At 41.7% G+C, this 113,334-nt stretch overlaps 2 protein-coding genes across 5 annotated transcripts; one reads left to right on the plus strand and one right to left on the minus strand.

Annotated features, from left to right (window-relative positions):
• Positions 1-2,238: 2,238 nt before the first annotated feature.
• LOC120715299 (cortexin domain-containing 1-like) lies at positions 2,239-19,151 on the minus strand. Its single transcript, XM_040002211.1, has 3 exons — positions 18,601-19,151; positions 10,038-10,142; positions 2,239-3,383 (listed from the first exon to the last, which is right to left on the minus strand). The coding sequence occupies exon 3, from the start codon at positions 3,312-3,314 to the stop codon at positions 3,132-3,134; it is 183 nt and encodes a 60-aa protein (XP_039858145.1). The 5' UTR covers positions 3,315-3,383; positions 10,038-10,142; positions 18,601-19,151; the 3' UTR covers positions 2,239-3,131.
• Positions 19,152-20,043: 892 nt separating this feature from the next.
• Positions 20,044-82,240, plus strand: arnt2 (aryl-hydrocarbon receptor nuclear translocator 2). 4 transcript variants are annotated; one of them, XM_040002135.1, is made up of 19 exons: positions 20,044-20,341; positions 26,049-26,160; positions 29,569-29,616; positions 32,983-33,196; positions 36,103-36,316; positions 39,926-40,028; positions 48,569-48,634; positions 49,060-49,145; positions 54,957-55,033; positions 58,406-58,540; positions 61,113-61,187; positions 65,099-65,250; positions 67,821-67,893; positions 68,288-68,411; positions 69,102-69,204; positions 69,375-69,516; positions 71,539-71,689; positions 80,008-80,153; positions 80,318-82,240. In XM_040002135.1, exons 1-19 carry the CDS (start codon positions 20,311-20,313, stop codon positions 80,414-80,416), a joined length of 2,151 nt encoding a protein of 716 aa, XP_039858069.1. In that variant the 5' UTR covers positions 20,044-20,310; the 3' UTR covers positions 80,417-82,240. The 4 variants fall into 4 exon arrangements, with proteins under 4 accessions (XP_039858069.1, XP_039858070.1, XP_039858071.1 ...); XM_040002136.1 differs by having other exon boundaries at positions 20,053-20,341; positions 69,378-69,516; XM_040002137.1 differs by lacking the exon at positions 20,044-20,341 and adding an exon at positions 20,362-20,544.
• Positions 82,241-113,334: the final 31,094 nt, after the last annotated feature.

The raw sequence follows: 113,334 nt of genomic DNA on the forward strand, positions 1-113,334 counted from the left end.
CCTTGGGCAAGATACCACCCCCAGGTTGCTCTCTGATGCATGTATCAGAGTATGAATATGTTTTTCTGGTAGATGGAGCATGGCTGTCTGTGGAGAAAGACACTATACAATTTTGAAACCCGAATGAAAAATTGTTTGAGGACTTTAAAGGATTTGAGGAGCTGATCTAGAACTCAGCACTGTATTAAATGGCTCCTCTGTTGTTTATTATGAGCATAGGCACTTCATAACATGCATCTTACATTTCATACATGATAAATGCAGTCTACGCACAAATATAAGTCAGACATATGCAACAAGAACACCCAGCTTATTTTAAACTAGTGGCTGAGACAGGCAAAGGTGTCAGTGCTATAAACCGGGACACATTTGACAACATTCAATCTCTGCTTTGGAGTTTATCTTTGCATGGATACGGTGTGTGCATTCCTTTCACCACCAGGAGAGGAAATCCTATGCATCAACATGCATTAGCACATAATCAAGCAAGACTGCTGTTGTAAAGGCTACAGATTGTTTGAGCATTTATCCTCACAGACACTACATCAAAAACAAGCTATAATTCTGTCAAGTCAGAGTTATTTAAAAAAACATATAAAATTTTCACATGTGGCTGACAGCGAAAGTAATATTCAAAGGCCTCGTTATGTTGTATTTGTGTAATAAGTGATATAAAGGGGCACTCTGGTGATTTGGCTTTTCATCTCCATAAGTCTGGCAACTTGCAAGGGTCATATTTAAAAGACTGAAATTGCTACAATTTATCTGTTAGTATTGGTGAAAACCTTAAAAACCTTGGACCCTACAGGTCCAGTAATGCAGTTTGTTTTCTGTAGAGCCTGGTAACCACTCATACGTTATCTTGTTGTCCGTTATTAAGTCCTGACTAGTACTTGAAATTATTAGTAAACTTGTTTAATCAGTCAAGTGCCATTGTCTCTGTCCAGAAATGAATCATTTTAAAGTATGCTAATCTAACCTTTCTTATGTGATGACAGGATTGAATATTTAAGTAACTGGGGCTGTTGCATTTGTTTAACTTCTACTGTGGATGGCCAAAATAACATTACATCATATGTCAAAATCACATCATACGATATACTGTCAGCACATAACAGAGCTCATGGCTAATGTTCTTTAACACAACTTTACTAAAAGGTCAAAAGGTTTGTTAAAACCATGACCTGACATGTAATTAATCAAAATTTAATTTAATTTTTTACTTAGAAACTTTGGGCCTGTAGTCAAAAATATGATTATTTAGGTATTCGTTCCCTGGAATTATATGGCAAAACAAGGCATTTGGCAGGAAGACGGCAAAGTTTTGGGAGTGACATCAGGCAAGAGAGAGTGAGCGAGCGAGCGAGGGAGAGAGAGATATCGATAGCGTATTTTGACATGTGAGACATGTGACATTTAGCGTTTTAGGAGTGTGTAGTTTGTGTGTATTGTTGTCTTATGTAGTTAATGTGTAGTGTAGTCATTTGTTTGTTTTGAGCGTCAAAACAATGAAGCCACCAATGAAGGCAGATTGTAAACGCTGTCTCCAGGTGGAAAACAGGAGGAGCGATTCACCTGTTGTCAGCTTTTAGACCTAGGACTGTTCCTCTGTCTTGTTGTGGACAGAAAATATTTGTTGGAGCGGCAAAAATGGTCAAATTTGTGTGGCATCTTATCGTGAAACCAGATTGTTCTTTAATTTAGTAGTTTTAAAGGGTTGTACAAAAACGCCTGAGAAATTGGCTGCATTTTTAGGCAAACAGCATGTTACTTTGCTGTTGGCAAAATTTGTGCATACGTTTTAAAAATGTACGATTTATATTTGCATTTAAAAGTATGAAAATGATTCGCTAAACATGTTTGTGAGTTTTTTCCAACTCTGATTTTATGTTTTATGTGTGATTTTAGATCAGTTGTGTTAACGCGGAATGGCAAAATGAAAAATTGATGAGAGGTTGTGCTAAAAAATTATAGCAAACAAGGCAAGACAAATAGTTTTTTAAGGTGAAATAAATATAAAAGTACGATCAAAAGTATTAAAAAAATGGCAAATTATGCCCTGGGCCGCAGAGGGTTAATGGTTAACCTCGTGTAGTTGCATACACCCGATCTGTCTTAGTCCATTTTTACCTGCTCAGTTTTTAAACTTGCCTTTATACTTTTATGACTGTTTATGTCTAAATTTTATTTACCATGTTTATTATATATACATTTTTTTTAATGTTTTTTATGCTATTGTTCACGTGTCATTGTAAGGTGACCTTGAGGGTCTGAAAGGTGCCTATAAATAAAATGTATTATTATTATTATTATTATTATTATTATTATTATTATCTCCAAAGTAATGGCAACCTATATTTTAGGGGTTTTTTTTAAATAAAAAACCCTAAAACCTCATGGCTTCATGATTATCTACTGCTAATTTCTACCAAAGTTCCAAAAACAGGGGAAAACCATATTTTGGACAACTGTAATAAACTGTGGTTGATGACTACATATAATTATCAGTCATCAAATGATGACTTTGATTTATCCTGTTCCAATATCTTCAGAGGTTCCATCATATTTGTCAGCATTCCAGAATTGTAAATAAAACACCAAGAAATAAAACTTGCAATAAACTAAAACGATACTTTAGATTATTCTTAAACATTGCTTACGTTATGTGTTATCACTGTATGGTATTTTTCTTTGTTTCCACTTTTGTGAAAGAGTCCTCTTCTTTATATGATCGTCTGCTTTTTTTCTCCAGTCTGTAATGATGTAAAGGGAAATGTGCGGTCAGTCAAGTGTTTTGTCCACTTGTAAATACTAATAGTGTTTATTACACAAACAAGAAGTCAGGCTCTGGAAGACATCCTTGGCACAAAAGCCAAGGTTATTGTATTGGTTGTATTAGTGTCACTCCGACAATGGTTTTTCAAACAGCAGCACTTCCTTCAATCTTTGCTGATGTGTAAATTCCATGTTTATGTCTGGATTTTATACAATTTTCGATTGTACAGCAGTACATGTGTTCTGGAGCTTCAACATTTTAGAGAAAAAAAAAAAACACACACTGTCATTTAGTGAAATGAAAAATGAAAAACCACCACTACCCCCTTGTATATGTATATATGTGTTTCAGTTTGTTAGTCATCCAAGTGCTGTTCCTCCCATGTGGAGGTAGGAATCGCACTATATGGGTCCATTATGACCTTGGCACAGCGGATGATCATGGCAATCAGCAGTAAGCAGAGGAAGGCGACACAGGCTAAAGTCAGGCCCTGGTCCACATCCACAAAGGCTGGCTCAGCAGTACCTTCCATCTCCATGACTGCTGTTCACTGCTGCTGCTGTCCTCAGACACGCCCACATACCATGCTACCATCCTGAAGACCTGACTGGAAGCACAACAAAGAGATATGGTGAGTGTTATACTATAGATATGTGGAGGCTCCTCATACCCTGCTCATAATCTCTTCAAACTGCCGCCATCAGGCAAAAGATACGGACGCATCAGAACAAAGACTAATAGACTAAGAAGCGGTTTCTACTCTGACATATGTGTTTTATCATAAATTATTATGCACAAGTCAAGTTTATTATAGTTTATTATTTGATTTTATTTAAAAACTGAACAAAGAAAAAAGAAAAGAAAAATGTTTATTTATAGCATATTTAAAGGACATGTTGTTCTGTTTCAGAGCTGCAATGGTAAAAGTCTAATTACCTGCAGCAGCAAGTCTGGCACATTGAACTATGAACACCTACTCATCAGCTGATCTAAGTATTCAATAAGGGGCATGTCAAGGTTAGCAGGGCAAGCCGTGTGGAGTTATTAAGAAGGGCCCAAAGTGCAGGCACTGGCTGATGATGCAAGTAAGCTTTATTAACAGGAGGTGAAAACAAACAAAAGCGAGGATGGCGAGGACAGAACTAAGGAAAGATCTGAACTGGGAAAACTAGAGAACAAACCTGAAACCATAACATGCAGGGAAGAAGACGGGATGATGAACAGAGATACGAAGAGAGACACCAGGAAACACAGGCAACCACGCACTGTATACACACGGAGGGAAACAAGGAATGGCAAACAGGAGGGAGGCACAGCTGATCCTAATTAACACGACGAGACAAAAGACTCAGACCTTCAAAGTAAAACAGGAAGTCCACAGACTCAGGGACACGAAACAGAGCACAGAGAAAGCACCCGGACAGGGATAACTAGACACTAAACAGAGGAAGAAAGCCTAAGACCTAGAAACCCTGAGAACAAAACCTGAACACTAATAGAGAATGAATGAAATGAAACAAACATCAAATCAGAACAAAACTCAAAACGCTGGGTCACCAACCGAGCACCATGACAGGGCATTTATTAGTGAACAAAAGGATTTTAAGATGAATTCTAGACAGGACCCAAATGCAGGACTTTGAGACAAAAAAAAAACAACTAACACAGCAGCTTTAATACTGTAGCTTGTAAACACAAAAGTAGAACAACCAAAAACTCACACAAGACACAAAATGAATCTGAGAAACCAGGATATGAACGGTTACTGTGTAACCTCAGTTCTCTTCTGCTCTGTTACATATCCCACGTGTACAGGAGAATGACCCCCCATTAGTCAGGTTGTATAAAATTCTTGAAGACACTACTGCCACACCTCACAGCTTAACTATAAAACAGCTGTGCAGACATGAAATCGCTGATAGTTTTATTGGGACGTGTTTCCAAGTGTCCTTAAAGTTGGGGAGAGAGTTTCTCACTCAGAGAACCAAGGTTGCAAAATAACAGCATGCTTTCTATCACATCAAGACTATCTGTCCACTCATTTACATATTCCATATGTAAAACAGCGCACGGGGAGACGGTGCGGTCCAATACCTTAAGCACATGCCCACCAGGTCAGCACCCTGCCAGAAATGAAGGCCAACCCTAAGAAGCAGAGGAGCTATCAGTCTGAAAGACACAAGACTGACACAAAGGGATCCCGCAAGATCCAGGTACCACACTGTAATGGAGTAACTGCTCTGCTGACCCGCACGATACCAGGCTGACTGTGGAGACAACACCTAGTCGGCTACCGCCAAGATACACCCAACACCCACTCTAGAAGGAGGGGCTGTCTGCTCCCTCTTCCTGTCAATGCTGTAAAATCTAAAAGTGGACTGAGCCACAACTGCACAAAGGATTAAGGAATAGATCTGGAGTTTGAAAATCTTGAGGGAGGGTTCTTTTACATTTTGAGAGAACCCAACTTAATCTAATTATAAATTAAATGCCATGTTAAGGATATCAGTATCTCCATGGATGTTAAAATAACCTTCAGTAATTCTAGAGACTGTGCTGGGAGACACAGCAAAGCCGACAATGCCATGTATTGATGTGCAATGCTGGAGGAGCTGGACTATCTGTGCAACCTCTGTAGGGTCCAAGTATGGCTTTAAGCTTGTGACACTGACCCTGACTATGTCACGGCGAGTGAGATGAGCTGTATAAAAATAATAAACCAACAAAAACAAAAAACAAGGAGCACAAGAGTCCAAATACACAAGAAAACAGTTCAAGAACACAGGAAAACAGATCAAAAACAAAACCAAATTAGAGTTCAACAAGAGTCCGAGAAAAGTTCAGGGGGTCGACCCGGGGGTCGACAACACAAAGACCAAGACAGTTCTGGAGGCTGGCCGTGCACATGGCAACGGCGGCGATGGGCAAACAGTTCTGGGGGCCGACTGTGCACACGGCAACGGCGGCAGCAAAACCAATCAGGAGGCCGACCACTTGGAAGGCAGTGGTGGCCACTGAGCAGGTCCGGAGGTTGGCCACGATGCCAGCGGCGGCGACAAACTCCTTCCGGAGGCCTTCCCCGAAGGCCATGATGCCAACTTAGAGGCCCGGAAAACAGCCGGCAGAGGCGAGGCAGAACGGGTCGAGCTGGCTCTGACGGCGGTGTGGCAACCGCAGGACCAGACGAGGCAGGACCAGACGAGGCAGGACCAGACGAGGCAGGACCAGACGAGGACGAAGACGAGGCAGGACCAGATGAAGGCAGCATCACGGAGGCTGGACCAGGCGTGGATGAAGGCACGGCTGCGGAACCTGACGGCGGCGGGACGGCTGCGGAACCTGACGGCGGCGGGACGGCTGCGGAACCTGACGGCGGCGGGACGGCTGCGGAACCTGACGGCGGCGGGACGGCTGCGGAACCTGACGGCGGCGATGCTGCAGGCGGTGATGCTGCAGGAGGTGATGTGGATGCAGGCAACGGTGTAGAAGTCACAGGGGATGATTCAGCAGGTGGTGGCTGAACAAACTTCCCCGGACCGTCAGCAGATGTGAGGATGTGCTTGCTGGGTCCTCCAGGACCCCCAGCAGACGAGGCGTGGTGCTGGGTGGGCTCCTCGGACCCACCAGCTGACTTGGCTTGAAGCTGGACGGGCGACTCGGGCCCTCCAGCTGACGACACTTGAGGCTGGCTGGGTTCTCCCAAACCCCCAGCAGACGAAACTTGAGGCAGGATGAGCTCCTCAGGCCCTCCAGCTGACGAGGCAGGACGCTGGCTGGGTTCACCTGAACCCCCAGCTAACGTGGCTTGAGACTGGACGGGCTCCTCGGGCCCTCCAGTGGAAACAGACACTGAAGCAGCCAGTACGCAGACCTCTGCCAGTGTGGACACTGGCTGGGACTGAGCAGCACAGTGGCTAGACTCAGGCAGCAACAGTGGGATGCAGTCCTCAGAGGGCTGAAAGTGTTCCCCAATACACTCAGCAGAGGACGGAGGCGGACGGGTGAACTCACTTGAACTCTCAGGGGGTGCTGAGAGCCGAGACTGTTCTGGTGAGTTCTCCGGTGAGGCTGCTGGCGCTGGCGTCTTGACCTCTAGGGGTCCAGAGTTGGCTGGTGACTGACACCCAGCCTCTGGGGAGGCCCTAGAGGGAGCAACTGTCTCTGACATGGCTAGCTTAAGAAAACCAGCAGATATTGTGGTGAAGTGTGTTCCCTGCTTAGAATGAGACAGTGAGGATGGAGGCTGAATGAACGAGTGGGTAGGCTGCTGAACTGGTGGCAACTGAGCTTCAGGTAGCGAAGTTGTAACAGGTGGTGGAGTGGCTGACTGAACTGCAGGTGGTGGAGTGGCTGACTGAACTGCGGTTAACTGAATTGCAGACCCAACGTTAAACTGTGGTGAAAGTGTGGATGGGAGAATATGATCAGGAAAAACTGTTTCGGTGAGGTTTACAACTTCCCCTGAATGAATCAGTGCAGGTAAAAAAGGGTCCCAAACATTTCCATTCTCTAAATTCATAATACCAGGCTTGGAAACAGAATGGAAACAGTCATTAACACAGAGCGTGGGCTCAGGAGAAACAGACTTTGAAGCAGTGGCCATGGGTGAGACAAAAAAATTATTGTTATCTTCAGAAGACACACAAAAAAATAGCTCCAGAAAACACAGTCACAGAGTCTGACGCAGCAGAAAAAGTGTCCCTTTCACTCACCACAGCCGATTGTTTACATGTCCCGACATCCGGCTGTGGGGTGCCGCCACGCCGACGGCGCAAACGTCGCTTCTTTCTTGGAGACGGCTCCGACAGGCTGGGTAATCCCTCGTCCGGCGGTTCGGACGGCACGTCCTCCATTGAAGCGAGCAGGCGAGCAGTAGCGGGGGGGGGGTGTAGGTGAAGCTCGTGGAGAACGAAATTCTGCACGAGCGGATGCAGAGAGTCCAATAGCCAGGGATAACCGGAAATAAGGTGTTGTAGGTTGGCTTCCACAGTGTAAAGAGAGGCTTCTCCCTCATGCTCTAACCACTGGTAAATTAATTTAGAAGCAGAGTCGATAACGGCCTCCTGAAGCTCCCTGGGTGGGGTGACTGCCGCTGGATCCATATCTGGCTGGTCCGTACTGTCACGACGAGTGAGATGAGCCGTATAAAAACAATAAATGAGGATCCAATCGCAGGCAGAAGTGGAGGAGTGAAGGTGGTTTATTGAACACAATGCGCCAGTGGAAAAACAGAAACAGAGATCACACTAAACTATACTGGAGACAACTAAACTACTGAATACAAACCGGAACTCAAACATGAAGCAAGGTGGACGACGGTACAGGATGGTGACAGCAGGGACCACACGGATGAAACATGGTGGACCACACAGACAGACCACCAACTACAAAGACAGAAGACGCGACTTAAATGCACACAGAGAAACACAGGGAGATTACACACAGGTGGGAGTAATCAACGAGACGAGACAAGAGGTAAAACTGAACACACTCACATGAGACGCAGACCTTCACAATAAAACAGGAACAAGAAACCACTAAACAAAGATGCAGACACGACACAGAGACAGACAGAAAATGACACATGGAACTAAACTAAACCTGCAAAAACATGACAACTCAAAATACTGGGTCAAACTGACCCAGAACCGTGACAAACTAAATGCAAAAATAGTGAAAAACACTCGGAAAGATAAGGAGGGGAGCAATGTTAGTAGCATGTAAAACCATTCCCTTTTTTGGGGTTGTCTCATTGTTGCCTCTCTAGTGCACCTGTTGTGCAGTTTGTTAACACCAAAGTAGCTAAACCTGATCAACAATCCCCTCTGCTACTTAACTACCAGAGTACTATCCCTGAAGTTCCTTGACTTCATGCTATACTCTGATTCAGAGGTGTTTTTACGTTTTTTGAGCAGTATCAATAACTTCCTTGTACAATTTTGTGACTTGTCCAGCGCCGGGTCACGGGGGGAGCATCTAAGCAGAGAAACCCAGGCCTCCTTGTCCCAAGCCACCTACTGCAGCTCATCCAGGGGATTTCCAGGCCAGCCTAGAAAGATCTAATCTCTCCAGTGTGTCCTTGGTCTATGCCCTCCTCAGAGTAGGACATGCCTCAGAGCACCTCTCCCAGGTGGCACAGGGAGGCATCCCAGGGAGATGCCTGGACCTCCTCAGCTGGTTCTTTTCAATATTGAGGAGCATTGCCTCTAGTCTTAGTCCACCTCGAATGTTTGAGCTCCTTACTCGGAGAAGCCATTCACCTTTCTGAGAAAGTTCATATTCGCCACTCGCATTTGTAATTCTTTCAGTCACTACTTAGTTAATGATTTTTAATTGCAGAAGTATTTTAGAGATTTCTTCAGCTACTCGCTTTAAGGGTCACCACAGTGGATCTTCTGCTTCCATCTTATCTCAGCACGTACTAATCCGAGCATCCACTTCTGTCGCACCAACTGTAACATCACTCAGTGTTGGCCAGAACAACCCAATTTACAGCATTGCCTTTCCAGGCTGTTATGGCAGCAAGCTCATATTCCCCATAATACTGAACAGCAGCAGCTGCAGGTGTTCCACATAGACAGTTGCTCTGTCATGTCTGCTGTCTGCAGCTGTCCACTTCCAGCTCCTCTCCTCTCTCTTCTAGTTTCTGACCAGTGCTACTGAAAAAGTGGCGGCATGACCACCAACTGAGCTGGCCAGCCTCCCGTGGTGCTGCCACCTGAACCCACTGCACCACACCTCCCCTGCAGCTGAGCTACAGACCACACCCACCATTTGCATCTCCTCTTTCACTACTTCCACGAGTCGTCTCTGCGGTATCCCTCATATACCTTATCCCTTCTATACATTTGCAAACCATCTCAACCTCGCCTCTTTAACTTTGTCTCAAAACTACTTAACCTGAGGTCTTGCTACTGACAATGTGCTCAGGGGGGGTTGTCATTAAGTAAGTTGCGACCTGCCACCTAGGGGAATTTCACTCCTAGGAAATATAAAGATGGAATATTTAAGCAAATTAAATAGAAGGCTGCATAGGTTTTAAAATGCAACCCAGTGAGATACATTGGTTTAAATATTAAGATATATTTATTACATGTATAAAAAGAAATTATAAGCAGTTGCAGGCTGGATCACAATCAAGAGGTGACTGAAGCAGATAAATCTGTCCAATAATCAAGTAAAAACAAGAGAAAGGCTGAGCTGGACTCACCAGTTGCTCAGGACAAAAAGAAGAAGAAAAAAGGAGCACATGCAAACTCACCAACGTTACACCCAGGTACTGTAAAACAAAGGGGGTGTGGAGAAGGACCACCACCATGGACCTCGCATGGCTTCAGGCTTATCCTCCTGGAAGCCAATCCAGCCACTGAAATAATCAACATGAAATGGACATTAAAAACCACAAAAGGTAGTAAGACATTCAGCACAAGACTTTGAGTTTTAATATATTTTGATGTTTATGGATTATGTTTAAGTTCATTTAGTCATCTTCAGCTCCGGTTTCCCAGTTCTAGTTCTTTGTTTATTAGACTCCCTCGTCTCCCTCGCCCCTTCATGTGTTTCAATAATGTTTTTGTCCACTGTCTCCTCCTCTTGCTTACTTGCCCCCCCCCCATGACCCATTCCATCTATTATGTGTATTTTCCCCCAGCCATCATGTTCTTTTTGTACTTCGTTATGTCCATGTCTCATGTTCCCTTTTCCCTCTGAATATATCTACAGTGTGTTTCTCGTCTGTTCGTCATGTTAGGTCTGCGGGTCTTAATCTCTCATGTTTCATGTCTGTGTGTCCTATGTTGTCAAGCTCGTGTTATCATGTCTGCATCTCATTATGTTTCCTGTTTACATGTACAACAAAATGATGGGTGTTCCACACCGCTGTGAATATATGCAAAACAAGAGAAAGGCACACAATGGACAGCAAAGTGCTTGGAAGAAGTAAGGACTTGGTGTGAGTATAGAGTCCATATGTGAGAGGCCTGAGTGATGAGGGTTACTGAGACCATAGCTCAGATTGGTGAGGTGGGTGGGTAGGGGTGTGGTGTGGGGTGATAGTGTTTGTTAACAGTCTGAATGGCCCAGAGGAAGAAGCTGTGAGTGAGTGTGGAGGTGTGGGACCTGATTGACTTGAGGAGCAGACCAGAGGGCAGCAGGTGGGCGGGGTGCAAGGGGTCACCTGTGATGGCCCTGATTTTTCTGAGACAGGAGGATCTGGCAGAGGGCAGCCAATGACATTTTGGGTGGTGTTAATTACTCTCTGCAATAATTTAATTAATTAATTAAACCTATAATTAATTACTTTGTGGCATATTTAATTCATTCATTTTGGCGCCTCTGGCCCTCCACAGGTCACAGCTGAGTTAAAGTGTTACAAAAACACACTTGCCTACTCAGGCTATAAAAAATCTGAACTAGGGGTGGAGCCGAACCCGAATACGGTATTCGGACAGGCACGAATATCGTGTTTTTTTACAAATACTTATTTCGAACAAATATTTTAAAAATATTTGTATTTGGGAACAAGAAAAACTTTATATCAAAAAGCTGAGTGTCCTTATTAGACCGCAGTGCATGTAAAAGGTGAATGACACAGGCTGCTCCACGCAGAGAAGACTGAACTGAACTGCATCACTATTTTTGTTGAATAGATTTTTTGGACCTTAACTGGGTTCCGGAGGCAGTTTGTAACTTTAGCGAGGATCGGGAGATTATTCCATTACGCGACCGTGGCTCAGTGGGTTGGGAATCGCATCTGTAACCGGAAGGTTGCCGGTTCGATCCCTGGGCTCTCTGTCCTGGTCGTTGTGTCCCTGGGCAAGACACTTTACCCTACTTGCCTACTGGTGTTGGCCAGAGGGGCCGATGGCGCGATATGGCACCCTCGCTTCTGTCAGTCTGCCCCAGGGCAGCTGTAGCTACAACTGTAGCTTCCTCCACCAGTGTATGAATGTGAGAGTGAATGAATAGTGGCATTGTAAAGCGCTATATAAATCCAATCCATTATTATTATTATTATTACGCTGCATTATTGACGTCTGCAGTCGGGTGCTCTCATGTTCGCTCTGTTTACGTAGCTCTGTTAGTAATTTAGACCAGCGGCCCCCAACCCCCGGGCCGTGGACCGGTACCGGGCCGCGAGTGATAAGGTTCGGTTGTGAAATTTATGGTTTATAGGGTTTTATTCGTTTTTATTGTTACCTCAGTTTCCCTGTGTCTTTTCCCGTGTGTTATGAATACATATTTTTATTTATTTATTTTTGGTACCGATACTCGTTTTATTTTGTTGTATTTAAAGTCCGGTCCGTAAAAATATTGTCCGTGGCGCAAAAAAGGACCGGATTTAGACAATAGGCTGTTGACAGAGTAACGTTAAAGTTCTGTTTAAAAGGATAAAACAATGCTTCTGTTGTGTCGAACTGTATGCACCTGTGGGAGTTATATGGTACATATATGTTACTCTGTCTTTTGCAGACAGCAAGATATAGGCTATAGGCTAGTAGCAGAGCTTTCCGTCACTCATTAACTTAGCTGAAACTCCCCACATGGAGTTGGTCAACCAAACAGAAAACAGTGTTGCTGCTGCTGAGCCATCTCTTGGTCCTGCACCAGCCAAAACAACTTGATCAACTTGTGTGGAAGCATTTTACACTCAGTGCTGCAGATGAAACCAAACTGTTATGTAATGTGTGCAAAAGTCAGATCAGCAGAGGCAGTTATGTCAAACATCTGTCAACATCTGTTATGCATAATCACATGCACTTAAAGCATCTTATTCCTGGTACTGTCTGCCAACCCCCCCATAAGCACCAATCCCCCCACCGGCACCACTACTAAAGAATACTTACACTATAATGTTAATTAGAAATGTAACACAAACAAAACTGGATCTTTACGCCTATTTTGATACTTCCCCCCCCTCAACAAATACAAATACCGACTGCTTTGCACATCTCTGCTCTGAACACTGAATTCACTAAAAGCTCTTTGAACATCATGTCCCCCCCCCCCCCCCCCCAAAACACACACACCCTTAATACCATACATAATTCTTATTTACTCATTTATCTGTATCTGTATGTAATTTGTATCCATTTCCTTTATATGTCCCTTAGGCAGCATCATTAGAAGACATAGCATACATTTACACTGCTATGCAGATGACACCCAGCTCTATCTGTCCATGAAGCCAGATAACACACACCAATGAGTTAAACTGCAGGAATGTCTTAAAGACATAAAGACCTGGATGGCCACTAACTTTCTGCTTCTTAATTCAGATAAAACTGAGGTTATTGTACTCGGCCCTGAAAAGCTTAGAAATATGGTCTCTAACCAGATTCTTACTCTGGATGGCATTACCTTGGCCTCCAGTAACACTGTGAGGAACCTTGGAGTCATTTTTGACCAGGACATGTCCTTCAACGCACATATTAAACAAATACGTAAGACTGCTGTCTTGCATTTGCACAAATCTCTAAAGTTAGAAATATCCTGTCTCAGAGTGACGCTGAAAAACTAGTTCATGCATTTATTACTTCCAGGCTGGACGACTGTAATTCATTATTATCAGGAAGTCCTAAAAACTCCCTGAAAAGCCTTCAGTTAATCCAAAATGCTGCAGCAAGAGTCCTGACAGGGACTAGAAAGAGAGAGCAGATTTCTCCTGTTTTGGCTTCCCTTCATTGGCTTCCTGTTAAATCCAGAATTGAATTCAAAATCCTGCTCCTCACATACAAGGTCTTAAATAATCAGGCCCCATCTTATCTTAATGACCTTGTAGTACCATATCACCCTATTAGAGCACTTCGCTCTCGCTCTGCAGGCCTACTTGTTGTTCCTAGAGTATTTAAAAGTAGAATGGGAGGCAGAGCCTTCAGTTTTCAGGCCCCTCTTCTGTGGAACCAGCTTCCAGTTTGGATTCAGGAGACAGACACTATCTCTACTTTCAAGATTAGGCTTCAAACTTTCCTTTTTGCTAAAGCATATAGTTAGGGCTGGACCAGGTGACCCTGAATCCTCCCTTAGTTATGCTGCAATAGACATAGGCTGCCGGGAGATTCCCATGATGCATTGAGTTTTTCCTTCTTCAGTCACCTTTCTCACTCACTATGTGTTAACAGACCTCTCTGCAGTGAATCATATCTGTTATTAACCTCTGTCTCTCTTCCACAGCATGTCTTTATCCTGTCTTCCTTCTCTCACCCCAACCAATCACAGCAGATGGCCCCGCCCCTCCCTGAGCCTGGTTCTGCCGGAGGTTTCTTCCTGTTAAAAGGGAGTTTTTCCTTCCCACTGTCGCCAAAGTGCTTGCTCTTAGGGGGTCATATGATTGTTGGGTTTTTCTCTGTATCTATGAAGCGCCTTGAGGCGACTTTTGTTGTGATTTGGCGCTATATAAATAAAATTGAATTGAATTGAATTGCATATGTATTTATTTGAATATTTATAGAGATGTTTATGTGTTATAGATACTGTAAATCAGCGGTCCCCAACGTTTTTTGCTGCACGGACCGGTTTATTTCTGACAATATTTTCACAGACCAGCCTTTAAGGTGTAAATACAACAAAATAAAACCAGTACCGGTACCGAAAAGAAAAAAAGCAGATTTATTCATACCACATGGGAAAAGACCCAGGAAACCCAGTTAATGATAAAAACGATTAAAAAATAATAATGATAAAAATCGATAAAAACCCTGAAAACCATAAATTTCACACCCAAGCCTCAAATCTCGCGGTCCGGTACCAAATGACCCCTGGGGGTTGGGGTTTATTCTTTTTTTAAATGACCTCCAACAAGAAATGTTAATGTCTGCTGTTCAATACTGAAGAGATGTAAACTTAGAAATGATGCCACATCATCATTGCCAAATTGGATTACTATAGCATCCCTGACATCACTGCCATGCTCCAGCAGCTGCGTGTGGGATTGTGTGTCCCCTATGAAAGATTTGTAAATCCTAAAATACATTTGGATGCAGGCAAATGTCTAACAAACACATCTAGATTCTGTAGTTTCACAATTTTCAGGCAACCATATATAATAAGGTCATCTAAACCCTTGCATCTTGTGAGTTATGATCTGCCACAGCCAGGTGTTGGGGTCATTACTCAAGAAAAATAATGCATTACACATTACTCATTACTTATCATAAAAGTAATTGAGTACGTTAAGCATTAGATTACTGTGTTACTGAAAAATGTATTACACCCAACACACAAAGTCCAAACTGGCTCCCACCAAAGAGCAGGAAGAAAAAGAGTACAAAAGAGTTCCCTATACACATCTTAGCAGTCCCAGATGCACCACAGGTATAAAGTCAACATTTACATGGCACAATTGGGTTGCCTTTCTTTAACCAATGATATAGACTTGCCTGTATAACATACGGTAGAGTAAAGATCCATAAATCGTATCTGGAACGGGAGATCCTACAATAGGCAGGAGGGCCAGAAGCTTATCACCAGGGCTAAGCTCTCTAAACTTTGCTCTGTGCTCATGAGGTTGTTGTTGTTGTTTTTTAAATGAAAAAAGTTATCAACTGTGCAACTGAATCAAACACAGCCTGCAGAGCTTTCAATGCACTATTAGTTGGAATTCTATCACAATGCCAACTATTAAGGTTTCTCCTGTCACAATGGGGGTGTACATCCCTACCATGACTCTTGTGGGTCAATATTTTGTCATCGGCTAAAGCTGCTGTTTCAAGAACATTAGTAATTTTGTGCTCTGATATTCAGTTCTTAAATTACTATAAGACAAATAAATCAAAAGGCCTTTCAAAAGCATTTGCAGCAGAACACTACTGATTAAAATTAGCCAACAAATCCTCATCAAATTCCACATTAGATTGCCAGGACTGAAAGTGGTGGCTGGATGTCTGTAACATTAACTCAGACTTTAGTTCAAGCTGTGCTTAACGCAAAGTGACCAGCCTGAGCTTTCTCAGTAAATAAACTATTGAGCAACAAAGTTTGTTTTGAATTCACCCACTGCCTCAAATTAGCCACCTGCTCAAATAAAGACCAAATCAAACATAGGCATGAGACACAAGTTCGTCCTGATATGAAACTTATCCTGGCCACACTGTCCCTGCATCAAAAGCAGCTCCTGCTGCTCAAAATTAAGCCTTGTAGTCACCAGAGGAGCAACTACTGGCTCTAAACCCAAACTATGTTTCTCAGCTACAACTTTAATAACCATTTGTCTCGAAGACGATAACCTTAACGTCAGTCCATAGTGTCCAGCTATTTTCTACAGCTGTTCCTTGGTATATTTTCTAACAAGATCCAAGGAGGAGAGCCAACAAAAGCTGCGATTGAGGCCATGGTATAGGATGACACAAAACATCAAAGAGAGCAAAACCACTAGAGTTTTCCACTATCTGCATAACCACAACTAACACTACACCCCTAGTCTTTATGTGCCTTTTACACAAGTAGGTTTGTAAAGCAACCTACAAGCTGGCAACCCCACAAATTCCTGTGCACATGTAGAATTGTCCAGAGGCAACTGACACTAACCATGACACCACAACACAACCAGAATGTGGGAAAGAGAAACGATGCAACCCAAATGGGAAAACACGACTAAAGCTCATCTAAGCAAACACCAACCATTGTTCTCAAGGCGTCCAAACATCTAATCTCTGATGGAAAACAAACACACCTTATTTTGAACACCTAGTGCATCCACCAAAAACCAAACCTGGCTTAATGCACAACAGGATCAAATGAGCTAATTAGTACAAACTCAAATGCACTAAACTGACCAAACCTGGACAAGCTCTCAATTTTATCTGAACCTGGAGATGTACACTAGCAGTTAAAAGTTTGGACACACCTTCCCATTAAATGTTTTTTCTTTAGTTTCATGACTATTTACATTGTAGATTCTCACTGAAGGCATCAAAACTATGAATGAACACATATGGAATTATGTGGTAAACAAAAGGGGCGATCGTGGCTCAAAGAGTTGGCAGTTCGTTCTGTAACCGGAAGGTTGCTGGTTCGAGCCCCGGCTCGGACAGTCTCGGTCGTTGTGTCCTTGGGCAAGACACTTCACCTACCGCCTACTGGTGTTGGCCAGAGGGGCTGATGGTGCAATATGGCAGCCTGGCTTCTGTCAGTCTGCCCCAGGGCAGCTGTGGCTACACCTGTAGCTGCCTCCACCAGTGTGTGAGAGTGAATGAATAGTGGAATTGTAAAGCGCTTTGAGGGCCCGAAAAGCGCTATATAAATGCAATCCATTATTATTAAAAAAGTGTGAAACAACTCAAAACATGATTTATATTTCAGATTCTTCAAAACAGAAACCCTTTGCTTTCATTAGTGCTTTGCACACTCTTGGCATTCTCTTGATAAGCTTCATGAAGTCTTCACCTGAAACGGTTTTCCAGCAGTCATGAAGGAGTTCCTGGAGATTGGCCCTTTTGACTTCACTCTGTGGCCCATCTCATCCCAAGCTAGGTTTAGGTCTGCTGACTGTGGAGGCCAGGCATTCTGGCACAGCACTTCATCACTCTCCTTTTTGGTCAAATAGCCCTTACACAGCATGGAGATGGTCCAACTAAAAGCAAACTGGATGTGATGGCATGTTGCTGCAGGATGCTGTGGTAGCCATGCTGGTTCAGTGTGCCTTCCATTTTGAATAAATCCCCAACAGTGTCAGCAGCAAAGCACCCCCACACCATCACACCCTCTCCTCCATTCTTCACGGTGGGAACCATGCATGTAGAGACCATCCGTTCATCTTTTCTGTGTCGCACAACGACACGGCGAGTGGAACCCGAGATCTCAAATTTGGACTCATCAGACCAAAGCACAGATTTCCTCTGGTCCAGTATCCATTCCTTGTGTTTCTCGGCTCAAGCAAATCTCTTTCGCTTGTTGCTTTTCCATAGTCGTGGTTTCTTAGCAGCTACCATAAAGGCCTGATTCGCGCAGTCTCCTCTGAACCGTTGATGTAGAGATGTGTCTGCTACTGGAACTCTGTGTGGCATTTATCTTTCTACAATGTAGAAAGTGGTAAAAATAAAGAAAAAACATTAATGAGAAGGTGTGCCCAAGATTTTGACTTGTAGTGTAAGTCATGAAAGGGCCAAATCAGAAACCACAGTTTTATTTTGAACAGAAACCAGGAGTGGGAACAGGCTATCTGCAGCACAACATCAACAGCAGTCAACTTTCAAATCTGTAGAGATACAGGAAGGAAACAGAGTTTACGCAGGGAGGTGATGGATTCTGGAACACTTACAGAAGGACAGTGTGCAGTTTTCAACATTTTGGAAAGGAAGGTGAAGACTTCTCAAATAGCCAGTAACAAGAAAAAGGCCATTTATAGTTTGAACCAGGTGAAGGATGACAAATGGACCTTTCAAGATCAATCAGTGTAAATGTTTAATTTCAGATACACACCATTCTTTTGTTTTTTGACCTCCACTCATGACTTCTGCATGCAACCTTAATTAAGGGTTAGTTTTTAGTTTAACCAGAGTACCTGTCTAAGTATTTCTCTTATTCCACACTTCATCAGAAATGACAAATGCATAGGCAAACTTAACCTAATGTCTTTGGACATAGACACTATGCTGGTGCAGGTGTAACAGGCAGACCCTCACTACCCCCCCCCCCCCCCCCCCCCAACACACACAGACACAGACACACACACCCTGTTTTCTATTTCTCCCATCTGTTCTAGTCTCTGGTACAGAAATAAGAATAGAGAATTGCAATTACAATCCACTGCTTCCTTAATTTCTACAAAAAAACATCTCACACAGTGCTGCTCAAATACAGCACTGACAACAGTTGGGGTTTCTTACCTGCTTTTCCTCACATCCTGCAGCTGCTGAAGGTAGGACGGCTCTGCTCTGCACTGAGGAGCTGCTATGACTGAGAGTCGGGGGAATGGGACAGAGGAGTGGATGAGGAGACAAGGAAGGATGACAAGTTAATGGAAAGGAAGTACAAAGGGAGGGCAGAGGAAAAGATGATGTTGGGGGCAGATGGGCAGAGAGCAGGGGGAAAGAGTTACTGGTGGCTGCTGCATCTCCGCTCTGCATCTGAGTCTTATAAGCATAGCAGTGCAGAGTGCAGCACACAACCCTACCACTGCTCCACTCTCACTCTCAGAGTGCAGCTGCATGTGTGTCCACCTAACAGATGCATTTGCAATTTTTTTTATGTCACTGATTATTGTATTTTGCATTTGGAAGTTATTTGGATAGTCCAATCCTTTAGTTCCTTTATTTACAATATTATTGATTACTATCCATATGCTTTTCATATTATTTTTATTTTCATCTAAAAGCTTACTGTAGTAATTTCTTTTGCTGTGTTAGTATTACAGAAAAGAAGTTGTCATTAAGTGTAACTGTTATATAACTGTTAAATCAACTTTCTTAAAAACAGAAATGTTAACACTCCTTCCCAATATATTTTACATTTAAGATAAGAAGCAGTGAAATAAGTAAGGACTGAAGATCATAATAGTATCAGAGGATCTGCTGAGACTGAGGTGTTTACTTTGTCCAACTTCTCCCATTCACACAATAAAATATCGTCTCAACCTAATTATTTACTGATGAAATCATTTTCATCTAATGTAATTTAGTAGATGAAAATAATGTGAATGTTGACAAAATCAGTTACAAGTATGTATATATACATATATATATATATACACACACACATACATATCTCTGTGTGTGTGTTGGTGGTCTTTTTCTTAATTATTTTTCTTAATTATTATCAGTAATAAGTGTGAAATCTTTTCAGTCGTCGAAGATTGCATTATCCTGTGCGTAGAGGGAAAATAAGGCCTGTACTTGTGTCTTAACTGTTTCAGGTTTTGCCAAAATTGATTGATTTAATATAAAAGGTACAAACCAATGAGGAGTTAAACTCAGCTCAGTTTTATTATATAGCGAACATCAGTCAGGACCCTGCAGTGATACGGATACTACAATGATACTTGATGGGAGATAATATTTTAAGGCAGAACAAATGCAAAGGTTAACAACTGACGATCTTGTAATAAGTCCACGACTGCACGGCTCGGTGTCAAGAGGAAGAGCAGCGAACAATCGTAGGCGGAAATGTATTCTTCCAAGCGTCCCAACAAACAAGCCCGCTACAAACCACTGATGCCTGCTTTCAAAGCACCGTGCATTACGTACACTATCCACACTGTAGAACATTAATTTATTCAAGCAAGTCGAAAATCTCGCGGTGTTACCATTCAGACATCTTGAATTTTATTAAAACCACTTTTTTTCATTAAAGATACGTCATATATATATTTTAAATCTATCCATCTGTCTCTCTCTCTTTATATATTTATACAGACAGGCTTTGTTAGCGGCTTGAGTCCACATTATTTCCGCTGCTTTAGCGGATGTGTAGTTGGTGGCTAGACCGAGTCTCGCGTGCTAATCCCGCGGAGAAGAGACAGTCTCTCACGGGGGCTTTCGAGCCGTATTGTGCGTCATCTGCATCGCCGCCGTTTTGTTATTTTTCTCCGCCGAGGAAACATGGCAACCCCGGCTGCGGTCAACCCGTCCGGTAAGTGAGCAGCTATAGTGTGCTGGTGGAGAAATAAAATGGATATGTTCAGGACAGTAAAGGAGAAAATGCAGCCGGGTTTTGTTTCGACTGTTGCTGAAGAAGGTCGAAGCTCCGACAGGCCGCCGTAGCCTGGCTCCAGCATCCATATCCCTTCCCCCACCAAGCCGACATTCACACCACCGCGAGGCTTTTCTTCCCAGGTTTGCAGCCAACTTCTGTCGAAATGACGTGGTTGCTGTGTGATTTTATGGCTTTAGGCCCATTTGTTGTCATACTTTTGCTCCGGTTCGTGTCCCGTAGAACTGCTAGCTGTACGGGTTTGGCTGTCCAGCCCGTTGCTTTCCTCTCTCAGTGATACAAAAGGTTATTTTGCATATTGTTGCCGTACCCCATTGCCCTTTATATGCTGTGTTGCCTCTAAGATATTTAAATGCTCGTTTTTATGGAAGGGGAGCAGTCTCACATCGGCATTTGCCTTATTCGTGTATCTCTGTTCCGTGCCTGTTGATTCTTTATTGCACAGAAAGCCGATAAATATGTTCCGGGGCGCTTGGACAAAGCGGAATGCTGTTTAAAAGTCTGCCCCTGCACTTTGGGATTTCCTCTTGGTTTGGGGTAAATAAACAAGTAACTGCAAGCCGGCGTCAAGCCACGGTGAAAACAAGTGAGCCGAATCCATATATCTAAACTTTTAAAGACCACAAACAGGCTGCAGAGTCGAGGGGAAATTACGGTTCAGCGGCGGTGGCGCGTTGGCGGTGCGTGGACACGGAGAGTCCATCTGACAACTGATGCAGAGAACATCAGGTGTCAGAAATATGATGCACAACCTTTTGTGGGCTACTGTTGCCTGTGCTGCTGTCGGTCCTTAGCCAAGCACGGAGACGTTATAAGATACAAAGAACCGAAACAAAATGCTAAAAACAATGAAAAGTGACCGACACTGTAGCCAGTGTCGGTCACTTTTCATGATGCTGTCCTGATCTTTGGTATTGTTTTTTCTCCCATTCCTGGTAAACTCCACCGTTCACCAGTCAGCTTTTGGCCCATGTCAAGCATCAGGCAGTTGCAGCATGCATGGAAGTTGGTTAAAAACCCCTCACAACATGCTTTTTGTTGCCAAATACTTGTAGATATGCAGACGGACACAACTGCAGTACCAAATGTTAAGCATCAGCATTAATAGACGTTAGCTGCTTGAATCAGTCCTAAAAATTTCACTACAGTGCTAATACATTGTCCTCATTTTGCCAGTTTACTAAATAAGTTGTATGTGAAGTTCTACCTGTTTGCTACGTTAATACTTGGTAAAGAACGAAAGTATATACTACTAAATAGGTTGAATTTTTTGAATTTTGATGGCAATTCAAAGGGAAAACAACCACGAAATGATGATAAAGTTATACAGCAGCTTCAGGACTCACTGAAATTCATTCAGCAAGTTTCAGAATGCTGCTGAACCATTTTCATCAGCAACAAAGATTTCAAGCTGTGACTGTCATCCTAGAAGAGAGCACTCCACAGTCTGAGATTAAATGGGGTCAAGCAGTCAATTACAAGCAATCTGTTTTTGATAATACAGTAATTAACGGTGGCAAATCATTGAAAGTCACATGTTTTCTGCCGTCTACATAGGTAGGAATTCCCATTTAAAAAGTCCATTTGTCCTCAGCAAGTTTTCCTGTTGTACAAGAAAATAGCCAGGACTCAACTCAGCTGGCACAAATAGAGTTGAGTTCTCGGTGTGTGATCACGGACACAGACTCTGCAATCTGTTTACATTTATTAGTTGGACACAAATCATTTGCAAACCTTCAACAGTCCGAGTGAGACAGCGACTGTCTGCGGAAACGTTGCGTCTTCTCAGGCGATCTGTGCACTCGTCCTGTGATCAAAGGTGGTTGTGTGTGGAGCACCCTTGAGAATTTTTTTCTTGTCACACATAATATGTCACTGTAGCATAAATGAATTCAAGTTGACGTAATCTGAAAAAGTACTGCGGCAAAGTAATTATTCCTGTGCGGATGACAGAGACTCTCTTGAAGAAACGGGTCAGCCTTAATGCTTTGCGTCACTTCATTGACAGTGTAAATGAAAAGGGAATACAAATAAAGAACTGACTGGTTATTAGTACCTTTGCTGCATACAGAGTGTTGAAGTGAGGTGCAATTGGAATGAAAAATGAACAGTCCTGTCAGACAATGAAAGGGCACTGTCAGCAGACAAACTGCAGAGAAAAAGGTGAAGAAGCGTGAACAGGCATGGTGGAGGAATTTCAGGAGTCATTTCTGACAGAAGGATAGAAGCAAGAGTGATGATGTATGGTTTGAAGAGGGGGGCACTGACAAAATGACAGGAGGCAGAGCTGAAGATGTTAAAGTTTTCATTGGGAGTGAGCAGGATGGACAAGATTAGAATTGAGTAAATCAGAGGGACATGCAGATGAGGGAGAGTGCATATACTGGACCAAAGATTTTGAATATGAAGCTACCAGGCAGAAGGAAAAGAGTAAGATCTCAGAGAAGACTACATGCAGAGGGCTGGTGTGACAGAGGTGCCTTCTAGGCATGTGGTCAGATGGAGGCAGGTGAGCGGCTATTGTGACCCCTCAATCGAGCAGCCGAAAGAAAAGAAGATGACGGGGAGCAGACAAAACAAAATTCTTCTTATTCTTAGTCAAAGAAGATCTCAGTCAGTGCAGATGTCTTGTATGGAGGCTGCATCCAACTGTATAATGAGCCATTCCAATGTGTGGTGGACGCAGGCAGTGAGAGCTCTGTGTGTCATTAAGCACAGCCAGAGGAAAAAATCAGCCTTATAGTTTCCCTGGGATGGCAGTAGAGTCAGGCACATTGACCTCAGACCAGATACCCAGGGATGTGGGAGGGGCTGGTCACTGCAGGATTATTCCCATAATTCTGTGGCTCAGACCCATTTGGTGTAAGAGGGTGAGAAACACGAGAAGTGAAATGATCTGATGAGGTCTGTGTGCTTTGAGAGGACAAAAAAACCCATAAAAAAAAATCAGGCCATAAATCAAACTGCAGCTCACAGAAGAGTAATTGCTAGAATGTAGCAGAGCATCCTTGTCAGATCTTTAGCCTTGTTGACTTGTTCATTTATCAATTAAACTAGTCTTATTTATTGCTGAAATCATTTCCATTAACTAAGTGATCAAAAAACAGAAAGTTGTTCTACACCTGTACTAAGGTCAGTTGATTTTGATTCATAAACCTTCCAAGTAAAGTTTGTTTCATAGCCTCACTTCCGAGTTCTGCCGTGGACATGTGAAAGTTAATGAGCCAGATATTTTATTTAAATCATAACAGTTCTGACTCGTTAGCCCTGTGCCAAGAATGTCATTTTTAAGGAATTTTTATTTTGAAACGGAAAAATAATGGTTTTTATTTATTTACCTTCCATCCCCGGCTACATGTGCTGCTGGTAGTGCTGAGAGTATGCAAGCGGCTGAGTGGACTCATCAAGATCATATTGTTACATATTGAGCAGTATACACCAGTATATACCAGTATATGCCAGTATATAACAGCAGATCAGAATATCCCTCCATGACTGTAAATGGTAAATGGCCTGTATTTGTATGGCGCTTTACTCGTCCCTAAGGACCCCAAAGCGCTTCACACATCCAGTCATCCACCCATTCACACACACATTCACACACTATGGAGAAATTTGAGCTTTTCCCACTACTTCTATTGGATTCATGCATTCACTATCAGACTAGCTTGTCTGGATTAGGGTTGTGGGATGCTCAGGCCGATCCCAGCTTCGCCTAGGTTAAGCTGTTGGGAGTATTTCAGTTACAGAAAAAGTCCCCAAGAACCATATTTACACACAGGGACTAAACAATTAACTGTCCATTTATACAGCAGTGAAACTTGGTGACTTGAGGCATATATTTTTAAGGGTTCTGCACGTTTCTATTATCAGCCAACACATGCCAGCATTAATGTATGATTGTGACAAGCTGTGTTTTTAGAAACAAGAGGTTACTATTTCATAGTCAAGTCACTATTGCAAACGAGCCCTGTGTACCTGTACAGGCTATATCATTTGGATTCGATTTAGACACCTGCTCAGTAAACATAGTTTGTGAATACAGATAATGTTACCTTTAAAATCAAGTCTTTTACATTTTGGCCTTTGACTTCTACATGATGATAATAAGTGATAAATCATCATGAGGAATGATAGCAGAGGTATAGAGAAACACTGACGGTGTTCAACATTTTAACCATGACAATTAAAGGAGATGAAACACTGCGAAACTGACATAGTTATAACTCTTCGAAGCTGTTTTTTGTTTTTTTTAAGTGCTTAAAATTAAAGTTCAGCGCCATCTTCTACGTTACCGGGTTGGTTGGTTGCGTCTAATAGACTTCCATTAGTTCATGTTAGCTAACTAGCGACAGAACTGATAACTCGGGGGGAAATCGAGGGGACTAAAACTAAAAATGAGCTTAAGCGGGGTCGCTTTTGTGCTGCCCCTGAGTGCAACAATGAGTTTTAGGTTAAAACTAAGGATATAATTTCCACTTTCACTGTATGTGTCTTTAGCAGCATTTGTTTTTTTGTTATTTAGCTAGCTTCACTCGAAACTTGAAAGACGTGTATAGTGGTATTTTGAGTGTGTAATAATCCTCCTGTTTGAGGGCTGGTTGTTAAACTTTGTGGCTAGGGAAAAAACTATGGAGGTCAGAAATAAAGCGTGACTGAAGAGCGGGAATAGAAGCAACCTTGGGTAAGGGTGTGCAGTGATTGAAAAGGAGAAAGGAGGCAGCATTTCCTTCAGTCTCCCCAAAGGCTCATTAATGGATTTAACCCCAGGGCTTTTCTACTTCTGGCTTTCTGGTCGAGCTCCAGACTTCTCACTGACTCTCTTTAAGACCGTCTCATCAACATAGTGAAACGAGTAGAGTAGAAGATGGCGGAGGCTAAAAACAGAGCTACGAGAGAACAGACACCTATTTGATATGAGGGATGTTTGTACTGGTTTTACTTAGTGGCTTTTAAGTTCCTAGGTTCCTTTTTGTTGTATAGATCAGGTTTTTATCATCATTTTGTTGTGGCACTCAACAATGAGGAGACATTTAGCCTGCTTTATTTAGTGCAGTGTTTGTGTCTGTGTGCATGTGAGATTGTGTATGTATATATCTCTGGGTGCAGTAACACATACTGTATCAAATTTTAATTAATTTACTTTGTGCACTGAGTCATACTGGCAGGTTTGCTTCACTTATCCATTTCACCTGGCTTAATGAGTGAGTGGAGCAGAAAGATGTAGAGGCACAGAGTGATGATAGAGACTCCAGGAGCATAGACTGTGGTCCTCACACTGTAGCAGCTTAATGTTGAGTAAAAGAGGAAGCCTGTATTTTTACTGATATATATGTCTAAAAACGTGTTTGATAATCTGAAAGTGTGACAAATATTTTTTTAACAGCACTGTAATATAAAAGCAATGTAAACATACATGCGAGTAGTTTAGAATATTTGACACATCTTACAGTACTTCAAATGCACATTTGCAAATTACAGTTTATATTAAGCAATGGAGAAGACACACACAGACCCTGGTGACACTCACAGAGGACACACAAGCATAGAAACAGTTTTATAGCTGCAAATTATATTGCTTTAAGATTAGAACCATAGTTAGTCCTCCCTCTGTTATATCTTCCAGAAATGGGCAGTGAGTTGCCAGGGACAGTTTCAATGCCAGGAGCTGTTGGATCTGGACCGGTGAGGATGGGTGGAGCCGTCCCAGGTCGTGGGGGCAAGAGGAGATCAGGAGGGTGAGTGTCTTTACTGCTGATATGCTGTGGAAATTAGCTTTAAAATTAAAGGATCACAAAAGCTTTGTTGGGTCATCAGTCCTTTAAATCCTGTTAGTGTTAAATTTACTGTATTCTGAACTAGTAAATGCAATCAGTGTGATTGTATTGAGGTTTAGGACTCTCGCAGTGTCCTCAATACTGCAGCATAACTGTATTGACACGACAAATTTTCTTACTGTCTTCTGCTTTTAAATTTATCTGCACCTACATGTCTGTATTTGGGCAATGAGTACACCAACAAAGAGCGATTTTTATCACTCCTGGGAACAATGCTAAGCCTCTCTCATCCTCGTTGGAACCGTGCAAGATTTAACACGTTGGTATTTCTAATTCACAGCGGTATGATTACACACTAGACAACTCGCTGCAATAAACTCACCACTTGCTAATTGCAAACTGCTCAGTGGAGTTGGTCCCACTGTGGGACATGGAACTGATTCTTGCTCTGTTGATGCAGCAAGATTCATTGCTATTGATGATGGAAAAATGCAGTAGTTCAGCATTTTCCCATTATCAATAGTAATTATCAACACATTGTGTCTATTGATAATACTTATTGATTTTTCTAAGAAGCATGGGTGCTCACGTAGTTGCATCCCACAATCTCAATACCAGAAAGACAATCAAGGTTTAAATGAAAAACTAGAAGTTTGGGTGTCTCAAACTTTGAAAGCATATTGTTTAGAAGACTCGTTTATAAGAGTAGTTTCTCCGCACAAGATACTATTTGTGAGGTCCAGCTGTTCTCTCTGCAGGAAAAAGCCAACAACGATCCTCCCTTCCATCGAGTTGTGATTCATTAACAGTATTAACTGAAAAAGCAACTGTATACTGTTAATACTGTTCTGTCATTCACAGTTTCTGTGAGTGATAAAATGTGCGAGGATATTTTCTCACCTCTTTATATGAAAAATATTCTAGTGGCCAGTGGAAAATGGAAGAAGTTGTTTGAATTTGTCATTTCAACTTTAAAAAGGATTCATTTAGAATGGAACCACATCTCATACTGAAGGCAGACCGCATTAGCATGGAAGTCACAGAAGTAAAAGAATGATCTGGAATACACATCGATTGCTCTAGACTTTGTATATTTCTGTTTGTTGTACATTAGTTGGTCAGTTTACACTTAACCCATGCACAGGCAATGTAGAGAGTAAGGTATGGCTCAAGGTTGCGATACAGTTTACTCCTGTCTATGGTGTTCCTGCTGTATGTGCTCAGCTCAGAGTGTATGTGAACGTGTTCACGTGTTTGTGTGGTTTCGAAATGATGTCAAGGTAACGAACAGCTAAAAATCTTCTCTGTTGCCTGCAGACAGTGTGCATAACAGTTTTAACTCTCCAGCAAGTATTCTTAACAGCAAACCCTGAAAAAGGGAAATGGGCCCATGCTCCTGTTGGCCCACCATTCGCAGGAGGCGCCGTAGGGGTTGGTAGCAAAGTGTGTTGGGCGGCGGCCAGAAGCGAAGGCCCTGGTGGACCGATCCCCAACTACCAAAACTAGTGACTGAGACATGGCATGTCACCTCTCTGGTGGGGAGGGAGCCTGTTAGTGCCTGAGTTTGACAGAGGTACCAGCGAGATATAGTCTGGCTCACCTCCATGCACGGCCTGGGCTCTGGAACCGCTCTCCTGGAGAGAGACTGGACTCTGTCTCAGTCTGGAGTTGACTTTGGTGAAAGGTACTGGGCTGGGGTGGTATCGTACTATCCCCTCGTCTTGCTGCCTGTAATGTTGGGGTTTCTCCCAGTGGATGAGAGGGCTTGTTTCCTGCGCCTTTGGTTGGGGAACAGGTCCTGACTGTTGCCTGCACTTCTGCACTGAACCACAGTTTAGAGTACCCAGCTTTCTTGGGGTTCCTGGGTGGGGGTGCTTGAGGGTGCTTCGCCTGGGGACTCTATTATCCTACTGGGAGACTTCAACGCTCATGTGGGCAACAACAGTGAGACCTGGAGGGGCGTGATTAGGAGGAATGGCCTCCTGGATCTGAACCTGAGCAATGTTTTGTTATTGGACTTCTTTGCAAACCACAGTTTGTCCATAATGAACACCGTATCCGAACAGAAGTGCACGTGGCACCAAGACACCCTCAGCCGCAGGTCTGGTCATACGATTATAAATTCGAACATCAATCACCAGACCTGTGGCCTAATGTTCTGGACACTCAGGTGAAGAGAGGAGCTGTGCTGTCAACTGATCACCACCTGCTGGGGAAGGATGCTGGACAGACCTGGCGCACCTAAACGTATAGTGAGGGTGCGCTGGGAACACCTAGCAGAGGCCCCGGCCCACTAGATCTTAAACTCACACCTCCGGCAGATCGTCAACAGCATCTGAGACTGGGGACACTGAGTCTGCACCTGAGTTCAGCATCTCCAAATTAAAGTGACTGAATAGGTGAATAAATAACTGTAAGTGACACTTTACTCACTTTTAGTCACTTACAGTTATTTATTCACCTATTCAGTCAGTTTAATTTTAAAACTGTGTATATACTGTATATTCTGTGTGCCTGTTTATGCCCTGTCCTTATCTTCAACGCCATGCTGCTCTGTTGTATCTTAATTGCCCCTCGGGGATAAATAAAGTCCTTCTGATTCTGATTGCTGAAGCTGCTGCACCTAGTGGAAGGCTTTTACTTTGGTGGTCTCAGAATCTCAACACTGCTTTTCACAGATGGTGTGGTTCTGTTGGCTTCATCAGGTGATGGCCTACAGCTCACATTGGAACAGTTCGCAGCCGAGTGTGAAGCGGTGGGAATGAGAATCGGCACCTCCACGTCTGAGGCCACGGTCCTCAGCCAGAAAAGGGTCGAGTGTCCATTCTGTCTCAAGGACAGATTCTTGCCCCAAGTGGAGGACTTCAAGTATCTTGGGGTCTTGTTCACAAGCGAAGGGAGCGGGGGCAGGGTACCTGATCACAGGCAGGGCCTAGGTGTTGACAGTTCTTACCGTTCAGCTCCTCAGGACTTGCCTGACCCTTTGGTACTTGGTGGTTACAGCTTTCTTAGCGGCCTCTTTGTGGTTCCCATTCGCCTGTGGGATTCCTAGGTACTTGTAGCTGTCCTCAATGTCTGCAGTGTTGCCTTCTGGTAGTTCAGGCCACTCATTTCTGACTACATTTGCTTCTCTTAATTACCGTCCGCTGTCTTTGAGTCCAGCTTTGTCCAACCATTGGTAGGTATTCTATCAATGACTAAGGAGCTATTCTACCTCTTCTTACGAATTACAAATTGCTTGTAATTTGTCGGCCAAACGTAGCTTGTGGCTATGTTCTGATACGTTTATGCAATATTTTTAATTTTTATTAAAAACATACTTAATTAAATTAAGAAGTGGTAATTCTCTTTCCTGTTGTTGTTTCTCAGAATGGACTTTGATGATGAAGATGGAGAGGGGCCTAGCAAGTTTTCAAGGTGAGAACATTCACAGTAGATGGCACACATACTGTCTGAAATTGTTGAGTACATAGTTCATGAAAACCACGCAGTTTTTGTTTCAGGGTATCGGCAGGTGCAATGAGTTGTTAATGGTTTCTTGGAACAAAGTAGGAGTTATGTTGGTTTAAATTGGTCCCTTAATTTGAGATATCGTTCTAAAAATTCCCGTTTTGTTTTGAGAATCCTCCTGATACCCTGTTTGTAACTGATGTGGACACATCGGGACTTTTTTCTTTTACATAAAGGGGACTCGAGTCTTCCTCTCACTGCATCTCAAGTGTCCTCTCACAATTTCCTTTCATTTCAGCCTGTCTTTCATTTGTTCCTTCTAATACAATGTAATGCGTGAGTGTGTAGGATAGTTCTGAAATATAGCAGTCGATGCTGTTTGGAGCTGACAGAATCTGTGAAGTTGAACAGTGACAATGGAGAGCAGGAGCTGCTCTCTGCTGGCTACACAAGGAACTGCATTTCATGTCTGATCCATGTGGATTGAGAAAGGCATACCATGAAAGGATGTGCTGCTGCATATGCACATTGTACATCTGCTGTTTCCACTCCAGCATATTCATCGTTGCTTTCTCCCATATACAACAGCTTTCATTCACCTTGCATCTTATTTCATGACACAAAAGAATGAACTGAAAAAACGAGCTGAAAAAGGAATTCACTTTTATTTTTGAGGGGGGATGGTGGGGTGGGGGGGGTGAGCTGGTACTATTTTAGGCTATAACACCTGAACTGAAGGTTAGAGGGATGAGCAAACACACTGCCCTGTGTACAGGCACAGTGGGAAAGGTTCTCAGTCAGGTAATATTCCCTGCTAGGGGTTGGATGCGGTCTAATATTTGTTTTAAGAACTGATGAAGGTGACATTTCTTTACAAACAAAATACAAGCTCAAGCAAATACGTCACATTTCTTCCCACACTCACCTTGAGGTTGGACGGTGCAGATTCACCAGTTTAATTATTTAATTTTTCTTTGTTTTTTGTTGGAATCTGAACAACTTAAAGACTTTGACAGATATTGTGGACTTAATTTAATCATAGAAACAATATTCACTAGTGGGTTTTGTGGGGTTTTTGCAACTTGCTTGTTAGCTGCTTATGAGCTATTGTTTGATTGAAATTCTAGTAAATGTTTAGCATGAGATGAGTGGTCAATCAAGATGTCCTCAATCTAGTGAAAAGTTTTCTTGCCTCATGTAGAATTTGACACTAGATGACATTTGAATTGTGGGGATAGGTTCAATGGATAATCCAAATTGTCACTAGGTGTGAATGTGAGTGTGAATGGTTGTCTGTCCTTGTGTGTTGGCCCTGCAACAGACTGGCGACCTGTCCAGGGTGTACCCCGCCTCTCGCCCTATGACAGCTGGGATTGGCTCCAGCGCCCCCCGCGACCCTGCAAAGGATAAGCGGTAGCGAATGGATGGATGACATTTGAATGCTGGGGTTTTATGTGTATTTTAGCGTGCTGGATCGTTAAACTAATTTAATTTCTTAAACAATTAAAAAGATTGTTAATTTCATTATAAAAAGGAGGCAAACACCCTCCTGTGTAACTGGGCTCAGTTCGTTGGTGCCTTGACGTGGCAGTAGTAGTGGTTGTGAGTCACTGCTGAGTCAAGTGACAATCCTAAAAACACACATGACCTGAGAAACCATCTTGTTGTCCATTTTTGTACATCAGACTTTGTCGCATCGATCATCAATCATGAACATGTAATGAAGTATTGCGTGGCAGCTGAATATGGACAGTGAAGATCAGAATCCTGGTGGGGATAAGGAGAGATACGCCAGGTAGGCTTAGCCAGCTGGGCATAAAGAGGATTTTCCATTGATGCAGGGATCAACAGACACTTTGATCCTAACAACAACAAAAACACTTCTGTGTTGTTAGAAATGCTCACAGCGTGTTCCCAAAAAAGATGGCTAAAAATAAAACTGGAAGCATTGAGTTTGTTAAACGCACCCAATTTTAGTACGAGAGAGGTGAGCACAGACATTTTTTTTAAAACCAGGTCATATTCCAGCAGTTAAACACCTTCTGTTACTGCGAGGTAATCGGAGCACCACATCCAAGATGGCAACACTGAAGTCTCTTTTTTAGCCTTATGTCCTGTGGCAGGGCTTTGGGATTGTTCACACAGCGGCGTGTAGAACACAAAGGTCTTTGTTAGACAAACAAAAGGGAACCAAACAAACTAAAAACAGGAAGGTAAAGTTAGACACTGGAATTAGGGGAAAAAGTAAACTCAGTAATGAATTCATACGAAGTTAAAATAATCATGAGTAATAAAAAGCAAATTCCAGAATCATGAGGTTTATTCTGCAAGTCTTCTCTCCTCTCACAGGGTGCTTCACAGCATGGTCGACGTTCCTGCTACATAACAGAAACGAGCAAGAAGCGGACTTTATCAGCCTTGCATTAAGATTTGGCTTCACTCTGTGTTTTGTTCGCTCTTCATGAGTATAGCCAAACCATAAATGGAAAATATAACTATTATCTGAAGCCACAGAGCCTTAGTTGTACTCTGTGGTTACACCTTTGCTGTTACATCTAACAAGATTTCCAGGATGGTTTTTTCCATACTTGGATTCCCAACATGTGGGACAGATGTAAGCCAAGCCGAGAGCTTCCCTTGTGTGCTGAGCTTATGCTGAGCTTATGCAGGGCTTGGTATGTTTTATTTTGGTATTGTGCAATTATCTTGTATTTTATTTTATCCATTTATTTTTCAATTTTTACCCAAAATTTTCTGAGAATCGCGAGTTTTATGAGAATCTGTGAGGTGTCAATAAAAACTGCCAACTTGACTCGAGCATGATTTTTATGTATATCCATACCGATATGATGGATTTTTTAAAAACCTTTCTCTGCTGGTAAATCTGTAAAGTCTGCAGCGTAACCTGCTCGATGGAGGACACACAACTTAAAGATTCATTGGTTGTTTTTGTGTCTTCCCCAAATAAAGTGGGACCAGCTAATCTGGCCGTTGTAGACTCGTGTCTGTTTGTATAATAATGGTCAGAGTGCAGGAGATTATGTCCAGGATTAAGACTAATAGGTGTTTTTACAAATAGAGTACTTAACGATACTTGGAGGAGCCACTGAAGTCCTTAACTGTTTGTGCCCTGTGTTATTGTCACTGCTTTCTTCTTAGATGAATATTTAAACACAGAATTGTTAAAATAAAGAATAATAATTTGACAGCAAAGGGCATCTTTGAGTCATTCATCTAAAGTTCCAAAACATCCTGATAAGATGCATCCCAAGGCTGCAAGGGGTTCTCAACTTGCATCTTCCAAGCCTCTAACTGATCTTTTCTCTGTTGTAGAGAGAACCACAGTGAGATTGAGAGACGCCGGCGCAACAAAATGACCCAATACATCACCGAGCTGTCGGACATGGTCCCCACCTGCAGTGCTTTAGCTCGAAAACCTGATAAGCTGACCATCCTGCGTATGGCTGTTTCCCATATGAAATCCATGAGAGGGACCGGCAACACATCTACCGATGGCGCCTATAAGCCTTCCTTTCTCACGGAGCAGGTACTGCACTGTCAGAGGAGCAAAGCTCTAAGATGCTCACAGCAAAAAGATGGATGGCAGTGGAACTGAAACTGGCATAGAAAAATATTTTTTATTGTGAAATTTCATCACTACAAAATATTCAACAGTCAACTGTTAGTTGAAGTGGGAATGTCTGGGAACAACAGCAAGGATGAGGTTGGCCAAATAAAGTCACAGAATGGGGTCAGTGGATGCTGAGGTGGGTGGTGCACAGAGGTCCCCAACTTTCTACACAGTTAATCATTACAGACCTCCAAACCTCACGTGGTCTTCAGATTAGCGTAGAGGAGAAGAGTGAGCTTTGCAGATTGGGTTTCCATGGCCAAGCAGCTGAAACCAAGCACTACATCACAGAGCGCAATGCAAAGTGTCGAATGCAGGAGTGTAAAACATGCTGCCAGTTGTCTCTAGAGCAGTGATGCGTATTCTCTGGAGTGATGAATCATCCTTCCCCGTCTGGCAATCAGGTGGACGAGTTGCTGGGAGAACAGTACTGTCAGACTACACTGTGCAAAGTTTGGTGGAGAGGGGATCATGGTGTGGGGCTGTTTTTGTGTTCTAGTGAATGGAAATCGTAGTGCTTCAGGATAAAGGATGGCCCCTTGCTGTTCCAACATTAGTGTGCACAAAGCAAGATCCATAAAGACATGGATGAGCGAGTTTGGTGTGAAAGAACTTGACTGGCCAATGTCAGTGTCTGACCTCACAAAGTGCTCCTGGAAGAATGGTCCAAAATTCCCACAAACAGGCACTTAAACCTTGTGGAAAGCTGACAGGATGGACGGACAGGATTAAGAATGGGATGTCACTCAAGTTCATATCTATGTTAAAGGAGACAAGCAAATGCTTTTGACAATACACTGTATGTCTTCTAGTGTGCAACAAAGACCACTTTTGTTATAAGAGGTCTTTAAACTGCACTTCTTTAAATTGGTGACCATTGTGACCAAAAATCTGCACGCTGTAAAATCTCATTCGTTCCCAGAACTAAAAAAACAATTATGCAAACTCATTGCCTCAAAAAAACTAAGTAAAGGTTACTTAAGATAACTAAGTTGGGCAATGTACTCATTCTGAGTACACAGTAATAAGAACAACTTGTTGTTCACCCACTGACAAACATCTCGAGTTCTACTAAATTAAAAACAGTTTGTGGCTACTTACTGTTTTTCTTTTTGCTTACACACAAAGTAAATGCAACAAAATCACACCATGTTTTATCATCCTTGAACTAACAACACTTAATATAAACAAATATGATTCAGAAAGAATAATTAACGTGTTTTGTAATGGAGTTAAAATCAGCCCACTTTCATTTTCAAATGCATTATTATGCCATTCCCAAAAAATGCTGTAAATCTGATATAAACAACCATCCATCCATTTTCTTCCACTTATCTGAGTCGTGGAGGCTACCAGCCAAAGCAGAGAACCCCACACCTCCTCCTCCCTGGCCACTTAATCCAGTCTATGCAGGGGAACTCCAGCATGTGTCCTGGTCCTGGGACATGCCTGCAACACCTCACCCAGGAGGCGTCCTTGTCAGATGCCCCGAACTATCTCAACTGACTCATTTCGATGTGGATAAGTAGCAGCTGCACACTGATGCAGAGTGGGCACTCCACCCTTTTCTGGCTGAGGACCACGGCCACAGATTTGGAGGTGGTGATTCCAGTGAGGGCTGGAGGCAACCACCTGATGCTTAACCAAGCTTAACCTGACAGGACATCTCTACAGCTTCATGGCAATTACCATCACAAGAGGCACCAACCGCCTTGCAGTCACAGCTCCTTGCAGCAGCTTCAAGATTCGTAAATCTTGCAAACCACAAACATGTTGAGAAGACGAGAGATAACAATATGGAGCTGTCGGAATTCCCCATCACTTTCAAGAGTTTAAGACTAGACTAACCAACCCTGCACTGCCTGAATTGACTACAAGAAAGGCAATGACTCAGTACCTCACGCATGGATCCTGGAATGCCTAAAACTATACAAGACCAAAAGGACACTAAGAGCCTTCATTAGAAATTCAGTGGGAATGTGGCCACAACACCAGAGGACAACTTTAAGCCAAAAGTCGGCATGAAGTGTGGGATTTACCAAGGAGATGCTCTCTCTGTGTGCATAGGCCTGAACCCCCCTCAGCCAAATGATCAGCAAGATTGCTGCATTCGATATCCCTGCAGCACATAAGAGCAGGGTGCTAGATGCTAGCAGGCAGGGCATACATAGAACGCCATAACCAAGTGTTATGAAACATCTGCACTGAGTATGGCCTGGAAGTCCTGAGGTCAAAATGGGACACACCCATTAGGGTGGTTGAGGATGAAGTTAAGATCCTGTGGGGCTTCCAGATGCAGGTAAACAAACTGGTGCTGGCTAACCAGATGAGAGGAAGATGGCTGTAATGAAAAATACACCTACATTAAGAGATGGCAACATCAGGAAGAAGAAACGCAAGAAGCGTGAGAGATTCCAAGTGCAAGCTAGAAACGAGCAGCTGCTTCATGCTGTTTCTGACTTTAACACTGCATCTATTGACAGTCGTGCCCTTGCTGCTGTTCTTCCTGCCTGCGGCCATATATGCAGACGGAGCAGCAGCACGGAGCCATGCTACCAGATCTCAATGACTATAGCTTAAAGTAACAGGAAACATATTTCTTCAACATTACCAGAGCTGTAATTATTTTAAGTTAATCAAGAGTTTCCATCTTCTTATAAACATTTATGTCTACTTAAATGCTTTATTAACATTTACTTTTACTTACTACATCTTAATTTGAGTTGAACACATTTTCACTGTGTATTTGGTTGAAATTAGCTTGATTTGTCTTTGTCTATTTGTTTGTGCTTCTTGGTTAATAAACCTTTCTTTCCCTGTAGGAACTAAAGCACCTGATCTTGGAGGCGGCGGATGGCTTCCTGTTTGTGGTTGCTGCAGAGACGGGTCGGGTCATCTATGTATCGGACTCGGTGACACCAGTGCTGAACCATCCCCAGTCTGAGTGGTTTGGCAGCACTCTGTACGAGCAGGTCCACCCTGATGATGTGGACAAATTGAGGGAACAGCTCAGCACTTCAGAGAACTCCATGACAGGTAGAGAAAGGATCGTCACAAATAATTCTTGCAGCTTGACGTGTTGTACTTTTGATCATTGTTGTTTCGTAAAATGATTTGAGCAGCAGAGCGTCTTTATAACCACCTGCTACACACACACCACCTGTCAGGCTGCACTACACTTACCTTTTAGAACAAGTAACACTCTGATATTCATCACAGTCTGAAGGGTTAGCTCTTATTCTGAAAAGATTGTTGATGAGACTTCATAGACTGGATTCATCATAACACAGTACGACAGAAGTGGTTGATCTGGCCAGCTGATCATCTCAACCCAGCAGCATAAGGCTTGAGTCACCAACATTTGGGTTTCCTTCTCATTTTGTTCTGACATTTTTGAGTCGTACCACCATTTAAGCTTCAGGTCCAGTTGAAACCGTCCTACAGCCAGCTCTGTTTTGGTTTAGATGGTGCTGACATTTATTTGTGAAGCTCCACAGTTTGGAGTCACTGTCACGCGGGGAGATCACAGGTGGGTTCTTGCTGTTTGGAAGATGAGCAGCTTTCTTCAATCTACCACTCATCTGCCACCTCGCAGAACTGAGTGTCATTGTTGTAACGTTAGACACAGAGGAAGAATAAAATGGGGAGAAGAGGAGAACATTTAAGATTAGGGTGGAATATTTATCAAAGGCATTTTAATTTGGCATTTAGAAATGGAACTCTGATGAAACTATTATTAAGATTTAGGTCTGGTTTAAATCTGCTGTTAATCTTTATTATATTTGGTGTTACATTATAATTCTAGCTGCATACATATGATGTATTTAAAGCTGAAAGACTGACAGTAACATTTGAACTCTAAAAACCTCTGCAATACTTGGATTGCTCACTTGAGGGCAGCATTGTTTTCTTAAACCTCCTTCTGCAGACTGTAGTCTGGATCACCACAAAGCGTGCCTGTTGGTCTGTGCATGGACTCCAGAGCGCCTCTGAACACCCAGCAGTACTGTGTAATCCACGTAACCCAGTAATCCCCGTGTCGAGCTCTGGCAGATGAAAACACACCAGAATGCACGCGTACACAAGCACATGCGCACACGCGCACAGCCTTTGAAGTCGCTGGGTTAAGTTTAATTCACTCCTCTTCTTCTCCTCCTCATCGTGTGCGTGGCTGCATGGTTTTCCAGTTTGTTGATGTGGAAGGACTGAACAATGTCCGTCAGCTCCCAGTAGACCAAAACTCCAAAGGAGTTGCTGATGTCTGTAGCTCATTGCAGAAAGAATGAGTTGATTATTTTTGGTGAGAAGGTCGTAGTACAGTTCACATCTTTCTTTTTTTTATTATGGCACACAAAAATATTAATGCTATTTTTCTATTCATATTTAGTTTAGCCCAGTACACTTTGTGGAAGTCCCCAGAACCACATACCAGTCCTTTTTAATGAGGATATGTCCTTCAACTAGTACCTGCCAGTATTTCTAACATACCAATACAATACATTTGTCTCTGAGTGATGCTGAAATACAACAAATACTCTGTGCATTTGTTGCTTCTAGACTCATCTGTTGTAATTCCTTATCTCACTGTTCTAAAAGCTCCCTGAAAATCCTTCAGTTGACCCATAACGCAGACATCCTAGAAGTTTTTCCTTACTAGAGTTTTTAAAAGTAAAACAGAAGGCAGAGCCTTCGGCTGTCAGGCTTGTGGAAACAGCTCCCAGCTTGTATTTAAGAGACGAGTACAGTCTTTGATTATGATTATCAGAATGCTGGTGGCAGCGTGGCAGAGGGTTAGGGTTAGGTGGTTCTAAACTGACTGTAGGTGTGAGTGATGGTCTGCCTCTCCCTGTGACGGTCTTTGGTGTACCCGGCTGCTCACCCGGTAACATCTGGCTCAGGGATCGAAGCAAACTTCCTGCACTCCTTCCTGAACTACAGCTGCACCTGTAGTTTTTAGTTTGTCCTGTTTGTTGTATGTGGTGCTGCTCACAGGGGATCAGCTGGTTATTTGTGTGTCTAATATAATACCTTAGAGTATAAAGCAGTTTGAAGGTGTGTTGTAACTTATGATAGCTGAATCTCTGGTCTGGTGCTTAACCGAGACGTTGTTGGGTTCTTTTGTGACGAGTGAGTTGGTCCACATTTACTATGCTGCTTAACCTTCTTTCCTCTGTATGGATCATTAAGTTTGTGTGTAAAAAATCTAATATCACAATATGTTTTGGCTATATCACGATAAACAATATATATCACAATATGTTTACATAACCTCCAAAAACTGTTATCTTCAACCACTTACTGCCTAACGTTGCACTGCTGTATTCATTCAAATGGACCCTTCATTACTTTTTTCTACTTTGAATAAAAAAAAAAAAATCTGAATGAATTGAAATGTTGTTGTTTTTTTTTTTTTACCATCAGCTGCACTCAGACTTTCTGTGGTGAGCACCTTTAAGAAACAAAAATCATCAAAAGTACGTCAAGCAAGAAGTCATGAGACAAAATTAAAAGCGAAATAAAAAGGCACTCTTTTGTGTTTATAACAATTGTGAAATAAAAAACGATCTTTTTCTTTGTGTAAGCCACTAACCTGCCACTGTGAGAGGTTTGTCCAGTGTTTCTTTAAACTACCGTAACTCTTGAACAGCTTGCGCAATCTTAAAAATTCCAACATATTAATGATGCATTTGCAGCATGAGGGGGAAAAACTCGACGTGAATCTTTTCCCCTTAAGCACTTTATACTTGATGGTTACGATAAAGCCGTCATATGTGGGGAAAACTCAGGATACATTGAGTATATTAAATATATAACGCCCACCCCCAGTGTGAATATCCAGTCAGCTTCATGGTTTCTGGATACTAAAAGTACTGAACTGCATTTCTGAGAGGTCGGTGAAGTTGCTTTATTCTGGCCGTCTCAGTAATCAGCTTTCTCTTCAAGCCTTCAATTCGAATGTCTCTCTTTTCATCCCCGTCTCAGTGCCAGTGAAGAGAATTGGTTGAGGGATTTAATGTGCACTTAGATCACACAAGTGGTTTGATGTCAGTCACAGGACGATTAATTAGGCTTTTTACTGCAGCTTTATTGAAACACTGTGTCATTCTAGATACAACAGACTGATAGGATATTGCTAAAATGGCAGTATTGATGTTGATCAAACAAACATTTTACTCTGAATAGATTCTGATCTCAAGATCCTGCATGGATCTACTCCCCAGAAACTGACCCAATGCCATTTGTTTGGTTCATTACCACAGAGGAAATCGGTAAACAGATGTTCTTTTGAATGTGATAAAGGATGAGCCAGTACTCACTGCTGCTGTCAAAGCAAAAGTACACAAGTACACCTTAGCTTCACTGTGTTCGAGCCATCACTTACAATCTAGTTCTCTCCTGCTGCCACTCATAAAACTACATGTCCACTTGATGCGTTTTTCTGTCATGAAACACTGTGGCACTCAGGATTAGCACCCAGATGCTTCAAACAGCTGATTTCAAAATGAAAAACAAAGCAGTGCTGGACCGAACGTAAAAGAGCAAAAAACACAGAACACTGGGCAAAAGACCCAGGACCGTGGCAGTGTTGTTGCAGACTATACATGTGTAATATTATTATTAAAGATGTTGTTTGTGTGTCAACAGGGCGAATTCTGGACCTGAAGACAGGAACGGTGAAGAAGGAAGGACAACAATCCTCCATGAGGATGTGCATGGGCTCCCGACGCTCCTTCATATGCCGAATGAGGTGTGTGTGACCAAGTTGTTTTTTGGGGAGGGGGGATTTTGATTTTGTGCCTTTCGAGCACCCAAAAGTCAAGAGTGCTGTGGGCTACCTAAAAACCAAAACTTCCAGTGGGCCCACCCAAATATACATACTTAAATTTCAGCTACGACCTTTGTGGCCCTCCAGAAGTGCCCCAGCCCACAAATGACTGCACTATAGAGCAGTGCATTGAACTCAGAGTTCTATTACAGCACATAAGACAAAGACGGACAACCATTCAAAATGATAGTATAGTAACGACTGGGTTAAGCTTCATATGCACGGTTATGGAGTAGATGGTGGAATGTTTATCTTGGCCGTTAGTGTGGTTTTACTAGTTTCTCTGGGTTTAATTCCAGATGAGTTTTATTTGTCAGATTGTTTAAATATATAATGTAAACGTGATCCATGGAATTTTTCAAGTGGTTACTTTTTAGTGATCACTGCATCAGTCATTTATTTGGGTAATGTTAAAGTGTTTGGGGAAAGCGGGGTAGTCTGATGTAAGGCCAAATCTGCTCTTTGATTGCTTTCAACTTGAGCTTGCATGTCAGCAGACTGAAATCTGTTGAAATGCAAGTGAGCGCAGATGAAATGGGTTACAGTGATTCTTAGCAGCGTTTGATGTATTGTAACAGGGAGCGTCTCTGTTTTTTCTACTTTGTTGTTTTAGTCTTTGCTGCGTTGCCCCTGGATCCCTTTAAAAATAGGTCATCTCAGACCTATAGGGCAGCGGTGAGACCAAGATTGAGACTTGCGTTCAGTGTAATATCTATTGAGATGTTGTGGTTGCTGACGAAAGGAAATGGAAGCCTGGTTATAATGATGTGTCTCTATGCCTCCCTCTAATCACTGCAGCTTTAGTCCACACAATAGCAATAGCAGCCTGTTAAGTGCAGAGTGCAGTCACTTATCCTGCAACAACAACAGCCTCCCTACTGTGTTAGGAGCTATAAAAAGGTAACACTGACAATGACATCTAATTTAAACAGGGACAGTTAATGGATGTGTTTATACCAGAAATATAAGATGCAAATCTAGCTTCAGAGCAGATCCCATAAACGTCACATCAGAAAGAAGTTAAGCGGTCACAGAAATGGTTGGGGATCTGTCATTTTTGTGAGATTTTTACATCAATGTGGGCAGAGTAGAGCACTGCTTTATTACCACTGGTAAGCTGTTTACTGACAGCACAGTTTGTCTAAATGTGCCTATGAGACACCTTATAGGAGGTGTAGTCCATGTAGAGCTATGTGAATAAAACAGTGATATTTTCTTTTAACCCTTTAAAGCCGGTCGGAGCGGGCACGCTCCGTTTTGCGTAACTATTTTTAAATCCCGGTAGCACTGCAACCGCGTAAGCTAGCGCAATAATTTGTTTTGCATATGAAACCGGAGGAGTTGTACTTACATCTTATGCCATCAGCTTGTCCTCGGTCACGTTTCCTTCCACATATAGCTTTGCAAAAACTGCATAAAAAGCACTTGCAGCAACAAAAACATAATATTCCAGAAACGCGCTTTGCCGATCCGATCAGCTGTTTGTAACACTTCCTACGTCCATCAGCACGAACTATCGCATGTTCGCCATGACCTGCCCGAAACCGGAAGTGACGTCATTTTCGCGGAAATGAGCCTATACTGGTGTTTTTAAAAGTTATCTTTGACTTTATGACTTCCTGTGTCGTTTCTGGGATGCTTAGGACTCATATTGCACTGCTGGAAATAGTTTATTTTGATGCATATGCTGCTTTTTTGCAAATTTGCATTATAATATTTATTTTCGTTTTTCCTGCAGTATATAGAAATTGGTGTATCTCAAAAATAAAACTATGAAGACACTCAAAATAAATTTCCTGTGGTGGGAAACTATTTTGTGCAACTTTTTTGTATTTACAGTTTTGAGGGATACGCCTCTTAAATTTCTCTAACTAGAAATATATGTTAAAAAATCAAAAACGATTTTCAATTTTTTTGTAGTTTATTGCACTTTTTTGCAATTTATGTAATTACTATGCACTTAATGAATACATATTATTAAAATTTAGGCTGTAGTGGTTGTATTGATGTATAGCAACTTGAAATTCTCCCAAAAATGGCTCCACAGTATGTAAAAATATAAAGTAAGCTCTGGCGGACTTGGTTCTATGGTAGGTCTTAAAGGGTTAATGGTCAAACCTCAAAAATGTGTATTTTTTCAAATAGGAATGGCTTATTATCAATTATTTTTGTTTTTTTTAAATTAATGAATAATTAATGAATGATGTGTTGATTTAATTATGTTTTATTTACATAGTACCAAATCGCAACAAGAGTTGCCTCAAGGTACTTTATATTGAAAGGTAAAGACTCTACAATGATAATTCACAATCAAAGTCACAGCTGTAGGAACAGCCTAGCTACACCGACCGTCAGTAATGGCCTCATTTACTTAAAATGTTACATTTTACATTGTTGGAGAATTTTCCAGCTTCTCCCACTGACTCCCTTTAGGGGTCACTACAGCTAATCATCTGCCACAACCTCACCCTATCTTTAGCATCGTCTTCTGTCACACCACCCGTCCTCTTTCAGTACATCCATGAATTTTGTGGTCTTCCCCTTTTTTCCTGCCTGGCAGCTTCATATTCAGTCTCCTTTGTCCAGTAGAGTCACCATCTCTCTTCTGCATATGTCCAAACTATCCCAACCTTCCCTCTCTAATGTCTTATTTTGTCCATCCTGCTCACTCCCACTGACAACCTTAACATCTTCAACTATGGCACCACCACTGCTCCTTTTGATGACCACTTTTGATGAATACTTACCACTAAAAATCAGGAGTCTGTTCACATGTCGTGCCTGTCAGTGTAAACCTTTGATCTTGTGAGGTTTATTTATTGACCTTTTGTCATGCATCTCATGCAATTCCAATTGAACAGTCCAGCAAATGATATTTTATGGTTTTATTTTATTGCATTGGACTTGGAGTTGCTCAGGTAGACTTCATGCAAATGGTGTTTCTCATCTAGAAGATGCTTGATTTTCAAATATAGACAGCAATTCTGTCTATAAGAATTATGAACAGAATCAGTGACAAAGGGCCGTCCAACACCCACTGGCAATGAGTCTGATTTATTGTCTGTGGTCCAAACTCTTGCAACGGTTGTATGAGGACCGAATGGCTCCTAGCAATGGATCAGGCTCCACCCACAGAATCCTCAGGTCAAACTCCCCAGGCCGAGCTCCAGGGCAGGACCCTGGTAACCCTATCCCACGATGGGTGAACTGTTCCCTGGATTTTACATTCATTGGGCTTTTCTGAATCCCTCTTTGTCTGGTCCCTCACCCAGGATCAATTTGAATGACGACATAGCCCCTGGGATTCCTGGGACAGACAAAACCGCTCTATCACGATAAGGTAGAGATTCACTGTGGGGCATTAATATAGGGATTTGCTAATAACACAGACAATGCGCTAATAAGGCCTGAAGGCCTCATATCTTTACATGGTTTACATCAGGGTTATCAAACTCAACTGCACAGGGGCCAAAACTCAAGGCACACTTTAGGTCGTGGGCCAAACAAGAAAAACATTTATTGAACAAACTAAAACATGTTTTTTTTAAACATAAATATGAATAAAAACAGACGGGAATATTATTCCTTTGGTTATTATTGGTTTGCGAAGCAGCTTGAAGTTCTCTTTTTGTGCTTCAGAGTCACCAAAGTGCCGCGTGAACTCAGTGCGCTCAGCTTATCAGCAAAGTGCGCCGACTTGGTTCAACATTACTCGGCAACAGGGAAAGTGAGGCAGGTTGCACTGGTGCGTTTGTGACGGCTTCACTTGAAATGCCCTCACCGTATCATACATGTCCATGAACCGACAGGTTTCCTTGCTGAGCTCAAAAACTGTATTGAGAACTTTCCCATAACTCAGCCAGCGGAGCTCTGTATGATGAGGAATGTCGGCAAACTCTGAATCCATTTCCCACATAAAAGACTGAAACTGACGGTGATTTAAACCTTTAGCTCAGATAAAATTTACAGTTTGTGTCACGGTGATCATTACATGCTCCATTTTTAGGACTTTACCACACAGCGTTTCCTGGTGTGTGATGCAGTGATGTGCTGTTAACTCACCGGTACATTTCTCCTCCTGCATCTTTACTCACATTCTGCCGACTAGTCCGCTTTTTTTCACCGCACGACTGACCGGCGCTCCATCTGTTGTTTGTCCCAGGGCAGTTTCATGTCGGTTACACTTAGACATACGTTTTTAAAAAATGTCTTTTCCTGTCGTTGTCCCGTGCATCGATTAATGTCCAATATTTCCTCTCCACGGATGAAGATGGCCAGCTGTGCAGTGTCCATCATGTCTGTACTTTCATCTACAGTAAGAGAGTATGCAATAACGTTTTTTGCTTCTTTCACACAACTGTGTTCTTAAATCAGTGGCCATCTCACAAACCGATCAGCAATCGTATTTCTGCTCAGGCTCACATTTGCTAAAATCTGCGTTTTTGTCTGGACACGACGTCGCACAGCTTCATCCTGCAGGTCTTCAGAGCGGTACCGGGCTGATTTGGCTCCTCTGCTACAATAAAACTTGCTTTCACAACAGCTTCACTTTGTGGTTTTGCTCTGGTGACAAACGTCTGCTGAAATGTCAGGTTCTTCTTTAGCTCTTCTACTTCCTGTAGTTTCTGCGTTTAGGTTTTTCAGCTTATCCTGACGTTTTGTCTCGTAGTGCCGTCTTAAATTAAATTCCTTCATTACAGCCACATTAGCTCCACTAATAAGACACACGGTTTACCAGCATGTCTGTAAACATATATTCAGCCTCCCACCGGTGCTGAAAGGCTCTGTATTCAGAGTCAACTTTTCTCTCCACCATTGTGAGCGGCGAGCTTCACAATAACAGAAGTTTGACTTGATTGACGCGGGAATGTTCCCAGGTAGCCTAGCGTTCAGCAAGGAGGCTGCAGCGCTGCATTATGGGATCTGTGTGTGTTAATAGCGCCTCATATCGCCGGGCCATGCATAACAATAATAATAAATCTATATAAAATGATCTCGCGGGCCGGATATAAATGTCTGCCGGGTCGGATGTGGCCCGCAGGCCTTGAGTTTGACACGTTGTTAACATATCCTGACTTTACTAAGATTAGGATACAGTGGGTTTAAATCAAGTCTTCGAAGTGTGAGTATATTTTGTCGATAAGGTATTTTACAGTGATGACTTGTTGATTCTTCTTCTGTAACATTAGATTTGCACCTAGTCAGCTGTGAAAGTGCACTCACCAGGCTTCTAAATGCCACGAAAGAAAAATCCAATATATGGCTCATACCTGATTTTTAAATGACCTTTTTCACACCACATATGCTCAGGCTATATGCCTTTTTATCCTTAAGTAATATTACTAGAAATGTTGTCTCACAGTTTTCTTACCAGGTGGCTGATGTTCTGTATGCAGATCATTAGGATTTCCCTCTGTGTATATTCTCTCCACGCCATCGCTTCAGACTCTTTGCAAATCCAGTTTGTTTCTAAATTTGTCTTTCTCTGTGTCAGGATGTGACTCGGTTTGCCCCACAGCCCTCATTACCCTTTGGCAGAAATGACATGAAAGCCGCACTGACTCCTTTGAGAGCGTGGAAAAGCCTCACCTTTTCCATTTTTTCCCCTAACATGCTGTTTTTGTTATTGCCAGAGTGTGCTCTTAGCTTGTTTGGTCTGGATCTGTCACAAAGGCCTGAGAGTTGCACGGAGCTCAGTGTGTTATATTCTCAGAAATCTGTCGACTTTTTTCCTGTTGCTATTCTGGCTCTTCATAATTCAAACGGCATGCTGGAAACACTGAAATGCATCCCCTCTGTGACACATGCGGAAACAGCACTAAAGGAGAACGCAGCATGATCACCAGGCTAACATTTCTGTGGAGCCTTTATTAGATTGAGTCTCGTTTATGTAAAAACTAACCTATGGAGACAAATTTGCCTCAGAAGTGCTGCAAATGTGTGTGAGATGATGTAAAGCATGAACTTTACAAATGTGTACAATAATTTGTAGGTAACTTTTAAAGACTAATGAAGTTGTGCTTCAATCCACACAGAAATATGAAACAATCTGACGACACGTAAAACTGTTTAACAAACTATTTTCCATCCAAAGCTGAATAAATACGCACAAATCTTAGTTTACACTTGTGGATCATATCTTACACATTTGCAACACCTTTGAGGCAAATATCAATTTAGTTATTAAATGGTAGCAGTGTCATCTTCATTATGTCCAAATTTCAAAACGCTTTCCCTTATTTGGTGATTTGAGCTTCCTGTGGCTTAGTTAGTGGGATGGGCCGTCCACCAACCACAGTGTGAGAAGCATCTCCACATAGCTCAGACTCACTGGACAAGACACCGAGTTCTGAAGCCTTTCTGTATCCACAAGTCTGCTAAGGTCAGACGTCATCGTCAGACAGTGAACGTCTCCACAGAGAATTCACATTACATTACAATACTGCACATGCCCCTAGACTTAGAGTGGACTGAAAAAGATATAACAGGAATGACTGCTTGGACTTTCCATCTGTCCATGTCTGCAAGAGAAGCATAGTCTAGGCATCGCTGCAGATGACAGACAGTTCTTTCACAGCAGGAAGTAGAATCTGCTGAAGGTTAAAAAAGAATCATGCAGACGGTCATATGGATGGAAAAGGGCACTACCATGATGATAGAAATATTTTATTGTAGGAAATCCACCTGTAAAATATTGGTAATCTGAAAGTGGCATATTGTGTCCTCAAAAATGTGCAAAATATGCCAGCTGTCAGATAACACAGATGTTACATGTTGGATATGGTGCTGCTGAACTCTCAGTTCATAATGCTTGCTGTAGCTCAGGTGGTAGAGTGGGTCGTCTACTGATTGGATGCTGGCGGTTCGATCCCTAACTTGGACAATATACTAACCCCAAGTTGCTCTCCGATACATTGGAGTATGAATGTGTGTAGATATTAGAGAACACTTTAGGAAAGCATAGAAAAAGTGCTTGTATGAATAAGTCTAAAAAGGTGACTGAAGCTGCTATTGGTCGCTTCACTCTTGCGCTCTGCTGTGCCTTCATCGCTCAGATGCAGTCAATCCGCTGCACTATATTAGCTGCACTGTATAAAGCCGCTCCTAGACGATAGGTGTCGCCAATCAGACGATATCGTGCCGTACGAAGAAGTTAAAGCTGAAAGCCAAGTGGGTCTTTTCACAAAATCAAGTTTGCAACATCTCTTTTTGTGCGTCAGTGTAGCTTCTGTGTAGGATTACTATTAAAGTGGCGGTAAAAAAACTGGCATGATGGTACGCTCGTGTCTTCAACCCAGCTGCATCGGCCGCGGCACAAAGCACCAAGTTATGAAATTTAAGATGTGCACGACCGGCCGATGCACCACAAAGATCGTCTCGTGACACAGAATGTGATGTGAAAATCATCTTGAGACGCAAGCGACGTGGCGAGCATAAAAACCACTGGACTGAAGGCATATTGTATACAGCAGCGGTCCCCAACCCCCGGGCCTCGGACCGGTACCGGTCCGTGAAAATATTGTCGGGCATAAACCGGTCTGTGGCGCAAAAAAAGGTTGGGGACGCTGGTATGCAGGGCTTTGAGGGACAGTAAAAACTCCCTATATAAGAATCAGTCCATTTACCGTGCACTGTTTCGTTTTGTTTTCCTTCTTCTTCTTTATTGTGGTGCTAATGTGTGATTGTGCAAATTTTAGGCGTGGGCCTGCATGGGCTTTGTCTTGTGACAGAATAATTCTTTGGGAAGGCTTTTGATGCTCATGCGCTATCAAAGCAAAAACATATGAGTGTTGGACTGACAGAACAGGTGGTTGAGTGGTTTGAAAAATATCCAACATACCTCAGTGTGTGAAGGCTGAAGGCAGTACCTTCCTTGGTGTGGTTACAGGTGTTCCCCAGGGATCAGTTCTGGGCCATCAACAAGTATCAATTTCCATTTTTATGCCGATGACACTGTGATGTATTCTGTTGGTTCCACACCTCAGCAGGCAGCTCCAACAATCCTTTGATACTGTTCAGCAAATTAGTTTCCAACACTAAATTAAATTAATTGAGTTTTCCTTGGTTTGAAGATTGATTTAGTATTGAAATATAAATACTTCAGAATTTTGACTGATGACTCTTGAAAAGACTTTTGTCTTCCAATATGTGATCTTACAACATGCGTTCACAAAATCTGGCGCCAAGGGTTTGCACTCAGTTGGAGAAAAAAGTACTTACGCAGGGAATCAGCTCCACAATGAGCTACGTTTGAAGCAGCTTGTTTCTCTGAGTTTAAACAAATGCTTAAAATTTTAAATAGTCAACGATCAACAAATGTTTCAATGGATGAATTATTTGACAGCTCTGAGTAGTGAGTACTCTGTAACTGTCTCATTTTGGCATCTGTAGTTCAAGATGTGCACACTTTGTTCTGTTGCAGTTCTGTAATACTGTTGTCTGTGTTGTGTGTTTGTGTGTAGATGTGGCAGTGCTCCTCTGGATCACATCTCCTTAAACCGCCTGGCTAACATGAGAAAGCGATACAGGTATGTTTAAGGCTTTAATGGCAGCCATGGTTGTGATCCAGGCGTAACTCCTGACTTTTCTGGGGTTAAATGGAATATAAACACTAAGCTTTGTAGCTGTTACCAACTAAACCTTTATACAGTAAATATTTTCCTAAAAAGGAGCTTTTATTTTAACAGAGTCAGAGCCTTCGAGTTCTTCTTGTACTAAAGATTTAAATGCAACAGTGTAATCATATTTCCACCAAAGCAACCTGATACTCAGAGTTGTGGGTACATGTTTAAGGAACTAAAAAGTTATATCAGAAATTCTCTTCTCATTTCATCATTATGTTGTATTCATTTTTAAGTGTAAAACTTGTTTCTTTCAACGGAAAAATGAAACCGCAATGTAGCGCTGTCTGTGTTGCTAACATGCTTGTTTTGGTTTTTCCCTTCTTTGTCAGGAATGGCCTCGGGCCCTCAAAAGAAGGAGAGGCTCAGTACTCTGTGGTGCATTGCACTGGCTACATCAAAGCCTGGCCCCCTGCAGGTAAACAAGAGCACACTCATACATATCATACTTCAACTGAGAGTTCCTGTAAGTGAGACGTGGTGGTGGCCTCTGCTGAGACTTCAGTCTAGCTGTATCTCTGCATCTACAGAGTTCAAACAGTTTCTTGGTGTCTTATGACAAAAGACTTTTTTTCCTGTCAAGTTCATGTTCAAACACAGTCCAAAGGAAACATTACATCTTCTCAAGTCTTTGACAGCTGGAGTGGTGTTGTACTGTGTCTTTTGGCTGATGGGTTTCCCAGCGGACAGTTGGGTGTTTACAATAAGAACAAGCTTGCGTGTCTTAGCCTCCTTTTCTCACTCCCACTGTAAAAGGTTCTTATGCAGTGCTTTTCTACTTTACCTTAGCCCTCAAAGCGCTTTATACAACATGTTATTCACCCATTCACACTCTGATGAACACATCAGGAGCCACTCAGGGTTCAGTATCTTGCCCAGGAATACTTTGGCATGCAGACTGCAAACAGGGCTGGTACTTCCATCTGTTGGTGAATGAACAAGTGACCTTTTAATTAGCAAATGAGCTGCTCTACCTGGGTGAGTCACAGCCAGCCATAATGATACATACTCAGGAAGATGTGCTATACAGCTCAGCTGGACTGGGGGACAAAATGTTAAACTTAATTATTGCAAAATAGATTTTCTTTGATAGAAATGAGCGATGCCCAATATAAAGTCAGTACAAATCATTCTGTCTGTGTTCTGACAGACAACACAAAAGTCCAACGACAGTGAGAGTAGGACTGAGCCAATCCTGTGGTTGGCACAGAGTTAGAGCCACTTCAGATTAAGTTGAAACACATGAAAACATGAGGATCAGCATCATGTCCACAAAGGCTTGGGTATGCTGTATGTGGCCGCAGAGTGAGATGAGCAATAGCGTTACTTATTACGAAACCCTGCAAACACATACCAAGGCTCAAAAGACATTGTTGATCAGAAGTAGTAACATTTGCTTACACTGAAACAGAAACTTTACAGCTTCAGTCAGCTCTTACTACTGATGGTGTTTTACAAACAGAAGCAGTCCCATCCTTCCACTGTTTACCTGTTCAAGACCTTAAAGTTCCAGATATTTTCAACTGCATAATTCTGTATGGCAAAAATTAAGAGCGACGGTGATACCACAACAGGCAACAGCTGTAAAAGACAGTCAAAAAGTAAGGCCAGTAAACCGCAAAGTAAAACCAGTTAGTGAAACCATTAAGCACAGTCAAAAATGTCAGATATACACGGCTGATTAAAGTAAATGACCCTCATTACCAACTCGGTCCATAACCATTTCTGTTAGATAGCACTTGCCCAGTGGCAGGTGGTGGATGAACAAACAGCTGCATCTCATCTACCACACTGAATATGCAGTGAAGCTGCAGATCCATCACCAGATCCATGTTTGAGCCTTATTTATGTATTAATTGCACTGGAGCATATGTGGACCGCATCTGAGGGAATATATGAGTTTTGTTTTATGTTCTCCTCGGTGTAAATGAGAACATTTCTTAACTTTGTTCTGAGGACATACACATAATCTTTTGAGGGTTTTTTTTCTTTCACTGTGTCACGTTTTTAGTTGGTGTTGGGGCCCATTCGCAATGCTCAGTGCACAGCTCCCTGAATATCGCCTGGTGCTGTACTGCTATTGGGGTCGCAAATCCCGAAAGATCAAATATGCGGTTTGTGCTGCTGTGCTTGACTGTGGAAAAAATACCCCCACAGGTCAAAGGCTTCTCCTGTCGGAAGACAAAAAAGGTAAAACTGTCAGTTTAAAAGTGCCAAAGTGTATTTAAGTTGGTTCCACTCAACAGGATGTTATTAAGGGAGACAGCATCATGCGCTGGAGTTGAGCACTACTTGTACTTGGCCTGGTTTACGCAGGTAATAAACTCCAAAGATTGGAAAATACCAGCACTGTTGTTCACCAGTGGGTGGTGGGGCTGGTTCAGCATGCCCTGCCTCAGAGATCTTCCCCATAAAGGCAATCATATGTTCTTTCATTTCTGGCCTTTTTTTCAAGCATGTCCGTAACATCAAAAGACACTTGACCGCTTTGGTTCGATTGTTGAGGAGATTGCACCTTGGTTGGTTGCCCACAACCAGCCAATCAACCAGCCAATGATGTCACGCGCTGTACTGGCACAAGATGGCACTAGACATGTTTTAAAAACTCTACTTTTAAGCACTTCTTTCTTAAATCCAAAACACACAGTGTTACTTCTGTGTCAGTTTTTGAGAGCAGGGCCCCATAGTGTGGATTGTCCTTTATAACATGAAGTGCTTCATGTCGAAACCTTCATTCTAACAGACAGCAAGGGGCAAGTCATCTGGTTTCAAATGAAATCAGACTGTGTCAAAGTGTGAATTTGAAAACTGTCTTTGGTGTCCTGACTGTAAACGTGTAAACACTGCTGTTATAAGTTGATGGTCTTCACTAATTTCAAGCCTTATTGAAGACATCATGAAGTTAATTTTGTACATTATGTTTTCGGATGGATCTTTGTCTGAAGTGCCCACCATGTAACCCCGGCTCTCTGAAAACTGCCAAAGATGAAGGAGGAGTGTTAACCATCTCTTTGAAGATTGCTAACTGCAGCTGGGCGAGTGATGTTGTTAACCTGTCTTTAAACTCAGTGTTCCCCTGAGAGGATCCAGTGATAGTCGTAGCTAATATTGCTAAGCTTTAATAGCAGCGGGGAAACAAAAACAGAAGGGCCTTCTCCTCAACATGACACACACACAAAATGTAAAAGTATAAAGTCTGAAAACAGAAAACCTTTGAGGTGCACGTCTTTCAGATGACTGGTCTTTACATGTACATGGCATTTACGGACCTACCGTGGAGGAACTACCACTGGTGATGCCAGAAGGTTTGGGTCCGATGCCGAGTGAGGATTAAAAGAGAACCACTGCTCGTTCCTTGCAACTAGTTTCAAAATACCAAGACGGCAGAAGTCAAAGTGTTCACCTGAAGGCTGACGTGGCTGTGTCCATCTTTTATATAAACGGTTGGGTAAAGTGTTGGCAAACGTTTTTCAAACTGAAGATGAACCACTTTCTTTGGACCCCCAGTTTTAAGCAAATGCCTCTTACAGATAAAATAACTGTCGCCCAGCTATTTTATCTGAGAGCTGCCTTTTTTTTACCACTTATTTGAAGTTTTGTAAGCCAGTGGTAATTTTTAAGAGGCAAAGGAAGATTGACAAAGACACAAAAGTTTATATAGGAGTTTAAAAAAATAAATCCAGCTAAAAACAAATCTGCTTCTCCCAAATGTTGGTCGAACTCCGTGTATGATTTATATGAAATTTGTTCATAAATCAGATTTCTTACAGCTGTGTTACCGTATGTTATCATGAGGGGAAAAGCCCGTATTTACAATGTAACACGCACGTGCGTGGTATGCTGCCGTGGTCTGAAACCAGGTGTCTAAATTGATGACGTGACAAAGTAGAGCAATGAGACTGAGCAACACCAAATAAAAACAACAAAATTCCTCCCGGGGTTTTTAGGCCACACTGGAATAATTCCACATGTGTTTTGCAATCAGGGACATATGGTCTCACTTCCTTGAGCTAAAAATACTCCTTTGGAATGTTCTGGACACAATACATCGGGTATCAAGCAACATACAGACGCTTATAAATTTCAGATGGATAACAGAGAGACACGCTATGAAAAATCCAGACACGCACAGTTCCACTTTAATGAGGGTGCATTTGGTGTTGGCTGAACATTGAGAAATGTAGCCACAGATGACGATGAAGTCATCGTCTTATTTGGAACTTGGATTTTTGTCTGTCTGTGCATTTGTATTTCCTGCTGTCATTTAGTCAAAGGTATTTTGGCTTCATCCCACAGTACAAAGTTCATTCATCAGTGAATGGAATGGCATTTATATGCTGCATTATTAGTGTTACATACAGTCTTGCATATTTAAGCATATAGTTAATAGGCAGGTTTACTGTATACTGCTTCCTTTGAGAACATACTGCTCACTGTCTGCGTCCAAGTAAACAAGAGCAAAACTGTCATATGCATCTGTCAGAAAGTAAATGTGGAGGTTACTGAAGTCAGTTTTAAGCTGATGTCAAATAGAAGCCAAAACTTCTGGCAAAAATGAAAGAGGAATTGATTTAACTTCTTTATTTTTGCCTTTTTGTGGTCGAACTTCTGTTATTAACTGGAATTATGACGTGACATGAAAGGCTTCACTTTCAGATTTCAGTCGAAACATCTCAGCCCATCCAAACATGTGGCGTTTGCAGAAATGGAAAACAATGTTTTAAAGGTCATTTTATGATTGGTTAGTTATGATTGGGGTCAAAGCATCAGAGAATATTTAAAATGTACTGACACAGCAAAATAGTAGTGAACAATGGTAGCGCTGGCTGATCCAGGATATTATAGCGAATGTCCATAACTGGCTATCACAAAGTGCATGCATTAGAAAAGCTGAAAGGGCTTCCTTGATCCAGTCTGGGCATTTTGGGGTTCATGGTTAATGATGGACTGGATGTCAGCCAGTAGATTACTTCTCACTGCTTGAATTTTGTCTGACGTAGCTCCTCTGCTCTTTGTATGAGGATTAAAAACCAAAGGTTTTAGTGGGTGAAACACAGTTGGCCAACCTGACAAACTATGGCTTTCCTGTCAGCTAATCTGTAATCCAGGAAACAGAGGAATACAGTCCCGTGTCTGTGTGCTTGTTTTTGAGCATATTTAGTTGGATGGTATTAAAAGCACTAAAATCAAAGAACATAACTCTCACATCAGCTCCAAATGCCCCCAGATCAGGAAGGATTTCATGATGTGCCATGTAAGGGCCACTGATCTGTAGTCGTTCGGTTCAAGTGGACACTGGTACTGGCAGAATACAGGATGCGTCCACAGTGTCGACTCAGATTGAAGATCCTGTTGAGAAGTAGACACAGTTAGGGGGGGGAAGCACAGTCCTCAAGCAGCTTTGAACACACCCTCTGGGCCATCAGCCTTCCCAGAGCAAAGGCTTCCTAGCTCCAGTCTCACCCATGCCTCTGTGACGTAAAAGAGGCACAGGTGTGAGAGGGGAAGTACCTGATCCATATTAGAAATGCAAGGAGGAGGAGAAGCAGTGGGACTGGGTGTGACCATATAGTCAAATCCGTTGAAGAACTGGTTGCGTCCATCAGCTCCTTAAATGGCTCTTTTCTTTTTGTTGAAGCCAGAGATGGCACAGAGTCCCCATCCATCTCTAAACGTTACCCTTTTCTGGTTGAAAATTGCCTTCATGTCACTAGTTTGTTGTTGTGGAAACAGCATACAGTCTTTGTGGGTATGATTGTGTGTCTACAGAAGTTCATGTCAATCTATCTGTTTCCACTAGCACGTTCAGAGCAGGCGCCCTCAGAGCTTCAGCAGCATCAGGTGTCCGTTTCCTGACTGGGAGTTTAGTTGCAGACAATCTTTGGCATTACCATACAGTATAAGGGTGAAACCAGTTAGATCCACATTGGAGTCGGGCGATGATTCAACCATGTTTCAGTAAAACATATGAGACTGCACTCACAGTATACTAAGTCTCAACCAATATCTGCAGCACATCACTTTCAGTTGGCAGAGAGTTGACATTTCCCATGATGACTGTTGGCAGAAAGGGCTTAATGTCACCACTTCTAAGCCTTCAGAGCTAATCTGTTTCACTGAAAAATCTCTTCTCCTGAGTAAACACTTCACACAGAAGGATCTGTCTGTACTTGACAAAAAGCACACTTTATGTTTCACACCTTGCTCTTTCTCTTTCTCTTGTGCTCAGGTATGACTATACCAGAAGAAGACACAGAGGCGGGTCAGACTGGAAAGTACTGCCTCGTGGCTATTGGAAGGCTGCAGGTGTGTGTGGTGACACAAACAATTTAAACACTTTGATAAAATGGAAGGAATGGCTGTGTTTGTGTGTTTTTATGTATTCCATATAGACAGAACATCTCAGTCTTTGAATACCAGTGTTTTCAGGTCCACAGGTGTATAAAATCACGCAGCTAGCCGTAGAGTCTGCCGTTAGAAATTTTTGAAAGAATAGTTTGTTCTGAAAAGCTCACTTAATTTGAGCGAGTTATTGTAAGATGAATAGGACTCTTCCCTCCTTGATTATTCTGCAACTATAAGTGATATTGTTGTAAAGTGTTCAGAAAGTGGCAGACTATGTAAATGTGTAGCATGCATAAAATTCTCCAATGTTCTGTTGAATGAATAACTGCAAGATGTGTGCCGAGAGCTTTATCACAGGTGTGTGTTAGCATAGCTTTAGTATTTGTAACTCAGCAGTGGGAAGAGTGATCCAATGTAAAGTGAACTGGGATAGATGTACTCCTGCAGGCACAAAAACAAGAAGCAAACAGAGGAGAGCAGTGAGCGAGAGGAGGTATTTCCAGCGCCATGAAATATATAATTGTCTTTCGTATTCAACGAGGCAAACAATGTTGATTAGACAAATAACTTAAAATGAATGTACAGTGGATAACAGATTCGTTTTTTTAGGGGTTATTTTAAATTCCCATTGAATTGCCCTAGCATCCTCATTTATGGGAGATGTTTACATTGTATTTAATATTATATTGTATTGTCGAGGCGTTCCCAGGCATGCGATAGCTATATTCTCTCCACTGAGTCCCGGGTCTACTCCAGGGTCTCCTCCCAATAGGACCTCCCTGGTCTGAACACCTTACCCAGGAGGCACCTGCCTTAACTGGCTCCTTTCAATGTGGAGGAGCAACGACTCCTGAATGATTGAACTCCTCACCCTGTCGCTAAGGGAGAGCCATTTCTTATCTGCAATCTTTCCCTACACTGGGCATCAATTAAATGTAAAACAATTAGATTAAACATATAGTAGATTTGGTACCGACTAGTGACAGTAGTAACAATTAAGCACATCCCTAGTATCAAACAATAGCTATGAAGAGAGACAGAATATCAGTCAGAATAAACACATTACATAGAATTTATAAATTGATTTGCATCTCACCGTGTGAAGTATTTGATCCCCAAACGAAGCATGACGAAGTACTTGGTGGAGAAAGCTTTGTTGGCAAGCCCAGCAGTAAGATGTTTGTGGACATACGGCCCATTGCACTTGAGCTCTGACCAATGTGACACTTTATTTAAGGTTGCTTGGATACCAGTACTCATCATGGAGCAGCTTTCCAGCCACTCACTGCAATCTTGTTTCATTCGCTCTCGCTGTCTGCTTCTGCTCCTCAAGTTCACCTCCCTTCCAGGTTCTGCTGTCCTCCTAAAATACAGGAGGCATGATTGGCTCATGATGACTGGCTGCCAAACAGCCTTCCCTGACACCACACCCTGAACCCAACCAGCTGAGCCACAAACCGCACCACGCCACACATTTTAGGATTGATTTGGACTCCTCTTAACAGGAACTCTTGAAGTCACTTAGATTTCTTGGCTGCCAAACGGAAGCTCAAAACTTCAGCGCCACAGATTTTCTATAGTGAGGTCTGGAAACTGGGTAGCCCACTGCTTGACATTATGGTTCTTCTTTAGTCATTCCTATGTTGCATTGGCAGTATGTTTTGGGTCATTATCATGCTGGAAGACCACGCACGACTCATCTTCAGTGTTCTGGCTGAGGGAAGGAGTTTCTCGTCCAGCGTTTTAGGGTACATGTCCCCGTTCATTGGCCCCTTAATCCAATGAAGACCTCTAGCAGAAAAACAACCCCAAAGCATCATGTTTCCCACCTCCGAGTTTGGCTGTGGCGATGGTGTTCTTTGAATCATACTCAGCATTTCTTGTCCTCCAAACATGGCAGGTCGAGTTAGAGCTAGATTTTTCTTTCATCTGACCACAGCCCTTTCTCCGAAGCCTTCTCTGACTCATGTAGATGTTCACTGGCAAACTCAAGACAGGCCTGTTCATGTGCCTTCTTGAGACTGGGGAATTTGCAGACACTGCAACATTACGATTCAATCCAATTTTATTTGCATAGCACGAAATCACAACAGTTGCCTCAAGACAGTTTATGTTTTAAGACCTTACCATGACACATAGAAAACCCCAACATTCAAATGACCCCCTATGAACAACACTTGGTAATGTTGGGAAGGAAAACAAGAAGAAGCCTCTGGCAGAAGCAGACTCGGGGAGGGGCAGCCATCTGTCACAGCTTGTTTGTCAGTGCATCATGGAAGACACCAGCAACATGGGGATTCAGGGTCACCTGATCCAACCCTAGCTGTAGGCTTTATCAAAAGGGAAAGTTTAAATTCTAATCTTAAAAGTACAGGGTGTCTGCCTCCAGTCTAAACTGGACGCTGGTTCCACAGCGGTCTGAAAGTTGAAGGCTCTTAATGTCTTAGTGTCTTAATGTCTTAATCTTAGTGTTCTTAATGAATGTGGTCCCACCTGCTTTTATAATCATCCTCACCTCATGCGCCATGATTTTGCATGGAGCTCTAGACTGAAGGCGATTGATGTTGGTTTGATATTTTTTTCCATCTACGAATAAGTTGCCACCTTCTCACCCATTCAAACAAGCACTTTCTATCCGCTTTTTCCTATCGAGCATTCATACGGAGAGCAACTTTGGGTTAATATTTTGCCCGAGGATATTTGGCATGCAGACTGGAGCAGCCAGGGATTTTCCCCTAAGCCACCCCCAAGTTTACAGCACCTGAAATTCCCAGGCGGTTTCTATCCAAATGCTAACCAGGCCCGACCCTGCTTAGCCTCCGAGATCAGACGTGCTCAGGCGTGCTCACAGTGCTATGCAGGTCTACAGTATTGTCCCTGACGTCCTTTGACGGCTCTTTGGTCTTGCCCATGGTGGTGCAGAGTAAAAGAAATCTGTGATCAAGTTTGATGTATACTCATAATAATTTGATATCAGGAGTATCTGTAATTGGTTTATTGTTGTACAATGTTGATTTATTGTAATCTTTGGGGGCCAGAATCCTGGCTGTGTTATATTGGATCAAATACTTATTTCACTTAGTGACATGTAAATCAATTTGTGACTTTTATGCAATGTGTTTTTTCAAAATTGTGGTTGATATTGAATCATACATATTTTGTTCTGTGTTTTCACTGAAGCACTACAAATTGCTTACAGTTTTTCTCTTTACCACTTTTGGCAGTCGGATCACCAAATAGAAGGTTGTAATAATTGTAATAATTAACCTTCCTGAATCTCTTCTTCATACACCTAAATGGCGTTAAATGTGTGTGTGTGTGGGGCTTCCTCAGGTGACCAGCTCTCCAGTCTCAATGGATATGAATGGCCTGTCAGTTCCCACAGAGTTCCTGTCACGTCACAACTCTGATGGTGTCATCACTTTTGTGGATCCACGCTGCATCAGTGTCATTGGTTATCAGCCTCAGGTCAGACTTTGTGCTATGAATGTCATGAAAAAGACGACAGTTATCATGTTGTTAATGTGTTTTATGCAGTGCAAAATAATGCATAGTAAGTATGGAACGCCAGGACTGCCATAATGAATTAATTAAATACACCATTAAATAATTAATTAAAATTGGAAATAATTAATTACATAAATATTTCTGACACATGTAATTATTTAATTCTTGACACATTTAAATAATTATTGACACATTTAATTAATTATTTAATGATTTATTTATTTAATTCATTTTGGCACTTTTGTCCCCTTCATCTCGCTCCTTGAAATAATTTTATCTGTCAGCCTCACACATCAAACTAAGTGGGCGGGGTTAACACTGCCCATGCAGCTCAGACAACAATTTTACATGTATGATCTTAAAACAGGACACAGCCACTATACGTGCTGGCCTCATATCAAATGTGAACGCAGACTGAGTCTATGTTTGATGTTTGCTTTATATCTAATCTTCCTCTCAAACGTTTAAACAGCAGCGAGTCTGCAGCTGAGGGAACACAAACTCAAACTGTCCCAACAGGTTTGCTCGTTTCTTGGATTCATTTGGTGATTTATTAAATGTGTAACTGTTATTCTAATCTGCTGCTGAGTCTCTTACGCTGATGAAAATGCAGATAACACAGATCACACCTGTTCAACCAATCACTTTCATTCCACTTTGATCTGGACAAACTGACGGTTCATCTCTGCTACAGTGTTGTTAGACTGCTATATGTTTGTGTTCTTTATGCTGTAGATTTTCACGTCTCTGGAATAGTTGGCAGTAATACGGATGATTTTCTGTCAAATCATACTGATATGAGCCGTGACATATTCGTAGATGACCGTTAGATTAGTCAGCTGGGAAACTCTGTGTTAACTCATGGAGCTGAGGATATCGTGGACATGCTGACCTCGCTCCGTGGTGTACAGGGCCGTTTACCCTCATGATTAATATTCGCAATAAAAATATTAGCCGAACATCATGAAGTCTGTATGTGTTTCATAGTGTCGAACAACCTTTGTACAGTTAAAGCCAGCAGTTACTACATGACGGAAACACCAACGTTATCTCTTTTATGCGTTTATACACAGGTCACGCTGATTACTGAACAAAAACCCAAAGATCAGATGTTAAACAGATTTATTTGCTCTCTCTCCTCCTTAAACATGTTTTTAATGTTAGTTATAATTCAGAATTATACTGAAACACGTAGGACACATACGAACATCAGGAAATAAAACCCCGATAAATATAACCTCAGTAAAAGAAGTCAGTGTCAGCGGGGGTTATTACAGCTGTGTACCAGGCCTGCGCTTTGTCGGTGGTAATAACAGCTCGATTGCTTGCGAGGCGAGCGGGTCTATCCCACGCTTTGCCGTGAGACTGGGCAGACATCTCCGAAATCATCGAAGCACTTTTGCAAAGAGGCTGTATCTTGACAAACCGACCAGATACATGAAGATTAAACCGCTACATGCTCGGCTAAAAAAATATTAAAACGTATTTGGTGACACACAAACAGGGTTTTTCAAAGTTCAGTTCTGTTAGCTTCCACATGCCGGTTGTTGTTGTTGTGTCCTAAAAACAATGGCCACCAGGCCAAAGCAATGGTTTTGACTCGATCAGCGTTAACCCCGCCCCCTGAGTTTGATGGGTGAGGCTGACAGATAAAATTAATTTATGGTGAGACCTGAAGGAGTCAACTGTGCCAAAATGAATTAATTAAATACACCATTAAATAATTTATGAAATGTGGCAATAATTAATTAATTAATTAAATGTGTTAAAAAATTAATTAATTATTTCCCATTTTAATTAATTATTGCCACACTTAATTAATTATTTAATGGTGTATTTAATTAATTCATTATGGCAGTCCTGGCATTCCATAAGTAAGTCACCAACAGTGACCATTAGATTTTAACTTTCATTCACAGTCCTCCCACAGTCCAAAGGCATCCTTGTTGAGTTCATTGATTATTTTAAATTAGGGGGATTGCCTATGTATGAATCTAAGCGTATGCAGCTGTCTTTGTTTGCCTTGTGGATGGACTGGAAAACGTACCCTGTTTCTCACCTAGTGACATCAGGGATATTCTCCAGCCCTGCCATGTCACCGAAGAAGATGAGCGGTTAAGAAAATAAATGGCTGGATGATTGATGAGTGACCCAGCACAACACTCGAGAATAGTTTTACAAAAGTACAAACAGGAAGAAGGAGAACACAGAGAATTTACGTTCATTTCACAACTACTTGCTAGCCCGTACAGACTTTTATTGACTGCTTCCACTGACTGACTTAAGAAATACAACTGAGTCATCTGTTTGTTATATTAGGATACAAAAACACATCCTGTTTGTTGAAGGTCATCTCACTCTAATATAACTGTTATATTGTTGTTGATATTTTTTCTTTTTAGTCACTTTATTCAAATATAATTACATCTATAATATCTGCCAGGAAAAGAAATGCATACACTCCGAATGAATGTGGTATAATTGATAAAGCAGGAATAAGCTCCTAACAGCTGACTGTTGTCTTGTCCTTCAGGACCTGCTGGGGAAAGATATTCTGGAGTTCTGCCACCCCGAAGACCAGAGCCACCTGAGAGAAAGTTTTCAACAGGTAAGACTGCGCTGTAGCTTTTCGTCTTTCTGTACTCATTCACCGTCAGCAGAAGAAGCTTTTACATCAGATTACCTGGGCTGGCAGGGAGGATATAAACACAACTGAATACATTCATAGAGAAAATTTGGATGTTACTTTGAAGCAGTCATTAGAGGCTCATCCATCCATTGATCATATTCATGAAGCTCTTTCCTGTCAGCATCAGTCATCCAACATGTTTTATTCCTAGACGAACAGGTAGTTTTTCATCTGCTGTGGATTTTTCCATGTGTTCCTGTTTCCTTTGAGCTTAGCTCAAACAATGAAACACAGCAGTTGTGGTGTTTAGTTACTGATCACTATCACAAGTACAACAGCAAACACTTGATCAGGAAAGGTCAGGCTTGATCAGTCTAAGATAAGTAATGGGGAGAAGAGAAATCCAGTAACACACAAATACAAAGTACATCAACAACTCTTTCACAGACAGCGTTCCATAAGCTGTCTCTCAGCAGGCATCTCTATGGTTGAATGATTGGGTTTACTGATCGTGTATTGTGCTTATGTCGACCACTCTTTCATTTCTCTCAGTCACAAGTAAAACTGATTGTGATCATGTAGGGGCTTAACTTTAATTTTCTGAAAGGTTACATACTCTGGTGGAATATCATAACTTGACTTGGTGATTCAAACCTTTGCCTCTAACAGAGTTCTAGGCCTAACCCATTGGTGCATAGTTCACAGAAATTCGGAAAACATCAAAGTGTAAGTTTTCCAACTACCGCTCTCTACTATGGGGCACATTTGTGGATGGATGCAGAGGAAACATTCCCCATGCATGGACACATGGATTTGGATACTAAGAAAAGCCACTAACGATACCTCCAACAGGGTTAAGATCCCAAACTTCCAAACTATGATTGTATTATGAGTTTGTACTACTTGTACAAAATCTCTTCTGATAAACTTAATTGCCCCTCTAAGAATTGCGTGTACCAGGGATCCCCGCGGCTATGTTGTTGGGGGGGCTTTCTCCCATGGCAAATTAGTCCTTGCTGAGGGACAAGACAAAGAGCGATTCAGAAGACCGCTATGAGTGAAAAATCAAGGGAACAATTCTGCTACCCTGCCCTGGAGCCAGGCCTTAGCTGGAGGCGCTGTAGGAGTCTGTGCAGTGTATGCCAGGTGATTGGCAATGGCGGGGACCCTGGCGGACTGACCCCCAGCTACCGAGACAAGTGATTAGGACATAAATTGTCACCTCTGTGGTGGGAAAGAACCTGAGCTAGTTGGTTGAGAGGTTGAGAGGTACTGGCTAGATAAGGTCTGGCTCGCCTCAACACACCTGGACTCTGGAACCCGGTTCTGGATAGAGTCTCCTGGAGAGAGGCTCTAATCTGTCCAAGTCTGGAGTTGCCCTTGGTGAGAGGCAGCGGGCTGGGGTGGGTATCTCGGTATCTGCTCGGCTTCCTGCCTGTATGTTTGCATTTATTCTGGTGGACAATAAAGTTTCTTACCTGCACCTTCAGGTTGGGGAACGGCCCTGACTTTCTGCCTGTGCTTATGTGCCGAATGACAGTTCAGAGTACCCGGCTGTCTTGGAGTCCCTGAGTGGGCTGCTTGAGGTTGCTCCACCTGGGGACTGTGCCGTCCTATTGGGAGACTTCACAACTCAACTGAGGATTTTGTCAGGCAGTGGACCTCCTTAATCCCACTGACACGTCTTCCATAGAGGAAGCAGAATCTGGGGACTAGGGGGATGACTTGTCCATCGCTGGGGGTGAGGTCACTGAGACAGTAAAGCAACTCCTTGGTGGCAGGGCCCATGGAGTGGATGAGGTTCACCCTGAGTTCTTGATGGCACTGCATGTTGTAGGGCTGTCTTGGTTGACACGCCTTTGCAATGTTCTGTGGAGATCTGGGGCGGTACATTTGGATTGGCAGAACAGGGCGATGGTTCCCATCTTTAATAACAGGGACCAGAGGGTGTGCTCCAACTAGAGGGGGGCCACACTCCTCAGCCTCTCTGGGAAAGTCTATGCATGGGTGCTGGAAAGTAGAGTCTGTCCGTTCAGACCTCAGATACAGGAGGGACAATGTGCTTTTTGTCCAAACCGCGTAACACTGGAACAGCTCCTCAGCCTCTCAAAGATACTTGAGGTTGTATGGGAGTTTGCCCAACCAGTCTGCATGTCGTGAACTTGGAGAAGACATTTTACAGTGTCCCTTAAAGTATTCTGTGGGAGGTGCTTCGGGAGTACGTTAGGCCTGTTGCTATGGGCCTTATATCAACCGTTATACAATCTCTGCAAGAGCTTGGTCAGCGTTCCCAGCAATAAGTCGGACTCGTTCCCACTGGGTGTTGGACTCCGCCAAGCTGCCATTTGCCACCGATTCTGTTCATAATTTTAATGGACAGAATTTCCAGGCATAGCCAAGTGGCAGAAGGCTTCCACTTGGTTGGTCTCAGAATCTCACCTCTGTTTTTTGCAGTTGATATGGTTCTGTTGGTTTCATCAGGTGCTGGCCTTCAGCTCACACTGGAATGGTCCAGCCAAACAAAAATGAGACCCAGGACATGTTGGAGACACTATATCTCTTGGCTGGCTTGTTAACCCCTTGGTGTTCCCACAGACAAGCTAGAAGAGATGGCTAAGGAGAGGGAGGTCCGGCCTTCTCTGCTTAGGCCCCCACAAACCAGCCCCCGAATAAGCAGAACAAAATGGATAAATTGAACTGTTCCCTCCCTTCTCACACACGCAGTGTTGTTATCTCAGTCATCAGTCGGACACTGCATTTGGGCGGGTGTTTTTGTGGTCAAATTATCTAAAAGTTATCAGACAGAATTATCAAGTTGACTTTCATGTATGAAACCACGCAAACATAAAAGGGTAATTCACAAGTATATGTACTTATGATGTACGTATTTCAATAAATGATCAAAATACGGGGTAGAAGCGCCTTTTGCTCAAAGTTATTGGGTGATCACCTCCAAAGATCAAAGAAAATCTTTCCATATTCTCTACCACAGAATGAGAAAGACGTCACTCCACTTTATTTCTGTTTACACATACCAAAGTTTAAAAATCAGCTTTGTGACAAATGGATACCGGATCGTGCAGATTAAATAACATAATGAAGTAAAGTTTAATTCTCTAAGTGCCCAATAAAATAGGCAGGAGGGATATCTGGTAACTTCTTTATTTGATTTTGAGTGTGTGGTTTATTGATCGATCTCATTGATAAAGCCATGTGGTACATTTATTTTTGGTTATGTAATTTATTTCACTTTGTGATGTGGTGCATTTGTTTTGATAGCAACAACATATCACTGAGTTTTTCACGGCTGGATTTTACAAGATGAAAATGTTTGCGTCTCCTCTTTCCTCCCCATGTCTGTTGGGGGTGGAAACAAATCCTGTGCTACTCTGGCCTTCCTCCATCCCAAAGTCAACTTGGATGCATTTCACATTGAGAAGAATTGGAGAGCTTTCATTATTCAGACTATAGGCCGAGTGATTTCCTCAGAGAAAGAAAACTCGGGTCATACTGAAAGCACTACTATGACAGCTCAACTCAAAACCTTATTATTAAATGACATTTTAAAACAGCTGCAAATGATATATTTTAACATTCTCCTGCCAGATCAAACTGATTTCCTTGACAACTTGAAGCACTTAAATGGAATAAATAGGTTCCACCTTTTGTTCTTGGCCTGGTGAACACTGGCATGCTAAAATGGTATAATTACATGCTTGATAAATGAATGTTTCACACTCCCTCAACTGCAAACTTAAAGTGAATTGTTCTAAGATGAAACACAAAAAAAGCTGTTGTCATATTATTTTGACTTTCTGACACACTTGTCACCAACTCGCCTGATAAAACACGGTCAGTGCTGTATTAAACTGATTGTCTTGCTTCTGTAGGTGGTGAAATTGAAGGGTCAGGTCCTGTCAGTGATGTATCGTTTCCGGATGAAAAACAGAGAGTGGATGCTGATCCGAACCAGCAGTTTCACCTTTCAGAACCCATACTCTGACGAGATCGAGTACATCATCTGCACCAACACTAATGTGAAGTATGTTCTTTCTGTGTTCCACTATTTATCTAATAATTCAAATGTATTAAGACCATCAATCTAAATGGCTACGGGGGGGTAAAAGGAGAACTATAAAGAGTTTGAAGTTCCAGCAACACTGGTAGTGAAAGAAGAGCTTTATTACTTGACCCGTGCGTTTCGGCCTGTGGCCTTCATTCATCAATTGTGACAAGATGCCTAGCACCATTGTGGAGCCCCCCATGTTTATGACCCACTGCAGGGGTCATTTTAACTCCCTGATATTTTAAAAATGTATTTAACTCTGTTAAATTAAAACCCCATCCTCTCATATTTAATGACTCACTCATGAATTAGTGGATTCTGGGGTGGATGGAAAAAAATTATTGTTTACACATATTTTGTGTCAAAATATGTGTAAAAGGAGCCAAAACTAGCTGGATGTGATTGCTGAATAAATATATGTAGTTAGATAAAACATGAATAATTACTGCAGGGCCTAATAGGTCACGGGTTGAGACCGATCAGAGTGAGTCAGAACGGGGGAGTGTGTGAGGAACGTGTGGAGAACTGGGCAGGTTGCTGGCTGTATAATAGCAATGTCAAACTAGAGTAAACAAATGAACTTTTTCAAGGAATGACAATGACTAATGTAACCTTGAGGGGTTTTTAAAGTTGCTAATAAAATTTTGATCTCATCTTGTTGCAAGATGGGATCAAAATGACCCCTCCTGATGGCTCTAGTGTCAAGAATGGCTTCTTGACAGTCACCTTTCCATTGACACAATTTATGATTCAGTGAACAGTAGATGGATCAGCTGAAAGGCCAGATGTGTCTCTAAGGTCCTGTTGCTGAATTTCATTTTCCTGTTCCTTAAGGACCTGAAATTCACATACCTGCCACTTTTTCTGTTGTCCTCCATAGGCACAGGTTACTCAGATTTTACTGCATAGCTAGCTGACACGTGACACGTTTTGACTAATAGCTCTTTAGGAATCACCTTCTTGATGTCCAACTAAGGAAATGGGAAGAAATGATGTGTTTCTGGAACAGGCTAAATAAATGTTACAAAGCCTAAAGTTAGAATTTAAAAGTGGTTCTTTGATAAGTTGTCATTCATTCCTTAATTTGAATTAACAAAAGGGGAAATAAATGTGAACATGAGTGAAAAAAGCTGCCATTGCCCGAAGAAAAATACAGAAAGAAATTCAGATAGCCTGGAGAACATCACTATAAACATTACAAGAAAGTCTGGCTCCTTCAAAACATTAAGGGTCACTTCACTGTAACAAGCAGAGTCTGTTTTTTGCCCTCCTATGTGTGATTGTACAGAATATTTGCTGTACTGGTCCTTTGTTACGATTAGTAAATAGTGGACTCGTTAGGTTAATATTAGCTAGTTTCTTCACTGCTGACTCTGCAGACAGTCTTCATCAGCGCAGGAATGTGGAGGAATGGAGTTAACAGTGTTGTCAGACACTCCCCTCACTTCTCTTTTTAAAGATAAAAGCGGCACCAATGGGTCGGTGTTGTTCATCTAATTTATTTGCACTGGTCTGATTTCAGCTCAGGCTGGGTCAGTGAGTGCAGGGTGCTGCCAGTTATATTCAGACTAGCTTAATCAGATCAATCAAGGTCATGACATGTTGTCTTATCATAAATGTAATAAATGCTCAACCAGCCAATGTTGCACCAAACCAACGTCCTTCAGCTGACGAGACTGGTGTTAGCTACAGAGTAACAGAACGAGGGATTTTTAACGTTGTGTTTCTAAACATGCTAATTTTCTTTTGAAAACAAATAATTTCTGTTTGCACATATTAACAATTATTTCATTACAAAAACAGTTTTTGACATATCGAGTGAAAAGAAATGATTATTACTCATCTTGTCAGCTCGTATTTCCTCTTCCTGCTGTGGAGATGCTCCAGTGTAACGCCTGCGTTTATTAAGGCTTTCTACAACTGAAGTGAGATCAAATAATGCTGCAGTGCATCGACCTGAGGATGGAACTAATGCAAACTGAATAATGATAAAATCTCTACAGAGCACTTTGTATAATCCTATTTCTTTACACACGTCAATCAAAGTCTGATTTTTGGGATGGATTATTCTCTGTTTTCCTTTCATAAAGCAGAGAATAATGGAAGCATCGATCTATTATTACTTAACAAATTCTCTCATGAAGAAATTGCCATGTGTCGCTCAGTCACAATGTTCTTTAGCACAATGTACTCATGAGTAAATCGCCCTGCTGTGTGTTGACGCACTCATTGCTTGACTGGACATTTTGCTGGCAGCCTTTGGACTCGCTGTACGTTGTAGGTCTTCTTCAACAGAGCAAGATGCTGAGTTGAGGGTTCTCGAGTCTTCAGGAGAAATATGTTTGCATGTTTGTCAACAACCTAGAATCAGAAGAACTGAAAAATACTGATATGAAGTCTTTGGCTGTGCCTGTACTTTATACTCTATATGAACATTTCTATTTTTCTTTCAATACTTATTGTATTAAACTTAGAATTGATGTAATTGATCATTACATCATGTGGTAAGTACAACATGTCTGAAGTGTTTGTGTGGTGCTTTGCAGGCAGCTACAACAGCAGCAGGCAGAGCTCGAGGTTCAACAGAGAGATGGACTGACTGCCTATGACCTTTCCCAGGTAACCCTCTTCTTTGGAGTTTGGGATTCGATGTAATTAGACCCAGTTATTAAAACATTTTGATGTTTTTGCCTGTTTTGAGGGTTTTTATGTGAAAGGATTTACATAAAAACCGGACATTTGTGGCTTCCTGTTTCCATTGTTTGACAAACATGACTGAAAGCATTGAGGTAAACTGAGATGGTTGCTGACGTTGTTCCTTTTTCTTAAAATGTTTGCAGTGTTTGATAAGAGAAACCTCAGCAGCTTGTCTTCATTTTGTCTAGGTTGCAGTTGTTTTTTTTTAAATATACTTTTAAACCAATCAGCATCCAGCCTGAGATATGTGTTTACTGCATTTTTTTTTTTTTTTTTTTTTTTGGGTCATGCCTGAAACGCAAACCTGTACCCTCAGGTACCTGTGGCCAGCGTTGGCAGTGGAGTTCATGAGGCTGGAAAAAACATCGACAAGACAGAAGCCCTGTTCTCCCAGGAAAGAGATCCACGTTTTGCTGACATGTACACCAGCATCTCCGGCTGTAGGCGCGCACACACACACACACACACACACACACACACACACACACACACACACACACACACACACACACACACACACACACACACACACACACACACGTGTATTTATATCCTTGTGGGGACATGTCATGCTTTCCCTAGCTGCTTTTCTACCATCAAAAATGAATGCCTGACCCTGACCCTGACCCTAAACCTAACCATAACCTAATTGTAACATTTTGAGGCTCAACAATGCTTTCAAACTCACGGGGACCGGCATGTTGGTCCCCACAATTATAGTAAACTTCCAATTTTAGGTCCCCACAAAGATGTTAATATCCGTCCACACACGCACACACATCTGCTGTTCAACAACAGAAACTGGACCACATTTCTGTTGCTGGTCAGTGAGACACGGCTTATTTGTTGCAGTGATGAATCACCTGCGCAGACAACTAGAAAAAGCTACTGGCCTCTCAGCTTGACAAACTCAAGCTGTTGTTAACGGGAGACGGACACACAGTTTGTTTGTTTGTTTGTTTTTCCCCTGCATCACTAACTGAATACATGCAGGAACCATGGCAATGACATGCAGACAGTTTGCAAGTGCACAGTTAGGTGTTAGCAGAGGGTCCATCATACTTAGCAAACCCATTATTAACTTCAGAGTGTAATCATCTGTTGTTTTGGTTCCCTGTCCATGTGTGAAGCGGGAGATAAGAAGATGATGGTTCCCTCCTCTACAGCTGGAGGACAGCAGCTCTATTCCCAGAGTTCTCCCTTTCAGCAGGGACATTCGGGCAAAACTTTCAGGTACATGTTCATGGAACATGATGTTCCTTGGACTGGGAACACTGGTAACATCGTCTGGTTCTAATTGCACTGTATTCCTCCATAGAAAGGTGGAGTATAACTTACCTGTTTTTTGTCTCGTGTGTGTGTGTGTGTGTGTGTGTGTGTGCGCGCGCACGTTTTCATGTAAGCAGTTCTTCTGTGATCCATGTCCCTGGTGTGAACGACATCCAGCCATCAGGTTCAGCCAATCAAAATCTAGCTCAGATCTCCAGACAGCTTAATCCAGGCCAGGTAGCGTGGTCAGGGAACCGACCCCCCTTCTCTGGACAGGTAACACACACTGACATGCACACACACACTCACACACTATTATTATGTGACTATGTGCGCTAAAATTGACCCTCACAACTAAATACTAACCCTTAAACTAGACAAAGTTCTCGGTTTAAGAACTCGCTCTAAGAAACCAGGCAGAATGTCCTCACTTTAAAGACCTCATAGTACCGTGTTGTCCTAATAGAGCACACTGCTCTTTTATACTGATGGATAGTTGTGGTTCCTGGAATTTCTAACAGTAGAATGGAAGACACACACACACACACACACACACACACACACACACACACACACACACACACACACACACACACACACAGTGTTTATTTCTAAAGTTAAATAAATACCTCGAGTCAGCTGTTTCCATGGTTTCCCTGTGCTGCTCCTGAACCCCAGACTCCAGTCTCTGGTGCTTGTTAACAGATGGACTTGTTGCCATATTCTGTGTCTCTGTTTCACATTCTTGCAAAGTGACTTGCACGCAGCATATGTTTCTTAATAGGCTCATCCGTCTTCCACATGCACGGCCACACTTGTCAGGTCATTCCACTGGACTGAATTCTTTGTTCAGTCAGAAAACAGCCGGATGATACAAGAGATAAACACTGTTGGATGAAACAATCAAAATTATTACCTAATAAGAGAAAAGACCTCGTGTTCTAAATTTAACAACCAGCTATTTGCCATCTCCTGTCGCCGGGCAGTTACAACATTAAATAAGAACAAATACCTTAAAATACAAATACCTATCAAAGATGCAGTATATATAAGTACAATCATGTAATCAATTATGCAAACCAAGTAAGTTTTTACTAGTTTGTGATCTTGACTTTGACCCAATTTTCACCAAAAAGAAAATCAACTCGAGCTGTTCCATCGTATAAAATTTGATCAGGATACCTTGAACACTGTGGGATTGCTAACAGACGGACAGAAGCTCTTACAATAAGCTACTTGCATATCATCATGAGGTCATGCTGTGTCATTATGTATTTCAGGAAAACTGGCGAAACGGAGAAGCAGTGTGTAAAAAAACAAAAAACCACGTCTCACTACTTCCATCAGAATTAAGAGGATGAGTAGTTGCCAGGTGCTGCTAATCAAAGGCAGATTATTAACTGATCAGCAGCAAATGTAACAATCGGTTCCTGTACACTAACGACCTCAACATAACTGGACGTCATGGCAGGTGCAGGTCAAGCACAGTAGCACCTTGCAGACATTGAGTCGAGCACGTTTCCAGAGTCAAATGCGAGGCCGTCTGTCTGAGGCCTAAAGCTTGGGTCATGCAACATGAAAATGACATCTGCAGACAATTTATAACAGAGCGGCTGGACCAAAGAAAAACTCGAGGTGCAATGGCAAAGTCAAATTTCAGACCTCAACCCAATTAAAATGCTGTGTTTGGACCAAACTTCAAATAATTGAAGCCAGATTGTAAAGTGGGCAAAACTTCCCCCGCAACAACGGAACGACTGATAAAGTCGTATAGGACAAACACACTCTCCGTCACGCTAACATGCTGTATGCCACAGTCTGGAAATTAGTGCCCAAATAACAGAATATGCAGTACTTTTAAAGTTAAATTGGCTTAGCGCATGTATAACTGTCATAGAAAATAATTTGTACAAAGTCATTTAGCTAAGTTTGGATTCAAAGGCGGATAAATAAGTAAATGTATTTTCTTTCTAAAGGGTCTGTATTCAGTATGTGTGATAGATGTAGAATACAACCCTGGTTTGCTTTGTTTCAAGATTCAAAGCGTTTATTGTCATGTTTGCAAAGTAAAAGCATTTCTCTGTACAATGAAATTGTTTCTCTGCTGTCCACACAGATGCAGGTTAATATGTACAAACAGATCAAATACAAATAGCATTAAGAAACAAGTGGAGACAAAAAAATGAAGTGTTAAATAGATTTATGTGCAAAGAGCTATGAGCTTAATATGCTGGTTTGATATGTGAGAAAATTATTATCACGTTTAGGTGGATTTTAACCACTGTCTTTGCTCTAAAGTCCAGTAAAGCCCAGTCCAGTCCTTTTGGTATTGGTTCTGGCCACAGCTACCAGACTGATCCAGCCTCCTACAGTCCGCTGTCCTCCCCGGCCACTTCCTCCCCCAGTGGCAATGCCTACTCAGGACTGACAAACCGCAGCACAGCTTTTGGTAAGCACGTCTGTTTGCCTCTTATTCTCATTGTGTTCTGTTTACATGTATAACTTGGTCTTTACTGGCATGTTCACATCCTGTCATGTGGTACAAATAAAGGTACAGCCCACTGTTACATGATTTCCATCCTCCCCACACACGAGCTGCATAACAAGCGAGTTTCCACAGTCCACCATCTGTCAAAGGAAAACATAAAAGTTCATTGTTATTAAGTGATGATTAGTGACTATTTCACGGAGTATTTAAATAACAGTATGAATCTTCACTTAATGCCAGACTGAGTCAAAAGGTTTTTCTTCCTATTAAAATGATGTTGTCTGAAAATTCATTTCAGCATTGAAAGCATTCGAATAATAGAATGCAGAAGTGAATCGACTGTACAGTTCAATTCAATTCTATTTATATAGCGCCAAATCACAACAAAAGTCGCCTCAAGGCGCTTCATAGATACAGAGAGAAACCCAACAATCATATGACCCCCTATGAGCAAGCACTTTGGCGACAGTGGGAAGGAAAAACTCCCTTTTAACAGGAAGAAACCTCCAGCAGAACCAGGCTCAGGGAGGGGCGGGGCCATCTGCTGTGATTGGTTGGGGTGAGAGAAGGAGTTCAGTTGTGTAATTTCTGTGGAGTGGAAATGCTTGAAGGTAACAGTTATAATGATTCATGTAGCAAAGAAAATAATTTGCATCTTCAAGAAAAAAGACTTGTCTGCATAGTGGAGCTGCTAAAGAAAGAAAGTGTGTTAGAGAGGCTGTAATGCTTCTTTGTGACAGCTAATATCCTTACAAATGATAAAGTCAGACAGCTTCTCCCATACAGGACCTTACGTCATAAACTCAGGAGTCCTGTTTGTGCTTGTTGTGACTGAACCTTGTTAAAGTGTGTTCACAGACTAACATGCCAGCAGAATCTGGGAGGTGTGTCATTACTGTATTTGCACTAAGAGTGGAGGGTTTGAGGTAATCACAGGAAAGACTTATATTCCATTATTCAGTGCTAAAGATATCCCACATGTAGTTTCCAATAGTTCGCCTCTCCCAATAGGACGTGTGAAGTGATGTTGGCTCCAACGTCCTGGACCGTTAGTGTGTTTGTGGAGTTGTCCTTTCTATGTCAGCATACGTGTTTCTTCAACCAGATGTGTAAATGTAGATGAAGCAGCTGGAGGAATAAAAAGCTGTATGGATGGAGAAAAGCAGGAAGAGCTTTGAGCTCTCAATAAATCGCAGAAGCTTTTTCCATTCAGTGAAATAGCTGGCTTACTGTGAACTAATACTTTGTATTTTAACCTTTCATACTGTCATAATCCTGTTTGAGCCTCTACTGTATTTTGGAGGCCTAGTTTGAAGGATGTTTTCAGGTTTCTAACCCTGATGAGCAAGTTGTATTTCTTACCTCACAAATAGGCTCAAACTTTAAGCCACTAATGTTTTACCAGTATTTCTACTTTTTATAGCATGTATCTAGACAACCAGCATATGCTTATGTTGAAAAAGTATTTAGTAGCTAAATAAAAAAACATCCTAAAAAGCTTCACAAACTCTCGTGGTTCTTTGACACACATATAGAAAAAGGTCATTCTGCCTCCAACAGTCTGAAAGTGTCTTTACTGACGGAGGGGAACTTTTTTGTGGAACATTTGCACATAGAGATGAAAGTACGATCATTAAAGTTGCTTTCAAGATTTCAAAAGAAAGCATAAATCTTTACAACCATTTCCATAATGAACCAAACATAATAATCCAGATCTTGGTGCCATTTTCAGTCAGGAAGGAGGCAAACATTTTCACACCACTGTATGTGTGTAAAACACTACAGGCTACATGCAGTTACACCACAAGTAGTTTTAGCTTCAGCTTAGCATGATCTTTTAACGTGGGCGAGCTGTAGCTCTGGAGGTAGAGCAGATCATCTACTGTTCGATCCCCGGCTCCCCCAGTCTGCATGCTAAGTATCCTTGGGCAAGATACTAACGATAAGTTGCATCTTCTGCATCCATGGGAGCACGAACATGCATGAATGTTAGCTAGAAAGCACTAAAAGAAGAACGTTTGTGTGAACAGGTGTAGAGCGCTTTGAGTGCTCCGGAGAGTAGAAAAGCACAATATAGGAATCCGTCTGTTTACCATTTACCATGTTAATTGCAAGTAATGCTTATCATGTTGTATGTATTCTACAAAAGGTCTGTATATTACAGATAATGGATAAGCATTACCAACTTCAAGAAAAAACAATGATTGGTTGTCATGGCTTATATTTTCCATATTCTGTTCAATTAAGCTTCAGTTTCCTGTCGTGGTTTTGAAGTAAATACATGGATGGGAAAGCAGAGCAGACAGGACAGGAGGAGACTGATGTCTGACTGTCTGACAGCCACCATTCATAGACATCAGTATTTTTACAAGCCACTTTAAAAGTGAGAAGAACAACACAGCAGAGCTGCGTCTGTGTGTGAAAACTATGAAATCATTTTTTGGTTTCAATGAAGTTCTGGTTTCCTGAGCTTTTTCCATGCTGAGATGTTTTGTGGTGTTTGCAGTGTTTAATAAGAATCTGTAGGTCTATTAATATTGTATTATTATTGTAGCTGCATCAAAGCCTGAAACGTGTGGACGTTCTTTGAAAACACATTAATGTGTAATTATGTTTTCCAACAAATTGATGCATTTTCCTAAACTTATAATTGAGCAGGTGCAGGCAGAGCTAGGATTATGCTTTTAAACTGGGAGGACTAAGAAGACAGAACTCAGTTGACAGCAGTCTGCAATATACTGGCATCTTTAACCCTCTGGGGTCGCCGGACGCGCCGGCGCGTCAAAACCACATGACCAATTTAAGAGGACACAGTTACAAGGTGCAGCACGTCAGAGTCTCCATTTCAACTTGGGTCGAAAGTGCGGACTTCAAACTATATACCAGTTTTTGAATTGTGTCGATGGGCCACGTAAAACCAGAGTTATGATAAAAAATACACGCGACGTTTTTTTTCTGAACAAAACAGTGGCGTTTACAGCGGGAAGGACGGTAAAAACGGCGTTTTCTACAGACAGCGCTAGCAAACACTCTCCGCTTGCCAGTGAAAAAAGAAAAAGAAAAAATACCCCCTTCCCTATTGGTGTTAGAGTTTACCATGTCAGCCAATCAAAAAAATGATATGGCAACATGTGACATTTGGTTGCTTAGGGAGAAGGGGAAGATTTTAGGAGGGACACCCGCGACGGAAAGCGGGCGAGCGAAAGAAAGAGAGAGAGAGCGAGTTTTCATATGTGAGACATTAGTGACGTTCAGCGTGTCTGGAGGCTGTAGTTAGTGTGTTGTGTAGTTATTGTCTTGTGTTGTGTGTCAGTTAGACTGCTGAATGTCACATTTGCTCTAAAAAAGCCGTCAAAGGCAGATTCCAGTGTAAACGCTGTTCCCACATGGAAAACTGGACTCATGCACCTCCTGCTGTCAGACCTGCAGGTTCAGGCCTGTGGTATGCTCCTCTGTCTTATACTGAACACAAACTACATTTTTGGACTGGCACAAATAATTTGTGTGCCTTCTTCTTTGATGCAGCACAGCTGATTGTTCTGTAAATAGACTTAAATGGTTATGTAAAAAACGCCTGAGGCCTTGGGTGCATTTTTAGGTAAATAGTACCATATAACTTGTGCAAACTTGTGCAAACTGTGTGTAAACTTGTGCATAATATTTAGAAATGTACAATTTCTATTTGCATTTCAAGTTATGAAAATGATTCGTTAAACATGTTTGTGGGTTTTACAGTAAAAAATATAACTTTTTTTCTACTCAGATTTTGAATTTTTTGTCTGAATTTAGATCAACTGTGCTAATATAGTATACCAAAATGAAAAAATAACTCAAATTTCAGATATTTGAGGTTGTGGTGAAAATAATTATACCAAACAAGGCAAGAAAAACATATTTTAAAGGTGAAATATAGAGGTAAAATCAAAAGTAGTCAAAAATGGCCAATTATACCCTGGACCCCAGAGGGTTAAAGTATACAACATTTGATATGCCAATGCATCGACCAGTTTTTCAGTAAATTACTATCTTGTATTTTTTTTAAACAGGTAACATCTTCCCTTTTATTCTAGTTGTTTAAGCACACCGCCTTTCTTTAATTCAGCTTTCTGTATAAGCCCAAATTTACACTGTTTATTGGAGCTTAGATAACCAGAACTGATCCTTTTGTCAAAAGATCTTTTGAGATGAAACCAAAGATGGTAAATGGCCTGTAATTATATAGCGCTTTACACATCCAGTCATCCACACATTCACACACACATTCACACACTGGTGATGGCAGCTACATTGTAGCCACAGCCACCCTGGGGCGCACTGACAGAGCGAGGCTGCCGGGCACCAGTGAAACCAGTCATAAAAGGTTTCAATAAGTAAAGCTGTGAAAGAATCATTAGCAGCACTTGTTTCCTCCTGGAATAATTATGAATTAGGTTTTTGCCATGATAGAGCAGCCAGAGTCTAATAACAGGCTAAGTGGGGTACAAGAAATGAAGGTTTATTATTAGCACAAAAAAAAGAAAAATGTTGGCTCACCTGGGCTGATAATAGATTGTATTATTTAAAGTGACAAGATATGAAAAAAAACAAACCATTGTATCGCATTATTTTCACAGAATCACATAGTTTGCTTTACAAGCAATACTAGTAATACTTCATAGAAATGTCCTGAACAAACAAACATTATTTTGACATGTTTCTCTCTGGAAGATTAGGTGAAGTAAAGGTTTTTTTGTTATATTTTCTTTTCTCTTTTTTTTTTCATGTTGCGAGATGACTGCTGATGGGATGTGTAATCTTTGGCATTATACATTCAATTATAAACATTTCCGGGATCATGTTTCTGTGTCTTTTCTCTAGAATTGTAAACAGGATCCGTTGTAATTGTTTATCCAGTTCCAACTCCATGTTCTTTAGCTATACTAAAATGTAAATAAAGCCTTTTTAATCTCCTACTAGGCCTCGGTGCAGCCCTGCAGCTCTTTCTTTGTCATGTTAGCACGTTTTCACCATTTTTACTCAGTGACTCTTATCAGTTGCTGACTGACTTAGTGACACTAGTCTAAATCATGAGGTAGGCAGTTTGACTAATGGGTTAGCCTGTCAGGGTTACAACACGACTGTTTGGCTTCAAGTCTCCAATGACAAAGACACTCTTGGGCATATTTGACATTCATCATGTTCACAGTGTGCATAAGTAGAGCCTAGTGGTTTTATTCTGAATTAAATTGCAGTTTCTTAAAAAAATGTAAAAAGCTATTCAGCTGGAATACAATAAGTAGGCAACTGTTTGACCAGAACTCCTGTAAAGTTACTTACGTTACCTTCTTATCCAGTGCCAAACACGACTGCTCAATTTAAATTGTGTACGCAGAGTTTGGACAGTAAAAGGAACTTTCCCAAACTGTGAGCTACAACATGGCATCAAATGACAGGTTCTAGATTAGACATCAAGGACCGAAAGTCCTCAGAGGTTGACTCTTACTTAATGAACCTACTGTAACATCAGTCATTTCATTTTATTGGTCACCTCACACAGCATTAATGGCTGGCTAACAGGGTCATGGAAAACACAAGGGTTACAGTGCAGTTACAGACATCCAGCTGCTCCGACTCATTATGTATATTGTAAAAGTTATCGGACTCAAGTAAGCTCAAAACTCCCACTTGATGGTCTTTTAATAGACGCACATTAGATTATCTTTTGTGCTCTCTATTGCCAAATTAACTCCATGCACCTTCCATGTTTAAGCCCCTTTTCCATTAGTACCCACTCAGATCGATTCAGCATGGTGCGCCACCGTCTTCAGGGTTTTCCATCTGTCCAGGGTCATAGTATCTGGTACCTCGCTCGGGGCTCCAAGCGATCCAAGCTGCTACTAACTGTGACGTCATCAGACTGCATGCCGGTCGGTAGCGTCACTCGATGAGTCTTGAGAGCGTCTTGTTCACTAAAATTTAAACTACCGTCTTAACCTGGACACGAGGAAAATGGCTCCAAAAAGCAACGCCGTGTTCCCCCGAGTCTGAAGAAAAGCCACAAAGTCCTTAAAGGTCACCTTTTTTGTAGGGTTCATGTCGCGGGACATTCATACGCGTTGCTATGACAACAACAACGCAGTTAGGTTGTACCGGATTGTAACGGAAAACAAGTCAATCAGAGTAGAGTCGTGGCGAGTCCTTCCAAGGAGGTACTAGTGGAAAAGATTTACTGTCTTAACCTCATGCACCTGTTGGGTTATGAAGTCAGTGACGGTGTCAGTGTTGCATATGTTATAGATGTATATACGTTAGACATTTATGATAAACCGTCGCTGTGTGTGCTCCAGTTAATGGGTTTATGGGTTTAACTGGTGTTTTAAACGTATCTTTGTCTGACCCTTATCAACGGGTCCAAACACTCCCAAAGGGGCAAAGTCCTGCAATGTCCCCACCACATGCAGGCACAGAGTGCACTAATGTACTCTACCTGAATGTAGCATCCCCATATCAGTTTAAATAAAATACATTTTTAAATGCATACATCATAAAATATAGCAGTTGGGTAATACTTTGAAATCGACCAGAGTTATTGGTCCATCAGGTTACTCAGAGTTGACATCAGATACTGAATAAATCAGTTTGTCTTTCATAGCTCCGACTCAATTTTCCATCTTTGGTAGATGCGACACGCCTCATTGGAAAATGTCTGATTTTAGTTGCACATCAAATGTCTCTTTAAAATCCACTAATACAATCATTCCTTCTAATTCCACTGCTGTTAATGCCACAGTATGATTAAGCCTGTCCATCCAATCAGCCAGTCTCTTCCATTTATCCTTAAGTTAGTTAAGCTATCCCACTAACTGCATGTCTTTGGACTGTGGACTGAACCCACGCTAACACAGGGAGAACATGCTAACTCCACACAGACAGACCCCACCAGGTGGCGAAGTCGAACTTAGGACCTTCTTCCTATGAGGCAAGCGCACCACATGCTGCCCTGATTAATACTACCCATCAGTAGTTAGCAGTGTTAATGTCGAGTCCATCTGTTTAGGGTGTAACGGGAGCTTTGTGCGCCTGTCGTTGTGATTTAGTACTTTATATAAATAAAATTGAATTGAAATTGAAAGATTTATCTGAAATTGTTGCGTTGGTCTTTTTCCTATAACATTGCTAACGTGCCGCTCTAGGGCAATAGTAAAAAACTGGCCAAACACATTAGCTGTGTCTTATGGAGAAACATCAGGAAAAATAAATGCATTGCTCATCCTGTAGGGGGGGGGGGGGGCACTGTGACTCCCTGTGGAATAAGGTTGTGGTGAAGGGCTTAAAATGGAGTGTGGTGTTGTTTTTAGATTAAAACACAAAATGTAACTACATGTTGGAAATCTCTTTGCTTTCTTGTAGAATTGTGTTTCATTTATTTTAATTTTTCTGTTGAAATCACAACAGCATAGTTGGCGAGTTTCAATAACACTCCTGGCAACGGCAGCATTTCTCAACACCCATTAGGGGTCAGGGTTTGGGTCGGGCTTTTATAGAATGAAAAATCTTTCAACAAAGAATGTGTGCTTCCAAAAAACTAAAACTAAAATGAGCTTTATCTGAAAAGATTGCATCTTCGAGTTCTTAGCACGTGGCCAAAAAAGACAAACCTAACCTGCTTAGCTTTGTTGGGTTTGGATTTTTTAAATATATTTATATTATATTGAGCAAGAGATTTGATCAAACAATGATGTTTTAACGGAACAGCCAACCGTGGTTCATTTACAGTAGGGTGTTTTCAAATCCCGATCAAATGATGTCAAAGAAGTTCTTCTTGGATTTAAGATTTTTATTAAATATTGTAATAAGTCAGTGCCTTCTCCACCATTATTAAATCCTGGAGCGTTTCCGCAGGTCCTTCCTCCCTGCAGCTGTCAGACTGCTTCCAACAAACACAGATGTTTACATCTGCGCTGTAACTTGCACATGTTATCAACCGATTCACACTATAACCAGGGTTTGCCTCTTATCTGTATTTAATTGAATTTTATTTAATTACGGTACAGGACTTGATGTAAATATGTAAACATTGTGTATGTTTCTGTTCTGTGTCTTGTGTCCTGTTTGTTTGTATATGTGTCTTTCTTGCTGCTGTTACACCCAAATTCCCCCTTGTGGGACAATTAAAGGACTATTCTATTCTGTTCTATTCTATTCTATTCTGTTCTATTCTGTTCTATTCTATTCTAAATACTTTGTGCATCAAAGGATCTGTCAGAAATGTTTTCACGAATAAATAAATGTGTTTTCAGATGTGTCCGGTGAAAGCAGTCAAAGTGGAGCCCAGTTCCAGGGTCGCCCCAGTGAGGTCTGGTCCCAGTGGCAGAATCAGCATCACTCCCAGCAGACTGGGGAACAGCACACACACCCCAACCCTAGCCAGACAGAAGTCTTCCAGGTAATGCTGAGGGAGACTGTCCTGCTGCTGGACTCTGTTTAGTTGGTCAGCCTTCCAGCTGCTGGCTGCTGACCAGTGTACACAGATATGTAATATGTCTGATAAGAGCCGTGTCCTCTGCACACCTCGAACCTCTGACTCTCCATCCCTGTGTGTCTCTGCAGGACATGTTACCCATGGCTGGAGATCCCACCCAGGGAACAGCCAACTATAACATCGAGGACTTTGCTGATCTTGGGATGTTCCCACCCTTCTCTGAGTAATATCCGCCTTTCTCCATCTTGCTCCTGCTCAGAACTGGACTGATGTATGCATTTATCTCATGTTCTGTCTCGTTTTTCTGTATAGCTAAATCACCAACACAGCCATGTTAGTCACGATGAATGTCTGGGTGGACATCGTCATTTGCACACATACAAACGTACAGCGCACTGTTGGTTGGGCTCCAGGGTCTGCAGTATGTACCAGTGAACATACACATACCTCATCTCTGCAGAGAGGCGCCTCTGTCAGGCGTAAAGAACATCTCTCTCAAAAAGTGTCTAAAACTGCTTTCTGCAATTAGTGTTAGCAGAAGCAGATTACAGGGTACACCTGTCAGAAATGATTGCTATTATATTAGATTTTATACTTCCTATCTTACAGACTTGTGGGTCATTACTGACACAAGCTTTAGCTGCATCCATGTGGAAGACTGTAAAAAGTGGACTGCGATAACACTCGAATAGCAAAGTCCCAGCACTCTTCTCATTTCCCTTTTTTGTAACCGTAAGTAAGCAAAGCATCAGTCTGATTTTGAGTACACTGCATACCTGTTGGCTTGTCAGCCACAAGTTATTGGCCAGGACATGTTTTTCTTCCTTTTTTCACTCTTGTGAGGACCATAATTTACAAAATCAGCATCTTGTTGTGCTTGATATAACTTGAAATTATTAACTGAGAGCAGAATCTCACAGGGGAAGTGTTTATGCTGAATTGACAGATCAAGGGAAATGAAAGCTGTTGTCCCCCCGACGTCCACGCATTCTCACTTTAGTTTGGCATCAGGTGGACACTCCGACTGTTGGTTATTAGGGAAAAAATGCAAGTGTCTGGCATCTTTGCTCTGCCTCTGCGTTTAAGATCCGGAGCCTGTGGTCATCTTTTATACGGTGTGTAATGGTGACAGAGTTTCTACACCAGCGTAGCAGTAACGTTAACTGGGTCTGTTTGTCTCAGTTCTGTTATAGCTTCCATGTATCACTACTCAACACGACAGAGAAAATGTCTCAGTGCCACACAAATGGCAGAATCACAGGTTGCATAAAGGGTTGACGATGTCCACCTCCATCTGTCTGAAATGGCCTCTTGCACATCATTACCAACTCTGCCAAACAGCAGCAGGAGATGAGACGCTCACCTCCGGTTGATGCTGCAAACGCTCTCTCCATCAACTTTATTGTATTACCCTATATGTAGTGATGTCGTAATCTCTAGAAAGAAAACTTGATGCGCCCATGGAAGGATTCTCTGTATACATAAAACTAAATTTTTTACAAAAGTCTCATTGCAGAAAGTTGCTAAGGCTTGAAGTGCACTTCATGAAGCTAACTGCTAATCACACCAGCCTGCTTTAAAAAGGGAAAAACCGCCATACCGTCCTAGCAAAGCGCAGTATAAACTAGTGTATTCGGTGTTCTTCAGCTCTCGCTACTTGAATTTATTACTTTATAATCTTTTCAGCGATTAAGAGACTAAAACTTTGTAGTGGGGGAGCTTTTACATGCTAGATTGTATAATGTCTCAGACAGATGGGAGAACCTTCAAACATCCTTTTGCTAAAGATCTCAAATTGATGGTTTTTTGTTTTTTTTATGTTGTTGTAAATAATGTGATTTTTATGTCGACTCGTGTTACTTTCACACAGTACATTTTTGTGTAGGTTTTAATGATATCGTGTCCAATGTGAGTGCATATTTAACTATTGGTATTTAGTTAGTAGGTTAATTGTACATTGAGTTCTAGATCTGTATAAAATGTGTAAATGTGACCCATAATTTTTGTGTAACAAATTGTGCTTGTGACAATAAATTCTTATTGGTTATGTGGCTTTTGTTAGAGGTTCCGTCTTTCATTATTCAGGAGTCACTTCGCTCCTAACCCTTAACTAAATAATTTTATCATAAAAAATCTTTACAGATTTTCATATACTTTAAAACTGAACTGCAAAAAATAAACATGTCGATCGCCCTTTGAAGATCTCCCTCTGTATTTCTAGGTAGGGCTGGGTTCTGTTTTTTAGCCACATCCTAAATGGGACAATTTACAGTTAGCCTCGGAAATACAGATTAGTCTGGACCAGGGGTCGGCAACCCTGGGCACGCGTGCGAAGGCTTAACTGATGGCACGGCCATAGCTGGACTGGCCATCGGGCATACCGGGCATTTGCTCGGTGGCCCAATGATTTGTTTTATTTATTTTTTTGTAACGGTATAAACAATGAAAGGCGTTGGACTGGCCAGATGCTGGCCGGTGTGTAAAAGTAACTCAGCTGTTTGGTGGTGGCATCACGGAGCTTCCACAGATTCAGTAAAATTAACAAGTGGTGGAGGCCAGCAGGTGGATGAGGGAGATCGGAGGCAGGAGGAGGAGAGACCCGAGGCGGCCGCCGGTCCGAGCGTCAGGTGAACTGAACTTCAGGTAAGAAGTTATGACCTGCAGTCTCTCTGGGTCAGATATGAACCAAGTTCAGGTGGAGTTTATTTTCATTGTGCTGACTTTTTACAGTCAGTTACAATAACTCGTACTGCGTGCTAGCTAGCATGACGGAGTTTCTATACAGCTGTTCGGTTGCTATGATGTTACTAATAGTAAAATTTATTTTATTCATAAGATTAGTTATTAGAGTTGCCAACCGTCCCGTATTCAGAGAAATTATTAGGCGTTTCGTATTGAGCTGAGAGGGGACGCAGTTTGTTCCGGAATTCAGCTAGAATAAAAAAAAAAGACACAAAGCTGGAGTTATTCTGTGTTTACGCTGCACAGCTGCCTCTTCTTCTTTCATTCTCCCCCCTCCCTCTCCTGTCACTACTTCAATCATGAAACTGATCAATGATCAGCTGATCGGCTTTTCTCTCTTGTTTATTTATCGCTCACTTTGCGCCAGAAACAGGAAACCAGCGGATGTCGCGCTAAACAACAGCAGCACGTTCAAGCTTGATCAGCTGTTGTTAGAATTTATTTAATATTACTTTCTAGTATCAGCTGATGTTTGCTGGAGCCACAGCTGTAAAGCTGCTGGTCATGATGTCGGTTTGTTTATGTGGTGAGAGGGAAACATGAAGATGAAACCAGGAGATGTCCTTACTGAATCATCAGAGCTGAACAGGTGATGGAGAAACAGGTTTACCTGTTAGGTGACATGAATGAGTTGAAGTTATGAACTGTTTCTGAGAGACAAATAACACCAGGATCCTTTTCTAAGTAGCTGACAGCTGGTAACTGTGCAGGGGCGGATCTAGCAAAGTGTTGCCAGGGGGCCAGGTAGGGCATTAACAGGGAGAGGGGGGCACAAAGAAATACTTTCTTATTCTCATTTAAAATGTCTCGCTGTTATTAAATAATTATCTGAATCTTACACCCAAAGTTTTTATCTGATGTAAAATGTATAGAAATCATACATATACCAACAAGACTGTGCATCACTGTCACAACAGCATTTGTTTTCATTCAAAGGCTTTATGGCTTTAATACCTGGGGGGCCGGTCTCTAGTCTAAATGCCCGGGCTGATTTTTTGTGCCAGTCCAGCCCTGGGCACGACACGCAGTGACTTAATCTGAGAAGGATGGATTATTTTTGAAGCTGCACGCACTGATCTAAATTAACTCACTAACCGTGAGGTTATGCATCGGTTTTTGTGAGGACCTCTGTGTGTAGACTAAGAGTTTTTGCACATATAATAATAACATACCATGGTTCACTCTGAGGAAGCTGTGCCAGTCCAAGTAGTAGGGCTACAGCAACAGGAACCGGGGGTACAAGTAGGCCAGAAACAAGCTGAGCAAGGAAATCAGGGTAGCTGCAGCGAAAAGCAGCTTCTTAGCCAACACAACCCTGCCTAGCTTGGAGCCCTGCAACACGTCACCAGCTACGGGAGTCCATTCACCCCACACTGAGGATACGTCCACACTAATGCATTTTTGTTTGAAAACGCATTGTTTTCCCTCCGTTTTGGCTTCCCGTCCACACTGAGAGGGAAAACGCAGCGTTTTTAAAATGCTCTTGAAAACGCATACATTTGAAAGCGGTGCTTTCGCATCGCAGTATGGACAGCGAAAATGCAGACTTTTGAAAATGATGACACATTTTAGTCATGTAATGCAGTCAAGTGACCAATTAAACTAAGATAGCGGAGGGCATTATACAGCAGTTGTTTTGTTTGCTCTCAGTTTTGATAGCCCTATTAAAGATTAATATCAGTCTGCACGTGCTCCTGAGAGCTTTTCTTCAAATTTTTTAACTCTCACTCGCTTTCGCAACTTTGTACTTTTGTGTTACTCGCAGCAACAACTCCAGCTCATTGTTGGTCCATTTAAAAAAAACTCGGTGCTTTTCCTTGACATCTTGCCGCGACGTTTCAAAGAGTCTGAAAAGTAAATAAACGGCAGACGGAAATGAGGCAGGCCGAATCGTCTTGCGTTTCCCGCATGCGCATGACTGGAACGTAAGCATTTTCGTCTGTTTCAATGTGGAGAAACAACTCTGTGAAAATGACTGAAAACGCTAGTGTGGACGAGGAGCGTTTTCAGTTGAAAACACCGTTTTCAAACCTCTCCAGGCTGCTGTGGACGTAGCCTGAGAAGAATCCCTGACTAGTTGATGACCTTAACACCTTCTATTGCAGATTTGAAAGACAACCATTCACACCTCCCTTCTGCTCACCCTCACACATACACAAAATTACTACCTACACTCAAGACCCTTCCGACTTTCATCCTCAGACAATTGCAACATACTTACAGAGCTTGCCCTGGTGAAAAGACCACTGGATTCTGGGTATGATACCATACTGGAAACACCATAACTTGAACCTTCCAATCAGCTGACTGCTATTGATTTCCTTGAGCCATGTTTTAAGTTGTGCCATGTTTCCTTTCGGGTGCTATCAGTTCTTACCAGACATTGGATGCCTTGGTCTTGAATGGGTTTTCTGACACCATATCTTTCCATGAAGCCAGATAACACACACCAATTAGTTAAACTTTATTTCTTAAAGACATAAAGACCTGGATGATCTCTAACTTTCTGCTTCTTAATTTGGATCGGCCCTGAAAATCTTAGAAATATGGTATCTAACCAGATGCTTATGACATTACCTTGGCCTCCAGTCATTTTTGACCAGCATATATGTCCTTCAGTGCAGATGTTAAAAAAATACGTGGGACTACTTTTATTTGTGCAATATCTCTAAAATTACAAATGTTCTGTCTCATAGTGAAGCTGGAAACCTAGTTAGTTATCACTTCTAGGCTGGACGACTGTAATTCATTATTATCAAGATGTCCTAAAAACTCCCTGAGAAGCCTTCAGTTAATCCAAAATGCTGCAGGAAGAGTCCTGACAGGCCCCTCGGCTGTGAAACCAGTTTCTAATTTGGATTCGGGAGACAGACGGCCTCTTTACTTTTAAGATTAGGCTTGAAAGTTGGTGACCCTGAATCCTCTTTTGGTTAAGCTGCAATAGGTCTAGGCTGTTGGGTAGTGATGTGTGGATCGATCCTGAAATATCGATTCCTCCGATACCAATCATTTATGTTCTAGAATCGATTCTCACATAAAAATATCGATATTTTAGTAATTTAGGGTAAATTTGTAGTTTATCATTAACAGGAACACAGTGGAAAGAAACTATATCATTCGGATTGTCTACATTCAAAGGAACTACCTCCTCTTTCGCCTTTCATAAAGAACTGTGCGAAATACGTCTGTATAAATGTCTCGCAGCGCCTTGGCGTGCACACTCACAACAATGGCTGAGCATAGTTGGAGTCATGTGCGGACTTGTTTTACCTCCACAAACAGCTGAGACGTGGTTTGCGATACATGTGGCAAAAAAAGTGAGGTGTTGTGGCCATACTTGCCAACCTTGAGACCTCAGAATTAGGGAGACATTCAAAAGGGCTGTTTGGGGGGGATAAATATATTTTACAGTGTTTATTTATCGGATAAAATACGTTAAATGTCACCGTTATTATTGGCCAGCCCGGAAACAGCGGGGGTGTCCAAATTCAGAGGCTGCTTCCACCTGAGGACCGGCCTTCGCGGTCTAAAGAAAGCCGGGTAGTACAGCACGAGCTCCCTCGGTGGAGTGAAACTGCCGTCTGCTCCTTGCTCTCTAAAATATAACCAGGCGCTGACGTAAACTCTCCACCGTCTCTCACTTCTGTTTAATCGTTTTCTGTTTGACGTTTATTCAGCTGTGTGGATTAATAAAGTTACATTTAATTTAATCTAATCTAATAACTTTAATCTCAGCCAAACCGATTTACTCACGAACAAGTAAAACACTGAAAAAGCCAAACAATAACATTTTTAAGTTATCAAAGTGACTTATATATCATGTTTAACGACCGCGGAGGTTTGAAGACGATGTGTCGGCTCAGATATTTGAAGTTCACACAGCTACAGTCTCACCTGAAAACATGTTAAAAGTTTTTTTTGTGACCCAGAAAGAGAAATAAGAGTAATATTAAAACTAAGTAGCTGCCGCCGTTGTAGTAAACTGGAATTGGCTGGGCCGCGCTATGAATTCTGCGATATGGTTTTTCAATTTTGTTGTCCGGGTGGAAAATCGGGAGAAATTCGGGAGAATGGTGGCTCTGGGAGATTTTCGGGAGGGGCACTGAAATTTGGTATTCTCCCGGAAAAATCGGGAGGGTTGGCATGTATGGTTGTGGCAACATCACTAACCTTGTCACACATCTCAGAGTAACTCATATCACAGAATATGAGGAGCGTATGTTGAGACTGAAGAGGAGGACAGGGACAGGTGCTGCTAGGGCGAGACAGACGTCTCTCAGGGAGTCCTTTAGTGCTGCAGGCAGGCAACGTGTTCAAATAGGCACAACTTCAGTTTTTTTATTTCTATATGATGAACTCTGCATTATTAAGTGACAAGAACAAGTAATCCGATGTCCTGTAATCATTATGACGCTATAATTTGAGATACAATAAATAAAATAAGTTTTTGTACAAAGTATCGGTATCGTCGATACCACCCTGAATATTACTTGGTATCGGATCGGAAATCAGTGGTATCGCACATCACTACTGTTGGGGGCTTCCTATGATGCATTGAGTATTTCTTATTTAGTAGTCTTTCTCACTCACTGTGTCTATACGCCTCTCTGCCTTTAATCATTATTTATTATGATTATTTTTCTCTGGCTCTCTTCCACAGCGTGTCTTTTGTCCTGTCTTCCTCCCCTCACCCCAACCATTCACTGTCACCAAAGCACTTGCTCATTGGGGTCAAATGATTGTTGAGGTTTTCTCTGTTTTCTCTGTATTATTGTAGGCTTTTCACTTTACAACATAAAGCACCTTGAGGCAACTGTTGTGATTTGACACTGTATAAATAAAATGTAATTGAAACTTGAATTGAACTGACTTTTCCTTTCAATATCATCAGGTTTCTTGACTTCCCTTTGTTTAAAATGCATCTGTGCCCAGGTGACCATCTTTCTTATCAAGCTTAGGATCCACGAAGTAATTATAATCCCCAAAGGGTCTGTAGGGGTCTTATCCTGCCTGTTTTGGGCCCTCACAGTGATCATCCTGCCTGGAGCAGTTGGTTCATGGCAGCCGCAAACAGAGTCGCAAATATTCTTCACCCTGATGGTAAAGTTAACTATAGTGAACCTTATCTTTAGTAAATCATTAAGCAACCTAATCAGATTAACTGCTTCTGGTGGTACTTAATCCAGTGCAACCTGGATCAACTGGTGGAATGCACTTGGGTAAGTCCTTCAACATGCAGCAGGGGCAAACGAGCCCTCGGCCAAAGCCAAGGTTCCTTCTTGTTCTTCAGAGTGTCTGCAGAAGGTGACACCTTATAAATAGTGCCAGATGGTCCTGAGCAGATCTTATTTTTGTACTGTTCCATGCCTTCTTTCCATTCTTGCATAGAAGCCGGTAGGTCTTCCCCCAATACAAACTGATTTCCCACAGTCATGAGAAGTAAAGTGAAATAAACATTGAATACAAATCCAACTTATTTATATAGCACATTTAAAAAACATAAAGTTTGCCCAAAGTGCTCTGCTTGGAGCAAAGTATCACTGATGTGACTCAGACAGTTCAGACTACTTTGCTCCAAGCAGAAAGTACTGAAGTAACTAGACTAATGGACCTCCTACTGATAATTGCAAGGTGGCCCAAGGGACTGGTAGAGATGACAATGTGAAATGGAAGTAATGATTAAAAAAACTGATTGCATTTCAGCTAAAAACCGACAAGGAAGGGTTGTGTCAGGAAAGGCGTCTGATGTAAAACGTCTGCCAAATCAAACATTCAAGAATGAACCAGTGCTGATGACCAACAGGGTGCCACTGCTATACTGTATGGTTTGGACACGATCGCACTGATGAAAAGACAGGAGGCTGAGTTGGAAGTGGCAGAGTTCCTTATGTTGTGATTTTTACTGGGAGTGACAAGGATGGACAATCAAAGTATATCAGAAGGATATGAGAAGTTTGGAGACAAGAGAGAAACGGTTGAAATGTTCTGAACATACGCAGAGGAGAGAAAGTGGATATACTGGACAATAGATTCTGAATGTAGAACTGACAAGCAGGAGGAAAAGAGGAAGACCACAGAGGAGGTTCATGGATGTTGTGAAGGAAGACATGCAAGGGGCTGATGAGTCAGAGGAGAATGCTTGGCATAGGGTGAGATGGAGGCCGATGATCCACTGCAGTGACCCCTAAAGGAAGCAGATGAAAGGGGAAAAAAGATGATTAAGGAAAGCAAGATTCAATTTCAGCTAAAGTGTTTCAGACTAGAGGCAAATGGAATTAGACTGGAACTTACAGCCCTTTTAGTCTTAAGCCCCTTGGACTGCATGATGACATGGCTACTGGGTATGTTACATCCTGAAAAGGGAATAAATAAATAGTCAGTCAGACATGATGCAGCTTCATTGTAAATGATTTAGAAATATTTACATATATACAAAAGAATGGAAATTTTTAACAATTCTGCATATCCTTTTAAACCAACGTCTCAAGACAGTTCCCTTTCTTTCCTTTCACTGACAGGTAAGTAAACATCACTATTTAGTGCATAATGCACTTTAGCTTTTGGTCTACAAATCAATAAGCATAAACTTAGACCACCAAGCTTAAATGTACCGAAAATAAACATTTATGTAAAAATATTATTGGAAATGTGTCCCTTCTGTTTCTCATTTCTTCTTCGTAACGGTTACTCATCATAAATGAAACATATACACATCAGTAATTAATATTACACAAACATAATATAGCAAACAATAAAAAAAAATTACCAACCTCGAGCAATATATGTGCTTGAATTAAATACAAAAATGTGCACGATGCTGTAATCTGGTCTTTAAATGATGACGTATGAACCCTGCTTCCAGGTCCAAACAACTCTGCCTTTTGTGTGTGGCTGTTGTGTTTTTAACATGCTTTGTATCTTGTTCTATTCAATCAGAATAAGGCCCTAAAACAGGCAGTGATCACTGTCGGCCGCTCATGGTTTTTATCATCACTGTTCATTTTAAAGTTCCGTTTTTAAACCCTTACGATGTAACTACAGCCCAGCCCATGCAGCAGTATATTATTGACTAACCTCGTATTGTGGATGGATTATCTCAGTTGTTCTCCTGGCTGAAGTTTGGTCCGTTTACAGCATCCTGCCATGCGATTACATTTGTCTCTAACCATCGGGAACCCTCACGTTAACTTTTATCGAGTGGAAAAAGGTTAGCATTCATCCTCCAGCTTCACTGTGCTAATATATTTATATCATGCTAACATAGCTGTGTAGCTAGCCACCACGTAGCACATCATTATATGGGAGCTAGCAGGGCTGGGCGATATGGCCCAAAATTCATATCTCGATATTTTTTAGCTGGATGGCGATATACGATATATATCTCGATATTTTTTTAAAGCCATAAAGTAAGAACAAAAAGAGAGTTCTTAATCAAAGCTGTGTCCCAGATCTCACACAGGCACTTTTATTAACATACAGCGCTGATGTACATGAAAACATTACTCAGAAATAAATTATCAGCATTTATTAAATAATAATGCTCCATAAATAAAATAAAACAATGTTGTTTTTGCGCATAACAAAAAGCTCACAATTGTGCAGTCAAAATGTAAACTAACAGACGCTGAGCACAATAACAAAGACAGACAGACATTGTAGCGGTTCTCTGGTCTACTGCGTGACTGACAGCCTGGAGTTCGAAATCTGCTTCGTAACCGTGTCTCTAAACAGGTGCCATTTGTGGTCCTTATACACACACAATACGGTAATATTATGTTGAAGCACAAGTACGTCTTACTCAGTGAGGCTCCAGACTACGGTAGCTGTAGTGCTCCAACAATCCATCAAGTGGTGCGGCTTCGTAGCTTAGCAAAGTCGCACTAAAACATTTTGTTTGACAGATTGCTGAGCGCCGTGTACATAAAATCGGTTCGCAGTCAGTAAGCACAACCAGAATTCATACATAAGGCACACTGTCGATTTTTGAGAAAATGAAAGGATTTTAGTGTAAGCTTCTAGCCCAACATATACGGTATACGAGATTTGTAAGGTGTTTTTTTCGGGGCAGGAGGGTGGGCGAATTCGTGGTCTGGGATACAGCACACAGTTTCACACACTCTTCATGGCGCTGTTTTAAATGGTGAAAATACTAGTAGTGCTCCAACCTTTAGTTGGGACGCTTTCCCGACATTCTCTACAGAATACATTATTCTGCTGCTCATCTGACACTCCAAATAGTAGTTACAATAACTAGTATAATGATCATGTTAAAATGACGTTAACGCCATAACTGCATTAATGCGGCAAATCTCCATTAACAGTGATTTACTGCGTGGGCCGAGCCGCAGTAACTCGTTATTAACGCGTTGACACCGTGCAGTCCCACGCAAGGGGTGATCCGCGTGACTAACACTAACAGCACTAAAATAGTAATCTCTAAATGTTTTAGTTTTACCGACCAGCTCCTGTTTGATAGCTGCAGTGTCCATCTTGTCGTTGTCATGTTTAGGCTGTGTGCAGGTATGGAGGACCCATAGTGCAGACTCCAGAGACAAAACCTGAACTCAAAAAACAGCTTTAATGCTGAACTCAAAACTAACAAACTTCAAAATACAAAAATAAACTCAGGCAGGCAGACAGAACACACAGCAGGAATGAGGGTAGATCGCGACACTGACACAGAGAAACACAGGGCTAACATACACAGAGGGAGCAATCAGCAGTGTTGGTCAAGTTACTTGAAAAAAGTAATCAGTAACTAATTACTGATTACTTCCCCAAAAAAGTAATCCCGTTACTTTACTGATTACTTATTTTCAAAAGTAATTAATTACTTAGTTACTTAGTTGCTTTTTAAAAACACGATTTACAACCTGAAGAGGTGATAAAGCGATAGATCTTTCAGCCCAATTCTACTTTTTCTGCATAATCCATCATACAAAATGTAATCAAATGGAAAAGTCTCTTTTTAAAACTTGTTTTATTAGTTTTAATCTTTTAACTTTATGCATCAAGCAAACATTTAATTATATGCAACATTCTCTGAGTTGAATAAATTAGTTTAACATTTAAACCTATTTTCTGCACATTCCAGCACATAAAATAAAAATATTTTTTGTGTTTACACTCAGTCTTTCAAATAGATGCAAGTAAAACACAGCAGAAAATAAATAAAGTCAAAGACTCAGCGGTCCTGTTGCTCTATTTTCACCTGTAAAGCAGGAGTGGGGCAGGCGGAGGGTTACCCTGGTGCAGGTGTGCCGCGGTCAGTGGAAGAATCCGCGAGTTTCTCTGTGAGTTTCCCATTACGTCGTAGCTACTCGGTGCTTGCTCGGAAGTTTAGGGTTTTTTTTCGCTGTAAAAAGAAGTTTTCTTCCCACGCACAACGGACACTAATGTTTTTGTCACTTTTTATGGAATCAAACTCAAAGTAAGGTCAGTACTTCCACGCTTTAAACGCTGCACGCTCATACTCTCTCCCACAATCGATATATGATCCATTGTTGATCTGCACACAGCTGTTGTCACAAACGTCGCACTTGCTTATGTCACTGTCATGAGACATTCTTGAAAAAAAATCACGGTTTTAGTAACGCAGTAACGCAGTAACGCAGCGTTCCTATGGGAAAGTAACGGTAATCTAATTACCGTTTTTGCAATAGTAATCCCTTACTTTACTCGTTACTTGAAAAAAGTAATCAGATTACAGTAACGCGTTACAAGTAACGCGTTACTGCCCATCTCTGGCAATCAGGGAATGAGAGACAGAAGGGAAAGAGCTGGGACAAATCATACATGACCAGACCAAAGGGAAGCAAAACTCAATACGTTAACCTAGGACACAGACTTTCAAAGTAAAACAGGAAACATAACAGACTGAACTTCTATACATAGACTCACAGGCAGACACTGAAACCATAGACACTACAAAGGGAACACGGAAATCACAACCAAAACCTAAGAATTAATAAAGAAATATAATTAAACACAAAACACTGGGCCGACGACCCAGGCACCCCAACAGTCGTTGCCTGCGGGTGAAGTGATGGGGGAGGGGGAGTTGTGTTCAGTGAAGGAGAGAGGCGAGGCAGAGTAATGTTGCGTAGAGACAAAAGTGGAAGAAAGAGAGGCAAACTTGTGGCTCCAGAAGTATAATTATAACGTAAAATAGACTATATCAATATAAACAATATTGTCACATCTCATATCTCGTATAAAAATATATCGATATATTTAAAAACTCGATATATTGTCCAGCCCTAGAAGCTAGCCCAACTTCAGTAACCCTACAAACGTCACTGCTGTTTAGTTTTCTGTCTTCATTTATGTTGGAAGTGATAGCAGAGCTGTACGTTTGAATGCTTCATAAATCTCTCAGTCAGAACATGCTACATCATGTTTAGATGGAAGCTAGCGAGCTAACTTCCTGCTAACTTCTAACTCTGTTAAATTTAATAAACCTGTTTTCATGGATGCCTGGATGTTACACTTGTTACCCCTGGTAGAGCAGCCACACTGATCATTTTATTAAAGATGAAAGAATTTAGACAGTTTGTAACTCTCAGTGATGCCACAGTGTTCGTTTGACTTTGGGACCTAAAGCAGAGTTTAGACCAACACACATTCTGACAGCTGCAAACAGTGCTTAGCTAGCGATATCAGTATCCCAACAATAGAGTTAAACATAAATCATCTAAGCATCCTAGTTGGTTTAACCTGTTTTACATTATATCTCTTTATATTTTGACTTTTTTTTTACCCTTATTTATACATTTACATTTGACTTGACAATGACTGTTTTACTTTACACTGAACTTAGACTAATAGTCCATCTATCACTGGTACTGCGGAAATGGTACATACAAAATTGTAGTCTGGTTGGTACTCTACACAAGCAGTGCATGATAGTGCAAATACTGACATAAATTTTAAAAAATGCACGTCCTAAAATCCTAAAACACATGAAAAAAAAATTGAAACATACTGTGGCTAATATATTTTAAATGCCTGTAGCATTTCAGCTCAACGTAAGCAAAGAAAATTGTATCCAAGTCTGTCAGGTACATATGAAATGCCAAAGCTTAGATGTGTTTTAGATGTGTAGCATCTCTTGGCACCTTTCTTTCCTGGCACTTCAACACTTTTTTCTGTTTGTTCTCTTCAACTGGAAGGAGATTTGAAGAGAAATACTTTCTCACATTCCTTTCTGACACAGCATGTACTCCGATTAGCTTCTTAGATTCCTCTCTGACATTTACAATGTTCTGCAGCATTTGTGATGAACTGACAGGGCAGAGGTAGGGAGACAAATTTAATCTCAAGATGTCTTCATTTTGCATGTACATGCTGGCACCATTCCATATCAGCTCCACTGTCATTAGCTGATAACAGGTGAGATGGTGTTTATTTAAAAAAGTTCCAACTCAAGTGTTGTAAATAGCATTTGCGTGGCATCTGGCCTCTTTGTACTGCCTCGCCTTAGGCGCTGAAATCATTACTGAGACACTCTGCTGTGCTGCATGCATCCAAGTGTGTGTGTTTGAGATAGTGTTCAATTTGCATAAGCCACTGAAACGTTATGCAGCAAGTGGTTGTGTGTGTGTGCTGGTTGGTGGAGCGTAGCTGCATTCTTGTCTGCAGTCAGTATGTCTCCATGCTGACAGGTCTATCTTAAATCACCCTGCTGTGAATCTCATCCAAATACACTGACAGAAATATTCACACTACAGTGAAATAGAGAGAGACAAATCCACTTTGCCCACCAACACTGCATTGTATTTATCTGGTGTCTCCATTTTCCACCCATCTGCATCCTCCCTTTGTATTACACCCGTATTAGAATTATCAAGTGGACTATTAAAGCTCGGCGGAACCTGACCACAGGGTCTCTGTGAACAGAGATACATCATTTTGCCTAAAGTATTTGCTCGTCTGCCTTCTCACACATATGAACTTGAGTGACGTGTGATTCTTAATCCTAAATGTTTAATATGATTTCAGACCAGCCTTTGCAGCTATAACAGCTTTAACTCCTCTGGGAGGCTTTCCTGAAGATTTAGGAGTGTATTTATGGGATTTTTTTGACTATGCTTCCATAAGCACATACATATGTGAGGTCAGGCACTTGGATGAGAAAGCCCGGCTCAAAGTCTCTCCTCTAATTCATCCCAAAGGTATTCTACTGGGTGGAGGTCAGGACTCTGTGCTGGCCAGTCATGTTCTTCCACACCAAAGTTACTTTTCTTCAAAAGTAAAAGTGCTATACAAATACAGGCCATTTACCATTCTATGGACCTTGCTTCGTGCACTGGGGCCCAGTCATGATGTCTTGGTGTGCTAAAGTATTATGAGTTCTTTTAACTGGAACTAAGGTGCAGAACTCTAGAAAAACAACCCTGCACCATAATTACCCCTCCAAAGAATGTGAAACTTAGCACAATGCAGTCATACAAGCACTGTTCTGTTGGCAACTGCCACACCAAGACTCCAATCCATTGGATTGCTAGTCAGAGAACGTGACTTGTCACACGAGAGAAGACGTCTACACTGCTCTAGAGTCCAAGGCTTTACACCACTGCATCTGATATATTTGCATTCTGCTTGTTAATTTAATGCTTGGATGCTGCTGCTCCAAGCATGAAGCTCTCTTTGCACAGTTTAGGGGCTAATCTGAAGTCCACATGAAGTTTGGAGGTCTGTGGTGACTGACTCTGCAGAAAGTTGCAAATCTCTGCACACCATGTGCCTCGGCATCTGTGCCCCATCACTTCATGGCTGAGTTGCTGTCATTCCTAATTGCTTTCACTTTGTTATAATACCACTAACAGTTGAATGTGTAATACTTAGTAGCTGCTCACAACTAGACTTGTTGCACAGGTAGCATCCTATCACAGCACCATCATAAATGTTTGTAGAAACAGTCTGCATGACTAGGTACTTGTTTTTATGCACCTGTGGCGAGTGAATACTTTAGGCAACAGCGTGTACTCCTCCAGATTAGTTAACACATGGCAGAACAGTCCTAGTGTACTAAACCATCCTACTACCAGCCAATTACCTGGCACAACATGGAGACTGTTCACATGCATCATATCAGCTAACCTTCAGATGAAGTAAAGGTTAAGACCAGGCAGACCAACCGAGATTGACAACAAGACTATGACTCAGTGCCCCACACATGGATACTGGAGTGCGTGGCACCCTGTTACTGGGCATTCTACAGCCATATTTTATCAAATTACTCACATCTAATATATTAAGGAAAGTAATGGGAACAATAAAACAGTATTAAAAACTGCAAACACAAATTGAATTTAAAAAAAAAGAAAAAGAAACATTTCACAGGAAAATAATTGAGAATAAAACTGTCATTTTGTTCATATGTTTCTGTATTCTTTTTCCATCTGTTTCTTGTATTTCTTCTTTCTGCAGTTCACAGCTTGTTGCAGCTCTGGTCTTATGTTTCTGTTGTGTCTGAACTGCTTTTGTATCTGAGAGTCTCTGGAGGTCCCTCTCCTCATTGGTTGAGCTACTAAAGCTGGGCATACACTGTGTGATTTTTTTCAGTCGCGTTTTTCAGCTTCTGCTCAAACTATACGACTGAATCGCAGGGGTCAGAGATTCGTAGGTTTGATTTTCTTGTGACCATACGATTGCTGATCAGGAGCTGGTCATGAGCTCATTACCCCATGTATACTACACGATGCATGACACATGATTAAGGTGAAACTTGGGCCAAGTTTGCAGTTTTTAATACTATTTTATTTAGGGGTGCAACGATACACAAAATTCACGGTTCGGTTCGGTTCGATACTTTGGTGTCACGGTTCGATATTTTTTCGATAAAAAAAAATGTTCATGCATTTTTAATTTGTCATTTATTAAAATTATAAATATATATTTTAACTCAAAAGTACAGTTTTTAAATTTAACCCTAACCCTTGTGCGTGTTTTTTATTTTGACAGCGAATGCGCACCTGCGGACCACTTATGTGCAGCCCTGGTTATATAGCTCGTCATATTGCAGCCACAGAAATTCTTTTGTCCATGAAACCATAAAGCTGCACTTTCTTTTTGCCTTATAGTCTGATTTGTCATAACTTTTCCGTTTTGTGGTAAGCTTTTCTTTGGCTGTCACTTCTTCACCCCGACCTGTCTTATTTGGCTCAGCAGAACTAAAATATATATCCTGCTGCTTTTACACACGCACTCACATAAGCTCAGCGATTCTCTGCGCGATCAACCTCTCACATGTTTAAGCTTGCTGCGGGAGATTTCACTTGTCATGTTTGCATAGTAAGCTAACGATTAATAAGACGATGTCAGAGGAATTGGTGCACAAATTATCATCACTCACAGATCAGTGCTGTCGCTCTCTATACACAGTTCGCACGATTGCAAAGTGAAAGCAAAAAAACAAGCGCAAATTCAAACGCGATTACAATATGTTACATATTGACAGTGGCTCACCGATGCCAATGACATAATTACCCAGCTACATTTCTGAAAGAATGCAAAAGCATTGACATATATTTTTCCTTCCTACAATAGCCCGACGGGCAGGGAAGAGATAGATTTTGGTAGCCCGTCTGAAAAAAATCGCTAGCCCCAGGACGTCGGGCTAGCGATATTGCAAGCCCTGTATCTGATTGAGGAATCACTCATCTTTGGAAAAGAGAGTTTGTTACAGAGAAATGCCTCTTTCCAAAATAAAAGCTATACTATCCGCTTCTTCTGGGCTATATTCTCAGCAGCATAAGGAGAATCATGTGCTAACAGCTGTCTAAATGACTCGGCTAAAGTTAGTAGCATGCTTGTTGTTTTTGTCTTTGCACTAAGATGATGTAAATGTGCAGTCCTATTCGTTGTGTTCCCACTAGTGCTTTCAGGTTAATCTCGTTGAAATGACCTTAACGCCACAACACGGCAAATCTCCGTTAACGAGCTACCGCCGATCGCCCCGTGCATGGGGCTAGACGGCCAACACGTTAACGAGCTAACTGCGCTAACACACTAGTTCCCACCCATGTAATTGAGCATTGCATGGCACATCCAACATACTGTTTTACTTTAGTCCATGACTCGCTTACCTTCAGGGTCATACGTCACATGAAAACCAAAATAATTCCAAACGCCAGATATGAATGAAAGTGGGGAACGTCCATGTTGCAAGGAGAGCTTAACTTCTGTCTTGCTAGCTTGCCCTGCGCTCTTCCTTCTGACTATGCTGTCTGCATTGAGCGCTCAGTGAATCTGCGTTCGACTGCTCCGCCTAGGGTCGACAGTGCAGCCTAGGCGGAGTAGTCGAACGCAGATTCACTGAGCGCTCAACACAGACAGCATCGTCAGAAGGAAAGTTGATAAAATAAATTACAAATGTTGTATTGTTCGATACATATGCGTACCGAACCGAAAGCACTGTATCGAACGGTTCAATATCGATACGAATATCGTTGCACCCCTAATTTTATTGTTCCCATTACTTTCCTTAATATATTAGATGTGAGTAATTTGATAAAATATGGCTGTAGAATGCCCAGTAACAGGGTGCCACGCACTCCAGTATCCATGTGTGGGGCACTGAGTCATAGTCTTGTTGTCAATCTCGGTTGGTCTGCCTGGTCTTAACCTTTACTTCATCTGAAGGTTAGCTGATATGATGCATGTGAACAGTCTCCATGTTGTGCCAGGTAATTGGCTGGTAGTAGGATGGTTTAGTACACTAGGACTGTTCTGCCATGTGTTAACTAATCTGGAGGAGTACACGCTGTTGCCTAAAGTATTCACTCGCCACAGGTGCATAAAAACAAGTACCTAGTCATGCAGACTGTTTCTACAAACATTTATGATGGTGCTGTGATAGGATGCTACCTGTGCAACAAGTCTAGTTGTGAGCAGCTACTAAGTATTACACATTCAACTGTTAGTGGTATTATAACAAAGTGAAAGCAATTAGGAATGACAGCAACTCAGCCATGAAGCGATGGGGCACAGATGCCGAGGCACATGGTGTGCAGAGATTTGCAACTTTCTGCAGAGTCAGTCACCACAGACCTCCAAACTTCATGTGGACTTCAGATTAGCCCCTAAACTGTGCAAAGAGAGCTTCATGCTTGGAGCAGCAGCATCCAAGCATTAAATTAACAAGCAGAATGCAAATATATCAGATGCAGTGGCGGATTCTGAGAAAAAAAGTCAGAATTTGACTTTAATCTCAGAATTCTGGAGAGAGAAAAAAGAGACGTGCCAGTGGTCCCAATCCTCTTCTGTATTTATGAGATCCTGTGTCAAAAATAATTAGAACATCATTACTTTAGTTATGTTGAGTTAAATTTTATTTATATAGACTATAGAGCCACTTCATAGCATAACTTCATAACAGCCTTTTAACTGGAACCTCCAACAGCAGTATACTCAGGGAGCCAATCTAACGTGGCCAGTTGGGGAGTTAGAGGAAAAAAAAAAAAACAGACCCCCCCCCCCCCCCCCCCCCAAAAAAAAAAGAAAAGAAAAAAAAAGAAAAAGACAGAAATAAAAAAGGATTTACAAATGAGGCACGGACAAAAACACCAACTATGGTAGAGAGAAGACTACATTTAATGGCTTGCAGTATAGAATATTAACCCATGGGCAATAAAAAGAGGGGAGTGCCCCAACAGACAGAGTCTATAGCAGCATAACTCAAGGATGGCTCAGGGTCACGTGATCCAGCCCTAATTATAATTAGTGAAATTAAATCTTTAAAATTATTAAAACCTTAATAAACTCAAAGGAAAGTGCTACAGCTGCTGTTCCCAAAAGGTTGATTGTGTTCATCTGGACATAGCGTGGGAGAAACGTTTCGTTACTCACCTTCGAAACGTTTCTCCCACTGAAAACGCCACGTCCAGATGAACAAGATCTGGATAATTGAGCATGCATCACGATCCAGCTGCTTCTCACCTTTTGTCAGACCCTCTCTTACGGAGAGGCCTGTGTGGCCCTCCAACACCTTAAGCATGTAAACCGTGTGTTTTACTTTGTAGCAGTAACATTTGGATTTGTAACTGGTAGGCAATCAGTATCAAAGGGGATTTGGAATTGATGCCTAATGACTTCAGTCTTAGTTTCAGGGAGTTGGTCACTGTTCCTCCTCATAGGCTCTTGTTAAACTTACAAATTTGTATATGACCCAAGCTATGTACAAAAATGTATTCATACTAACTTTATTTTATGGTAAGGGTGATAATTTGATATTATTTTGAATATCAGTAACCAGCTTGCTTGCATAGAGTTCCTGCAATCTGTACTAACCAAATATGAAATGCCATTTGCTTATCGAAAGAATTACATTTGGAAGTTTTGGGTTCTTTGACATACTCCCCAGGTCTTGCTATGAACTCTGTTTAGTATTTCTTTTACCTTCAGCAGCAATTAGACTTCCATGAAAGCTGTGATTAACCATGAAAAGCCTCTGATCCCTGTGTGACAGCTGGACATGCCTCGACTTACTGATCGCAATTATGCTATTACAAAGTGCAGCTGATGTCATGAGGCAGCCTGCAGACTGGGGCCTTTTCATAACAGCATCAGTTTTTTGTTTTTCTCTGCGTCTTTGAAGCTTTAAGTGCTAATTGACTCTGATTAACAGGCCTCCTGTCAGCAGGCTGATAGTTTGGGGGGGAAAAGTCAACAAAGGCTGGTCTTGCTCACTTTGTTCTGATGCCTGCTTTTAAGCTCTATGACTCTTTTGTTAAGCTGACTGCTCCTCAGGCATCCAATTATACCCAGTGTTACTGACTCCAGTCATTATGTTCGTTACACCATTGGCGGCTTCTAGAACATAAAAGTTGTGAGACTGTCATAAGAAAATTGTTAATCCTTTGACTTTGCTGTGACATTGGTCACTGTCACACAAGGGATCAGAAAAATTCTGATTAACTTGTTCTGTATTTCCGATCTCGACAGGTGATGCATCAGCTTTGACACAAGCAAGAGGCAGCTTGGGTCTGGCTGCCTGGCAACAGGTGTGCAGGAGTCTGCAACTCCATGCAAAATCTCACGTCATGCAGTTTCAATCATAAAGAGAATGGTGTGAAACCAGCCCAGAACTACTCAGGAGGAACTTGTCAGTGATTTCAAGGCAGCTGGGACCGTAGTCACCAAGAAAACAGTTGGTAACACACTACGCTATGAAGGATTGAAATCCTGTAAGTGCCTGCAAGGTCCCCCTGCTCAAGAAAGCACATGTACAGACCCGTTTGAACATCTCAATGATTCAGAGGAGGACTGGGTGAAAGTGTTGTGGTCAGATGAGACCAAAATCGAGCTATTTGGCATCATCTTAACTTGCCAAGTTTGGAGGAGGAAGAATGCTGCCTATGACTCCAAGAACACAGTCCCTACTGTCAAACACAGAGGCGGAAACATTATGCTTTGGTGGGGGTTTTCTGCCAAGGGGACAGGACAACTGCACCGCATCAAAAGGAGGATGGATGGCGCCATGTGCCGTCAAATCTTGGGTGAGAACCTCCTTCCCTCAGCCAAAGCATTGAAAATGGGTTGTGCGTGGGTTGCCAGTATGACAATGATCCAAAACACATGGCCAAGTCAACAAAGGACTGGCTCAAGAAGAATCATATTAAGGTCTCGGCGTGGCCTAGTCAGTCTCCACACCGGCCCTACCTCCTCACCAGGGGGCCCACAATCAAGCAACGGAGACACAGGCTCAGCAATGTCAGACAGAAATGCTTCTTCAACTTGAGGTAGTGACCTATGATGTCAGTAACCTTGATGATCCATGTATAGTCTTAGTTCACCACAAAGTTCCCACCCCTGTTCATGGACCCCTCTGGGCAACATAGAAGCTCAGGAGGGTCGACCATATTTAGTTATTTATTTATTCTTTTTTTTAAACACCCTGTCCTGTCAGGCAGTTTTACCAAGCAAAATTATGGTCCAAAGCCAAAGGGCAGGAGTGCCAGAGAGCCACAGGACGCAGATAGCCAACTCTGGGAGAGGCAAGCAACTAAAATTAGAAATATCCTGTCTCAGAGTGACGCTGAAAAACTAGTTCATGCATTTATTACTTCCAGGCTGGACGACTGTAATTCATTATTATCAGGATGTCCAAAAAACTCCCTGAAAAGCCTTCAGCTGATCCAAAATGCTGCAGCAAGAGTCCTGACAGGGACTAGAAAGAGAGAGCATATTTCTCCTGTTTTGGCTTCCCTTCATTGGCTTCCTGTTAAATCCAGAATTGAATTCAAAATCCTGCTCCTCACATACAAGGTCTTAAATAATCAGGCCCCATCTTATCTTAATGACCTTGTAGTACCATATCACCCTATTAGAGCACTTCGCTCTCGCTCTGCAGGCCTACTTGTTGTTCCTAGAGTATTTAAAAGTAGAATGGGAGGGAGAGCCTTCAGTTTTCAGGCCCCTCTTCTGTGGAACCAGCTTCCAGTTTGGATTCAGGAGACAGACACTATCTCTACTTTCAAGATTAGGCTTCAAACTTTCCTTTTTGCTAAAGTATATAGTTAGGGCTGGACCAGGTGACCCTGAATCCTCCCTTAGTTATGCTGCAATAGACGTAGGCTGCCGGGGGATTCCCATGATGCATTGAGTTTTTCCTTTCCAGTCACCTTTCTCACTCACTATGTATTAACAGACCTCTCTGCATTGAATCATATCTGTTATTAACCTCTGTCTCTTTTCCACAGCATGTCTTTATCCTGTCTTCCTTCTCTCACCCCAACCAATCACAGCAGAAGGCCCCGCCCCTCCCTGAGCCTGGTTCTGCCGGAGGTTTCTTCCTGTTAAAAGGGAGTTTTTCCTTCCCACTGTCGCCAAACTGCTTGCTCATAGGGGGTCATATGATTGTTGGGTTTTTCTCTGTATCTATGAAGCGCCTTGAGGAGACTTATGTTGTGATTTGGCGCTATATAAATAAAATTGAATTGAATTGAATTGAACTCCAGCACAAGCTGAGGAGTACAAGCAAGACTTAAATATGAAGAATTTCCTTTAATACTCAGACTCCAGTGCACAAATGTCCAGTTTACAAGTGTCACAGTTTAGGCCTGTAACTTTTCTATTCACCACACTGTGACATAACTATACCCTGTGCTATAGTGTTACCATTGTCTGAATGCATTGGATCATCGGGGCAGGAAACAGACTCCAGAGTGAGAAAATAATGGAACATAATTCGTCTACTCAAACTTTCTGTTGCTAGAAAGTGTAAAATGATGCCAAATAGGTTATGTCACGATGATCAGCACTAATTTCATTGCGGAACTATTTTTTTAAACAAGAATAAGACATCAAGTGTCAGCGTATTCTGACTCTAGTCATAGATACTGCTTTAGCCTCTGTGGACGTAAACATTCCCACAATTAAAAATGAAAAAAACAAAAAACAAAGTAATTGCACAACACCTGGTGACCATTTCTTAGGCTTTTAGGTATCAAGGTAAGCACAATGAAAAACAGACAAACACATGCAGGGTGGGCCATGCTCCTTCCCCCTGACAGTAACCCACCTGTCACAACCTATAATATAACACAAACATCATGAATGAGTTTACATTAGCTGAAATAAAGTCACTACTACTGCGTGTGCTTTCTGCCAGTAACTCAGAGAAAAAGATTTCTTCTATATCAGCTTCTAAAGTTAGCTGATTTCTCTCGCACCCTCCGTTCTTTCTTTAATTTGCTTTGAAAGGACAAAGTAATTCAGTGACCTATTAATTAACCAATCAACAGAAAATGTCAGCTTACACTTTTGAAATGAAAATAGTATTTTGCTCTCCCGCCCCTTCATGTGCTGAATTAATTATATGAATGAATGATATTACTGAAAACTGATAAAATTGGTATTATATTGATCTGTTTCATGCATTCTGTTTTAAGGTGACAGTTACATTGACAGTAACCTTCAGTCTGGAGGTCTATGCAAGATCTAACCTCATGGGGTGAAGATGATCATGAGAAACGTGGTGGATCAGCCCAAAACTACACGAGGGGGGAAATCTAAAGGAAATCTTGCAACGCCGGCAAGGTTCCCTGCTCAAGACGGCACATGTCCAGGCCCGTCTTACCTTTGCCAGTGAGCATCTGAATGATTCGGAGAAGGCTTGGGAGAGTTAAATTCCTTGGCATCAACTCAATCTGTTGTGTTTAGAGGAAGAGAAATGCTTAGTGTGACTCAAAGAACACATATTCAAGACTGAGGTGGAAACATTATTCTTTGGGGTCGTTTTTCCGCTAAGATTACAGCAGGACTGCACTGAGGGGCCAGTGGATGGGGAAATATACCATAAACCCTTGAACAAGAACCTTCTCTTCTCTCAGCCACAACACTGAAGATGAGTTTTGGATGGGTCTTCCAACTTGGCAATGGTGTGAAAAATACCACCAAAGTAACAAAGGAGAAGCGCATTAAGGTCATGGAGTGACCTAGCCAGTCTCCAGGCCTCAATACTATAGGAAGTTTGTGGAGGGAGCTGAGTTGCCAAGTGGCAGCCAGAACACCTAAATGATTTGGGGAGTTCCTGTTAAGAGGAGTGGGCCTGAGGGAACCTGAGATGACTGCAAACCTGGTGACCAACTACAAGAAATGTCTTACTGCTGTACTTACTAACGAGGGTTTCTCCACCAAGTGCTAAGTCATATTTTGCTTGGGGATCAAATACTTTTTTCAGTAAGTGATGTGCAATGCAGTGTAGTGGGTTTGATGGAACTACGATAAATGTTAGAGACTGTTCATTTCTTTATAAGTGAAGGGAAATTCAGCAAAGGACTCAAATCATGGACCCCATTGTAAGCAATGTATGGCACGCAATATCACCACACTCACACGCTGTGAGTTCATGCTGTGAATTCTCCAGACACGCATCTTCTCTGTTCAAACAGGGGCTCAATCCAACTTTGTGCTTGTAGTTCTGTGTGGGCAGGGTAAAGTGCATGTGGTAGTGAGTTGTGATTTCGAGCTGTATCAGGTGTAAGTGATTGGCACAGCTGCTGCACTTCAGCTAATCAGTTTCTCTCTCTCTTAGGTTGGCTGACATATGCACACTTTGATCACACCAGTGGTCACTAACATGCCAGCTGGTAATTTCAAACTTGTTCTTGTGTGCCTACAAATAAGAAAACCGCTTGCTGTGCTACACTAATCTGAGGCTACATTTGTGCTAGAGTGAACCCACAGTAACCCACAACTGAGTCAGACGTTTGTTTTTCCAAGTGCTCCTCAAGGAAATCCCAAGAAAGTTTCAGGGCTGTAGTACGCGGGTGAACACTTAGGTTGAAGGTTGCAGTTGTTCTTATTTCTCCTCTATTGAAGTTTTAGTTCTTAATTTAGTTGCTCTAACTTGATTATTTTATCTAAGATAAAAAACAATACTTTTTAAATTGTCACTGTAAGATGAGTTTGGCTGCTCTACATCCTCCAGTTTGCCTGCTTGTTGTAAGAGTGACAAACTCAAAAATCCACCTCATGGTAAAATTGTATAGGCACCTAACAACTAAAAGAATAGAAGAAATTAATATTTTATAGGGTAAAATAAAAAATTTTAAACTTTCTTTAACCCAGAAATGTAAGCAGGGATTCTTATACAAATCAAGCTAAGACTAGAATATCATCCACAGGCTGATTTAAACATATTTTAAAACAAAGGCTTTATACACGAGTTTACTGAAAAGAAGTCAGCACTTACTCCTCTAAAAGGCAGACGAGCTGAGTTTGTTCTATCTTCACATCAGCTTATCTCTGAGTCTCTAACGAGATGGCATTCAAGAGCACAAATGATTGGAGGAATACTCACTTTGTACAGTACTCACCTAGCAAGAAATCAATGTCTAGGAATTACATGGACTCTGTTGTAAACCCTCAATTTCCAAATAGCTTACACAGAACACGATAAGAATGATTAAAAGCTAGAGCTGCTGTCTTTTGCTGAAAAGTGACCCCATGACTCCTGTTCAGCTGTAACAGGAGTGTGTAAAAACACACACAATTCCCCACAATTCAGTGTTGAACTCTGGAAAAGATGCCGCAAGATGATGCTGAGCCTGTGTCAAAGAGAAACAAAAGCTTAGGTTGCGTTTTCAGGAAGTCAAACTGCATGACACTTTCTCCCCAAGGCTTCCCAAGAAATACTTCTTTTTTAAAAGGCGGGGTTCAGTGTATGCTGAAATATTGAAAACCCTGTCTCAAGTAAGAGTAGAAAGACTTGTTTGGCAAGACATTTGTGTCACTTTAAATAATCTTTCATCTTTATAGATCCTTCATAATATCTCCAAAACTGCAGCTCTTGTTGGGTGGTCCTGGTATGCAGCAGTCATTATAGAGGAACAGTGGTCAACCAGCAACAGGGTCATGGATGGCCAAAGCTCACTGATGCACGTGGGCAGTGAAGACTGGCCCTTGTGGTCTGACCCAACAGGTGTGCTGTGCTCAAATACACAGCGTATCACAGTCTGTTGCACATGGGACTGCAGAGCTGCAGACCAGTCAGGGTGCCCATGTTGACCTCTGTCCACCACTGAAAGACAATAATATATATATATATATGTATATATATATATATATATATATATATATATATATATACACACACACATATAAATATATAAGACAATGATATATATCCACGGCCAGCTTATCAAGCAGTGACCTCAGCATCCTGCTCCCTGTGAGTCCTCCTGGAAAAAATCCCCAAGCAAATCTAATCTCTAAAAAGTTCTTTTAAGATATTTTCCCCTCAGGCACTGCCTGTCTCTGTGTAAGCAAAACACCCCAAAAAAGACATTAAACAGGCCTGAGATCTGTCAGGGGATTGATATAATAAGCCAAAGTTAACACAGTCATAACCTCTTCTGCTGCAAGTGGAGCAGTCAGCAGGCTTTAGCAGCAAATCGCTCCCACACACCACCCAGCTGTTGGACACAGTTTCATGAATACAGTCTTCTTATGTATCACAGTGGAAGCAACAAACTGTTTTTATAAATTAATTTTATGAAGAAATGCATTTGCACAATGATTCTGTCATTGGGTAAGAGATTGTGTTACTTGAGCTGACATCAATGAGCTATATTTATTTTTCAGACATTCATCCTTTGTGTAATTTAATATTTTATTCATGTTTTAATGTTTACACTGGTTTCTCTAATGTGAAAATGGAGCAGTCTCCATCTCCCTTTTCAATTTACTTCTTGAACTGAATATAAATGTAAAAAGCTTCAGCAGCACATCATGCAAAATGTAGAAGCAGAACATTGAAATGAAACATTGAAATGACAGTTATTCATTTGTCAGATTTATGACTGCAACTGCACTCAGTTTCTCAATGATAACTAGAAAGTTTTTTTCACACGGTGACATTTCAGGTCATGTTCCTGATGGCCTGTCAGAATCATTAAAAACACCTCGGTTAAACACTGCCCTGATAAGGTATACAGGCATATATGGTGTTACTATTTTGTTACTGCTATAGTATAAACGGGCGATCGTGGCTCAAGAGTTGGGAGTTCGCCTTGTAATCGGAAGGTTGCCGGTTCGAGCCCCGGCTCGGACAGTCTCGGTCGTTGTGTCCTTGGGCGAGACGCTTCACCCGTTGCCTACTGGTGGTGGTCAGAGGGCCCGGTGGCGCCAGTGTCCGGCAGCCTCGCCTCTGTCAGTGCGCCCCAGGGTGGCTGTGGCTACAATGTAGCTGCCATCACCAGTGTGTGGATGTGTGTGTGGATGGGTGGATGACTGGATATGTAAAGCGCTTTGGGGTCCTTAGGGACTAGTAAAGCGCTATACAAATACAGGCCATTTACCATTTTAAAGGCATGTGGTGTAAAGTTGGTAAAGTTAGGAAGCACTAAGTCCTGCCTCATCTCACCTATGGTGGGTTTTAATGTAAAATGAGTGCTTAACATACCTCTGTGCACCAAGATAGAAGATAAATGTTTGGTGTAAGTTACCCAGATGCCAGCCATCTTAAATGCAGCTCTTTTATAGGATATGAGCTGGCAAGAGTACAAGTTTGGTTGGTCAAAGTAATTAGGGAAGTGTGAAATGAGCTTTAAATTGTGTATGTGCAAATATCTGCTTCCATTCTTGACAAGCGATTGATAATGTTAGGATTATTTATGAAAACTAACCTTCTTGGTTTTTCTTTTCCCTCTCTGGAAGGATTATGTCACAGGTCATTTTGAATTGAGAATGTTTGATCTGAGAGAATATAAAGGTGGACTGCAGGATGTGGGAGTGAGATGGAAACGTTGCCATTTTGCTGTGTGTGTGAAAGATTGACCAATAAACGAATGAGTTCAGTCAAGAGTGATGTCGACTGGTTTCCACACCACACCTCTCTGCGTAACAAGCACTTTTTCTTTCATACAGGTGGAGTCATGAATACTGACCTTAACTGAGGCAAGTGAGGCCTGCAGGTGGATGTTTTGTCTTCCCCACTTTGTCAGGCAGGTCTATTTAAGTGATTTCTTGTTTGGGAACAGGTATGGCAGCGATCTAGGCTGGGTTTGGGTACAGAAATCGAACTTTTCCCCTTAATAATGAACACCTTCATTTAGAAACTGCATTTCGTGCTTACTTGTGTTATGTTTTAAATTTGTTTGATGATCTGAAACATTGACGTGTGACAAGCATACAAAACAACAGGAAATCAGGAAGAGGGCAAACACTTTTTCACACCACTGTAGATCTGGGAACAGAGAGCAGTACACCAAACACAACCTCAAAAAAGTTATAAAGACAGCAAAAGCAGCATAAACTGAATGAAGTGAACATTACTTAATGACCAGAGACTCGGCAGCGATGTGCAAGAGAATCTAGCAGATAACACCAGGAGCAGCAGGAATCTGCCAACAGGGAGTTGCTGGCTGAAGGTCTAAACCTTTGCCGTTTGAGAGATCGGATACGACAGGTCCACCTCCGAGGGATACTGCTCATTCACTTTTCATGTGAAGAATGTGAAATGAGTTCTGGGCTGTGTGAAGCACCAGGCCCAGATGGGATCCCAGGCAGGGTTCTCAAAGACCATACTCACCATCTTCCTGAAGTGATGACTTACATCATAAATCTCTCTCTGTTACATTTCTGTGCTGTTATGATTCTTGGTCTTTGACCCAGTGTTTTATGTTCTGGGCCCCGTGATTCTGTTTGCTTATCATTGTTTTGGTCATGAAGGGTGACTTACGTTTCCTAGTTTAGTTTTCTTATGTTTGAGTCTTCTGATTATTGTGTTTATCTCTTATGGTTCTGGTTTAGTTCCCTTTAGTGTTTCCCTTTTGCTATGTTTTAGTTCTCAGTGTCTCCTGTGTATGTCAGTCTTGTTGTCATGCTCCAACTGTCTTTGTCTCTGTGTTCTGTCTTTAGCGCCTCTGTAGTCTCCCCAAGCCCATTTTGTCTCTCACTCCCTCTGCTGTCTCTTCCTCTCTCTGTATATGTCGTCTCCCTTACCTGTTCCAGTGTTCCTGTCCTCATGCTTGTCTCTTCTGTTTGTCAGGCATTCCTGTGTTTGCTTATCCCTTATCACGCCTCTGTAACTTTGTTACGAAGTTCTTGTACTTCTGTGCCGCCTGCATTTGGGCCCTCATGGATTTTAACATCCATGTGGACAACCCTCAGGACAAAGGGACTAAAGACCTGAGTAACACTCAGCATGTAACAGAGGCCACACATAATAGAGGACACACTCGTGACCTGCTGATCTCCAAGGGCCTGAGCATTTCAAAGGTTACTGTGTCTGATGTGGGCCTGTCTGATCATTACTGTGTTTTCTTTCAAAGTAAAATCTCAGCCCACACAAATATATCAACAGCAGTGATCACAAAACGGTGTATAACTGAAGACAGTAGTGAGATCTTTAACCAGGTCTTCCCATTAACACCTGACCTGTCCAGAGGGTCAATCAATGAGCTCGTCAATAGCTTCAATGCTAACATGTTTAATGTAATGGACACTATTGCTCCCATTAAGGTGAAGGTTATCTCTGGAAGGAAAAAGTCTCCATGGAGAAACTCCACACTGGTGAAAAAAGAAAAAAGAGAGTGTAGGAAAGCTGAGCGCAGATGGAGAAAAACAAACCTCCAGGTTCATTATGACATCTATAAAGAGAAACTTCACAATTATAATTTACAACTGAGGAATGCAAGGAGGTCCTACTTCTCTGACATCATCACTAAAAACAGCCATAATGCTCGGGTCTTATTTTCTACAGTTGACAGGCTAACAAACCCTCCTGTGTCAGTGGCAGCTGAACTTCATTCGACCATGGCCTGCAATGACTTTGCCAAATTCTTCACAGACAAAATCCAAAAGGTTAGACAAGCAATTGGTACATCAACAGCAGATCCAGGATATGTACTGTGTCCACCGAAAAACTGTTTAAACACCATGAAACAGTTTCAACCTATTAACAGCAAAGACCTGGAGGACATCTTAGGTCAACTGAACTCCTCCTCCTGCTGTTTAGATGTCCTGCCAACAAGTTTTTTCAAAAAGGTCTCAAAGACTTTAGAGTCAGACCTGTTACAGATCGTCAACTTTTCTTTATTATCAGGTGTGTTTCCAGAATCACTAAAAACTGCTGTAATCAAACCTATACTGAAAAAGGACAATCTTGACAAGACACAAATGAACAACTACAGGCCGATCTCAAATCTCCCATTTTTAAGTAAGATCATTGAAAAAGCAGTTTCTCAACAGCTCAATTACTTCTTAAAACAGAATAACTGCTACGATGCCTTCCAGTCAGGTTTTAGACAGAACCACAGCACTGAAACCGCTCTGACCAAAGTGTTTAATGACATATGTCTGAATACAGACAGTGGAAAAATGTCAGTCTTAGTTTTACTGGATCTCAGTGCAGCATTTGATACAGTTGACCACAACATATTACTCAAACGACTGGAGAACTGGACAGGTCTCTCAGGAACTGTACTAAACTGGTTCAAAACATACTTAGAAAACAGGAAATACTTCGTATCAATAGGTAACTTCACATCTGAGCAGACAAGTATCACATGTGGAGTTCCCCAAGGTTCCACAAAAAAAAGTCTAACCTGAATTGAAATTAAAATTAATACTTTAACAATTCTGTTCTGCAGTGTTAGTCAGTGACTGGCTGCTCCCATATGGGATTAGAACGATGCCACCTTGTCCCATAGTCCAATGATGCGATTCACATTCGCATACGCAGCTAATCCACGTCGTTGACAGGCTATGACAGCGTCCTTATGTGTTTTAGTGAGCAAAGCGGCTGATGTGGAGTGAAGCCACGTTAACGACAACGTGTACAACCATTGGAGATGTGAGCAGGACAGACGGAACAATTGACGGACAAAGTGTGGACTTTATACCAGTTTGTAAATTGTGTTGATCGGCCACGTAAAACCAGAGTTATGATAAAAATATCTGCACTGTTTGTTTTCTTCCTGAATACTGTCGTTGTTTATATTTACTGCGGGAAGAAACGGTAAAAACGGCGTTTTATAAGGAAAACGCTCCAAAGCCTGTGAGCAAAAACAACACCAAAAGAACTCCACCCTTTCCTATTGGTGGAAAAATGTACCATGTCGACCAATCAAAAAATGATATGGCAACATGGCATTTAGTTATTTAGGAAAGGGGGAAGTTTTAGGAGTGACGGCGGTGCTTTGAGATGTGAGAGATTTGCCACATTTAGCGCAAATCTTGTGTAGTTAGTGTGTAGTTAGTGTGTAGTGTAGTCAATAGTTTTGTTGTGTGTGTCAGAACAATGAGGCGACTGCTGAGTGTTACAGGTGTTACAGCAGTGATACATCTGCTGCTGTCAGGCCTGCAGGTATCAGGCTGTTCTCCTTCATCTCATAGTGGACAGAAATTATGTTTTGGAGCGGCACAAATAATTTGTGTGGCATCAGATTTGATGCAGAACAGCTGATTGTTCTGTAAATAGTTTGAAATGTTTGTTTAAAAAACACCTTGGCTGCATTTTTAAAAAAAAATGGCTGCAAAAACCGTTGTTGTTTGCATAACTCAGTTACTTTTTTGAAGAAGTAACTATATAATTAATTGCCAACATTGGTCATTACATCCTGTATTTTGCAGACAGAGAGTTACAGACTCTCTCCCAGACCACAGACTCATAATACAAGTCAGAGCTTTATTAAAAAAAAGAAAGAAAGAAAGAAAGAAAGAAAGAAAGTTGTGTTTTCAAAATTGGAGTTCAAGTTATTTTTCCTTCCAATAGTGTTAACATGCTGCACACAGGTCATGAACAAGATTTTTTAACATTTTCATTGTAAGTGGGCTAAAGCAGTTAATTAAAGATAGTCTAACTAATGCTGTAATTTGATTATTTTAATAAACATGTAACTTGGATGGATTGGATGCTGGTGTGACCACAGTGCACACGTCTGCTGTTGCTCACAGTGGTCCGAGGGACGCTCAGGGAGTTAGTGTGTTCGCTCAGACACATGAAACATTAGAGGGAACATTGAGTGCCGGCTTGACACCAGGTAACTATTTATTTGTTTGTTTGTTTGTTTCTCAGAGTGTAAACTCACTCTCTGGGTAGTAATCACTTTTAAGGGAATAGCATTGTATTTATTCATTCGGTTTTCTTTTTGTACATGTATTCATGTTATTTATTTAAATGGTTAGAACCTGGTACCAAAATGTACAAACAGTCATAATAAAATGAATCAAGTTTACTCAGAAAGTTTACCATGTCCTTGTCACCCTGAAGCCTATTTTAATATTAAATAGCTATAGCAACATGTTGACCTTCGATTTATTGACATTGATGGAGAGGTAAGAGATCAACTGTGACAAGATATTTTTATTATTATAAACACACACAGTAATAAGAATCATAGTTTCCACGTGATAAGGTTTGTTTGTTTTTTGTCAATTTTTGACCAACATATAATTGAAATGATTTTGAGGACCTTGGTGGATTAAGTCAAATTTTAATGGATTGTTAACATAACCGCACTCTTCATTCTTAAAAAGTTTATCAGAATTCAAACTTAGAGCTATTGTATTTACACACAGACAGGATGACATACGTGTAAACACTGCCAAAAACATAACCTCTGTGGCAGAGCCATTTCTGAGTCTGTGGCAGTCTCTGGATTGTGAGTCTCACCCTACAGCTGTGGGAATTATTCAGCAGTCTTAGAGCACAGTTCTTATTTGGAAAAGGGTGATGTGGGTACTATGGGTCCAGAACAAACTGAGAACTTTAAGTATAGTAATTAGTATTAGTGACTGAAAGAATGACATTGTGGTTTCACATGGTGGAAATGAGCTTCCTCAAAAGCTGGTGTTTGGGCTCTTGATGGTGAAAGAGAGTGAGGATTTTAGTCATCAACTTCTGTTGGTATCTGACTAGGATCCACCTCCACTGCAGACCGAGGACACATTG

The sequence above is a fragment of the Simochromis diagramma genome, unplaced genomic scaffold (genome assembly GCF_900408965.1).
Source record: "Simochromis diagramma unplaced genomic scaffold, fSimDia1.1 OVJJ01000430.1, whole genome shotgun sequence".
Classification (NCBI taxonomy): Eukaryota; Metazoa; Chordata; class Actinopteri; order Cichliformes; family Cichlidae; genus Simochromis; species Simochromis diagramma.

What these genes read in the sequence shown, in the direction of transcription:
- LOC120715299 (XM_040002211.1), bottom strand. Translation starts at nt 3,314, where the DNA reads ATGGAGATGGAAGGTACTGCTGAGCCAGCCTTTGTGGATGTGGACCAG.
- arnt2 (XM_040002135.1), top strand. Translation starts at nt 20,311, where the DNA reads ATGGCAACCCCGGCTGCGGTCAACCCGTCCG. An exon ending in TGAGAGAAAGTTTTCAACAG is followed by an intron (nt 61,188 to 65,098) that starts GTAAGACTGCGC and finishes TTGCTTCTGTAG; the next exon opens with GTGGTGAAATTGAAGGGTCA. An exon ending in GCCAGACAGAAGTCTTCCAG is followed by an intron (nt 80,154 to 80,317) that starts GTAATGCTGAGG and finishes GTGTCTCTGCAG; the next exon opens with GACATGTTACCCATGGCTGG.